The 144,179-nt window shown below is 41.3% G+C and overlaps 1 protein-coding gene across 1 annotated transcript; it reads left to right on the top strand.

The window, feature by feature from the left end:
- Positions 1 to 17,674: 17,674 nt before the first annotated feature.
- NOX4 (NADPH oxidase 4) lies at positions 17,675 to 117,056 on the top strand. The gene is made up of 18 exons (XM_072326836.1): positions 17,675 to 17,842; positions 18,317 to 18,412; positions 28,703 to 28,813; positions 29,914 to 29,998; positions 30,614 to 30,711; positions 32,650 to 32,677; positions 34,800 to 34,872; positions 39,240 to 39,320; positions 44,851 to 45,079; positions 46,786 to 46,950; positions 47,097 to 47,159; positions 65,240 to 65,300; positions 80,809 to 80,890; positions 104,878 to 104,997; positions 108,426 to 108,534; positions 109,072 to 109,140; positions 111,296 to 111,396; positions 116,662 to 117,056. The coding sequence occupies exons 1-18, from the start codon at positions 17,786 to 17,788 to the stop codon at positions 116,780 to 116,782; spliced, it is 1,749 nt and encodes a 582-aa protein (XP_072182937.1). The 5' UTR covers positions 17,675 to 17,785; the 3' UTR covers positions 116,783 to 117,056.
- The last annotated feature ends 27,123 nt before the right edge of the window (positions 117,057 to 144,179 follow it).

Consider the following 144,179-nt stretch of genomic DNA (forward strand, 5'->3'; position numbering starts at 1 on the left):
TTACAGAACTAAACTTGACAAAATCACTTTTAATAGGGGCAAGGACTGGGAGTTCTTCCTCTCCTCATTGTCATTTCTCATTTTCGAAGGTTGTTTACTACTTTCCTTTGTTTCTTAGCAGCTTCACATTCTTGCAGTTGACCTTTCTTCTATTTGTCTTCAGATGTGGCTAAGAACAGTTATTTTGAGATAATTAAATCATATGCATTTTCCTTCCCTAGTTGTTATCTTCCTCCTGTGCACCTGCACAATTGGAGGCAGTCATTTCGAAGCTTCTTTGAAGCTGGCAATAAGAATCTCTTCCCATTATTTTTTCATAAGGTATTTCTTCAGCCTCTTCCCAGCCTCTTTCCTCCCATCTCCCATCTCCAATATATAATCCATCTCCAATGATATCTCCTTTCACAGTGGTGTTTTTTTTTCCCTATTTTTTGATATTTTTTGACATCGTTCCTTATTTATTTTCTTTAGCTTCTGTTTATCTTACGCTCCTGTGAGGCCACAGTGCACCATCACTTAATTAAATAGGATCCTTCATTGGCTTTGTGGCGAGCTGGTGGTCGGCCTCTTTTTCCAGGACAAGAGTCAATGGTCTTAAGTTGTACCAGGGGAGGTTCAGGTTGGATACTAAGAACTGTTGTCAGGAAGAGTGATGAGGCAGTGGAACAGCCTGCCTGGAGAAACGGTGGAGTCACCAACTCTGGAGGTGTTCAAGAAACGTGGAGATGTTGTACTGAACAACGCGTTTTAGTGGGTGAGGTGGGAATGGGTTGATGGTTGGACTAGATGATCTTAGAAGCCTTTCCAAACTTCATGATTCTATGATTCTATAACATAAACAGAATTTGGGAGTTTTCCCCAAGAAATACAACTTATCTTAGGAGGAGGATATATGCAGGTCTTCAAAATCATCAGTGCTTTAGTAAAAAATAATACAGAATAACTGTACTTCTAAAACAATAAAAAGGTGATGTCAGATGAAAGTGTTAAGTGAGTGGTTTTCAGCAGGCAAAGAACATACTTATTCATCCAGTTATTTATTCATTAAAGTTCAGCTGTCTTGCTTCTTACCAGCAAAGGAAGTGGATGCTGGTAGTCTACATTGTTCTGTAAGCAATGGACAATCCGTGGTAGGAGAAATATATCAAAAAAAAGGTCAAATAAAAGACTCAAGAACTCCCTGAACCACCGATAGTGAGATTATCCTGCGGAAGCATCCATAAGACCTTCCTTGCATTCTTTTGTTTCTCCTTAGGCATCTGACCCTAGTTGCTCTCAGATACAGACCAATATATGAGGCCGTTTGCCTGACCTCAAATGGGTATTGCATGTTAAAGCATTTTTATTTTTTTTTTCAGGCTTTTGCAATCCTGAATAACTTGGATGTTTGGAATACAATAAATAATAATACAAAATGCACTTTGGTTTTTTTTTCTGCATTTTGGGTCACTTAACTTTGCAGAGAAACTGGAGCCTCCAGGACAGTCAACTCTAAAAACTTGACTGGCTTTGTTGGCAGTGATAGGGAGGCACATCGGGGCTATTTAGTCTATTGAAGCACATGTATCCGTGGGCTGGAGAGCACACAGACCCTAAGGAATTGCCTTGTGAACTGAATCTCGCCTCTTGCCCGCATGTCACACAGCCTGGATTATAGAGCTATTTTGGAAAAGTGGAAGGAAAGAAAAGATACCGAGAGTCCAAACTTTCATTCCTCCACAAACTGTTGTTTAACTAACTAATACTTGACATGTGCCTGGCAAGATGACTGGAACCACAAATTCCTTCTCGATCTGTGTGGGAAAGAAATACTCTTCTATCATCCTCCTTTATTTATTTACATCTGACAAGGCACAAAGAATAAGAGGGACATTAGTCTTGCAAAGCTTGTAATGTAACAAGTGGAAAGCCAGCATAGCTGGAGATCAGAAGAGAAAAAAGTTGAAGGATGTTGGGACTGAAGATCTTCACCCACTCAGAATCAGTAAGAATTTTGGGGACAAGTATCAGCTTTAACTTCTTACGTATGTAATGAGGACATCTCACAAAGGCTGCAAACACATCTGTGTAAATTGGAGATGCTTATTTTCTGCAGTAATGCACACAATAAAAAAGATTCCAAGGAACACAATATTCTGTATGCAGTGCAGTTCCTCTAGAGGAGTGTGAGCCCACATACTGGATGAAGTGAATAAAATAGATAATTCTGAACAGCAAGATGCTTCTCTTGCTGAGCATTCTGCACCAAAGCATCCAACTAAAATAAATAAATACGATTTAGGATTAGAGAGACACTCTTCTGAAGACAAAGGAAACAATCCTTCTGACATATCATGACCTACAGCAGGGTCTGGATTAATTTAAGAAAGATGACACAGTCTGGTTGCTGTGGACCTTCTCTGCTGAGCTGCTCTCAAGGGCTGCTCCTTCCAGTTTGTATAGATGTCTGAGATTCCTCTGGCCCAAGTGCAAACCCTTGCACTTTGCCGTGTTGAACCTCATTAAGTTCACCCAGGCCCACCTTTCAAGTCTGCTGAGGTCCCTCTGAATGGCCTCCCTTTCCACCACGTCAACCGTACCTCTCAACTTGCTGAGGGTGCACTCAATTCCATCTTCAGTTACAGATTACAGTTCTGGATGTCTTAAGGTGACTGTATAGCTTCAATTAACACAGTTCCTGAGTCAGGAAGATGATATCCCTGCACAGTAAGATAATATCTCAACTTTCCCCATGCTTACTCACCACTTTATGCTCTTTTGCAAGCATAATCATAACACCGGCAAATCTCAGCTGTCTGTTAACATTACATACCTATCTAGGCGCTTCTCCCCAGTGGGTATCAAGCTGCCCATTACACGTTCTCACCCAAGTCCTGTTGTCAGAAAGTTTAAACTACAGCTGGGCAATATTTGCTTTCAAACGCAGAATAAGATGACACCTGTTTCATTCAGTACCTTGATAGTAGAAGCTCAGAGATTAGCGATGAATGTATTCCTCAGCCTCAGGGAATTAATCTCCCATGTGTGCTATGAAGGAGGGTACCCAAGCCATCAAGATGATGAGGTGGAGGCAGCGTCTTCCCTCCAGTGAAGTTATGATGCTCTCCTTTCCTTCTGCACATGGATTCATTTCAGGATACTGTAGGGGATAAGACAACTCTGAGCAGAGAGCAGTAGGATTTCCAGTCTCTATTCTGCAGTCTTTGATGTCCGTCAAAGACATTTGATTCTAAAAGCAGACATAGAGGTGTTAATGTACTGTTCATACTGCTTTGTTGTTCTTATTATTTTAAAGTCTCTCATATTCAAATTAGTTTGTTTTTATTTTTAAACTGCCTTTGTCGGCTCAATTGCTAAAATAAGGAACCCTGGGTATTAATCCCACAGGAAGAACAAATGGGAAAAAAAAACAAAACCCACAACTGCCTTTGCCTGCTTATCTGGGTTTCCATGATTCCGATCAATTCAGGGTTAGTAAAAACAGTAATATTTTCCAGAATTATATGAGAATAGAAAGAAGAGGAATATATCACAGATCTCCTTTTCCTGGCTGGATTGGAAGACTTTGCAACTTGCCCCTGGCACCAATGCTGATGTTTTTGACACTGATTTGTGAAATGCCCTTCTTCAAATGGAAAAATCCTCTTAATAATTTATATAATTCACTGTCATCAATTGCTCCCTTTCACTGACAGATCAAAGATAAAAATGCTTAGGCTGTGATTTACCGTGTTGGCTGTTAACTCTCCTTTGCTAACACGGTATGAATCACCAACCTTCCCAGTCCAGCTGTCAAACCACAGAATGATGAAGGTAGGAAAAGACCACTAATATCCTCTAATCAAACCATGAACTCACCAGCACCGTGCCCACTGAACCATGTCATTATGTACCACATCTATATGCTCCCTGAAGTGGTGACTCCATCACATCCATGTTGACTGACCAACAAGCATCAGCTGGGCCGTTTCCTACTGTGCCTTTCTTGCTAAAGGGAGCTTGCTGTACAACTCCCCAAAGCCACTATTCTGCCTTCTTCCAAATCCATTATTACACATCAATTAGTGATACTAATGGGCTCGTAGCACCCAGTGCACCTATTAAATCCTTCGTATTTCCTTCCTCTATTTCAGCCCATCTTCTTGTTTCTTTCCTATCTTTGGAAAAGATGGAAAGTCACAATAAAGGATTACGTTAGTCTAACTAATGTTCTGAAGAGGAATCTAAGTGGTTACTTAGATATACATAATGCTTCTGTCATTCTTCTGGTTCAGTCACTCATTGATAGTATTTCTTATAAGTGTGTTTTTTAAACATAAACATACGAGTCTTAGTGTAAACCAGCGGTGCCTTATTGCTAGATCTTTTCCATATTATGTTAGCTTTATTATCTCTGGAATGAAACCAATTTACAAGCAAACTTTCCAGGCCTTAGGCTGGGCTGCCCAGAGGAACTGACATTTTTGGGAAGTTTGTTATTCTATTCAGGGTTACTTTGTTGTGGTTCACTAAAATAACAGGACAAAATGTAATGTAACAAAAGTCAATAGCAAACAGCCTCTGAAACTTATATTGCAAAGTGGTTTGCTTTCTTTTTTTGTACGATGCGCTACAGGCACTTGTTATACATCACCTTATGAATCCTGTGTGTTCCTTTCATTTATCGTGTTTGATAATCAAAGCAAGAGAAATACCCAACTACACAGGAACTGGATTGATCACACTTCAGTACGTGTGTGACAGTCCTTCAGATTTTCATTGTCTACGCAAACTTAAAATAATGCAGGTGATGAAAGGGTAACAACAACTTCTATGGGAAGAAATAGTATATAACGCCAACACTTTGTCAATTGCTCTTGCTTTTAGAAAGTATCGGTGCCATATGAGTTGTGTAAATTAATGCAGAGCACCGCTGCAACTTTCCAACTGTTTGTAACACTTGTTCAGTAAATCTACACATGCAAGTCATTCTTGCTGTCTTTGTTCCTGCAGAAGGGAGGCTGTGTGAGCAAGAAATGTTCCTTGGGATACGTGGCCATTTGCTTTCTTTGAACAATGAGGATTCTAAATAGCAGGTTTTTCTTTATTTCCATAGGAAAGACAAAGAATAAAGCTCAGTGAGAAACCCAAAGTCAAAGGTTACCTTGGCATTCAATAGACAGTTCTGAATTCTATCATTTAGAAATTAAATGGAACAAGATGTAAACAACCAAAACGATTCCCAGCATGAATGAGGATTTCTCTGTGGTGGGTACAGATTCTTTGTTTGATGAGAATGATTTTATTCCAGAGTTCTGGGAGTCCATTACTTGAAAAGATGGATTGCATGTATGTTTATAGGTACGGCAACCATAAAAAGAGGTGAAATGGATGCAAAAAAATGTTCCCATTAGGTATTTCCTAATTATTTCCCATTATATGACACTTACAAATACCGTGGGGCATAAAATAAGGTGATAAAAGTATGAAATGTATTTCATTAAGATGCATTTTAAAGCGGCTTGGGCAGCTGTGACTTTATCAAAGTGATCTTATTATCAGTAAATTCATGTTTGTATTTGTACACACATAAGTGAACATAACGTAGATTTATGTGACACCGAACTGTAGGTCTAGGGTTGTGGCTGTGCAAACATCTCACTTGATGCATGGGTTTGCCCAGGAAGGTAGGCTGACTTCTTGTAGCAGTTCTGAGTTAACACTGCTAATGAGTGATGCCCATTTTTGTGCTCAAGGGGATGCTGTGAGCGTGCCACTGCTCAGCCCATCTCTGGCAGCATACCCTACCAAACATCTTACTAATCAGTGCATAGCAAAAACTGACTGCAGCAATCTAATGGAACTGCTTCTTCCAGCTAATGATGTAGTTCTGTTATTGCAACGGCTGGTGTTGCTCAAACTCCTATGAGATAAAAATATATTCTATACTCATGTATTTTCTAATTATAATAAACCTATTTACAAGCAGTTCTATAGATATTTAGGTAGCTCTGACTGTGGGTAGTTCCCCTTTTTCCTTTTCCTCCCTACAAGCCCAAAGTTTCTAAGATGATAAGATGTTCCTGGTGTGACATGTCAGAAAAAATAAGAAGATGAGCACCTGGTGAACTAATTTAGTGAACAGCTGTTTTCAAGAAGTTGTGTTCACTTGTTGACGTGCTACTCTCTGCAATGCTGGGAGGTGGGACTGCAGCTGGAAACCGATGCCTTCTATTTGTGATCCCCCCATTCATGGCAGTCAAGATATGACTTGCGGTCTTCTTTCTTCTCACAGCTTGAGTTTTGCACCATATTGGGTGAGAGCTTCAATGGCATAACCTCACTCCAACTGACCAAAAACCAGGTGGTAAGGAAGTAGAGTTTATATCTCCATGAAATGAGGACAAAATACTTACATTCAACATCACTTGCCACCCAGAATAAGCTCTACGTCTGACCTAATGGTCACCCTCCATTACCCTGGATGCATTCAATTCTTTTCTTGCTCCCAGCAGCCACTACCACCATGGTTCTGTTTTGTTTTTTGGGGGTGCATTGACCGTGTTTGCAAAACCACCTCATGAAGGATCTGCTTCCAAAAAAGAACTGAGCATTTTTCAACTGCTACGAACTGATCAAACTGCTCTGTCTATGGAAATTTTAGGTGGAGTCCCCACATTCCCTCTGACAGCACATCTTGACGGAAGAGGTAACCAGGTTAGTCTGGATGACACAAAGCTCAACTAGCAGAGAAACCTGATGAGACTATATCTATAATCTGTGATTTCCTTTGCCAATGTGCTGTAAATAAGGGGAAAAAATTGTGAGAAAATGCAAGCAAGCAGCGAGGAGCTAATAAAAACAATTTTTTTCTGCTGAACAAGCTCTTTCTTATTCCAAGTATTAATTCTAGTCAAATAAAAACTTATAAATTTATGTATTCAAGAATAGCAGTGCTGTAGTGTTACAGCACCCTCCTTGTAGATGATGGAGAATGTTATCTGATGATAAACTCTGGCACAGGACTGAAGGATATTTCCTTTGAGAAACAATTTAATTAGAGAAGAAAAATACATATTTTCATGAAGAACTGACCTTATCTTACTTGTTTATTTCTTTTTGCCTTCAATGGCAGCCATTTACCTTTAACTGTTTACATGTTTAAATGCTATTGAGTTTTATCCCTGAGAAGTGAATTTCACCTTCCCTTGGTCTCTTAATCAAATTAGAGACTGATTTCTCTTGAACTATCGAAAAATGTGGCTGCTTACCAACCTTTGGATTTTAAATGCCTTTATAAATCTTTCCACACCAGAGTACTGAAAATTAATTAATATTAATTGTGCAGTTGATACCGCAATTCACATTTTTGGCTTCCAAAGCATGTGATGATAACTTGAATTCCGCTGAGGACACAGGGCAATTAAAAGAACATCTAAAAAATCTGCTCAAGAATTCTTGGCGTATCAATCAGCATTTAAATGATTTAATGTGTTTCAAATTGCATATGCGAGAGGAAAAAACTTTTGCTTTTTAATAACATTTCAAGAGTGAAACTGCTTTAAGGCAACAAATTATTACATGAAGAGGAATTACTGCCGTATTTCCAACAGTCTAGCATAACTGACAATAGATGCTATTCATCTATTCTACTTCATAAAGTGTTCACAACACTTGAAACAAAACAAAACAAAAAAGGATGAATAATGATAGAAAAATTCTTATTTTAGGGAATAAAAGTTTTGTTGCTTTTTTTTGTCACATATTTTCCCTGAGATGAAAATTGGAATTACTGAACAATTATTTTTGAAGGCACATGAATTGAAGAAATCGTGACATTATTATCTACACTATAACTTGTATTTTTTTAATTGCTGGAGCTACGCACAGGAAGAAAAAAAAAAACATGAAGAACATAATCATGAATAAATCAAGCTCCAGCTTGATTCAAAAGTAGTTATAAAAAATGCTTGTCCAAGAAGAATGTACACTTCTGTTTTCTGGGAAGAGGATGTAGTTTTTGTACTTAGCCCACACTTGTGGGCTAAGTAACTCACCAGCTATAAATCTCGACAATCAGAAAGTCCCAGCTTTTCAATTCCATTTGTTTCTTTTGTTTTTAGCTTGCTCTAACATGCAAATGTCAGCTTAATTCATCTTTACTGTGAGCAGGTCAAGGTTGGTGATCTCAACTCTCTGTGTGAGGTTGCACGTGGAGTTGTATGTCCAGCTGTGAGCCCCAAAGCCATAAAAGCACTGGAGAGAGTCCAGGGAAGGGCCACTAAGTGATGAAGGAACACCTCTCCTTTGAGGAGAGGCTGAGAGAGCTGGGACAGCTCAGCCTGGGGTAGAGGAGGATCTCATCCATGTCCATAAATACCTGAAGACAGGATGAAAATTGGACAGAGCCAGGCTCTTGTCAGTCCTGCCCAGTGCCAGGACAAGGTGGGAATACAGGAGATTCCCTTTGAACACTTCCCTTCTGTGCTGTGTGGCTGATGGAACACTGGCACAGGTTACCCACAAAGGCTGTGGAGTCTCCTCCTTGAAGATCTCCATAAGCCACCTAGACATAGTCCTGGGCACCCTGCTCTGGGTTTCCCTGCTGGAGCAGAGGTTGGAACAAACGGACACAGAAGTCCCTGCCAACCCTGGTCAGTCTGTGAATCTGAAATGAATACAATCTAGCAAAATTTACCCTATGTTAAATTCAGCTTTGGCTCACCTGCCTTTTGATGCAGTTGTGTGTCCCCTTTTCTAGGGAATTCTTCTTTTCAGTTGCCTTTTTTGATGATCTCAGTGACTTCTTACACTTTTCCTGAGTGAGGGAAATGAGGGAAGTGAGTCTGGTTACAGTCCTCAGATGCAGCGAGGTTTGACATAATCCACAGTGGCAGTGTTCTCAGAGGGATGCCTTGGAAAACACATTCTGGACTTCTAATACAGAGAGGTGACTGCAGCAGTGTTTCAGAGGCAGCATGTAAATAGGGAAAATGAGAACACTGCAGTCAAAGAGCACGACTGGCGAGTACAGAACGGTTGTGGAAATAGTTCACGTACTGAGTAGGTGTGACTGCCATGCAAACACGCTTCTCAGCCATGGAACTGGGCTCACATAAAATCAGTCCCAGCCTTTCATGATGCTGCTGGGTTCTTCAGTTTAAACAGACTAACCAGAAACACTGTTTCATTAATTTGCAAGGCCTTGTATAATGCTTGTGGCTCCAGAAGAATTAAGAAAATTAACTGCAGTGTAAGTCTTTATTATACAATGAGGAGATCTTGCGCTCCTCCCAAAGGAGTGTCTTGCAAGAAAGCCCAAAGTAGTTACAGATAACAAAGACCTGTCCTAACGTCTCACCTAGATAAACTGAAAAAGTATGGCATGGTCTGAAAAAAAAACTGCATGGTTACATACATATCTATCTGTGCAAACAATCTGTAAACCTCTAGATTTCCAGTAACACTTAAATGTGCTATTAAACTTTAAGTGCTTTCAAAATGAAAGCTCCCAAGCCAGCAGCATTTTGTGTAAAGGTCTGTCACGTATTGGCTGCCTCTGATAAATCTGGCTCTGCCTACGTGGAGAACTGAGGGGAGAACGAGGAGAAGTGCTGGCCACGTTTTGTTCCCACTTAAACTGGCATAATTCCATGAACTTCAGTAATGTTGCTTCTCATTTACTCCTGTGCAAGACTTTGATTCAACAAAGCACTTACATATGTGCTGAAAGCCCTCACTGAGCAACAAAATCCCCTTACTGAACTGTAAGCAAAGTTAGACGGACCTCACTGTATCTGGTTGGGTGTTTTGAAGTTAAACGTGCACTTAAAGTCTTTAATGGTTAAAAGCCTAACAATGCAAGAGGGGATTCAGTTCTATCCCCTATAATCTCCCCTAAAACATTCATAATCTTTTTCTTTTCTCTCTTAACGATCCTGCCCGATCTTGTTTGTCTTGTCTTAGCTCTAAATGCAGTTTGATCCACAGAAGGCTCCAAGTGCCATCAGGCTTCATCAAACTGAGCTGAGGCTGGGAATACTCTTAACTTGGTGAGATTCTGTGGGTACTCTGCAGGCACTGCACAGTCCTTTTCATAAAACAAGGGAGTGATAACATTTAACAAGTTCTTATTTCCCCCTCAGTCTCCTTGGAAAGCTGTTCCAGAGCTTTTCTTCTGGTTTCCAGGCTAAATGTATTAATCATTGCATAAATATTTACTCACATGCTGGTATTTCCTTTTATTTAAAGAGTGGTAGAGAGCTTTTCCTCATTAGTGTTTACTCTTCTACTGCCAGCTGTAGTTGCATCGTCTCAATGAACCCCATACCACCTTTTATCTCCAGGCTAAACAGCTGAGCAGATAAAGATGTAAGTGGCAACCTCAGCGCTTCTGCCCCAGATCTGTACTGTCCTGGCGCACCCCAAACATCATTTATGTGGTGGTGGTTTGGCTTTTTATCATTTGTTTTGTTGTTCTAAACTTCCTGCTGCACGTGGGCATTCGGAGATATGTGTCTCTGGCAGTAGCACGTATCACGCTTCAGATTCTCTGTACAGGCAGCAAGATTCCTCTTCAAGGCAGCCTAAAGGCATCTTTCAGAAGGAAAACATTAGAAGCCACTGAAGATAAGGAGGGGAGAAACATCTAAATTGCCCTCTTCTGCATTCCCATCTGGATTTCTTTCTCAAATATGGAAACAGCAGTGAACTCCAGTGGAAGAAGTTTAACTTGGTGATTTGAGCAAGTTTTACACACGCAAACCTAACTCCGGATTAAATAACACAGCTGCCCAAGGCACTTTTACAAGAGGAGCCTGAGGTGTGACAATGTGAAGAGTCAAGGAATGAGCTCTAGCTCTGGAGAGATCACCTTGCTGTATTAAAAGTGCTTTTCTGATTTCACTCTTTGGATCACAGCTAAAGTCAGCTTTAGTCCTGGGAGCTCTGTTAGTCCCGTGCCCTCCTTTGCCCTCGTCGTTCTGATGTTTTCCTGCCTTTAAACTTTGCAGTAAGAGTGCAAACACCAGTTTGGCAGAGTTAATGCAGAAGAATGCAGCCATCTCTCAGATCTGCAGCTTTGATGCTTTTAACTTTACACTATTATGACGAAAAAAGGTTTTCCAAGAATTGGGCAATTACGAATGTTTAGTCAACACTGATATTTATGATACTTGCCGAAGTATGTTGTTATATTTTGTACTGTAGCTTTTAGGAGTCTCTGTAAACTACGCTCTGTAAACTGTAAGAGCTACAAGTTTGTACTGTAATTGTTTAAAGTTTTTTCAGTTAACCAGGTCTGATGTGTTCTCCATCAGCCCCCCAGGAAATTTGGGGGCTGCAGATTATTTGGCACTCACCTTTCTGCCTTGGCATGGAATTAGGGTGCCCAGCACAATGTTAGCATGCACTCTGTCACCTTGGATGCAAGCTACAGAGATGTAAGAAAATGTTTTATTTCTTGTCTTAAATATTGCTAGGCACTCTTAACCAGCTTCCCCCTTCCACTTGATAAGTGACTGTGTCGATGTGAAGCACTTCGTGCCCAGTCTTTACTTACTTCATGAACTGTTCAAAGACTTGGTTATTAATAATTCTATTAAATCTCTGGCCTCTCTTTGAAGGATATCATGTATGTATTAGGTGCATATCGCACGGGATTGTTATTTGCTGGTGATGTGTTACTGTGATCATTCAGAAACAGTTTTTCCACACCAGCTCTGCTCAATAGCTTTTATTTGTGGTCTGGAAGCATTAGTGCAAAGCCGCAGCTAAACTGGCAGATGCAGTATCTTGGCAAAATAAGCGGAGCAGTGTCCTGTAAAATATTAAGATACAAATAATCGTCCATGTAATATCAGCAAGACTGGTTTTGAATTATTAAATAGAAAAGCTTTTTTTTCCTTTCAGAAAGGTGGATGAAATGTCTCCTGAAAGACAACTCTGGAAACCCTGCCCCAGAGAGGAGAATTAAGAAATGAAAGCTTGATCTATTTAGTTAACCAGGAAACAGATAAAAAGGAGAAACAAAGGAGAAAAAGGATTTTGGAGGGCAGTAGATTAGTTTCAGCGTAACAGCAAAATATGTGATAATGCTTGATTTCCCATCATAGTTTTAGTCCTGTTGGGTCTAAAAATGGAGTGTATTCGGAAGGACAACAAAAAACAGTTACTAAAGGGATTGTTGAGCTTTACACGTTGTGCTCATATTGTTCTTGGAGCATTTTAAAATAAGGCTGGCTATTTTTCCAAAAAGAACAGTCTAACTTGGAGTTGGTCTGCCAAATTCAGAAATAACTTCTAGAATGTCTGTTTGGGGGGATATAATTATTCCGTTCACCTCTGAAACCAACACGAGGCATGTTTTTAACCTCTGCACTGTTCTCAGACCTGATTCCCACTCATAGTGAAGTCAAGGAAAGATGTATAAATTCCGCACGGTAGATTGATCCTAAAGCCTTCAACCAGGCACAAGATGCTGTGTTTATTATCCCTAGATATGTGGTTCAGTTCTGTAGCAAGTGTTCAAGAAGGTCTTTCAAACAGTTGGAAAAATAAATACAACTGACATTTCTCTTAAATTGTGGTGGAATGCACTCCAGCTGTATTTTTTATACACATTTTCCCCATGTGCTATGTGCTTGCATTCTTTCATGATGAATGATGTTACTGTGTGTTGGAGTTGTCATGCTATCTTTCTTGTTTGGATCAGGAATGTGTAGGAGGCCATCCGAGGACAGAATACTGTAGGAGCTCCTGTCATATTTTTCGTCTTCATGCTCATAGCATGGAGCTGAGCAGGGGCTGAGTGGTTTGGTTTGTGGGAGATTTTCAGCTGAAGCAAAGCACAGCCTGCCTTGTTGCTGCTTTCGCTGTGTCTATGAGAGTCAGGTTTTCTATCTGATATTGTTTGATTGCTCGTTTCAGGTCTTCATGCACAGATTTGGCTTTCTGACAAGTAAGGCAAAGCAGGGCCTGGGCCATGCTGAATGCTCCTACACACCATGGCAGAAGTACATTACACATTGCCATGGCTTCATTGAAACTAATAAACCTGTCTTCTACCCAGATCTGGGAGAGCGTTTCACACAGAGGCCTCTGGATCAGGCAGGGAGCATACAAGACAGAAAGTCTATCTTGTGTTATGCAGCAAATGTAAATATCTAGTTTCAAAATAGGAAAGAAATAACACAATGCATAGTTCCATAAAGAACATACGTCATCACACAGTATATTACTCAGATGACACAGATCTTAATAGGGACATGTGTTTTGATTGCTGTTTTACACTTTACTTGTGACTATGCATTAGAGTCACAGGAATGAGAAGAAACACAAACAGCACATTGCTTAATTAGGAAGTTTCTAAGAAATACAAGAAGTCTATTTATGTCTCTTTCTGTTCTCTCCAGTGATTTCAGTTTTCTAGTCAAGATTTTGAATTTTGAAGTTTGCTCAGTATGTTGTCTTCCAGTGGAAAAGCAAGCAGAACTAGCATCCTCAGTCTCCTTTTTCTCAATGATCATCTCCCCTCCCCAAATGTCTGCTGTTGCCATTTGGCCAGCCTTCCTTTCTCCTCTCCCCCTTGGATTCCTGACTGCACAGTGGCTTACTTGGTGATTGCTTCCTTTCCTGATCCTGGTGAAGCACAGCAATGAAGAAACCTGTCTGCAATGGCTTCAATGCATTAAGAAAGTCCCACTGTCGGGCAAGTGCTTTAATCACTCCGCTGTTGTGCTGAAACTCCACTTTTACTGTTCTCTGTAACAAAACCACATAAAACCCCCCTTGGGATGTGGGCAGAATTTAGGGGCCTGACAAAATCTAGACTGCAACAGAGCCAATGATGACCCCAGTTGGCTACCCAGACTAGGAGGACACAGTGTTCTTCTTGCAATATGGGCAGTCACTGCAGGATCTTGCAGGATGATCACTGCACACTGACACGGAGACACTTAAAAGTTCAGGCGATTAGATTCTGGATTCCTCTCACATACCTGAGCAAAATTCATGCACTGAAAGTCTTTTAAGCTTTTAATTGTAGAAACATAACAGTTATATGAAGCTGTGTACAGCACCTGAATAAGCTCTGGAAGAACAGATTTGTGTGTTGCAGATGTCAGGGGACCACTCCTGCAGTAAAAATAAGCTTACAAGAAAAAACACATGCTCAGATCTTAAGAGGGATGGCCTGTCTTGACAGTGGTCCATCCAACCGGTGGGACAAAGCAGAAGTTAACTGTAACTGGAGAAACAATGATCAGGAAGGTATGAAGAGATGAGCTGGTGCTCAGGTGATGTTTCATCAGTCATAAAACTTCTCTAATCATTCCAGTTATAACTGCCATCTCCAGCCATTTCTGAGTACTCCTACTAAGAAGTTTAAAACACAGACATCTGGGATGGTTTAAACAGAGAATGAAGACAGAAAATTTGCTGGGAAGGAGCGTTGATTCAGACACTTGCAAACTCAGCCTTTTCTATGGAGGACAAAGCTGTGCTGAGGTCTGACACTCATCTCTGCCTACCTTTACCCGGGATACGGATTCAAAACGCTTGGACGGATGTCTGCAGGGAGAAAGAGAAGGGAATGTTTTCATAGAATTATAGAATCAAAAAGACGTTCCTTGCTCTGTACATAGGAATGATGTAGGATCCAGTATCGACAAAAGCATGAGTCACATATTCCACGTGCAGTACGGAGCTTGTAAGTGGGCAGTGAAGTACAGTTGCTGGAGCGTGAGTCATCAGTTTCATGTGAGTGGGCAGTCAAATCCTGCATAAGCTGATTTTTCAGAGACATTTCTAGGAGTATTTTGAAGTACAGTACATGGCAGGCATGTCCAACTCACAGCCTGCATGCAGCCCAGCACAGTTTGCAATGCAGCCTGCTCCTGCCCCACGCCTGCAGCATGCATATACCAGCAATGATCAAACACTGGTGTGCTACTAACCCAACCTGGGCTGAAACCAGGACAAGGAGAGGAAGTGTAGCGCTAACTCAAGTTATGGAAAATAATTTCAAGTATTTTGATTCATTGGCTAATCACAGTTCCGTGAACAGCAACAAATATGCAGCCATGCTTTCCATAGTGATAAAAGAATTTGAGAACAAGTTTGAAGATTACAAAAAAAAAAATATATATATCTTCTTTTGGTCTGTTTGCCACTACATTTTCAGTTGGCATAAATACGTGACCTGCCAATTTTCAAGTGGAATTTATAGAGTTGCAATGAGACATTCAACTCAAAAATCTGATCACGTCTCCCTACAGGGCTTTCAAAAGACCTATCTTAACAGAAAGAAATATTCCTCACTTCACAGTCACACTTTATTCATGTCAGTATTCCATTACATTTTGTGGCTGTGTGACAGATAGCAGAAGGGCAGTCTGACAGAATGGCATCTAACATGGAAGTGCCATATGAAGCAAAGGTGTGTCACTGAATTCCTCCGTGCAGAAAGAATGGTTCCCATTGACATTCATCAATGCTTGTTGAACGTTTATGGAGACTAAACAGTGAATATGAGCACAGTGAGGCAGTGGGTGGTGCGTTTCCGCACTGGCAACAGAGACAAAGGGTCACCTCCACAGGGGCAGGCTTTTATGAGGACAGCATACAGGCTCCTGTTCATTGCTAATGAAAATGCAGAGCTAATGGTGATGACTATGTTGAAAAAGGTGTTCTATTCATTCTATCAGTGTTACTGTGCTTACTGTATCTGTTGCAGTTTCCATGGAAACAAATAAGAGGCATTACTTTTGGAGCAACTTACACATATGCAGCCCAAGACGTGTGGCTCAGACAAGCCAAAAAGACTGGACACCCATAGTATATGTGGCTGGCAGCTCTGCATATGGCGGGGTGGTTGAAACTAGGTGATCGTTATGGTCCTTTTCAACCCAGGCCATTCTATGATTCTTTGATTCTACATGGATCATAAGGAACAGGCAACATGGTCACTTACCCAATCTTAAGAGGAAGATAACCAGCTCAAGCTGGACAGGATCAGAACTCTTTGTGCTGCTACTCTTTGTGCTGCTAAGCGTGAACTCAACATCCCCTGAAGAACCAGCCTTGCTGCTGATGTCTCAAAGAGCAACCTGAGCACCGCGATGCCTGCCACAGAAACAAAGTTCTCCCAGTGAGGAGGTTGCATTTAAAAGCTGCTGGGAACTAAGATTTTTTTCAAGTTTTAGTGTACAAGTCAGTACCTAGAGCAACCCTCATCCAACAAAAAAACTAGGTCAAACCAAAACATGAAGACCACTGCAGGAAGCACACCGGTTGCAAGGTAGAGCGGTCATAACATGAGACATACTGGATGTAGAGCTGCACTGGGTACTTTTCCCTGGGGCTGGATCACCCCCCATCCCTATAAGTGCTCAGAGCCAGGGTGGATGGGGCCCTTGGCAACCTTGTCTAGTGGGAAGTGTCCTTACCCATGGCAGGCAGAAACCAGATCACAGAATTGTAGGAATTGGAAGGGACCTCTGAGGATTACTGAGTCCAACCCTCTGCTAAAGCAGGTTCCCAAGAGTAGGTCAGACAATGCAGTGTCCAAGCAAGTCTTGAATACCTCCAGAGCAGAAAGCTCCACAATCCCCCCTGGGCAGCCTGTGCTAGTGCTCTGTCACCCTCTCAGGAAAGACGTCCTCCAGTTTGTATATAACTTCCTATGCTCTAGTTCATACCCACTGTCCCTTGCTCTGTCACTGGGACCACTGAAAAGAACCCAGCCCCTTCTACTTGACTTCTGCCCTTAGATATTCATAAGCATTGATAAGATCTCCTCTCAGTCTTCTCCAGACTCAAGAGTCCTGGGTCTTTCAGCCTTTCTGTGCATGGGAGATGCTCCAGGCCCTTAACTGTCTTTGTGGCCCTCCACTACAGTCTCTTAGGAGATCCCTGTCTTTCTTGAACTGAAGAGCCCAGATCTGGACACAATACTCTCAACCTGCCTTCACCAGGGCAGAGTGGAAGGGGAGGATCACCTCCCTCGTTCTGCTAGCCACACTCTTCTTAATGTGTACTCAGATCCCGTTCTGGATGCAAGGTACACTACTAACTCATGGCCAACCTGTTGACCATGGGATTACCCAGATTCTACTCCACAGAGCACCTCTCCAGCAGGTTAGCCCCTAACCTGTACTGATGCATGCATGAAGTTGGCCTTTAAGGTCCCTTTTCAACCCAAACCACTCTGTACTGGACACGATATCCACGAGTGCATGAGGACCCACCTCTCCCCTTAACTCTTAGGGACACATGAGTGAGCAGAGTCAAACCCACAGCAGCCAAATCTGCCCCTTCCCATTTCCAGCCACCCCCCACAGCCCGTTCCTCAGGCAGCCTCTTTGTTTTCCCTCTAGTCTCGTTGCACTTGCACTCTGCACCGCTCCCCCACTTTCTGGGGCTCTAATGCAGACAGCACACCACGACGCTGTTCCAGGTGGGGGGAAGACGAGGAGTCCGCCGGGGCAGGGCAGGGACGAGCCTCAGCGCTCCGGCCCCGCTCCGCCGATCAAGGATGAGGCTCCGGGGACCGCAAAGCCGCCCGGGGGCGGTCGCTGCGGCACTCCGCTTGGGACAAAGCGCCGGGGCCCCACAGGGAGCTCGGCGGAGCCCGTCCGGATCGCACGCCCCGGCGGCCGGAAGACAGGGCGGGGGGTGAGGGGTGGGGAGAAGGGAGGACCGGCCCAGCCCGGCTGAAAAGGAGGGTTCGCTCGCCCGTCGCCCCCACCACCGGCACCCCGCGAGCCCCGCCGGCGTTGCTCGTGGTGGGGGCGGCGGGCAGAGCACCATGGCCGTGTCGTGGAGGAGCTGGCTGGCCAACGAAGGGAGCAAGCACCTCTTTCTGGTAGGGCGCTGCCTCGGGGCTGGGGACGCTGAGGGGCGCCGCTTCCCGCCCGCGCGTGAGGTGGACCCGGCGCCGGGTGGGCGGGCGCAGGGCTCTGCGTGTCCCGGCGCGGGCAGCCTGTGCTCTTTGTTAGCCCTTCTGGGCAAAGTCTGTTGGAGAAGGGGGCTCCGCAGGTCCTGCTCCTCCTGCCTTTGTCTCCGTTTCTGTGCTTTGAGCTTGGAGCTGCGTTTCGTGCTTTGCCGGCTCCCAAGAGCCCTCACACAGAACTTCTGTGTTTTCAGTGTCAGTGAAAGCGTGTCACCTAAAGGCTGTCCTTCCACGTGCATTGCTAATGAAATACTTTTGCTAACTGCTCTAAGCTTGTTTTCCATTTAAAAAACCTGCGTGAAACTACATGCGTGTGACTTACAAACTGAATGAATACAGCAAAGTCTGTCCATATGACTTCCAGTCTCTCTTTTCTTTTGGTTTTAGTTTTTCTGGCTCTCGCTGAATGCGTGGTTCTTCTGGAAGACCTTCCTGCTCTACTGCCGAGGGCTGCAGTATTACTATCTGCATCAGATGTTAGGGGTGAGTCACCTGGACGCTGAGTTTTACTCTGGAAATGGGGATTATGGGGGAAAGGAAAGGGACAGAAGGTGTTTGCAATGACAGAGAATGCCTGCAAGCCCTGAGAAGTTGGAGAAGATCAGATAGGAGATAACTGCAAGACTGCTGGCAATTACATAGCAGGAGAAAATTGCCAATGCTGAGAAGAAGAGCCACTCAAGTGTAGGACAGCAGTCCTTCCTCCCCCTCCATCCTGCCTGCTGCTGTCAGGCTTGAAGGGACACAAACATGCTCAACAGTGGCGGAGCCCAACCACTGTCATCAAAGCATTAGTCAAGCTGATAGGCACGTGCTCTTTTTCATCCCAGTCTGCTTCAGGATCTCTTGATTCTTTTCAATCTCAGGTTGTCTTTCTTTGGTTCCTTTCAGTCTTAGGTTGCTGTGCTCGTAGCTCCAGTGTAGATCATTGTAATTAAATAAATATTGTTTTGTTTTGTGAAAACAAAGTCTTGGAAGGTGAGTTATCTATTGAAGACTTGACTGTTGACTGTAACATCCACCTCCACCTAAAGAATTCAAAAAGTTAGTTTCTGGGAATTGAGATAGGGACCAATTCTAAACCCACAGTTATGTAGTCATGGTTTCTTGGAATGACTTTTATGCAAAGAGGTAGATTTGGTGATAGCAATTTTCTGGAAAAGTCTGTAGAGTTGCTCAGGATTTTAAAACCCAAGTAGAAGTGCATGAATAAAGCTGTGCTTTGTGACACTGTGGACTTCAATGGTAAGCTGACCTGGGGCAAAAGCAGGGATGATGCATGTCCTAACCTGCTGTACATCATCTCTTTTGTCTTTGGTAGATCCAGGATATATATTTTTCACACAGTTAATAGCATTACCAGAGCTCGCCAGTTCCACAGATCCTTGTGAAACTTGCTTGAAAATGAGCTGATGTGGTGATTATGCTTGTCTGTTTTTTTCTTCTTACTAACTCAATTATGTTCAGGAAACAGGTAGTGGAAAAACGTGAGAATTTAAACATTTGTATATTTTACAACAGTGGCTTTTTTATGAGAAAAAAAGCAGAAAACATATTAATTTTACTATTATCTCTAATGGCTTTGCAGCTCAGTGCATCCATTTGAAAACAGTCTTGGTTCCTGGCAGAGCTAGTAGTTTGCTTATAAAGCAAGTATCGTTGGGTCAACATGTAGGGTCAGGTTGTCAGCTGATATAGATCAGCAAAGTTCCTCCCAGTTCAGAAGACTCATCTGCCTCTTGCCAGCTCATCTTCTAGCCTTTTTTTTTGGGTTTCCTTTTGCTTCAAAATTAGCCAGTTAATAGACAGCATTTGGACTTGTGTGTGCGGTACCAATGAGATGACTCAAGCTGCAGTTTCATTGTCTTGGTTAGGAGATGAGGACCAGGAGGCCATGTGGTAAGTTTGACTAACACGCAGTGTCTTCAGCTATGGGAGTTCTGAGAGCTTTAAAAATGAAGAGGAAAGTAAAGAGCTAAGTCTGAAAGATACTTCTGGTCAAATGTCCAAAACTAATTTAAAACCTTGGGAAACAATAAACACTGTAAAGCATTCCCACAATTCAGTTACTTATAGTTTGTCTAGATCTCACTTCTAGATGCCAAAGTTAGCTTGCTCCTCTCTCTTCTAGTATATATGTATGAGTGCATAAATCATAGATATTTTTTAGACAGTTGGAAAAAGTTGAGCCCAATTTTAGCCTCCTTAGGAAACAGAGTCAGCACAGCTGTACTACAGTTGCTGTGAACATCCTGTGTGGATTTTTACTCCTCTACCTTTTGTACATCAGTCTGCACAGCCATTGGTCCATCTCTTGGTCCATCTCTATAACCAACCTCATTCCTCTTCCACACGTGGGTGAGTTGCTTGCATTGTTCTTAATTGAAAAAACAAAGATCTTGTGTCTTGGTGAGGTTGACTCAGGAGTTTTTTTTCTTCTCTTGTACACCATGTTAAAGTAAAATCTTAAGTGTATTCTCACTTTCAGCACTGCAAGATTTATCACATGTAGTGTTACTGCTTTCCAGCAAGAAGTGTTGCTGTAGAACAGGAGCAAACCATATGAAATAAAGCTTCAGACTTGAGTATCTGAAATATATTCAGCTTGCCATACTTTTACACTATTACTTTCCCATGTGAAGAATGAGTTTATTCTTTCCTTTTAGTTGTCACTGAAATGGTTCACTTTCCATCAGCCTCCATCAGAAGAGGGAAGCTCAGTTTTATTCTGTGTTTGTGACCTTAAACAAGATGCTTAGCGTGGGATTTTAGAGTTATTAAAGTACTGAACTCTTACTCAGGTATGTCTCTGGATGTGTCTGATGTCTGCAAAAACGCAGTAATAGCATAGTGGTGTCCCGGGAGTGCAAAGATAGGTCAGATACAGTGGTGTGATTAGGAAGAGCACATCATTTAGCACTGCAAAGTTTTGTGTGTAGATTTACATTGCATCAGATGTTATCGCTTTCCCCAATTTGAATCTTGATGAGGAGGCCATGAGCTACTGTGGAATCTCTATCCCTTGAGCTTTTCACAGAATCATTCAGGTTCAAAAAGAACGTCAAGATCATCAAGTCCAAACATTGACCTGACTTATCAAATCTAATTACTAAATCATGTCCCTTAGTGCCATGAAAATAAATTGGGCAAGCTTAGATTGAGTTTCATGTTGAACTTGCTTGAAGTAGGAAGTTGGAAAAGAGAGTTCCTGAGGTCCCTTCCTATCTGAGTAATTCTGTGATTATAAGATTCTTGCAGGATAAATTAAACCAGAACCTGGTGGATGTAAAAACCCTCCCCAGTACTTCTGCCTCAATGAACTGCCTGTTTCGATAACTGCTTGTAGCACTGCTGATCATAACCTTGTCTTACAAATGCTTTTAGGGCTGCGTGTTCAGGAATATGATACAGATAAAGCAACTCAAATTTTTATTACTTATAAAGTGCCAACTTTTGGCATTGTGTAGCCTAGAGAAAAGTTTAAGAGTGTAGCAAAGAGGAAAGGAATATTCTCCGTATGAGGGACACTTAGAAGACATACCAGATGTAATTTACAGAAAGGAGGATTCATGGATTCCTTAATGTAACTTCAGTGTTTTAATTGTTGGAGATTTTATGTCTGCTTGGTCAGGTAAATTGTCCAGATAGTTTTTGTCTTTGTATACTTCCACATTTCTCCCTTCTCTAGCTGCACAGGTCTTTTTCAAACAAATCCCTTGCATCTGACCAACAAATTTAGTCCAGTATTTACAGTTGGCCTTATGATTGAGCTTAAATCTTGGTTTTGACAGAATTAAACAAAATACCTTTTTCTTGTTCTTTGGCTTAATTGTATGCATCAGTACAGGATAGGGGCTGACCTATTGGAGAGGAGCTCTGCAAAGAAGGACCTGGGTATCCTGGAGGAAAGCAGGTTTGCAGTGAGACAAGAGTGCCCTTGTGGCCAGGCAGGCCAATGATATCCTGGTGTACATTAAGAAGAGCATGGACAGCAGGTCAAGGGAGGCGATCCTCCCCTTCCACTCTACCCTGGTGAGGCCACACTGAGAATAATGTGTCCAGATCTGGGCTCCTCAGTTCAAGAAAGACAGGGATCTCCTCAAGAGAGTCCAGTGGAGGGCCATGAAGACAAGGGCCTGCAGCATCTCCCATGCAGGGAAAGGCTGAAGGATCCTGGGCTCTTGAGTCTGGAGAAGATTGAGAGGCTGGAGAACTAGGACCATGAAAACCTAATGAGGTTCAGTAAGTCCAAGCGCAGGGTGCTGTACCTGGGGTCGGGGCAATCCCAGGTACTTTTACAAACTGGGGGAAGATCTTCTTGAGAGCAGCCCTGCGGAGAAGGACTTTGGGGGTCCTGGTGGATGCAAAGCTGGACATGAGCCAGAACTGTGTGCTTGCAGCCCGAAAGGCCAACTGTGTTCTGGGCTGCATTAAAAAAGGGGTGGCCAGCAGGGAGAGGGAGGTGATTGTCCCTCTCTTCTCTGCACTTGTTACCACCAAGGCTGTTAAATGATTCTAAGAGAGGTGACCTTACCAACACTTACGAATATCTAAGTGCAGAAGTCAAGTAGAAGGGGTTGAGCTCTTTTTAGTGGTGTGCAGTGACAGAGCAAGGGGCAATGTGTACAAACTAGAGCATAGGAAGTTCTATGCAAACATGAGGAAAATCTTTTCTTTGAGGGTGACAGAGCACTACTGTCACTGGCACAGACTGTCCAGGTGGGTTGTGGAGTCTGATCTGCTCTACGGAACCTTCTTTATCAGGGCATTGGATTTGATGTTCTCCAGAGTTCCCTTTTGACCCCTGTGATCCTGTGACTTCACCATGAACATTAACAGCGCTGGACTTATTTTCTCATGGCCAAGTCTTTCCCTTTTCTCTTCCCTTTTCTCTCACCAGTTCTGCTCAAATAACTTGAATGTATCAGATAGTTGTTAATACGATAAGCTTTGGGGTTTCACAGCAGAGGGAGAAAATGCATTCTCAGAATGATCTCTTTAGGAATGGATTAAATCTGAGGATGTGGCTGAAAGGGAAAATGCTGCCCCACTTTTCTTCTCATCTGTAGATTCGCTGCTTTCATACTGTGCTGTACTCAGTTACATTTCTGACATCTTTTTTATTACTTGGAATACCTTCCTGTTGTTCTAGTTACTTCTGTTTGTTTCCTCATTTATCGCGACAATTAAGATTATGCTGATTTTGCCAGACTGTGCTTTCAGTGATGCTTGTGCATTTTCCCTTGCATATGTAAGCATTAAAGGAAATTGTTTATTTGACCCTTTGTTTTCTTTAGTATCGGTGTGTTTTTGCTGTTTAGTTGCCTTGTAACCAAGGTATTTGGGATTTGTTTTTCAGGTTATTACATGCAGCAAAAATATTTACTAATAGGTTTATGTTACTATGGTAACTGTATACGTGTGTGTATGTGTGGATGCATGTGTGTGTATGTAGGATCTCCTAGTGAAGGCTCAGTGTTAATTCACAATGCCTTATCTTGACAGTCTCCCTGAATTTGTAAACTGACCTTTTTTGTGCATTTTCTTTGCCTCATTCCAGTTGGTTTTTGTTTGTTTTTGTTGTTTATTAAAACAGTTTTTCTTTCATCCCTTTGTCCTTCCTGGACAGGTTGGAGTTCAGCATTGTTCCTAACATTGTTGTAAGTTACAAGCCAGTGAAGAACTTGGGTTTTGTACTATATAGTTCTTATTCAGGTGTTTTGTTGTAAAGCCTTAGAATCATTCAATTGCCAAGGTTGGAAAAGGCCTGCAGGATCAGCCAGTCCAACCATCCACCCATCACCAGCAGCTCTCACTAAACCATATCTCTCAACACAATATCTAAATGTTCTTTGAACACCTCCAGGGTTGGTGACTCCACCACTGGAGTGGGCAGCCAATTCCACTGCCTGTGTGTTGATCAGTGAGCAATTATGGCCCAAATAGTTCTTCAGTTGATGAATGAAGGTATCCTGTAGCAGACCAACAGCGGCAGGTCCTGAAATAGCTTCATTACACACAAGAATAATGGTTTTACAGACTGTTATCCACTGTGTTAGGGTGAGGGTGAATAATTCAGCATAGAGAAAGCCTAAGTAGAAGGTGTTAGATCACATCTGGGCAGCTGTGACTCAAAATGGGCAATAAGCAATGTAGTGCCATGGCCTTGAGTTGCAGTGTGTGGTGGCTCGCCTTGGGCCTTGGGTATCTTTAATCCTGTGGCTCAGAACTGATCTTCTGGAGTTTAGGTCATGCTGCACCTTGCTTAGTCAACCACTCAAGCTGTTGTTGCAAATTAATGTTCACATTACTGTCACACTTTGTTCTGTTGCTGCAGAGGGTGAGTTGAACACTTGGATTTGGCAAGATAACTTGAAATGTATTCCAGTCCTTGTGTGTGTCATTCATTCTGCCGGGCACAAGAAGTAATCTTTTTTTAAAATCGTATTTTCTGGGGTCAGGATTATAACAGATTAATTAATACAGATGAACATTTGATCCGAAATCTTATGAGTGTCCTTTGTCTGAAGATTATCAGAGAAAGTGGAAGATAATACTGAATTTCAGATTAAGATAGTTGCTTTCTTTAGATTGCATGGCTGATTTAAGCTGAGTGAGGAGTCCATCTAGCACAAAGGGACTGTATATAAAAAAAGAGGAATATGACCTAAATAGGAGAACAGAAAGGGAAAAAAAACTTTTGAGGATTGCCTGATAGGTGGGGTTCAAGTGGCAATACTGATTCTTAGTACTGCATAGAAGATAAGCTGTACCTCATAAAAGAACTAAAAATGTCATTACCATTGCCATATTATCATCTTAGATTATATATGCTCTATTATCCAAAATAAAAAGAGTATTTTAGTAAGAAAAGGAAGCTGGGTGAAGACTCATTGCGTAGCACAGTTTTTCCTGCCTAGGATATTTTTATCTGCTCCAGTACTTATTTGGGGAGGAGGTCTTCAGAACCTGTCTGTAGAATGTGATGTTGCTTCTGGATTTTCCCACTCAGGTGTCTTGAATCATAGAACATCCCCAGTTGGAAGGGCCCCACGAGGATTTCTGGGTCCAAATCATGGATTTGAGGAAGTTCAATGGAAGTTCTTCAGAGTGTCAAGGGTGATGTTTTTCCCACACCATGATTTGGTTAGGATTGTTGCATGTAAATGGCAGAGGCCTGAGGATGGATCAGAAGTACCACATTTACATATGGAAGCGTGTCTTTTTTTCTGTCATTTTTCCTACAAGATGGGCTTAAAAAGTGAGAGAGAGCAATATTTGTTGGTTTTCCTGAATTCTCCTGTAGAATGTCGTTTGCAACCATGTACTGAATATTAGATTGTAGACCTGGAGTTGCAGCTAGTGTTCATCTCTGCCTACAGCTAACAAACTTTGGGAATTCTTTGATACACAGTAACTTATTTTAGCCCTCAAATACTGAAAAATCTTTTCTCACTATGGAGAAACTCATTTTGCTACCAGCAACACTCAGAGCATCTGATGAGAGCTGACTCTTTGCTTTGCTGTCCTAGTTAGCATGGTATGTTAGCATACAGCAGGCAGTGATAGCTGGAGCGAACTGTGTTCCCTATATATCTATGGAGCCTTTTTCTGTTGCTCTATAGTAGGAAAACGCTGATTTCTTTATACTTGTGTGGAGAAGAAATCTGTCCTAGTTTTTGGGATCTCAGCTTCAAGTTAGTAGTGAGATCAATTTCCTCTTACAGGTGTTGCAGGTTTCCTTAGTGAATTTGGTTAATTCTTTAGCTTTTCTATGCCTCTTTTTCCCTCAGTGAAATGAGTTAAAAGCATGTGTAGTACTGAATATACAGAAGGATGCTGTCAGATGCTCAGATGAAGAAAGGTGTCCAGCAGAGCTTTTGGAAGTGTTTTTTCTCTGTTTTTGATCCTGTAGCAATTTCATATGCATATACATGAAATAACACGTTTATTTTTTCCTTAAAGCAATGATAATCTTAGGAAAAAGAGAGAATTATAATTCTCTCGCTTTCGAGCTAGTTAGTATTGCTACGTATTTTCTTCTAGAAGCAGTAAGTTGCCGGGGAGCAAAAACTTTTATTCTCCCATTGTTCCAGTGGCAGAATGTTCCAATCCAGCTTTACAATCCAAGAATGCACTTTGTTAATTAGTTATTATGCCACCCAGTCAATACAAAGGAAGTCAAGAAAGAGACCACTTGGAAACCATTTGGAAAGAATTAGTTTCATGGGGATATTTTAAGCCTTTGGATATATGTTAAGAGCAAATGTAGTGCTGTGTTATTCTGAGTCTTGCATGAGTTGTGGTTCTCAGAATTGCTAACAGTATTTCTTTACTGTTGTTTTCAAATTGCTCATGAGCTTCTTTTGGCATACGCTGCCCAATTTTATTTCTTCAGAGTAAAACCTGAAATGAACCATTCATGAAACTATTTCAGTCACGCTTTCTTAGAAGTGTGCTGCGTTTCTGGAAAAGTCATTTCCTGCTTTTTTCTTAACCTCTGTACGGATGCTGATAGCACTGAATTGGGTTTAATGGAAGGTGATTGCTCACTAGGAATGACTCTGGGAATCAGAATGTGCTATTTGTCAAAGAATGGCATAGAAAAACACAACTCCTTGTGTTTGAAGAAGGACTGGAAGAGCTGGATTAGGGCTGTTCTTTAACTCTGCTCATGGATGATTCAGGCTCTTTTCGCATCAGTGGAATTGTTTGTCATTTTCCTTTTTTGGTGCAATTTTTATTCATTTTAGAAATAACTACTTTAGAACATTCCAAACTAGACTGTTCTGTTAAAGTTTTGCGAATGCAATACTTGTGCCTGATAAAGGATAGCTGATGCATTGGATGACTGATATCTTTTTTGGTTTATGTCTAAACTAGGGCAGTATAAGTTCTTCAGAAACTCATGATGTGCCATGTAGATCATACAATAGAAGTTATTACACTCAAGAAATTTAATTAGAAAACTGTAACAGGTTTTTTTTGTTTGTTTAATCTTTTGGGACTTTGTTAAGAGATACAGGAATAATTCAGCTTACCTCAGAGTTCTCTGGCTCTGAGCAGCCTGGCCTGGTGGTTGGCGACCATGCACGTAGCAGGGACCTTGAAAATAGATGATCTTTGTGGTCCTTTTCAACCCAGGCCATTCTGTGATTCTCTGGTTGTTTCTCAAAATGTGCTCGTTTATTGCTGGAATTCAGTAACACATCAGCAAGCTGTAATAAAACTGCATATATGTTTTTAATGACGGTGCTTTGAATGTGTTACATTTTTAGCTTAGAGCGAAGGTTAATGAAAATACAGGCAGTCTTGTATAATGCAAGTAGCTCATTGAGGAGACATTTTACTTGTTCTTAAGCCTAATGGCTTCAGGGGTACTGCTAGGTTCCCTAATAGTCTGAAAATACTTATTGATGTTGTAAATTCACTTTAGACAGTAATGTTGGCAGAGATAAAGCTAAAGTGGGCAAAGATGAAGAAATACTTATTATGGATGTATGCATCATCGCTTAAATCATACTTTGAAGTGGAAATTTCAGTTGGCTGGAGTTGTGGTGGTTGTCCAGATCTACTTTAGAAGACAGGGACATGGGTGTTACTAATCATGAGAGCAGGCACAAAGCTCCTGTCTCTTTGTGTGCAATAACCAGCCATTTATACACAAAAATGGTCTTTCCAAGTATGGTGCTTTTGGTGTGTTATGGTACAGAGGAGCTCCTGCTTTGCAACTGTGTTTGTGATCACACTGGACTCTGAAAAAGCACCAAATAGCCTGATGTTAAAAGGCTTGTGTAATATTTTTGTAAAGATTGAAAAATAAATTTCCAGGCAAATAAAATCTCTTTCTCTGTTTTTGCTTGATAAGAAAGATAAGACTTAATTAATTTTTCTTCATTTATTTTTTGGACAGAAAATTTTCTTCCTGAAGTTCCATACTGCAAAAGTGATAGATCTTTAATAACTTGTATGTTATAATATGTATATGTCCAAAACAAAAACCTAGGCAGCATCTTACTTATCATACAGAGTTATATCAGTTTTTTGTTAATTTCTTTAGGAATTGGAAAATTTGGATTTAGAGAACACTGGAAGAAATATTGTTCTAGAAATCTGTTGACGTTCTGAAAGCACCTCTTGTAAAAGCTGGTAAATGGTAATTCAGCCTAATAGTTAGGAGAACAATGGCACATTGCTAACTTCTTTAAAATTCATAAATGAATGAGAAACTAAAATAAGCTGAAAAAGTACAGTTATGACACTAATGTGTGCTTTGTTCATTTATTTGACAAGTGTTTTTGTTCTAATTATGTAAGTTCCAAATATACCGATAAAAACATTAGTGAAATTAGATTTTATTAATTTTCTGCCTACTGAGTAGTTAAGTGAGCCTGCTTTCTTTGTGTCCAAATGTGGCATGGAATAGTGTGAATGGATGAGGAATTTAGTGACGATGCCCTGACAGTCCTTGAAACAATATTATCAATTCAGCTTGAAACAATCTCTAAGCCCCTTTCAGAAGTCAGGTTTTAATTCAAAACTTATTTTCAGTAATTTTTTGATGAAAGGTGGGAGCTGTTTCCTTTCGGAGACCAGGATGGTGTGTCTTGTGCACCGTTGTATGTGTAAAATGTTATGAAACTCCGTTGTTCCGATCAGCCAAGAGAACATGGGAGCTATATAAGCAGAAACAGAAAGGACCTTTAGTGCTGCTTAAAATGTTAAGAACATCTTTTCTCCATGTTATCTGATCATCTTCCTGTATTTGTTCAGCTAGGATTGTGTGTTAGCAGAGCTTCAGCATCTGTCCTCAATCTCAACTGCTGCCTGGTCCTGCTCCCAATGTGCCGCATTCTCTTGGCCTTCCTCCGGGGATCTCAGAAGGTGAGTACTGTCCTCAGAATGCAGAAGTTAAGGAGTAAAATGCCCTGGTTTATATTGGCCAAACATAATAAGAGCTAAATGTTTTATCACTGTTTATTCTACAGTATATGCCAGCATGGTGCAGTAGCACAGATGTTCAGGCTGGACCAGATTCTGAGGAGCCTGACTTAGATGTAGATGTCTCTGTTCAGTGCAGGGAAATTGGACAGGGTGATTAAAGGTCATCAAGTCCAGCTCAAATGACTTTATGATTCAGTGAAATTCATCCTCAATTCATGACTTCACTGACATTAATGCCTTGGCTGTCATTGTCTGGTTTGATTGGACTTGTGATGAAAGTTTTTTTGGTAGGACGTGGGATTGCAGTGGAACTTTGACCAGATGAGTTCTGCTCCTTTTCCAAATCTCATGTAAAAGACATCTGTGTCTGTTCTGCTGTAGTAGAATTGTGGTAGAGTTCAAGAGCAAAAAAAATTCAACTCAGTATGACTTGTAAAATGCCACTGGAGATGAAATAACTCTAAATAAAAGTACCCAACCTGTTATATTGGTTATTGCAGGAGGAAAAAGACTTGTGGCAAAGCTAAAAGGGCTTCTTTTCTATGCATGTTTTTGGTAATTGAGCTTGTTTATGATTCACTGGTTAGTTCAAGATAAATGTAAGTCATGATTTTGGGGAAAATGACTGTTTTCTAGATGGTTGAAAACTGAACCCACCAGTACTATTCATTGTGTGGCAGCAGCTGTAAGACTGTATCCACCTGTAGGTGCTCAAGTGAGGAGTCAGTGATAGCTACAACAATTCTAGCAGTTATAATGCTAGAATTATGAATTTTAAGAGCTGAAGAGACATTATTTTATATGCTCTTAACATCTTTGTAGCATCTTTGTAACTGGTGCAACTGAAAGTTCGTAATCAGCACCTAAAAACTGTCTTATTTTCATCAACCTGTAGTTTTTAGATTAGGTGCTGTGCTTACAAGGTTATTTAACATAGTAAAAGCTGAAGTTACTGTTAAATCCTTTCAGTTGCTGTTAGTATTTTTTTTTTTCTTTGCTTTGTTTTAGAAGAGAGATTGCTTGAATTCTTCTCTTATTAGGTTGCCAGCAGGAAGACCAGAAGGCTGATAGACAAAAGTAAAACTTTCCACGTGACATGCGGTGTTACAATATGCATCTTTTCGGGTGAGATCTTACTGTTATGAGCAGCACCTTCTTTGGGAACATGTTGAACAAAGCAGTATTTGGTGGTCTTTCCTGTACAATACATTTGGGGGTACTCTTGCTCTGTGCTTTCCTGCCTTAGATTGTGAATGCTTTTTCAGCTGTCTATGAGTTTTATTTTTCCTTAAAACACATGAAGTTATGATCTAGATCTCAGGCTTTCCTTAAAATTACAGTTTTTGTAAGGAAATGAGATCAGGTCAGAATCTGCCATTGTAAGTGATTCTAGATGGTGGTTCAGAAACTTGTGTGAAAAGGCAAGGTGCTGCAGAGTGTTCTGCAGTGGAGCCCAATTCCACATTCAGTCAAGAAGAAATATTTCTTGGTGGAAACCTTTCAGTGCTACTTCTCAGCTGAAGCACTTCAATGAGAAATTATTGCTATAGCGTGAAAAAGTCTTTATATACATTCAACTTTCTGCTCGGAATATCTAGTATCTTCTGTAGACACTGATGCATCCTTTGTTGTTAATGGGATTGTTACTTGGCATCCATGGAGCCACTTTTGTTTTGTTGAGGGCAAAATATACCTCTTGTTGATCTCAGTTTTCCCTTGTGGTTTTTTTATTTGTTTTAGTCTTACATGTTGCTGCTCATCTGGTGAATGCTCTTAACTTCTCTGAGAATTACAATGAAGATTTTCTGGCAATAAATGCAGCACGCTATCGTGGTGAGGTGAGCCAACTGTCCTTTTATATTCTGATTATAAATGCATAATTTAAATATTTTAGTGTTGGCATATCTAATTGCACTGTACAATCCATCCTGTGAGCTATACAGTTTAGATCACTGCTGCTTTTTGCACTGAAAAAACTGTCGTATGGATTGCTGTGGATTTTATTCTCCTCTGGACATGGTATGTTTTGATGATGTTGTTAAGCCAGCAGTATTCACACTTAATTCACTAGGAGGTGGAAGTAAATCCACCAGGTCCTTTAATCTTGCTCTTTGTTCTGCTGTTTCTTGCTTCTTTCTGTTTCTTGTGCGGACTGAGCTGGAAGGCTTCTGCTGCTGTTTTGGGGCAGATATATTCTGCATTTCCAGTGTTGAGAATGTAGTGCTGGCATATAGTGGGACTATGAGAATAGGTGAGACTTGAGACTGATGTGCACTTCTGAACTGCAATGGGAACTGTATATGCTAAGAGTGGAATTACTTGTCTGCATCAGCTGGGCTGGAAGCTAATTTCTACTTACAGAAGTGGCTTGTCTGTCTATGATGTAGGTCTTTTGAAGGCATATCAGAGTCCGAATCCCTTCTGCACTTGGCACTGGAAACGTGCAGATTTCAGGATTAAGATTGAAGTCCAGAACTTTTTCTTCCCTGGGCTATGATCTTGTTTACATTCGTTCTAGTCTCAAGTCTTCATTGCTTTTCTACCAAATTAATTGGTAAGGATTTAAAATGATTCCATCCCAGCTGCATCCTTTCCTGGAAAAGGAGAACTTGAGTCAGCCCAGGCTCGTAAGGACCAACATCCAAGGTCTTTTGCTCCCTGGGTGAATGACCTAATTTGTAATTCCTAATTCCTGAGCTATGCTATGGGAGGCAGACATACCAACACCAACTGTTGTGCTGAGATTCTGGACTAAAGTCAAGAGTGTGTGTGTGCTAGGAGTGGTCTAGTAGATATAGTCTCATCAGAAATGTTGGCAAGAGCTTGCCTCAGGGAAGAACACGCCAGGGTATGGATGGCAGCCTCTGCTAAACAGAATTAAGAATTTTGCAATAGAAAATGGATATGAAACAAGTTTTAAGTAACTCTAGGATGGAAGGTTCCTGGATTTTAGGTACTTTAATAGCTCTTGAGCATTTCTGCTTGAATTCCTCTTAAATGTGTTTCATTAATTGTGATGAGCAATCTGGATGCTACTGGCATCCTGTGTTCGTCGTTGGAAAAGTATGCATATTTGGATGCAGATGATGATGGGGATGCTTATTTTTTTCCTGAGTTGTATGAAAAGTGCTTATCTCCCTTCACTGCCTTTTGCTACAAGTTGGCTTGTTTAAAATGTCTGTGCAGCGAAGACAAAAATTTCATGAGACTTAAGATCTGGGGAGTGGGACAGTTTTCTGTGAGGATGACAAATCCCCTCATCTCCTCAGTGAACTTCTCTGCTTCCACCTTTTCGCTTGTGAAAGACACTGGAGCGTCTGGCCTTCTTTTGTCACCTCCTTAGAGTTCAGTCTTGCTTCAGTGGGGTCCACTGCCTACCTCTTGGTGATGTAGTCAGCAGTAAAATGCTCTTCCATTTAATTTCCAAATCTCTCAATCTTGTGTCCCTCTTTGCCCTTCCAAAGGTATGATGTAACTGGGTAAATTTAGGTTTTCAAGGAATAGTTATCTGCAAAATTACCTGGGTCCCAATTTTTCATGATGTTATATTTTGTCTTTGCTCAGGAAATACAAAGGCAAAAGTTTTAGCTGATGTTGAATTGCAGTCAGTATAAACTGTTGTCCAACACATTCCTGCATCCAGAATTAGAGACTACTTACGGCATCTATTGTGTGTGAGCTGTATGAGCTACATATGAGCTTCTTTCTTCCCCACATTATTCACATGGATACAGAATTATTTACTGACCTTTTTTTCCCCTGTAATTGTTTTTTAGGACCCAAGGAAACTCCTTTTTGCTACTGGTAAGTCTTTTGCAAAACCAAAAGAGAAAGTTTGCTGCTCTTCATCAATCCCTGGACAAAACAATTTGATTATCTGTTTGTGTGCTGCATTTGTTGTATCTCAGCTAAGCTATGTTGTTTGTGTTAATATACCCTGGGTTTGCTTACCCAGTAGTCATGAGGGAGGAATTACATAAGCCTCTGTAGTAGGATGAGCAACATCTTCAAAGCTGTTGTTGTCCAGATGAATCAGTAGAAAATGATTAGTTTCAAACAGAGATTCTGCATGATATTAAAACCAAATTCCTAAATGATTTAATTTCTAGAAAACAAAAACATATCCAAAAAGCAGTCTTCTTGCTTCAGCAGGTTTATTAAAAAGTTTTTTGGACTTCAGAGAAATTTAAACCATTACCCAGCTATCAAGCTTCAGCACTTTTAAAGTGTAAATAAATAAAGACATATTTGGGGCAGGAATTTGAAAGAGAGCAACATTTTAGTTATGGAGGGGTTAGGCACAAGCTTGAGCTGTAGTGCTTTGCAAGTGCACAGAAGGTCTTTTCCTGATTTTATATCTTTCACTCTTATTTATATCAAATACAAAGCTACTGACTTGGTAGCATTTAAAACAGGACCCAAAGGAATCACTCTGAACAGCAGTAAATTTGGGTTACTGAATAGGCCTGTAAATGTGTCAGTCTTGATAAGTGTTCTGTTTACTAGTGACTCTGGGGAAAGTGCTTTCCAAAAACCTTAAGCAAGTTTTAGATGAGTTGGGAGCAGTAGAACTGAAGAAGTGAGATAGTAGAAATTGATGTTACTACAAATGAATTGGATATATTTGCATCATAGGGGAGACCGATTGCAGACTGCATATCCAACTAGATTAAGAAAGAAGTGAACCACAGAATATACTGAGTTGGAAGGGAACCACCAGGATTGTTGTGTCCAACTTCTGGTTCCACATAGGACTGCCTGTAAGGAAGGGAGCTGCAGGGAGGATGCACATTTTCTAATACAACTGTTTTTAACTGTAACCTTTCCATGAAAGGATAAAATTACATAGTCTGTGCAAAATCCCACACTGATTGTAGGCCCAGGATTCTTCTTACAGCTTGTAAAAGCTGAGGTTTGATTTGAGATGCATCAGAGTTTGGTTATAAGACTTCTCAGCAAGTGGATGAAGATTGGGTATGAAAGGATGAGACTGAAAATTGTCTCTTTATCACTAGAAAGTCTTAAATCACAATTAATTATTTTAAACTAAAAAGGCTAGCTTGTGCTGAAATATAGGATGGGATCATCTGAAAAGATCTTGGACCCCCTAATTTATTTTTTTTTTAACATTGTACATCCACAAAATCAGTTTGAGACACATTCTGATGCTAAAAAGATACTTAAATACCATTGTGCTCAGTGATTGGTCTAGCTGACTTTGTTTAAATCTAAACACGTGTTTTTTAGACCAGGAGCTATGCTTAAAAACTTCTAAGAGTTTACATTCTTCAGGAAGTGAAATGTTTTGACGTAATGCTTCGTGGCTTCTAGTTTCTTAGTTCTCAGTTCAGACACTTAGTTCCTTGGATAGCAATTTTGATGATAAAGTGCTCATCACCAAAGTGTTACTCTGGTTGGGATTTGTCCAATCTGTCTTTAGGCGGATGATATACTGTACTTTTTGGTCAGGATTCTACTTTAGGATGTGATGAATCATAGCCTAGAAAAACTTAGTTTTCTCCTTCGAGAGTTCATTTTTGAGCAGATGAGTCCAACCCTTAATTTTTTTTTAACCTTCTTCAGTTCTGGCTGTAGATCACTCTCACAGACCTTGCTCTATGGGCAACAATTTCAAGCGCATTACAGTGCCACAGAGAATAATTTCGGGCTCTTTCTCATTCCAGGATGAAATGGTTTGGCAAACACTTGCAGTGACAGCTTGCATTGAAATTGATTTGCTTGAAATTTTGTCCCTGATCAGGTTTATAATTGTAGTGTTCAAGAGAGTTTAGAGTTTGGAATAAAAAAGAAATGCCTAAACTTGTGCAGTCAGTCTCACAAATAGAGATACAGGATTGCTCATCTGTCTGGCAGATCAGTATACCTCCCCAGAATTCAAATATAAGTTATATAATGTTTGTTTTAGTTCCAGGTCTGACTGGAGTCATTATGGTGTTAGTGTTATTCCTAATGTGCACAGCTTCTACATATGCCATCAGGTAAGACATAATCTGATTGCTATGCTGAAGAATGCTATTTGAGTAATCGTATTCTCCTACAGATTGGAGGGAATGAAGGGCAAGTGCAATGTGAGACAAGAAATATTCAAATGAATGTTAAATATACCAGCTTTCTTGCCTTTTTTTTTTTTTTTTTTAAGTAACTTGCAAGCAGATTAGTGCAGAGAATTTTTAACTACAAAAAACTGATTAAATTGCCTTCAGAGTAAACTTGTTTTTAGAGGGACATGCACAGTTAGAAATCTGGGCCATTACAAATAGGAACAGTTCTTTTCTCCTATTTGTATTATAGTACTTAGTAAGCTAAACATATGGTATGTTCTGTCCAGTGCACAAATAAGCTCCATTGGAAGATAAGGTGATATCTTTATTTAAATTATTTTCACCAATTAATTGTAAAAACAGTTTTTTTAAAGAACCAGCCAAAAGAAAGCAAACAAACACAGAACTGTGCCATCAAAGCAGAATGTGGCTGGTTTTTTGTTTGTTTTTTTTTTTTTTTTTTAATAATTTTAAGTTCTTTTTCTAGGCTTCTGGTTATCAAATATGTCCTTCTTAATGTAGATGATACTTTAAAAGGTGCAGTGCATTACTGACTGAGTATAACTGTTGGGATTCCTGGTGGTTTGGACCCCTAGTGAGTTCACGTTCTGCACCAACATTATTGAATATGTATTATTGTTAATCAAGTGAGCAGTACTTTGAAGGACCTAACCCAACATAGTAGCCTTTTATAGGCATGTGTTTTGCTGTTGATAGTCTTTGGTGAATTAAAAGATTGACTGTGAATGCGTCATCCCAGTTCTGCAAATGATGCAGGATATTTTGCCTTCAAACAGGAGATGCTCAGCTGCTGTGAGCTTGATGTGTGGTTTAGAACTATGTTGGAATAATATCTTCTCTCAGAAGCAGTGTTACTGGGTGCTGAATCAAGAGAGCAGTTCAGCAAATTCTTGTGCATTCTTCCTAGCCAGAGGTACTTCCAGACTGAGGTCTTTGTGAGGAACTGGAAGGTACAGAAGTACAGGATAAGACTGCTACACCAGGTAGCAGACACAGTTGCATGTTACATAGTCCACGCAGACTGCTCTGCTTGCAAAAGAAGGCCAGTTTAGGGAGGATGAAAAAATGAAACAATTACTTCACGCTGCAGTAGTGAGCCAGAACAGTCTTGTTTTCTCCAAGGCCATTAGAAATTACAATAAAAGGAGACCCCAGCTTTTACTAATGTTACAGAAACTTGAGGAAATGTTCGCAACTGCATACATGTCCTTGGAAATAATAATTTTAAGGTTAATGCCACGTAGGTTTCCAGCTTTCTGAGTTAAATCTTTGCTATTTCTTTCTCCAATTACTCTAATTGCAAATGTGTTTTTGTGCCATCTAGCCAGCAGAATGAAAGCTCTGAGCAGATCGGTTGCATCTACTATTACTTAATCAGTAATTCTTATTTAAAGACTTGTCCTGGCTTCTCTCTTAGGCGTGTGGCTCGAGCTTTTCTTTGTGGTCTGTTTAATAAAGAAACAAGCTTCTGTGTGCATCTGTGTCTCCCTTCTCTGTTTCTTTCCATGTGGATTCTCAGGTGCCCAACGATGGCTAAACTCATGCTGCAGTTTTTAGGAAAATTATTTATTTATTTATTTATTAAACTTGTTCAGATCATATTGTCTTGGATTTCAGCCCTAACACTCTCTTGCACACTGAACTGCTTAATCATACGTGTCTTCACGTTCCTCCTGAATCTTTTCTGTTCTTGATTTTCATGCCGTTTTCATGTCTTTACCTGCTCAGTAAACCGTATGAGTAAGTATAGAGAGAACTGAATTAGCTTTTAATGATTTAAAGGTGGAAAGTGAATTATGTTTGAAATTTTTTTACCATGTCATACCTCAGAATCACATCACCATTTTTTTGTTCAGTAATTGTTTATTGGAAGGCGTATGAAGTTGCTAGAAGCTGCAATAAATCATGTGGATAAATGTTGACATTTTAACTAACTTTCAAATTAATGTTCCTCAAGATCATTTCCATTGAGCACAAATACTACCAGTGTTGGAAATTATATGTTTAGAATGGCTCAAATGACATCTCTTTTTATAGTAAAATACTCCAGTATTAGGTTTCATGTACTTAACTTATCTTCCCTTTCAAAGCTATCATCTGTAACAGGGTTAAAAACATGTTGTTTTTAGGGTTAAAAGCTATGCTGTTTACTGTATCCCTTTGAAAGTGTTGCAGTGTTACACTGTCCTCCATTTCTCAATAAATTCCCTCTTGCTGATATTCACCTGCTACATTCTCAAGTAAAAATAATTAAAAAATAATAATTAAACAACTTGATCTCCTATTTCCATGAATTTGGTTTGCTGAGAAGTAACATTCCTTCTTTTGGTTAATGTCTGTTTTAAGCTCTTAAGAAGAAGGTAAAGAAAACAATGCTCTGAAGAACTGTATGAATATAACAGTGTGAAGGTTACTGAGCATGTTAGAATATGTGCATCTGTAGGACACAGCTTAAAAAGAATACAAGGAAGAAAATACAACCATTAAAACGCACCTCACAGTAGAAGACTGAGGGATCTTGATATCTTTTATTCACGGGGGTGAGGCTGAGAGGACTTGATTGTGTTTAAGAAAAGCTGCCACATGAGGAACCAGTGTTTATAATAGAGGCATCTGCAAAGAAAGCTGTGAAGAGGGTAAAATGTTCAAGTGACTGGAAGCCAAAGCTTAGGCTTATTTGGATCAAAGACGTGCGTTCTAATCAGTGATAAGGTTAGTTGTTGAAATCAACTTGTAAGGAGTTAGAATTGACTTTCCATTGCTGAAATGTTGAAAACTTGGTCCATTCTGTGGGAAAAAAAGGGAAAAAAAAAAAAGAAAAAAGTGCTCAATAAAAATAAGTTCAGTGTGTAGCTTCTGGTGTTTTAGCAAGATGCCAAATTAAGCAAGAGCCCCAAAACCTGTTTCAAATTCAGAGGTAAGCAGAGGTGTTCTTTCTGCCTTGTAATGTACTTCCACTCCACATATCAACACTCTACTTTTATCTTACTGATGCTTGATCCCACAGCCCCTTACAGATACTGATGAGTGACTTTGTGGAAATGCCTACTAGACTGTGGGTAGTTACAAATGATTTGAGCAGCCTCAGGGATGGAAAAGCGTTAGTGTGATGCTGAATGTGGGAAGGATGATCCGTTGATGAAAGGTTTGCAAAAGCTTTGTTGTTGTTGCTAGGTTCCTAAGAACTGCCCTTGCTTGGGTTTTCTTCCAGGTTACCCTCAAACAGATTGTCAGAATTGATTTTTTTTCTGTCTTGAGAAATGAAACAAATCCTGTATTTAGAAGCAAACAATGAAGTGTACTTTTAAGATGTATCAAAGCAAATGTAGCCAACTGTTTATTTAAAAGACTGTAGGAGGGGAAAATAATTTGGAAGAAGTTAGCTATCTCAGAAGAATTGCTTCTTAAATGATATTCTCATGAGTTTGGGTTTCTTTTTATTTAATAGTTATTTTGACTTATTTATCGGCAAGCTTTTTTGTTTGGGAAGGGACTTTTCTACCATGCTGTGAATGTGAGAGATGTTTATCTGCTGGTGAAGTATTTTCTTGACCATTTGGTTGGATTGTTGTTTTGTTTTGATGATTTTTTTTACTCAGGAGAAAGTGAGTTCCTAACCTCAGCTCCATATGGACATTTTCTTTGGAATTGGTTCTGTTTAAATTTCCTAACAAATTATTGTTGAAAGCTCTTTCCTCTTCACATGCCCTGGTCTTAATAGTGGTGGTGTTCTTGTTCATCCCAAGGCCATCAGTCCTAGAGCCCAACCATATGCATTTCCTCTGTTTCCAAGGTTCTGCCTGTCCTCTTGTTGCCTTCTTGCTGCAGTCCCCTTTTTCTGTTGCGTCTCCTTTCCCTCCACACCCACAAGCATTTCTTACACCTTTCCCACTAGCCTATCTTCTGCTGTCTACTGTACCTTTTAGGATGCAGTCATGGTACTTTGAACACTGTAGTCCTATGGCTGCAGAAGCTTAGAGATGTGTTGTGGCGATGTAGGACCTATGGAAGTAGGGAAGTCTCCTAATTTAGAAAATAAGTCTTCAACTGCTCTGCATGTTCTCTTCATTCTCTTTTGCTTTTTAATTGTGTGCCAGTTGCCTTTTCTTTTCAATATTTAGCTTGTTTGCCAAGATTGTATTTCTGTAGGAATACATACTGGGCTTTAACTATTTGACATGACTACCGCTGAATAAGAATATCCTACGTGCACAGATCTGCTTTTAACTAGCAATGATTCTGTCTGAGTGAAATAGCACTGAAACACGGTTTATTCTTTTCAGGGTTTCAAACTATGACATCTTCTGGTATACCCACAACCTTTTCTTTGTCTTCTATATACTGCTGATGCTGCATGTTTCTGGGTAAGTAAATGAAAAATACTATCCATTTCCCTGAGGCACAGGAGCTGTTCTCTTGACTGTTGTTTTTCCTGAGGTCTCTTGTGCAACATAGGCCAACTTCTTGACAAGATACTGTCATTTTCAGTTCTTCTGAAGGTTATTTTTTTAAGTAAAGTTCAGACTGTAACTTGGAGAATCAGCTACCAAAAATTTCTTCACTTTGAAGTTCCTTTGTTGGCCATCTTACCATTTTCTACAGGGAAATCAACAAAACATTTTATCTTTATGTGCCCTCTCACCTGGCTGCTAAGAGGTGGATAAAAAAATTGCTCATCTTTTTCTCTTTAGTCTCAACCTTCCATTTTCAACCCTAAGGAGAGGGAAGGTATGTCCTCTCTCTAATTATTACTCACTGCTTTAATAAGAAAAACTTCTTGTTTTCACGAACATGGGATGCTGATATGTCATCAAGATTGCTTTTGGTCAGGTCTGTATGTGGTATAAAAAACCCAGATCTACTGTAGAATAAAGCAGCTTTCATTAACTATGCTGTGTGGAAATGTGGTTTGTTAACATGAACAAACTTTCATCTGTGAACATAAATGCAGAGTTTGATATAGGAAAGGTATATTTGAACAAGGTTAATTTCTTCATGTCATCAAATATCTACTGAAACGTGAAACACTGGAATGTCTGCACAGCTCTGAGCACTGCTGTTTAAACAGTAAAAGGTAATTAGGCCTAGCCAGATCACAGTAGGAATATGTTGAACAAAATAAACGCAGCTTGAAATCCGCTGAATTGAAATAATGAGTTGAAAACATTGAAACTTGTGGATCTAATTCTGTTTTTTTGTGCGTTTTCTGTCTTTTATTTTTCCTTTTTCTGTGGCATGGGTCTTCATCATAACTGGCAAAGGTGAATCTAACCTGTTCTCCCCTACCTGTGTCAGGTAGAACTTTTGCTAAATTATTCCTGACAGGTGTTTGATTTCCTCTTGAAAACATCTGATGACTGAGATCTTCTTACCTCTTTAGACGGTCAGTTCTAGCGATTACCTTGTGTTTCTCGTGTTCAGTTTAAAACATCTCTGCCTTATCCTCTGCCTGTTGTCCTCTCAGCCATGTTGCCACTTCATGGAAGAGGGAGACTATTCGGACAAGTCTACAAATCAAGACTGCAGGAATTCACCAAGCTCTGAACAGGCATCTCCTCCTACAGAGCCTCTTTAATGTTGAATTGGAAGATCTTTCAGAATGTATCTGAAAGAACTTAGTGTCAGATGGAAGTGAGAGAAAGCTGAGTCATAGAGAGTGGGAGTCAGTTGAAGATTAAGATGCCTAAATTTAGGTCTCTGCATGTTTTCTTATGTCTACCTCCCATTGTAATCCAATGAGTTCTAAGAAATGCAGCCAATGGAGTGTGGAGAAAGCTTGAGCTAACCTACTGCTACAAAGATCTGCATGTAAGTTATGTGGATTGTTCTGGGCCCCATTTGTTATACTGACTGGAAGATCTATTCTGAGAATAAAGGAAAGTTTGGCTGTCATGCTTATATGCCCAACTGACTCCTACATGGCAAGTCTAAAAGATGCATAGTCAGTTAGTCTACAAAGCAAGACACTTCCTATGACTGGACAGTATAGGCAGATTGGGTGAGGATTTACCTTTTTTGGAATCTCTTCTATGAACATTCCCACAATATTCTTAGATTCTTGCTTTGTTTCAAACCATTATGGGTATGTTGTTATTGTATCTTCTTTTTCAGGGTATCCAGACACTTTTCAGTGATATGTAAAGTGATATGATTCATTTGTCATATGTTATTGATCTGTTCTTTTATCTTTACTAAAAAGAAGAGAAAAATCTTTTGGGGAAATTATCCTTAAAGACTTTCCTTCATCTTGTATTTCTTGCAACGTGACTTTCAAATATTGAAGTGGCTTAAGGCTACATAAATTTATCTATATTGTAGACCTTTAAGAGCAGCAACAAAAAGTATTTTATGTAAAGCGAAAGCTTGATTTTTCTGTTACCAATTACAGGAGGTACAAAATCCACAAGGCATTGTGAAGGAAATACTCATTTGATCCTAATTCATTATTAACAGAATTAAGTTAATAGAAGTTGAGAGTAAGGACTTTGTGCTGTCACTAGAATTATCCAAGGGTTTATCTCTGGAAGGGTGAAAATTCCAGACATTAGCCTTTAGCAGAAAGAGGAGTCCTCAAGCAGCTCACCTTGAGCTCAACAGCAAAAAATAGCTGAGATAATTGAGCAGTGTAATTACCTATAAAAACTTGGAATAATTTTTGGCATCTAGCATATCATAAAAGCCAGAAGTAAGTGTTACCTCTATTTTGAGGGTGGAAAATTGGGGCAGATATTGCTTTGTGCTGCTGTGAATAGTCTACATGCTGTGTTGCTGAGTGTGTCAGCCACTTCCATATGGCTCATCCTTTTGCTAAAGATGTGTATCTCCTGCTTACTGATATCCACAGTGAGATTTCATGGATAAAAATGTTGCACTAAATAAATACACAAGAATATATCATGAACTCCTAAGAGTTATGCAGAACTCCCCATTTCTGGGAAATGGCCTTGCACATGTGAGAACACTTGTATTTCCTTGTCATCTTCAGAAATGGAAGTCATTGCAGCTGCCATTAGAGGCAGCTTTGTCATCCCAGATTGCCACTCAGATAGCATGTTTGTAATAGCTCGAACAGGCTAGAGATCACTGGAGGAAATACTCATGTTTGCAGTTCAGCTATTTGTGTCACAGGAAAAAACTTTGAATCCCCTTTTGGGATGTCCAGAGGCCAGAGAAGCTGTGTGAGCAGCTGGCAGGCATATGTATGTGGTTGGTTGGAAAAATACTGTACAGGCTGTGATTTCCAGCTAAATCTATCAGGCACCATAATGTATAAGGAACAGGGAAATCACAAAATGCTCAAGGTCTCTGTCACTTTGCAAGTATGCAGTGACCAGCAACAAAGGCAGATGCAAGTGATAGGGATGATCAGGTGACAGATGCAGAGGAGTAGGCACAGAGACAATTGTCGGGTGATTCTCCCAGGGTCAGGCATGAGACTTAGAGTAAGTTTGACTTCCAACCTGTACATCTCTCACAGGAACATGTGGGAAGCATGTTAGCAACTGTCAGTAGGGAAGGATGCCGCTAGCCAGTCAGAGGCCATTTAAGTTGGGGGTATTGCAAATGTCTCCTACTTCTCTCTGTTCTTGTGAATTAGACTCTGTCACTGTTGCTGCTGCTGTGTGTATGTGCTGACGGTGTGTGTTCTTATTGTCTTCCGAACATCATGCCAATTTCTCACTGGGCGCCATCCTACCCATCTTTTGCTGTCATCAAATTCAGATTGGAGGCAAGGAATACTCCTGGGGAGTTTTACTACTATTATCAGTTCTTCCCCTCTTTCAGTGACTCATGAGTTTACTGAGATATTCTAGTGTCTCAGATTTCCACTTCTGTCTTTATGGTTTCTAGCTGCAGCTGTGAAATTCTCACTTGATGATACTACATGTTTTATTTCATATTGAAACAAGCACAGAGCCCCAAAACTAATTTGCAAGATAAGATAGTTCTGCATGATAAATCCAATGAACCTTTCTATTTTTTTTCTTCTTACCCTTTGACAAGTTGATATTCAAAGGAGCAGTCATGTTCACATATGATGAATTTGTATGCAAACTTAATACACATCACATAGTGAGAACATTACTACAGTTTATGTTTTTGCAACTTAAGAAATTTCTGCTACAGTTGCCTTAAAACCAGAACTTCTTGACTGTAGGAAGAATGACTGAAAATAACCTGGATGTGAAAGAACTGAAAATGTGCTTATTTAATTTTTCTTCTAGGCTCCCACAGCATCTGTACTTTTCAAGCAGTATTAAGCTTGAGGCTGTTCAGTGTAGAAGTGCCAAGTGAGATAGAAAAGTTAATCTTTGCCTCTAGTGACAGAAGGCTCTGTAGTTAAAAAAAAAAGTTCAGTCTCATTGGAAGTTCTGTAAGCAAGTGGTACAAAATCACTGAATCATAAAATGGCTTTGATTGGAAAGGGTCTTAAAGAACATCTGATTCCAGTTCCACTACTTTAGGTGGGGTTTCCACCCCCGACATCAAACTGTACAGGAACCCATCCATCCTGGCCTTGAAAGGTTCCAGAGGTAGGGCATCCATAATTCCTGAACAACCTGTTCAGTGCCTCTCAACCCTCTGAGTGAAGAATTTCTGCCTAACATCTAACTTAAGTTTCCCTTCTCATAGTATATAGTATAAAACCACCCTCCCCCCCCCCCTTGTCCTGTCTGTATCAGACCATGTAAAATGTCACGCTCCCTCCTTTTTATAAACTCCTGGATGGTCACAGTGAGGTCTTACCAGTGCTTTCTCTTTTACAGGCTGCACAAGCCTAGCTTCCTCAACCTTTCTTCATAAGAGCTGTGTTCCAGCCCTCTGGTCATCTTCATGGCCTGCTCTGGGCCTTTTCTAACATCTCCATGTATTTTATGTGTTGGGGACCCCAGGCCTGGGTGCAGTGGATACAGTATTCCAGATGGGGCCTCTTGAGGATACAGTAGAGGAGAACAATCCCCTCCCTCTCTCTGCTAGCCACTTTTCTGTTGATGCAGCCCAGGATGTTGTTGGCATTCTGGGCTTCAGGTGTATACTGCTGGCTTGTGTTCAGCTTTTTGTCCACAAGGACCCTCAAGTCCTTCTCTGCAGGGCTGCTCTTGAGGAGTTCTTCCCTTATCCCTAACTCTTACATATCTGGGATTGCCTCATCTTGCTCTTGGCCTTGTTGAACTCATTTGGTACTTGTGGGTTCACTCTTTTAGCCTATTCTGGTGCCTCTGGATGGCATCCCATTCTTCCTCTGTATAAAATGCTGCACTCAGCTTAGTGTCATCAGCAAACTTGTTCAGGATGCACTCAGTCACACTGTGTAGACTTTTGATGAAGATGCTGAAGAGCACGTGTCCCAAGATGGACTGCTGAGGGATACCACTAGTTACTGGACTTCATAAATCTATTGGCTGCGACCATCAAACCATTTATATGCAAAATAGTCCAGTAGTTTTCAAATCCGTCTCTCCAATTTGGAGATAAGGATGTGATGTAGGACCCTATCAAAGGCTTTGCACAAGTCCAGGCAGACAATATCACTTGCCCTTCGTTTTTCTAGTGATGCCATCACTTTATCATAGGTGACTGCCAGATTGGTCAGGCACAATCTGACCACGATGAAGTCATGCTGGTTGCTTACAGGTGGGTCTTCTCTATGATCTTCCCAGTCGCAGGCACAAGGCTCACTGGTCTGTAGATCCCTGAGTCTTTCTTTCTTTCTTAAAAATGGGAGTGATGTTTCCCTTTTTCTAGTCACCAAAGTCTTCACCTGCCAGCCACGACTTCTCAAATGTAGAAGATGAGCCTTGTGACTGCTATCTAAAATCCTCTCCAAATTAAGAGAAGTTGCTTGGTTTGAACTGTTACTTCAGTATCTTTGTTATTTTTCTTTTCCTGTAGGGGAGTGCTCAAGTACCAGACCAACTTAGAGGAACACCCACCTGGTTGCTTTAATCCTAACAAAACGCTCCTAGGGAATATGACAGTGCCAAAGTCTTTTGAAGAGCTGTTTCCTGACTATACTACTGAGCCTTTCCCAGAGGACTTAACATTTCCAGAACCCCTTGTACAAAGTAACTTTATGAGAATTTGTTCCAAGGAACCCAAGTTCCAGTCGCACTTCCCAGAGGTCTGTATGATCCGACATTTCAGGTATTACAAGCCATGCCAAGTCTTTCAGTGAGCCATAACCACTAATTATTGCTTTTCCAGACCAGATGTTTTAATAATGGAAAATATTATTAAAACCTTTACAGGCATTTAGAGATCTTGTGGGGAAAAAACAATCTGTATTAAATCTTGTATTGCATTAAAATGTGGTGCATAGAATAGGGTGGAAAAATATCAAGAGATTGACTATAATGGTTTTTTGTACAACATGATAAAAGGTGTATTGGTCTTGCTACAAATGTGTCTTTAAATTACAGCATAGTAGTTCAGAGCAAACATTTATATAACATTCATATGACCCTTTTCAATGCATTGTGTGGCATTGATTAATTGAAATAATCAGATTCCATTTTTTCTCTTTTTTTTTAACTATGTGGCTGCAAGTTCTAATAGCGTTTCTGGGGTGTGGTTGGTTGTGGTTTGGCTTTGTGTAGTCTCTTGTTTGCAGAGAATACTACTCTATGTGGAATTGGTGAATGGATATGATGATAGTGAGGACAGACAAGCCTTTTGTTTTCCTTTATTTCCTCTTGTGCTTGCCTTTCTTTTATGCTTCGTGCAGAATCTTTGTCATTATCCAGATTTGCTCATTTCTTTTCAGAAGAGATGAGCAGAGCTATAAGAGCAAGTAGCCTGAGGAGGCTTGGAAATACTGCATTCGCAAGTCTAAGGCCTGCCATAACAGACCTCACAGGAGTTTCTCCTTATCATTACTACTGTTTTCTTGTATTCTCCTTTTGCCCAGAGAGGTTGTGGATGTCCCTTCACTGGAGATATCCAGGGTGAGGCTGGATGGGGCTCTGAGCACCTGATCCAGCTGCAGGTGTCCCGGTTCACTGTAGGGGAGTCCCTTCCAACATAAACCATTCTGTAATTCTGCTAGCTGCAGGGTTAACTGTTTTACCACCAGGCATGTATTCATAATAAGAATCAGTCAGTACTACACAGAAGCATTCCAATAAAATCCTTTGAATGTGTATTTTATTAGCTCTTACTAACTAACTGCTGGGCTGGAATTTTGGTACAAATGCGTTCATCTGAGCTGGTCACCCTATGGGCACTTCTAGGGAACGATTTGTGCTATTATATGCATCTTCCGCAAGGACAGTTGAACTGTGCTTTAAATTTCCCATTTCTCTCACTTTTCTACACTCTTTTCTCTAAATTCTATAGCACAAGGATTGCTTGTTCTTTTAAACATTTTGCATGTACTTGAGATAATTAAAAGAAGGTAACTGTCTCATGGTATTGCAAGTCAGATGGTGTTCATCCTTGGAAGTAGTTAACCAGTCTGTAGTGCTCTAGTCTGTCAGATTTTAAAATGGGCTATGTACTTTGTGATTCACTTCTGAAAACAGTTGCAATCCAACTGTATAGCTCCAGAGTAACATGGCCACAAATGAGATCAGTACTATTTTATAACTGATTAGTTTTATGACTGAAATCATTTGTGCTTGTGGATGTTGCAGCCAGTTAGTCTAAGTTCCCATGATGTGCTTGGATTTCTGTGTGTAGAAAGATGTGGAGATGACTTGCCATCAAACACTGTTCTGCAATAAATGAGAAATGAGATCCTGCAGGCACTCATGTTATTTTGAAATTAGAAAATATAAAATGAAATGGCTTTGAATGAAATGAAATTAAATGTCCGCTGTTCTCCCATAGACTTGGTTTTGGATTTCTGGACCTCTGTGCTTGTACTGTGTAGAAAGGCTGTACCGCTACATCCGCAGCACCAAGCCAGTCACAATAACATCAGTGATAAGCCATCCTTCCAACGTCCTTGAAGTAAGGATGATCAAAGATGACTTCCGAGCAAGGCCTGGTCAGGTCAGTTAATGTGCCCCTAAAACAAGTCACTGTTGTCCATGTAGCATCTTCTCTAGAGATGACTTTCCCTTTTTGTGTACTAATCCATCACTGAATGTTTTGGACATATATTTTCTTTCTTTTATTTTTCTTTTTTTGATTTTCAGTATGTTATTCTGCACTGTCCAAGAGTGTCTGGACTGGAAAGCCATCCGTTCACCCTTACAATGGTAAGAAATAAGAGCTTTTCTCTGTGCTTTCCCATTTATTTGTATTTGGTAAACAATGGTCTTTATTGCCTTCAAGGTTGAAAGTCCTTCGGGAGAACTTCTTTTTCATTAATGAGGATACCAATGAATATGAAATGGCATGATTATTATGTATGATAGTACTGAATACATATTCAATTTTCCCCACTGTTGAGAAAATAATAAGGGGAACCTTTTTAAAATTCTTCCATAAGTGGAAAACATAATAAATAAATACAACCCATGTGGTTTTTGATCATTCAATTTCATAAGAGAGGTTTTAGCCATATATTTGTAGACCTTAATGCACAATGAACATGAACTTGACTGAATTTTTGGTGGTTTTTTTTGCTGTTATTGAACGGAGATTCTTGCCTTCTCCAGAGTCAGAAAAGCATCAAGGTTTGGTTTGTTTGTTTGTTCATTTTTTAAAATGGTTTTCATGAATAGTTTTTTTTTTTTTTTTTTTTTTTTTTTTTAAATGTTTCTGAAGTAGTCTTCTGCTTTATTATAGTAAGAGATATATCAGTAGGGGTGTAGGGCTGTAAGGGTGGCATCTTGATGGGGGCCTGTTATAGACTGGCTAATCAGGATAAAGAGAAGGACAAGGCATTCTATGAGCAGCTTGCAGAAGTTGTGTGATCTCCAGCACTCGTTCTCATGGGAGACTTCAACTTCCCTGGTATATGTTGAAAGTATAATATAGCACAGAGGAAGCAGTCCAGGAGGTTTCTAGAGTGTGTGGAAGATTGCTTCGTTATGCAGCTGGTACAAGAGCCTACCGGGGTGGTGCCCTGATAGACCTGCTCTTCACTAACAGTGAAGGAATGGTGAGTGATGTGAAGGTTGAGGACTGTCTTGGGCAGAGTGACCACGAAATTCTATAATTCTCTGTTCTTGGAGATGTCAGAAGGGTGACAAACAAAAATGCTATCATCTTGAGCTTCCAGAGGACAGTCTTTGATCTGTTCAGGACGCTTGTTGCAGGGGTCCCTTGGGAGTCGCTCCTTAAGGTTAAAGGGGTCCAAAAAGCCTGGATGCTCCTCAAGATGGAAATCTTAAAGGCACAATAACAGGCTGTTCCTGAGTGCTGTTAAGGTGGGCCATAGGGGAAGAAGACTGGTGTGGATGAACCGGGAACTGTTGTTGAGACTCCAGAAGAAAAAGAGTCTTTGTCCTCTGGAAGCAGGGACAGGCTGCTTGGGGAGATTACAGGCAAGTTGCTAAGTTATGCAGGGAGGAAGTTAGAAAGGCAAACGCTCAACTTGAACTCTGCAGTAAAGAGAACAAGAAATCCTTTTACAAATATATCAGTAGTAAGAAAAGAACCAAGGAAAATGTCCATCCTTTAGTTGATGCAGAGGGGAATGTGACAACTGAGGATAAGGAGAAGGCTGAGGTCCTCAACACCTTCTTTACATCTGCCTTTAATAGGCAGATCAGTTATTCTCAGGGCACTTTATGCCCTGATCTGAGTGTCTGGAACACTATGCAGAATCCACTCCCAGTGATTCAGGTGGAGACAGTGAGAGAGCTCCTCCTCCATCCAGACTGCTGCAAGTCCATGGGACTGAATGGGCTGCACCCTTGGATGCTGAGGGAGCTGACAGGGGTGATTGCTGAGCCGCTTTCCACCATCTCCTGGTTATCTGGAGAGGTCCCAGAGGACTGGAGGCTTGCCGATGTGACTCCCGTCTACAAGAAGGGCCATAAGGAGGATACAGGGAACTACAGGCCTGTCAGCCTGACCTCGGTACCAGGGAAAGTTATGGAACAAATCAACTTGAGTGAGATCACACGACACGTGTGTGGCATCCAGGGGGTCAGGCCCAGCCATAATGGATTCATGAAAGGCAGGTCGTGTGTGATCAACCTCATTTCCTTCTACAACCAGGTGACCAGACTGGTAGGTGAGGGAAAGGCTGTTGATGTAGTCTACCTAGACTTGAGCAAAGCCTTTGACACAGTCTCTCATAGTATTCTCCTGAGGAAACTGGCTGCCTGTTGCCTGGACAGGTATACCCTTCTTTGGGTAAGGAACTGGCTAGAGGGCCGTGGCCAGCGGGTAGTGGTTAATGGAGTTAAGTCTGGCCGGCGACCCATTACAAGTGGTGTTCCCCAGGGGTCAGTACTGGGGCCGATCTTGTTTGATATCTTAATTGATGACCTAGATGAGGGTATTGAGTGTACCCTCAGTAAGTTTACAGATGACACCAAGTTGAGAGGTAGTGTCTATCTGCCTGAGGGTAGGGAGGCCCTTCAGAGTGATCTGGATAGGCTGAATCACTGGGCTGAGGTTAATGGGATGAGGTTCAACCAGGCCAAGTGCTGGATCCTGCACTTTGGCTGCAGTAACCCCATGCAGCACTACAGGCTTGGGGCTGAGTGGCTGGATGACTGTGAAGAGGAAAGGGACCTGGGGGTGTTGGTTGATGCTCGGCTGAACATGAGCCGATGGTGTGCCCAGGTGGCCAAGAAGGCCAACAGCATCCTGGCCTGCATTAATAATAATCCTGGCCTGAAATAATGTGGCCAGCAGGAGCAGAGAGGTTATCACCCCCTGTACTCAGCTCTGGTGAGGCTGCATCTCAAGTACTGTCTTCAGTTTTGGGCTCCTCCTTACAAGAAAGACATTGAGGCCCTGGAATGTGTCCAGAGAAGGGCAATGAAACCGGTGAGGGGTCTGGAGCACAAGTCTTATGAGGAGCAGCTCAGGGAGCTGGGATTGTTTAGCCTGTAGAAGAGAAGGCTCAGGGGAGACCTCATTGCACTCTACAGCTTCCTGAAGGGAGACTGTTTTGATGAGGGGCTTGGCCTCTTCTGCCAGGCAACAAACAGGACCCGAGGAAATGGCCACAGGTTGTGTCAGAGTAGGTTTAGACTGGACATAAGAAGGAACTTTTCCTCTCAGAGTGTGGTCAGGCACTGGAATGGCTGCCCAGGGAGGTGGTGGAGTTGTCATCCCTGGCGGTGTTCAAGAGGTGTCTGGATGAGAAGCTATGAGATCTGGTTTAGTGGTTAATTGTAGCAATGGTAATGGGAGGATGGTTGGACTGGATGATCTTGTAGGTACTTTCCAACCTTGTAATTCTATGATTCTTTAAGCGAAGTCGTAGAACATTGGGATTATTTCTTACTCAGCTTAATTCATCTGGAATGGGGATTGGGCCTGAAGGAGATGGACTGGAATAAGATAAAATGGTACATTAATATACCCAAAGTTCTTGAGGAGCGAGCAGTACAGAGTCCTTGGAGATGCTACAGCAAAGTCTAAGTTGGAATCGTTGTGGTTTCCCTTTTAGTGGCAATATACACCTAGGTCCTGTCCACTTCCAGTTCTTTGGTTTTGTGGCTGTTTTATTTTGATTGTTCTGGGTGCCAGGCAGGCAAGCTAGTACTTTCACAGTTCAATCCACAGTGCCTTCCACTAAAATAAACTTTTTGCTGTAAACCTGGTAGTGAATCTTCTAGAGAAAGATGCCTCTGTATAGCTTGATGAAGCAATACTAGCGTTTGCAAAGCCTGTATTTGCAAAGTGCTTTTGGCTAGCTGCGTTAACAGTAGAAAGCAAAGCTGTGTGTTATTTATCTGTTATTAACTCCAGTAAGCCATTTTAAGGCACTCTGTAGAGAACCTAAACATAACTAGATATGCAGTGCTAAAAATGATATACACTGCAGTACTGATGGAATGGTAGCTAGACTGTTGTGAGGAATTACTTAGTTCGTATTTATTTATATTTATGATTGGTTTAGCAATCAGAAGATAAATTCAAAGCACTCAGCATAGACCTCAGATTGCTCTTTAATCTCATTTGACAGTAGCACAGCTATATTTATTAAATAAGCTTAATTAAGTTACACCTGTTCTACACCAGTGGACATCCCTCATTTAAATGTTATTCTCAATATATCTTGTTCTTGTTTTCAGTCTGTCCATCTCAGTGAAATTTAAAATCCTAGTAGTATTTTCCTCATTAGGAATAGGTACACAGTTTGGAAAATACAGAGCTCTCAAAGATATACTCCCCTTGTATTGGAATAATGTCATCAAAGAATGTTAGACCCCATTCAGCAGTCTTTTCTCTGGCAAAACTTCTTGTTTTTCAGAGGTTTTCTTTTTCAGAAAGAATGACTGCTGACATGGAGCAGTGTGGTTAGATCATGGGTTAAATAGGGTGTTGTATTAAAGTTGGATTCTTTGCGTGAGTTGAGGATTTCATCTGTTGTTTAAAATGGCATACTATAATGATGTACATTATTAACAAAAATGGTTTTTGAATGAAAACTAATAAATTTAGTAGCTATGGAAAGTATATCTCTTGTTCTGAGTCTCATATTCAGTTACTGTACCTTTTATTTCAGTTAAATACACAATTCTACTTGATAAATTGCAGTTGGTGTAATTTTTACATGTATATTAAATGTGTAACAGTAGAATTGGCAATTTCCACTCCATTTCCACAATGTATTACATGCACACGCATAAATATATATATATAACACATATATATAATACCAGACCTGGCAATTTCTATTCATTCTGAATGCTTTATACTTTAAAATACACTGATGCCCTTCAGCATAACTGCTGGAAGATCGTGTATGGATTTTAATTAGTTTAAGATATGAAATTTTAAGATAGGAATTTACTACTGGGTTTCTGACTCTCATTTTTCTTTTGCTACAAATGTATTTCAGTTGAATCTCGGCTATACTAGAGAAAAAAGGGCTGTTTGATAGCATCATGAGGATTTTAAATGTCTGGGTTTGTGCGTGAGTCTTCTTGCCCAGCGTAAGCAGGGGACAGTCATTTCCTTGTATTTTCAGGTCACAGAACATGTCTTGGGCTGCAGCACTGCTTAGAAAGTGCTTTTTGATTTAATGTGATTCCAGACATGGGACTGTGCTTGTAGAGTGTGTATGCAATGCCTAAATTTAGTTTTTTTTTTTTTCTGCTTTTATCTGACCTACTTGTTTTTACTAAGCAAGCTGAAAAACTACTACTGCTCCTTTTTTTCACTGATGGTAATCCCAGGATTACTCTTCTTGGTTAGTACAGGAACATGGAGCTAAGAGCCGTAACGGGAGCTTTTGGGTGCTGAATTGCAATGCAGTATTGCCTGCAGCAGATCTGGGGGAAGACTGCAGCTTTCTCCCTTGCACCATTGTCCTATTTGGGTGCTTAAAAGAGAAATGAGCAGTTCAGTCTTAACCACTTCAGCAAAGACTAAGTAGAAACGGAAATGAAGGGGTGATTCGGCCTGAAGGAGTCATGCTGATGTTTTACTAGTCCCTTTTAGAGGTTATGTAATATTTGCAGTTTAGCTCACTCTCTTACATAACTCTGGGAGACTGCACAAAAGGGCCTGAACCCACTCCTATTGCGTTCTTGTAAAGCTCCCATGTATTTCAGTCAGTGCCAGAGGGAGCTGTGAATTTTAACTGGGTGAACATAAAGATGTGGGCATTGTTCAGAAATGTGTGCAGTGGTGTTTGTTTTCTTTTCCCCTTTGTCAACTGAAAACATTTCTTCCCCATGCTGATGGAAGGAATGAGCAGAAGTAATTGGTTCAGAATGCACACAGGAATTCGGAGGAGCAAAAGTCATGTTGCTCTGAACTCAGAGCTGCCAGTCTAACTTTGTTTCTACCAGGTGACTTGGTTCTGCTGTCACAGACTTCATGTGACAGAAACATAAAGTGGCTGGAAAAGACCTTTGGGTCCATCTGTTCCAACCCCTGCTCCAGCAGGGACACCAAGCATAGGGTGCCTAGGGCCATGTCCTGGTAGCTTATGGAGATCTCCAAGGAGGAGAGTCCACAGCCTCTGGGGGCAACGTGTACCAGTGTTCTGTCACCTGCACAGCACAGAAGTGCTTCCTGGTGTTCAGAGGGAATCTCCTGTGTTCCAGCCTGCTCCCACTGCCTCTTGTCCAGGCACTGGAAACCACCAAGAGCCTGGTTCCATCCAATTTTCATCCTGTCTTCAGGTATTTATGGACTTGGATGAGATCCCCCTAAGCCTCCTCTTCCCCAGGCTGAGCAGTCCCAGCTCTGTCGTCCCCTCCTCAAAAAAAGGTGTGGTGTTTTGGTGATCCTTTATTGGACTAGCCGTGATGACTATGTTGAGAAATAATGTTTCGTAGCTGAAAATTTGCTCTGTGAAACAGTGTAATTGAGCTCTTCAGATCTGTTGTAGTTTGCATGGAAATAAAACGGAGGCATTACTTTTGGAGCAGCCTTCATAGAATGAGTTTCAGGAAATTCTCCCTTTTCTTCTGAACATGTAGTGTTCAATTTCTCTAACTTTGTTGTGGTTTCTCTTAATTATAGCCTGTATGAAGAAGAAAACTAAGGCTTGCAACTTATTTTGTAGCATTAGTTTTCTTTCCACTCCCATCTTAGACCTTCCACTTTGAATTGAGGTCTCTGTCCTTCCAGGAACTTAACCACACTCTTGATTATTTGCAGTAGCAAAAGAAAATGTGATACCAGCCATTTATAACTGCATTCATACTTTTCTTTTTTGCTAATAAGTAACTTAAGAAGTAGATTCCTATTTGGAATATATATTAGTGCCTCTAGAAAATAAGGTGACGCTCTTGTATGTTTTTCAAATTGCTTCTTGCATTGGCACCGAAAGTTGGTAGTAAGTCCCATAGAAATAGCTTTGTGTTCTGTAGATGTTAAGTCAGAAGATGAGCTGGATACTTTCGTGTGGTCTCTGCTGCAAAGTCAGCGCAAGCCACAAACACTTACAAGCCTCAGTTTTGACAGCTTAGCTACTGAGTCTGATATCTACACCCAGCACCCTCACATAACAAGAATCTTGTTTTATCAGCATTGAATTCTTCTGACAAAAGAAGGTAGAAAACAATTACATCAGTTCAGATTGAACTCAGATTGTGACAGACCATGAGGTAAGGACATAACCAGGAACTGAATTCTTCTAGATTTTTGGATGGCTGATATCTGAGATTGGGTGAAATCTTCTGCTCTGCAAAAAGCATCTACGAATGCAGGTTCAGAGAATCTGCTGTTCTGAACTGGTGACAAGTTTGATTGCCATAAGCTACTCTCAAGGTCCTGTTTGCTCTTGGAACTGAAAAATACATTGCATAACAGGTGGGAGATACATTTCTGCTATTGCAGTGTGAATTTGGAGCTCATTACCACTGCTGGCTGAATAGCTTAAGGTTAAAGTCCTTATGGTACATGAGGAGAACAGTGCAAACTGATCAAAACTGTTCTTTCAGAGGATACCATCTCTAAACCACAAGGAGGAAAGAAAACTTAGACCCAGTAACACTTTGAGTAGCAAACTCAAAGTAGATTCAAAGCATCTTTACTTGTGGCTTTTTATGGTGGCTCCTATGAAAGAAAGCCTAATAAGTACTGACCTAATTGAGTGACTCCATTCACTGTGTCCTCCACCGAGCTACTGATGAAAAGAATTTTATTAAGCTTTGTTTTATGGGAGCAACATAAATATACTGTTTGGAATAATGTGTTTATTTTTTCAGCTAAAATGTTGGGCGTCAAAAGACTGCCTCTTTCATTTATAACAGTTGCTTGTGTCTTAAATGATTTTTTTCAGGTGTTTTGACATTTCTCCATAACAAGATATCTGAAGTATTACTTCAGCACTCAGGAAATGAGAAGTCAGAGTATTATTCATTGTGTGTAGATACTATGTTTCCTATAGAATGATAAAATATCATGGAGTCCAACTCTGGGCTCCACCCTGAATCCAAACCCAATGTCTGAGAGCAATATCCCAATGCTTTCTGAGCACCAGCAGCTCAGGATCGAGCCCACAGCCCTAGGCAGGCTGTTCCCTGCCCACTGCCCTCTGGTGCAGCCCCTTTCCCTCACCCCCAGCTGCCCTCCCCTGACATCTTCATGCCGTTCCCTCTGGCCCTGTCGCTGTCACACTCAGCGCTGCCCCTCCACTCCCAGTGAGGAGCTGCAGCCACCATCAGTCTTCCCCTCAGCTCCTCTGCTCCACACCATTCACCATCTTTCTAGCCCTACTTTGGACACTCTAATAGTTTTGTGTCTTTGTATTGTGGTGCCCAGACCTGCACCCAGTGCTGGAGGTGAGGCCGCACAGTGCAGAGCAGAGGGGACAATCCCTTCACTCTTCCAGTGGCAGAGCTGGGCCCAATGCACCGCAGGGCATGGTGTCATTTTGGTTCCAGGCCACAGCACTGTCAACTTGCTGTCATCCAGAATGCCTAGAACCCTATCCTTGGGGCTGCTCTTCAGCCTCTTGTCCCCAGTCTGCATGTACATCCAGGGTTACCCCATGCCAGGTGCGGATTACAGCACAAAATCCAAATATATTTTATTGAGGAAGAAAACCTAGTTTGATTTGTATTCAAATTAAAATTGTAAAGTAATACAATTAGTGAAACCTAGACAGAGAAACTAAACCCATTAATCCTAAACCCATTAATCATCTCACAGTAAACAGAATTAGCTGAAGAAGGTGTACATGTTCAGGACAAATTATCTTAAGCTACCTACGTATCTTCAGGTTATTGCTTATTTGCATGTTTTCTACCTTTTAAGTTTTTTGTTTGTTTGTTTGTTTGTTTGTTTTTTCCCTCTGTAGATTGACTTTTCCTTTTTCCCTTCCAGTCTGTTTTAATCCAGATACTAAGTGCATTTAGGCCTGATGGGATTACAAGGTGATAGCTGTGATCTGTGCATTTAGTTTGGAGCCTGATGCCTTGTCAGAAAGGTCTCAGCAAATAATACATGAGTATAAATGACAGTGCCACAGTGAATAACATATTTGCTATTATAAGAGAAAACCAGGGTTTTGAAGAGCCAAGTTTATCTCTGTCCCTGGATAATGAGAGTTCACCACTGACGGTCTATGGAGCTGATGTAGAAATACATACTCTGTAACAAAAACTCGAGAAATAAACACTACTACAGGAATGGCCCACAGGCATGAGTCTTAAATACTTCATCCAAAAAATGGAGAAGTTTGCCAGAGTAAAAAGGATGTAGGGACATAAAGAGCTAAGTTCGTACTGACAGATAAATACAATAAAAACATTCTAGCGTGATGACATTCTAGTAAGCTTCGTTAAATACCTCATGCAAATGGTTATGAAACTTGGCTTTATAAGATGATTCACGGAACATTTAGGGAAATGCAGATATTATGAAGTATCTTGCTGGCAAACTGAAGAAATCCCTGGAGCATGTCTGCTCTTCATAGAAGTAGAGTCTAGCAGCTGTTCGACAAAGAATTTAAGTAAAACAAAAATAGCATAGTTTAATCTTTCAGATGCCTTTAGAGCACTTCCTCAGACATGTTTATCTGGTTTGGTGTCGCATTGGGCTTTATAGTTCTGGGGTCTGCATAAAAACCATAAGTAAAGCTCTGTTTTCATTTAAACTTACAAATCTGTTTCTTTTGGATAAAGGGATCACAGAAGTTGTTACATTCAAGTTTGCTAAATCCTATGTTCTCCTTCTGTAGATATTTTAAACAGAAGGTGTCATATTCAGACACTTTTTTTCTGATATTATAAAAGCAAATTTATAGTATATGATAAATTTTCACTGACTGTAGCAGAGGAGGGTTTTTTCTCCCATCAGAAGCAGTGTTTCTAGGTTAGGTTAGAGAAAAACCAAGGAAGTGAAAGAGAAAATTTAAGATTCTAAGCATTAGTGCAGTTAATACATGAAGAAAGTATTAAAGAAAAGAAAGCACTTTCTCTCTCTGCTTTAAAATTAAGAGCCTGCCCACAATAAGTGCTTAGGGATGATGGAGACGGAGCCTGATGTGCCATCCTGTTCCCTTGGCCATGCATTTGTCAACTCAAGGCAGTGCTGCTCAACCATGAGTTTATATTCCTACAGAGGACTCAAAGAGCAATCCTGGACTGAAATACAGTTCTGCTTGCCTTCTGCTCCGTCAGGGACAAATGTTTGCAACCTGAGCATCCCAGAAAGTTGTGGTTTGTTTTTCCCATTAGCTAGCAACTTGAAATGCATAATATGGGCTGAATGTAAAGAGTTGGTATGTTTTGAGAAATGTAATGTATCTGCTGGGACTGAAAGGGTAGTCTGCAGGTTTTTTGTCTTGGTTAAGTTACGGAGGCAAAAACAAAAATTTCCCTGGTGCAAGAGTGACATGAAGGACTGAATGCTCATAGGTTGAGACTTGGAAAAAGAAGGAAAAAAAAAAAGTTGTTTTGAATACTGAGAGTCATTTCACAACAGAAGACTGCAGGGAATGAAGTAGCAAATACTCGGTTGTAGGCCCACAGGATTTAGTGGGTGTGGGTTTGTGGTTTGTTACAGACAGCGTTAGACCTCAGATGACCAGAATGATCTTCCTTGCTGCTGCAGCTGGCCAGTGATGCATCCCAAACATCCCACAATATTTTGGTGTGTTTTTTTCCACCAGCTAGACTGCAGGTGTTTGGAGTTGGACAGCGATTAGTGTAGAGGAATGGAAAGTGAAAGGGAAAAGTGCTTGGGATATGTTTCTGCAGCTGGGCTGCTTGCAAAGAGTCAGATCCACAATGGGAGGGCTCTGGCTGAAGCAGAGAGTATTGAAGACATGGTGGTCCTGCCTTGATCATCCAGACACCCCTGATGCTTAAATTATATTCCATGGTTAGAATTTTCCCACAGTCAGAGACGTGCTGCTGTCTGCCAGTAAAATTAGGATAGCTATGTGGCTCTCTAACAGGGAAAGCTCTTAGACAAAATCTGATTTGTAATATAACTTCAAGCAGACGAATTAACTAATTAATTAATTAATTTTCCTCGCTTCTGCAGCAGAGGTGTGTTTAGAGGACAGACTCCACAGATCAACCTTTTTTCCCTTTGAAATTGGCTTCATATGGGACGCGTTAGTTAAAAGTGGGGGTAGCCCAGTGTTACAGCATTCACCTCCTATGAGTCAGTCTGAAGTCTAGCTACTACTTCTTGGCTACCTTTATATAGCCTGCCTGTGTTTGTCATCACTCCTCTTCATTTTGTAATGTCAGAATGAATCATGTTAGGAATGTTTATACCAGTTTTATATGAAACCAGACAAACTACAGCTTACAGTCTTACTGAGATTATGAGCTTCACATGTTCTTGTCAGTTGACAGTTTAAAAACTGTTTTTTTCCCCTTCCCCAGTGTGGGAAGGAGAATAGGTTGGTTGTGTGTAGTTCTTTCTGTTTTTCCTCCAGTCCTGCCTCTTTTCCAACTATGCTGTCTTTTGTATGTTTTCCATCATCTATGCAAGGATTTCTCTTGAGTCTGGAGCAAGGATAGGCTGATGGAGCAGGGGCTGGCAGCACAGCTGGTTCCCCCTGGCAGGCTGTCATAGACATGAAAGCAGACCAGGGACTTATCAGCGTTTGCAGGCCCTGTCGGATTATCTGCAAACTCCACCTTAGAATCACATAACAACTTTTTCAAAAAGCGAAAACCTCCTTTGAAGCAGTTTACCTTTATTTGAACAAATACTGCAAACATTTTATAGCTCTTGAAAATGGACAAGGTGAGGTTTTTCTTTGCTCTTCCAGCTGTGGCGTAGATCTTAGTAACTTTGGGAATAATTCAGGCCACCTGCTACAGCACCAAAGACAGAAGTTGGTGTTTGCTGTGTTGCATCAGTTTGAGAACAGTGTCTCCAGCACTGTTAAGCCTGTAGGTAAGTGCAACTGTACAGGAGCTTCTCGTGTGCTTTATTCACATAGTCACACAGGGGTGCATAACGTGGACCTCCTTTCCCTTTCCGTTTTTTCTTTTAATGGATAATCTGCAGTGTAGTTCTAATATATCTGTCACACCTTCCATGACAGCTCTGTTGCTAAAAATAAATAACATATCCTTAGAGTTCCTATGGACAAAGGTAGAGATGTACAGAAGAACTAGAAACTTTCAGGAATTAAGTTTGTATTTTCTTGGTAGTCTGCTCTTGACTTAATGCCTCTACCGACAATTGAAGGTCTGAAAGAATGTTTTAAAATATTTCAGTGGTATTTAGAATCATTATTGTTTCAATTAGATGTTACCTGATTCTTGTTCTGGGTAGAATTCCTGACTGGTAATAGTTGAGAGGTGATAGGTGAATAGGTGATATCTGGGTGTTGGAAGCTGGAAACACAGATGCGCTGACAAGATAGTTTTCAATTCCTATATGTTGTACTCTCATATGCCTAGATTTTCCATTGCTCATCAATGCCAGGAGAGTTTTATACTGATATAAAGTGGGTGTAAATCATTACCACTGTGAACTCACAGTAATCAGTTCCCTCAGTTTGTATTTATATAAAAAGCAAGGCATAGAGGAAAGTAAAGAATTGCATTCAGTCTACAAAACTTATAAAATATATTTTGACTGTATATTAATCTAGTTACTGAGGTAAACATTAATTACTTACATTATTAAGTCACAGATGTATTTTTAATTAATATTTTATTTCAGCATAGACATAAATACCAGAGCTATAACCAATGGTAAGTGTAATTCAGTTGCTGCTCCAGAGGGTGTTCCTAATTCCTGATGTGATAATTTGTGTTTCCATTATGATCAGCATTTTTAAAAAAAGGAAGAAAAAATATTTAAATGTGTTTTCTATATCTATATTCCAAGAGTTCTATGCCCAAAATACTATCTTCATTGCTCAGAATGTGAAAATACATGCAAAAAAATAGAAAGAAGATATGTGTTGTAAACTTTCCCACTTGTGATTAGCAACTCTGTGAAAACCTACCCATTTTCCATGCTAAGAACATTGTATTCTCCAGGGGTGTAAATATGCACAGCTCTATTGCATTTAGCAGAATTCCTTTGGACTTCAGTTTCCTTGGAGGATGGCCAAATGCAAGCAGGCAACCTGATTAGCAAAGACGTTCCTACCTGTGAGAGTTTTCACTTTCTGAAGATACAGATAGCTTGGGGTTAGAATGAGATTAACGTAGCTTCATGTAATTACACCTATCTGCCACAGTTAATTTGTGTACTGTGGCATTTTAATCAAATGAGTGTATCAAATGAGGTTCGTTACAGCTCTTCAAAGTGAAGAAAGAATCACTGCAGAACTTGTGACATTCCATTTAATAATGTCCAGTGTCCATTCTTATTGCAAGTTATTGATTTTCCTGTTTGGAAAACATTTTTTAAGGAAAAGAAATTATGAGAATGATGTGTTTCGGTTTTTACTTATTATGTCAGGATTGTCTAACCTTAACAATTTCCTCTCTCTCATTGTGTTGAGAAATAAGATTTCTCAAGGGACTGAATGCAACTTTTGCTTCGGTACAATGAACAGTCACTGGCTTCTGTCTTAGGCTTTCCAGATTAGGAGGAGAAGGGGAAGGCCAAACATGAATGCACTGCTTAAGCCACCTTGATATGCTTTTGTTTGACCAATACCCACATTGATGTTTTCTTGATTTCCAGTTCAAGAGGGCACTTCAGCTTGTGCTGGACTTTTACTGTACAGAACAAACAGGTGTCAGTTTATGTGTATGCATGAGCTGACTGTAACAAGAGTCTTGAAGCAGTGTTAGCTGTGAGGTGTTTTAAAGATGAAATACTACATATTGCAAATGAAGCTGTGTCAGGGGAGGATAGGGTTGGGTTCTTGAAAAAGCCAGGTTTCATGACCAGAAGGGCTGAGCATGGAACAGTTTGCCCAGGGATGGCAGTGGGCACAGCCCCAAGCTGCTGGAGCTCAAGGAGCATTTAGGCAAGGTTTTCAGACACAGTGTTTGGATTTGGGCTGATCCTGCATGTAGAGTGGAACTGGTCTTGATGATCCTTGTGGGTACCTTACATCTCAGGATACTCTGTGATTCTATGAAATAGAATGGAATAGGTGATCAGAGATTGAGGTATGTAAAATAGGCAATAGTATATCTCACATGTCTTTTGACACTGATCCTCACTGAGAAATCAGTGAAGTATAGACTAGGTGAATGGCCGTGGAGGTAAATTGAAAGCTCTGGAAAGGATTGTGAGCAGCTGTCAAGTTGGAGGCCAGTCAGCACTGGTCTGCCTCAGGGGTCAGTAGCCAACCTTGCAAAACTGGGAAGACTGGTTAGTACACTAAATGACTGCCTTGCCACTGGGGGGAATTGGCAGGCTGGAAAAAAATGCTGACAGGAACCTTATGAATATCAGGAAAATACTTGAAGTCCTCCCCTTGGTGAGGATTAATCCCAGTTATGAGTACCTGACCTACTGACAAGGAACTGAGGAGAGGAGGATCCGAAAGTCTTAGTTGACACCAGGTTAAAAATGAACCAGCAATGTCTTCTTGCTATTAAGAAGGTCAGCAGCCTCCTGGACTGTGTTAGGTGGATAAGCAACATTATCCTGTACCTCAGCATCAGTGAGTACATCTTGAGCTCCATTTCAAGTTCTGAGCTCCCCAGAATAAGAGAGACATAGACATGCTGTAGCACAAACACAAACATGCTTAAGGGGCCAGAGCATCTCTTCTGTAATGAGAGGCTGAAAGAGTTGGGTCTCTTCAGCCATGAGAAGAAGAGGCTTGGGAGGGAATCTCATCTATGGCATAAATGCCTGGTAGGAGGAAATTAAGATCAAAGCTGACTCTTCTCAATTACGTACAGTGACAGGACAGTGGTCACAAACTGAAGTACTTCAGGTTCCATCTGAACAAAAGAAAAAAAAACACATTGCTGTGAGGGAGTAGGAACACTGGCATGGGTTGGCCCAGGGAAACTGTGGAGTTTCCTTCTTGAAGATAAGCAAAACAAGACAGGGCATTGCTCTCGCTGACTGCACGAGCAGAGGCAATGAGCTAAGCCAGGCTTCGGAAGTGCTTTCCACTCTCTGCTATTCTGTGATTTCCTGATTCCACAAAGACAGTTAAATCTGTAAGAATTTTGTTGTATTTCATTACACTTACACAGCTATCTGTTGGTAATACATGGAAGTTAACCCACTTTTACCATGGAACTTTTAAAAACTCTGAATATTTTTCTTATGAAGAATTTTCTCTTAACAGTCTAGAAAAAGCCAGAGATGGGAGAGTTGCTGTGTTTACGGAGATGAGAGGCATAAAATAAGTGCTTTTTTTTTTTTTTTTTACAATAAATGCATAAATAAAAATTTCCAGGTTCAAATCACAGTTTCATAGGAAGGTCTTAAGATGGAAGAATCCTCTGCAATGGAAGAAGATAAATTCCTCCATTTCTGTGGGTTACCTATTCCAATGCTTAACTGTTCTTTCAGTGAAGGATATCTTTCTTACATGCACAATGAGTTTCTCATGAAGCAACTTTGCCCCTTGTCTCCATCTTCTTCATAGTAGATAGCCATTGTAAACTGACTCTAATCAGCCCTGCTGCCACCTCTTTTTCTATGCAGCCCAGGATACTGCTCCTTTGGGGCTACAAGCATGCACTGCTGGCTCATATTCAACTTTTTACCCACCAAGACCTTCTCAAAGACCTTCTGAAGTCCTCAGCTGGGCTGCTTTCAAGGATTTCTTCTTCCAGTCTGTACGCAAACCTGGATTGTCTCAACTGAAGTGCTGCACCTTACTCTTGGCCTTTGTCTCATGGTTCCATTTTTTAAGTCTGTCCAGGTCCCTCTGGATCACACCCCTTCCTTCTGTTGTATCAACTGCACCATTTTGTCATCAGCAAACTTGCTGAGGGTGCGTTCAATCTCACTGTGTCATTGATAAATATATTAAAGAGTACCTGTCCAAAGACTGGTGAGGGATGTCACTCGTCACTGGTCTCACCTGGCTGTTGACTGCAACCCTCCAGCTGCAACCATCCACCCAATTTTCATCCCCTGAATAGTCCATCCTTCAGATCCATATCTCTCCAATTTGGAGATAAGGATGTGGTGTGGGACCATGTCAAAGGCCACTCCGATCACTCTGAACCTTCTTTTTTTTTTTTTTTTTTTTTTTTTTTTTCTTTTTTCTGGACTAAACACACGTTTTCTTGGATCTCTCTGTTTATGTCTGATTCTGTAACCAAATCATCTTGGTGACTCTTTGCTGGACCATCTGCACTTTTTCTTTCTCTTGAATGTGGGGAATTTAACACTGTGTTGCCCACATGATGGGTGTGTTTCTTCTGGTAAGATTTAGTAGCACAATAAGATTTTCTAGAACTTTCCAATGAACCCTCATATCTAGTTATAGGTATCAAAATAGGCTTCCTAGAGACTAAAGAGAGATAAATGCCATTTTTAATGTAGAAAGGAGTTCGTCCCAAGGTTAACATGAAGTATAATGGATTTGAACCTATTTCAGCTAGAGTCAAGAGTTGTTCAGCCGCTAACTGTAATGGAATGAGGGAGTGACAGGCAGTTTTATAGAAGGTGTGCCAAACTGGGATTTTTCATGTTTGTACCAAGAAAACCACTCAGTCTCCTGTGAAACATAGAGAACTGCAGGACAACCCAGAATGAAAGATCAGCTCCATCAAAGGCTCCTACAGAAGTCCCCAGGAAAACCAATGTATTTGTGGCTAGAACACTTCTTTCTAGCTGAGAGGAGACATATCTATTTTTATGTTGAGAATTGCTCTTATGTTTTTCTTCTGGAGGACAGTGAAAATTGCCATAGCAAATATAGATGTGGTTATATGACATTTGTCTGCAACCTTACCTTAATACTGTATTGTTGAAAGCTAAGACTTGCCTAAATAAGTATCCGAACTAAATGTTTGTAGGAAAACTTGAAAGATGACAGTTAACAAATCTTTGTAGTAATCAGTACTCTTAAAAAAGAATGATCTTCCTCTTCAGGAAGATTGAATGGCCAGTGGGGGCTTTTTAATCCTTGTTGTAGGTTAGGCAAGATGTAGAGAATACTAAAATATTACCTACTTCTTTTCTTCTCTATAAGGAGGGGTTTGAATGGATCCTCAAGCCCTGAGGCCAGTGGTTTCCCATTCCAGGTTTATCTGAGATTGATTTCGTGCTGGAAATGGTTGAAAAAATGTCCTCACAAACTTGGTAGATGATTGAGGCTTTGGTGCTTGGCTTCCCTGAGCCTCTTATTTATAATACAGATATGTTCCATGGATTTCAGCTTTCTCTTGGTGTTTGTATTTGTCTTTAGCAGGAGGAAACAGAGATAGAAGTGTCATTGATTGAGTGCTGAATTCATGATAGACCTTAGATCAGTTGTTAGCAGATTCTAGGGAAGATGTTAAAATGCAGTAGTGTCTTTTGTCAAAGAGAAATGAATAGTGCTGGTTTATAGAAGGAAAGTGAAGAATCCTTGAGAAATAATGGTTGTCCTGTTCATGTGTGAAATCATTTGGTGTCTCAGCAGAAATTGTCCATCCACTGAGTTTGAGCTCTCCCTGTGGCTAACAAGGAGTCAAACTGAGGTGACTCCTTAGACCTTTGACGTGGCATGACTGGAAGTTTCTAGATATCATGGTGTAAATAAGATTGTAAATAACAATTCCTTTGTTTATAATTACATTTAAGTATTCCTGACATGAAGCCATAGGTGCAAAGTGAGAGCATAGCGTCTGCAACGTGATTTGATTGTGCATCGTGCAATCTGATGTTCTTCCTTTGCAGACTCTTAAGCTCTTGTAAATGGCATCAAAATCTCAGTTTTAGCATAAAATAAAGCAACAGCTGTGTGAAAATGATCAGCTTGAATTAGGAGCCCTGACACTGAAGAAACAGAAATCTCTGAACGGAAAGATGTTTCATTAAATGCCTTGATGTAGGGATGGTGGGGCAGTTCCTGATGTTGAATGGTAAGGGTAGGAGGGGGATGTACTTTTGTACTGCTCTAACCTTAGTTGTTACCACTGCTGAGTAATGCTTAGGAGGTGGTTGTTTCAAGTTGTACCTCCAGGCAAACCCTGTAAACAGGTGAAAGGTTTAAAACTGAGTGGAGGAACCATACTGGTGCTAGACCTGCTTTATAAAGGGAGTAGCTGCTGATAGGGCTCCTCAGGAATGACCTATTTACAACAGATTCTGTCTTAACAACTGTATTTTGAATGTGTTTATTTTTTTTACTTTCTTGTTACTTGGAATTGGTCCTTAATATATTTAATATTTTTAGTGCCCTACAGATTCCAAAGCAACGTTTGGGGTCCACCTTAAAGTAGTAGGAGACTGGACAGGTACGTAGAAAAACAATTCCTTTCAGAGACCAATATCTTGATTCAAACTTTCTGGCTTCAGCATAGTTCTGCTCAATCACAGCACACTTTCACTAGAGAACATTTATGCTTGTTTTCTCAAAGATGTTCTTACTGCATTCTTGATGCAACCTTTGCTTTATTGAGATGTGAATTTCTCCAGATAGCATGTTTCTTCAACTACTAACAGATGTTCTGATCACAGTTTAATGATTTGCAGTCATCCTCAAGCTTCTGCCTCTTTTTCTTATTATTTTGGTAGCCTGCTGCCCTTGTACAGTGCCTCTGTACATAGCAGAGACTGCAGAAATGCTGAAATGTGCAGCTCTCAGATAAGAGGATTTTAGTGCCAGCGATCTGAATGGCTGCCAGGTTAATTAACACCCATGGAACACTGAGATTACAGGTTGCTTTCATGTTCTTCCACGCTCTTCCATTGCTCTCTGAATGTCCTCCAGACCAAAGGTGTAAACCGAGATTCCCTGCAGAGGAAAACGTTAATTTCCTGCTCCCTATACAGTTATACACAAGTGGTAGTTGTCATCATTGCTTGGCAGCTGACTTTCTTTTTGCTTAGCATAGCATTTCCTTGTAAGGAAGATAAATAAACAACACCATCTTGTTCATTTCCTACGAAGCAATGTTTTCCGTGTTAATTTGTTTTGGCTTGTGTTTTTGTGGAATGGAGTCAAACTAAACCCTGAAACGGATTAGACAGTTCAGGGAAAGTAAGTGCATCAGTGTCTGTTCAAGTTGCTGGTCCAAGTGCGTACTCAGCTGTGGAAGTATCTGAAACTTTAAAAGGAAAAGGTTGAGAGGGTAATGCCATTTGTACATATGATCACCCCAGTTTTCTGTCCTGTCTTAAAATACAAGTTATTGGTCAGACAGTGGCAGAGTATGGGCCTAACTGGTCTTCGTTCTGCCTCAGTAAGCTGTTTTTGTACGCTCCTACTACCTGGGTTGGGACAGGACAGTATGAACCCCAGAGAAGTGCTAGATTGAGTTTTCCAAGTGAAGAAGTGGCATCTTTTAAGTCTCTCCCTCAGTGCTGTGAATTGCTCTTTAATAGTATTCAAATGTCTTTCTTCCAGCTCAGTATCTATATTCTCCATTATGAAGCAGGTCTGCCTAAGTAGGGCTGTGGAAATTGACCTAAGTAGAACTCAGAATACTGTTACAATACAAGGAGCATTTGTTGTGATATAGCTACACAGGGATATCTCCCCCTGGGTCAAACGTGCTGTCAGGAAGCAGGCTGTTTACCCTGCATCTCTACCAGACAACCCTCTTCTCACTCATTCCCTTAAGCCCTCTAACAATTAATGGTCTCTAATCCTCTGACTGTTGGAGGAGAATACTGAAGATGTACTAAGACATTTGCCATGTTCCTTATAATCTTTCTTAATCATATTTTAATGGCTGCTCCCAGAGACAGGATATTGGGCTGGGAGAGTTTTTATGCAGCATTCTGTCATTTAAGCTCCTCTCACAACATATTCCCTCAGCCTTTATCCTATTTATTCAGATTCTCTATGTGTCACATTTTCACTTTCCTGACAGTTTATGCATGATACCAAAGAGAGTTAGCAATTTATTTTAGAGATCTCAATTACAGGCTTAAATTAAAGAGATGCAAGAAGAGTGCAGATACGGTGTGAAGTACAGGGAAGAACCAGTTCATTTGAGATGTTGCTCTCCTCACTGAGTTCAGTTTCTGCTGCCTGCACCTGAAAGATATACAGAAAGAACTACTGCCTTCCATTAGATGTAAGGACATGAGCTGGGGCTGAAAGCACAGTGCTGGCAAATCAATTCTGTAAGTTATGTTTCAGGTCAAGTCTCTGACACTGAGTCTCGTGTTTTGAAAATTGAATAGAATACCTTGTGGCCTTAGTGATTGTATTTTGTCAGCTGGGAAAGCAACTGTGTGTCAAGAGGAAAGATAAGGGGTAATAGAGTTATCAGCTACTGGTGAGATGTGGCTGTTAAATAATGCCAATTATTGTCCATATCCCAGTGCATGTAACTGTAGATATCCAGTGACTTGGAAGAAGAGGCTTCTGAAAAAAAAGCAGTCCCTTTAGAATTATTATTTTTCTTTTTGCACAGGAACACATACATAGTGGGTTTTAAGGCAGTATATATAATTATTTGCTTTTTAAAGCCATGATTTGAATATCACAAAACGTGGGACAGAAGAAGTAGGGGAGAAAGGACGAATCTTCAGAAACTGTATCTCTAAGACCTTCGCAAAGCTAAGAGTAATCAAGATCCCCTAAGTGATGTATTTCTTGCTTTATTGAAATCAAATGGAGGTGTCTGAACTCAGAACACTTGAGAACCTGCGCTTCTCAGAAGCACTGTGTATATTTCCAATATAAATCTGAGATCTGTCATTTATTGTCTGTGTTATGGTAGAATTAGTAAATGTATTGTGTTCAACATTCACGTTTGTTACAGAAAATAGAGATACACAGGCAGTGATATTCCTGTAATGTGGTCTTAGATGCCTGTGTAGATTCCTTCCTGTGGACTGCTTCTCTTGGCTTCTTATGTAGGCTTCTGACCTATTGCTGTGTCTGTTTCTGGAGACAAACCAAGCCCCAAGCATGCCTTTTTCTCTTCACTGATTTTAAAGAAAGTCAAGTTATGCATCTTTACTTTAGAGCTAGTTTTGCTAATTGAAAGTTCGTTGTGAGTTTTTCAAATATGCAGATTCCTGACATGTTTTTTCCACCTTTTGCTGTGCTCAGTGGATCTTGTGCGTAGCTCCTACAAACCTGCTAAAGAATGATAATGTAATTATTGCTATTTCAGACACGTGCTTATGTAAGTCATAGAATCATAGAACGGCTTGAGTTGGAAGGGATCTTTAAAGGTCATCTCGTTAAACCCTTCTGCACAGGAACATCTGCAGGTTGTGCAGAGCCCCATCCAGTCTGGCCTTAAGTGTCTCCAGGGATGGGGTATCCACCACCTCTCTGGGCATCTCTGTACTCACTGTGTGTTTCTGGTGGCTGATGTCTGGTAATGGCAAATGTGAAGCCATGCAGCTTGGACTAGCACTCATTCTGAGCTACACCAGCATGTCTTACAGTGCAGCTGCCCAGCAGGTAGTGCTGGTGGGTGATGGCTTTAAACCTCGCAGATCACTGGTGTCTCTGCAAGGGTTTCTGTATGAATCTGTAATGAGATCTGTAGATGAGCTAATTAGCTGATTTTGCCATTAATGACTTCTAAACACCTATTCTGTTCTGCTTCTCTCATATCTTTTTGGTCACCTTTTTCTCAGTCAGCTTTGAGAAATTTGGAGTCTTAGTATTTACGAAAGGATTTTAAGTTGTTTTTTCCTCACTTGACGCCTTGTTTGTCCTAGCATTGTCACCTGTCAGGGTGTGCTTCTGCTCTTCTCACTGCTGCCTCAAGTGCCACTTGTTTACTCTGAAAGCTGACATTCCATCTGACACCTCTGGAGGGAAAAGGAGAGAACCTACAGACTGTGCTTGATGTGTCCAGCCTCTCAAGAGCAGTGAAAACACAGCAATGCAAGACAGTGTGTCTCATTTACTGGCCATACTTCAGGGTGCTAGACAGAAAGTGGTATTGACGGTGTTGAAATGACTGGCTTTTGAAGCCATGCAACATGTTTTTGTGGGGAAACAAGCAGGCAGCACTAAGAAGTGTTGCGGTGAACTGCATGATTTAAGGCATTAAAACATTGCTGTTATGCTGCAGGCTGTTTCTGGTACAAATTGAGACGGGATTGTGTTTAAAACACTGCTGCTGTTCTGTCCTCTGCAGTCATTTTTATCTTGTAATGAAATCATCCTGCTGCTCAGGTGGTTATGATCCTGGAGAATATTTGCACAACCTGTCCACCATTCTAAGCATCAAGATATCAATTATGAAAGCCCCATAATAGCACTTCAATACGACCCATTAAATCTTATACTTCCATGCACTCAGCTTAGTAAACACTGTGGCAACAGGAGGTGCTGAGCTAGAATCACAACAGATCTGTGGGAGATGCTCCAAAAGCAATGACTCCTATTTTATTATGCTGGCCCACAATGTCAGAGGTGGATGCTGGTGGCATGGCAGCAGAGGTTGTCCCTCCCCACCAGTATTCCACTGCATTTGTTTGCTGTGTGACAGATGGCAGCAGAGGAGCAGTCTGACAAAATGGCATCTGACATGGAAGTGTGTATGAAGCAAAGGTGTGTGATTGAGTTCCTCCGTGTGCAAAGAATGGCACCCACTGATATTCATGGGTGCTCTCTGAGTATTGCTGGAAAGCCAAACAGTGGTGGTTGTGATGTGAGAAATAAGTTGTACACTGAACAGCCATGTTCAGCCATACTTGTGAACTTAAGTTTATAGCTTTCTTCGTCATCCATGACTATATTGAGAAATTGTGTTTTATATCTGAGAATTTGCTCTGGGAAACAGTGCTGTTGTGCTCTTTCTTTCTGTTGTAGTTTCCATAAGAAACATTACTTTTGGAGAGACCTATTTATTTTAGCGCATTCATCTTCAGTATTGTAGAAAACTATGTCTCATCAGAAAATAGGTATCTTATCTTAACTCTTCTTGTTGGAGATGAGGGTAGGCAGGGTCACAGGGTCCTTGAGGTTATGAATTTTTATCAGATACTGTCATGGTCTTTTTTTTTTTTTCTGGAAGATCCAAGTTTGGAGAAGGTATTTCAGGAAAAAAATATATAATTCAGTTGAAAACAACAGTGACACACTGGAACAGGTTGCCCAAGGAGGTTGTGGATGCCCCATCCCTGGAGGCATTCAAGGTCAGGCTGGATGTGCCTCTGGGCAGCCTGGTCTGGTGGTTGGTGACCCTGCATGTATCAGAGGGGTTGGAACTAGATGATCATTGTGGTCCTTTTCAACCCAGGCCATTCTAAGATTCTATGATTCTTTTCTCAGAACATGGCAAATGTATGAAAACATGGATCTTGTTTAACCCTCTGTAAACTCAAATCTCAGCAAGGGATTCTTATTTTTAAGCAGGCATAATTTGTAATGCAGTTGTTTGATCTAAGGTCCCTTCCAACTCGCACGATACTGTGATACTGTGACCTGTTGGCGATAGACTAAGGATTTTTTGACTCCTCTCCAGATGCAAATAAACATGCCTTCTAATTGGCTCTGAAGGAGGCATAATCTAAACTTCCTGGACAGCGAGATTTTGTCATATCTTTGTGGACTATCTTAATTACCCTCATAAGACCTTGAAGCTCCTAATACAGAGAAGATCTGAAGCTCAATGCGCATTGTTACCCTTACCTGGTGTAAGAGCTAGCAAAGAAATATTATTTAGTAATGCAGGGAATAGTTGGGAAGACACTGAAATAGTGGATCACTCTGACAGTATCAGCCATATTCGTAGTGGATCTTATTTCACGGAGTAGTGTGAAGCAGAAGGTGATAAGAAGGAATAATATGACTACAGAGTCTGCCAGCAGGATGTGAGAGTGTTGGCCTGGGGTCACTGTCATTGCTACCAAGTTTCTCTAAAGCTATCTAGTCACTTCTAATGAGCAGTTGCTCACCTTGCTTCCTATTACCCCCAGCTCTGTTTGATTTGGGCTTTCCTCATTCCGTAGAAACATGAATTTTGTTGTGTTCAGTTATTTCATGGGATTCCTGGCAGGGTGTAAAGGTGTTAATGTTGTGGTAGTGTTGTTTATTCCGGAAAGCTGAAGGCAGAGATGGAAGAGATGTTATTTTTTTCTCTTATGTTTTATGACTGCTAATTCTTATCTTCTCAGTGAATCCTACTTGTGCTTCTAAAGAAGATTTCAGAATTGAGTGCTTAAGAGGTTTAATTGTGTATCTTTTACATAATTTGATATTAGTAATAAAAGTAGTACTGTTACATTACTGGGAGGTTAAAATACCTTAACAATATAATTAGCTAAAGTGTGCTAGAAAGAATACTAGTTCTATTCTTCAGTGCTGTTAGCATTCATTATCTTTTTATTTATGCATGTAAACAGCTCATTAAAGGCAGGATTAGGGGAATGGAGGAAAAGGAAGATAACAGATTCAGTTCACTGGCTGCGTGCTGAAAGCCCCTTTTCCCCGAATAAAGAGTTACTGCTGAAAGAACATGTCTGAAGTTTTGACTCCAGCTGAGGACTGTTGAACACTTGAACTGCAGCAGACAGAATACCAAACCCAGTATAACTTACATCGGCTCTGATTTAAGCAGTCTGTGACTTTTTTTCTTCATGGAGAAGAAAATCAAGTTTGTTAGGACAGAAGGTTGCCTTGAAGTTTCTGTATGTGTAACTCCCTGTTACTGAGCTCCTGCTCTGGGGCTCACTAGCATGTAACAACCGATGGGAATTAAATGAATGTAGTGAAAACAGAAAAAAGACAACGCACACTTCACCTTGAAAATAGAGTTACAGAATAGGAAGGCTCCAAGAGATGTATGTGAGTGGGCTTCCATGCAAATTTTTGCTATAATAATCTGTGTTTCTTTGCAGTGTTTGATTTGTTGAGAAGACAGAGTTGCTATTCTAGAGTTGCCAGTTCTTTGGATGCATGCATATGGGGGTCTCATTCTTGTGGTAGTTTCTGTGCAGAGAATCAGGGCTGCTTCAGACGCTTAATATGTGAAGTCTAGCTGGACTTCATGGTTCCTTTGTATGAGCACCTTTAACAGACATGTAATGGTTTCCAAAGGAATGGGAGAATTGACAAAAATGCCAGCTTTTCATGCATGCACTACCCTGAGGCTGTAGCCCACTTGCTTGGATGCCTCTCAGGTTTTGCTGAGCAATGCCTTCCAGACCAACTTCTTGTTTGTTCTCAGTTCAGTGAAGCTTCTCCCTCAGGGCAGATGAAAAATGCAAACACATTTCAGACTTGAAAATGGGAGCTATCACAATTGTTAGTTAAAATATCTTAAAATTAGATTGAAGAGGCCTATTTCTGGCACCCTTTCCTAACAGACTGTGAAAGTGCTGTAGTTAATTAGGAAAATAGTGTTTCAAATTGGGAATGTCAAAAGAACTGGAATAACTGCTGTAGAAATTGCTGATGTCTGTAAACTTCCTGAGCAGAAGGGGCAGTTACCTATATGTGCTCCCAGTTCCTGCATGATGCTTTACTCTTCAGAAGAACTCTTCAGAAGAAGCAAATTCTGCTTTGGTTCCCTCTAGCCCCTGGCAACTCAGCTTTCCATTGTCACACACATTTCCATGTTGCTCCATCTAGACTTTGACTTTTGCATGTGTGTTGATTCTCTGCTTCACCAGGCAGTAGCTGAAGAGTTTTTCTATGTGGCACACAGCCTGTGATCCAAGAATTTTTGAGGAGTATCTTGTAACCACAACTCTTCTCTATCCCAGCCTTCCCCAGGAGATTTATCCCATTCAATCATAAAGGTTATAAAAAACCTGTCACCACCCAACTATATAATTACCAACGTCGGAAATAAGATTCCTGTGGATAAAAATGAGTGTGACAGCCTCAGAAATATTACTTACCATTCTTCCTTTACCAGCCAAACCTCAGAACATGCACTGAAAGCGCTGTCCTGACCCTGGGCCAACAGCAGGTTTACATACTTGGCAGTATAGGTGTTTTGGCTTCTGCAGTAAACAGAACAGAAAGGTTTACTTTACAAGGATTATAGCTATGCTTTTTTGTACAAGCTTAAACCACGTACTAAGCCACATGCCAAGCAGAGCTCTGTACTGGGCTATGAACTTTGTGTCCCTTTGTGTCAGAAGAGTGCAGAAGAGAGATGTGGGAGCTCATTCCTAATGGGGATGGAATGAAACTGCCAGTGCCATCCATTTCTTAATAAAAAGAAATCCTTTTGTGACTGTCAGTCCACTGAATCCATTTGTAACTAAAACCTGCTTTTTATCTCTCAGGCTTTGCCAGGGAGCAAAGCAAAAATGCCTTAAACTCTGTATAGAGCATGAGATGCTATGGTTCATGAGTGAAATTTGAAATGACTCCTGTTACGTGCTGAATGTGACATTCCCAAATGAGACAAATGGCTCAATCATCTAATTATTAACTCATGTGCTTCAAGGAGAGTTTGTAGGAGGGAATTCATAGGCTGGGATTCCCTTAGCCAAAATGTAAATAGGATTGCAGTGTTGTGCAGTGGGATGTGCGAAGCAGAGTGTGCCTTCTTGTTCATTAAGGACGTGCTGGTGTGAAAGGCAGCAGCTGAAGGCAGGGTGCAGCCTGTATATTTTTCACTGACATTGTAACCCACAATTCTGCAGCTCAGCCTTAGTGCTCTTCCTCTTTATTTAGACCACTTTGTGCTATATATAGGAGTAAAGTCATGGAGCTTGCTTAAAAAAGGATATTGTGATGCTTTTTATTTATATTGTTCATGACATTCGTACCAGATTAGCCCAGAGTACTCTGTAGTGGAATAATATTCCATGAGGTGCAAGTTTTGCAGAGAGAGGTAATATCTTATATTAGATCAGCTGAAATAGTCAGAAAAAAAACTGTCAGGCCTTCAGGCATGCAGAACCTTCAGCAGGTTTGACGAAGAGGCAGAAAAGTGCAAGCAAACAGCAGGGAATACAATAATATTTCCTCTTATTTTTATGGGTTTTTTTTTGTTGTTTTTTTCTGGGGGGGGGGGGGAGGGGTTGAGAAATATGAGCAGGACTTGGTAAATAAATAGCAGATGCCCTCCTTCACCCCGTAGTTTTTTAGAAGCTGATTTACAGTTTCCATGAGAAATATTATTTGTTTTTCCAAAAACTCAGCTTGCCAAAAACACCGTCTCGAGGCCAAAAATATCATTTGTAAATGCTGTCCCCACTGCCTGTTAGGATTTGTATGTCTCCAGCTTTCCGTATCTTCTGTTGGCTGAGTTCCTGATTTCACAGAATCCTAGAATTATTTGAGTTGGAAGAGACTTTTAAAGGCCATTTAGTCCAGCTCCCCTGCAACAAAAAGGGACACCTACAGCTCCATCAGGGTGCTATAGGATATATTTGCAATAATGTGCTGTGCTCTCTCTCTCCAGGAGGGGAAGGCACTTACATCATGGCAGATACAGTTGGATTGGCAACTCTAAGTGGGGAAAGAGAGAGACACGAGTGGACTCTACTGTCATTGTGATTCGCATGAAATACTAAATGTTATTTATATGACCATGGGTACACTTCTTTTTCCTTCCAGCATTTAGATATGTAGATATATAGATATTCACCTGTTATTATTTGCTTTTTTTTTTTTTTTTTCCCTCTCTTAAAATCTCATGATGTTATCTTTAGTGAAGTTTGGATTCAAAATGTTTGACCATCTAGAGAGAGTAAAATTCAGACATTGCTTTATGCAAAGTATTGTTGTGTGCCTGGTAATTTGAGAGAAGCCTGTATGGTGGACAGTGTTGATAAACTGTTCGGATCTGTGACTTATTTTTAAGCTATAACATTTAAGTGTTGCTGCACTAAATGCTGTGGTCATGGGGATGGGGGAAGGGTGAGAAAAGGGGTATGAATCCAAATAGTTATGTTGCTGTTTGTTGGACAACCGAGGGCTCAGGAAGGGAGTTTACAGAAGGCTGTGGGCCCATTTTTCAGCATTGAAAGAGGGATTTGGGCTTGAGGAGGAGTTCCAGTGGTCTTTAGCTGGTTGAGGTTTGCTGAAATGGCTGCTGTGACAATTAGCACGCAGTTAGCACACCTAGATCCTCTGAGAAGCCTCTTCTTGTAAGAGCAAATGAAATAAACCAGCGGGCAATTTGTGTTCTTCATTGCAGGAAACAGTGTTAAATTCCATCCCTTCACATAAATTTAACATATTCCCTTACTCACTGTGGGCACTGTAAGTGCTGTTTCCTCAAGGAAGATGCCAGACACCCACGTGGTTTTGGAGATGAAGCTGAGATGCTTTGCTGTGCTCTGCTAAGTGGCTGCTGGCAGCCTTGACAGCACAGGGCTTTCCCTCGAGGATTTCACTCGCGCTGTGTGAATATCTCTGCAGCTCAGCTGTAACAGGTTTAAAAACAGAAAAATCTGTAATTAAAGGAACAAGTTTTTGTAACTTCATTTTTCTTTATGTTTGCATTTTTATTTATTTATTTTTTGTGTGTGACAAGCTGAAGGGATTATGCTAATTGTGCCCTGTTATTAACAAGCATGGCAAATGGAGTTTTTTCTCTGTGCAGCTTCCAAATAAAGTAGCATTCCATTAATCCAAAAACCAGTATAGCAGTAATTTAAAAGCCTCACATATCTCTCAAGGCAAATGTACCACCATTTCTGCATGCAGAGGGCTTTATTACAGAAAATGAAGAAACACCTTGGAATTCCGTGGCAGAGGATGTGGAAGGGATGAAGAGGTTTAGGTGGACAACTGGACAAGTATGTCAAAGAGAATCCAAGGGCTTAATAGAAAATCATGTAAAGATTAGCTTTTTAAAGGCATATCCTCGGGAGCTTGGCAGTGCTGTATAGTACTGAAGTAATTGTACAGTTGAAGAGGAGCTCATTTCAGTGATAAAATTCTGTGTAGGTTTTTAAAGGTTGGGGTTTCTCTAGTTTCTGTATCAGATTACAGATTACAAAGAGAGAATGAGCTGAGCCTCCCTGCCTGTAAGTACTTTGAGAGTTTTTTTCTTTGGTGAGTATAAGGGTATTTTACATCAAGTAAAAGACTTACAGATAAAGAGTGGTAGAGCTATTGCCTCATCATTTCTTGTGGCGCACTGTAAAAGAGCAAAGTGCATCACTAATGAAAAAAGAGCTGGTTGAGCCTCCCTGCATTGAGTCACGGAGTTCAGACAGGAAGGAACAGCCCTTCACAGCCAAAGGGAGCAATTGTAGGACTCACTGCTATAAAATTCAGTGCAGATAACATTTCTTTCATAGCATGTATTTATAATGATATTTTGAGGTTAAAGTTGCCTTCTACTATGTTCTGGAATAAACAATCCTGTGAAGGAAATGCTCTTCAAGTATGGCACATCTGAGAAAAAAAATATATATATATTGATTAGGACACTGGTTTTGAACTCCAGAGGTCTACCAAATCCCCAGCTCTGCTAGGGGGCTGCTGTATAACTCACAGGATTTCTGACAGCATTGAGCTCTAAGACTGCTTAACGTGGCACTTGCTTTACTTCAGAAATTCTGACCATTAATAAGTCACAGGTCAGAGTAAAATATTGGACGTTTTGGTTTTATCCCATCTTGTCACTCATCATATTTTTATAGCCCTTCACACTGGCAAAGGCATCTCCCTAAATGCTTTTTTTTTTTTTTTTTAAAAAAAAAAAAGCACTGAGGAAGTACTTATGACAGTATTTCCAAATTTACAGACCTTGAGAACAAGACAGATTAGTGGGTCTCAAATCATTTCTAATGCTGTTGGCAGTTTTAAGAAAGCTGACCTAATTATATTTTTTATAGCTCCAAGGCACTGAGGAGGTGTCCATAACTCAGAAGGTTCCAGAGTAATCAGCACTTTGCAAAACAAGAGGCAGATGTTTTTAGGCAGAAATTATAGAGTTTACAGATGCCCATGTAGTGAAAGATGGAGCTGAGATTTGTGTCTCCAATGACAGCAGAAACCCAAGGTTAATTACAGAAACATGTCTGCTAAATTTTCAAAGGTATAATTATATAGAGAGATCTTTTGGTAGACCAAGAGATTTCTGGACTGCAGTGTTCTGTGCTTTACAACTGATAACACTACTTTGTTTTTCCAGTTCCATTTCTGTATTGTGAGGGTGGCAGAACACTGGAATGAGCTTCCTGGAGAAGTGGCTGAGGTCTTATGCCTTTCAGTTCAGGCAACATTTAGATAATACACTTCAAGTTTTTGGTTAGCCTTGAAGAGGTCAGACTGTTGAACTTGATGATTTCTGAAGGTCCCTTCCACCAGAGCTGTTCTATCTTCATTTTTTGACATTCCCCTGTCCCCTATATCTCCCACCTTTGAATGTCTTGGAAGATGTGATTTGTGGGTTGTTTGCTTTTGTTTGTTCGTTTCTTATTGTAATTTGAAAAGCATTCCCTTTGTGTGCGTTAGGCTTCTGAAATACTGTTGTAGAAGCATCAAGCGTATGTCTTGTCTCTCACCACCCCCCTCATTCCATTGCTGGATTGTCCTTAAAGACAATGGTGTCATTTGTACCAATTTGACTTTCGAGCTGTGTGCTCATGTGTAATAGAGAATATCATAGTCTTGAAAGGTGAATCCTGTACATAATGATCCAATGCAGAAATTAATCCTAAAGAGTTCTATTCAGTGTGCCCTTTCTCTTACGAAGATATATAGGATGTACTGGAATAAGTTGTATGTGAGGTGAGGTAGAATACTACCATATAAGCATATGTGTTGCCATGGAAAAATGGATAAATTCATATGGTGAAAAGAAAACACATCTGCCTGGGAAATTTGCCATAGGGCAGGAAAAGAAAAAAAAAAAAAAAAATAGAGTTGACTTTAACTAAAACAGGATCCAGTAGGAGGGCTGTATAAGCCAATTTCAGATGCTTTGGCTGCTTTCACTCCCAATACTGGCCAGCAGTGTCACATCGCTATTTGAAATATTTTCAAGGCTGAGTTGTGGAATGCAGCCAGCAGGCCTAGGCCAAGGAGAAAGGGCAGAACCCTTAGAAGTCAGAGAACAGAGGTTGGTGGTGGAATAGAGCTCCCAGCCTGGATGCAGGCAGAACACTGGTGTGGAACACGTCTGCTCCCTACTTGAGATGAGTTTTGTCTCTCCCAAATTACAGGCTCTTGCAACATTTGCTAGGCCAATCTGACACACTTAAATGTACTGTAATGTTAACTGAGACTGTCTCTCCCAGTGTTTTCCATTGCTTTCTCACCTGGTTCTACATGATAAAAACAAATAGATCAGGCACCAAGAAGACATTTTACTAATCAAATTCTTCATTGTGGTGGCTTAAACCATGTACTGATGATCAAAATATTCAAGCCACAGAGGGAGGTCAGTGTTTGCCATTGAAAATGTCCTCTCACTCCTCCACCAGGCATATACTAAGGCTACTGTTGTTCATAGGAAGCCTATTTATAAAGAGTTCCTGGAGTGGCACCAGTGGTATGCAGTGTATTGCCATGTGTAAAGGGACTGGTGATAAAAAAAAATCTCTGCCTCTTCTTGAAAGTTGAGAAAGAGGTAAATAACAACAGTGGGAAGGTTTTTGTCAAGACAGTGAGCAGGATCTTCTCTGACAAATGCTCAATGAATTTCGCTTCCATCTTTAGATCATTATATTTATCGTTGTTGGCCACATCCTGTCTCTGTCCAAGGCGGGTACAGGGACTAAGCTAAAAGCTACCTTTGAAGATGTGGTAAGAGTTTAATGGCTACAAATGCTTCAAAAGTTTAATTTGAAGAGATGTGGAAATGAAGGTAGCAAGTATTAATCCTTGTTTCTGCATTGCTGGCATTGTCTTTGAGATGTTTGCAAAAATTGCCAGCCCGCTGATGGAGGACTAGATCATACCATCAGAACGGCTTGAGCTTTACAACTGAGCCTTTATCAAGAGACTTTTTCCTTTGAATTTATTGTTCTTTCTTCAATTTATGAAGCATAAGTAATTTTCTTTTCATTTAAATGGTTACTTAGCAGAATTGTATCCAAGTTGATCTATTTTAGCTATGATTACATAATAGTACATAAAAGTTAATGTTGAGAAAACTATCACATGCTAAACTGAAAGAAATAGGAAATTACTCCTTTTTGGAGCTGGAAGAGTCATCTAAATTGATTCTCTGTCCCTTGATATCCTTAGCTGTAAATCCTATTTTGGAAGATGTTTTGAGATACCTAGGGATACAGAGAAAGGATGGTCTACATTTGTTGGATGTTCACTTCCCAGAATGAGAATGGTATACGGAAAAGATGGCTAGTTTAGAGAAACACATAGCACAGCTACTACGCACAACACAGGCTACAAACAGTCATGGCTCAGCAGATGATAGTGGCTTAAACTCTGTAGCTGGATCCTTTAAGTTATATGGATGCTGCAGGAGGTGCCAAGGTGGGAAGTGTATCGGCAGCATCCCTCAGTATCTGTGCTACTGGAGGAGTAGTTAAATATAAGTTGCAGAGTATGGGAAGAAGCAGAGCATGCCCATGCAATGGAGAGCTAAGAACCTGTGCTAATGGACCTGAGTGTATTTCTTCTTCTTTCTGTCAGGAGAATTTGAGGAAGTTCCCATCCACAGCAAACTGAGAAATTGATACTGATAGAAGCTTGTACAGATCCCATTTCTCTTTTGCATTGAGCTACCTGTAGAACATCAAGGGCAGCTACCCAAAACAGCTGCTCCCATACCTACTGGTCAGAGAATCCAAGTTAGAAAATCTTAGCTACTGCAAATGGCCCCATGGTTTTGAAATAGACAGTTGTGGTTTAACCTGACAGGTTACTGAGCACCACACAGCAGTTTGCTGCCTCCACCCCCTTCCAAGTGAGGTGAAGGAGAGAATTGAAAGAAAAAAGAAATGGAACTTGTGGGTTGAGAGAAAACTATTTACTATGGTAGAGAAAAGGATAATGGTTAGGACTCTGTGTGTTTATATATATAATGTGTATGTGTGTGAAAGTATATAACATGTATATAACAAATGATGCACAAACAGTTGCTCACCACCCCACAACCGATGCCCTGCTAACCCCCCCCAAGCAGCAGAAGGGAGCGAGATGAACTCCCATTCCCTTCAAAACTCCTTCCACATGATATCTTATGGTATGGAATGTCCCTTTGGCCAGTTTAAGTCAGCTGTCCTAATTCTGCTCCCTTCCAGGTCCTTGGGCCATTTGCTATTAGTAATCTGGGCTCTGTACAATGCTGCTTAGCAGCAGCTATAACCACTAATGTGTTACCAGCATGGCTTTTCTCCTAGAACCAAAACGTAGCCTCATACCAAACACTGAAGAAAACAATTCTGTCCCAGCTGAAACTGAGGCAATAATAATGAGCAAAAAGCAATGCACTCTTTCAGCCCTCCTTAGAAATGCCAGTGAGTCAGTTTTATTGAAGGACTTATATATTGATCTAATTTAGATGAATTAATTTGCATTCATTTGTACTACTATGATCTTTGAGTGCCCGGTGAACTCTTAGTTGTTCCTCCTTTGTGTTTAGACTGATCTCTTCAAGGCAGGGACAATTTTTTGCTATGTACAATACCCAAAAGTCCCATATGCAGACCTCAGAAACTTTATAGAATACTACTGGAGTTCAGCATTACATGGAAACAAAAACATTTTAAAATACCAGTAAAGGAGCTTACAGGAAAGAGTGATTTCTTTAGGAATCTTGTCTATGTGAATATATAGATTTTCTTCACTACAAACTTAGCTTGGCCCTTTGCTAATAATGAATGCTGGAGAAGGGAGTTCACTTACACTACTGCTTGCTTACTGGTAGCCTGAACATAAAATGCAGAGTCACAGTCTGGGTTTGTTGTTTTTTTCCTTTGTCCTGACAGAAAGATTTCGGGATTTACTGCTTCTACATTCAAATCAAGATGCAGAGATTCTGCCCATCTTTCAGCAAAGGCGCTATCCCAAGTAAGTAACGCTGTCTTCTTGTGAGAGTTATAATCCTTATCTATTTGCAGCCAAGGAGGGCGAAGCATTTATAGCACTGTGCATGCTTTTGGTGTGAAGTCCTAGGGCAGAACTGTTACAGAGCCACACTTGCACTGAGATTTTCAGTCTTTCAGCAGTGTCAGAAAGAAGCAGACATGCTCTGCAAGCATGCCCAGCTGTCAGGGGGAGGTGGTGGCAGAGTGCAGACATTAAGCTGCCTGGATCAGTCTAGTGGAGCTTTGTTTTGCTTGGCACTGTGTGTTGACATAGGCAGATGTTTTGTCAGGCTAATCCCTGCTCTTCTCTTGTGGGATTCCATCATTTGCAATGACAGATTCCCTTGGATTTTAACAGGCTCCCCTCAAGAAGACTACAAGCTCTAGAAAATACTTTTTTGCTGCCATTTTTTTGTGGATATACATGCAGACAAAACAAAAGAGCAGTGTTGTGTGTTTTTTCATGGTGTAATTGTATTGACTTAATCTCTTTCTCTTAAATGACATACATGAATGAAACAATAAGCACTGCTCACTGTATTATTTTAAAGAAACTGAATTTCAGTGAAGTCTTGGAAAAAGGCAGTGAGTGGGGAAGGAAGAAGAAGAGATAGTCCTCCCATTAGTTGTGGCCACAGTGAGCCATGAAGGGAATGTGTGGGATGAATGGAGGGAGGAAAGGGAAATATAAATACCTGGAGACAAGCCAGCAACAATGATGGCAATCAGCAAAACTATTCATTTTAATCATCATTATTTTAATCATTAACTAGTTCCTGTAATACATAAGGAGCCAGTGGAGCTACTTGCTAAATACAGCTCTGAAAATCTTACAACTGTTTTTAAAGTGTGTAGCAGGTAGAGGAGTTGAGTGATGAGAGCTGGTTACTTCTTCAGTGTAAATACTTGAAAATAAAAGCAGTTGGGTGAATCCTTATCCCCTAAACAGTGAAACTTTTGCATTGACTTCAAGGGTGAAACGTTTCTACCCCTGATTCTATTGTTTGCATCACATATTGTTATTGTTTTGCTGGACTGTCGTGGAGGTACAATATGTGAGACTCTGGGAGATACCTTAAGTTGTCTGACTGCTCTGCTTGTTTCATTACGACTTCCATGTATTATTACTTCTGCCTTTCACTCATAGGAGCATTACAATAGAAATTTTTCCACAGTAGCAAAAAGCTTTATTTAGCTTAGCTATTTTTTCTCATGGTGTGGACACCATCAGACTGGCCTGAGAAATAAGTTTATCCTTCTTACCTCTGTACAAATCATTCATAAGCTATCTGACTTTCCATTTTGGTATGCAACTTATTGCTAATATTGTTGGCGATGCAGTATACTAACATCAAATCTGTGGGGGAATGAGTATCTGTTCTTGTCTGCTTAGTCCATGTTACAGCTCTTTCAAGATCATACATGGGGCTGTTTGAACTTACAGTGGCCCTGTAAATGAAAGGATAAATATTTTCAGCCACATTACTCCGGAAGATTGAGTGATTTCCATTATGCAAAAAATCAGACAAACTTTGGCACTTTATTGAAAGAAAATTTTGTATATGTTGTTACAAACAATAGATTTCTGCTTATAGCATCATTAATCCATGTATATTTGCTTGCTTACAGAAATTCATTGTTTATTATACTTCATTTACAAGTTAGTTGAATACTGTTGACATGTCCTAATTTCCCTGGGGGTTCTTTTTCAAGTGAAATCCTTGCGTTTGGCAAGGTAGAAAACACGTTCATCTTCATGATATATTCTGTCTTATTCCCTTTTCAGTTTTTCACTTCCGTGTGCTCATTTTCATTAAACAACCAGTCAACAGAAATCAAGATAATGAACAGACAGATCTCATAGATGAGTGTAACTTCATTGACTTCAGCTAAGTGGTAATCATTTATACTATACAAGGATCTGAGCAGTAAGGTCATTTTAATGTGGCCTTATTGTGGAGCACAGGCTGAAACTTGTAATGCTTAAGAACAACCTACAGATATGGAAGGTTAAAAATTGAAGAGCAATTGGAATGAAGGTTTAGATGAATAGCCTGAATGAGCAAGGTTTAGTAGGTAGAATGAGCAAAAGTTTGCACATATTTGAGAGACATGTACCCAAAAGAAGGAAGTGGGAAAAGAAGATGATCAGTATCACCCAGGATATTCAGAGTAATAGTAGAAATATTAAAGACAAAATGAGCAAACCATAATCCATCAGTTTTGAAAGATGTAGAAAGCTTGGTCTTCTGGGCTGAATTATGTTCTGGTTATATTAAGATCTGAACTCCATCTCATGAAACAGCATGTTATCTTTGAATACGTGTTTGTTCTCAGGTATGTCTGTGCACTGGAATATCTGCAAGTAGATTTCTAGCATATACAAGCATATTGTTCTGAATTTTTTAGGTGAATATGTCAAAGAGTTATACTTTGCAGTCTTAGTTGACGCAGGAAGAAATGTCAGATCTTTTGATGACCCTTCTGTTTGAATTTATTCTGCTGTTGATGACTAAATGAAATACCTGCTCTGACACGTGAGGCAGGTTATAGAGGAACCAGAGCTTACAGAGATTCAGGCTTGTAAAGCCACTTTGCACATCTCAGTGCTTCCTTGGCTTAGCTGTGTATGTCCACAACTAGCATGGCAACTTGAGCACTTGTTATCAGTTGCAGCCTATGGGCTTAGATGAAGCACTGCACCAGCACTTGCTTTTCGTATTGAGTTTGCAGAGTGGGAGTTGAGCATCATCTTATGCTTCTTTCACATGACAGTGCAACAGTGTCTTGGGAAAACTGCAGTTATTAGGGAAGAGTTATGAAAGTATGTTCTCCCATAAATGCCTGCAGTAGGGTTTCATAATGAAACATACTGTACTACAGTATTACTGTAACTACAGGTTACTGAACTTGGGGGAGAAGTCCAGTCCAGGTAAATCTTATCCATACCTCAAGTGAGCTTCAGAAGATGAAACTGGACATTATTGGACCCCCTGTCTGCCTCATCAGGAAACTGCCCATCCACATTAAAATGTTTGGTGGGGAAAATCTGCTTCCTAGTTGACATGAAACCATTGCCCTGTCTGTAGGAATTCACATTCCGAACACTAAGAATAAACCTGCAGCTGTGGGCAGCCAGGCAGGCAGGGGCTCATATCAGCCTCCAAATGGTACCGCCTGGGAAGAGCCTCAGCCCTCAAACCAAATTGCAGACATGCTTGCAGTTTGCTCCTTCGTTCCCTCACCTCCATGAGCCTGCAGTGGACCCTGAGGTGGGCCACACAAACACAGTCAGGCTACAGAAAAATTTTAGAAGTCTGAGAGTAAGGGGTTAAGTTGGTAGGTTAAAAGGGCAGGAGCGAGGCCAACACTGCACAAAACTTCTGTTAATCTCCCACTATTAAAAGGAGATTATAAAACAGGAGGAAATCCAACTTTCTACACATGTAGGTAGTGACAGGACAACTGGGATTGTCCCTTCCCCCCCCAGAGTAACATGAAATTGCAGACGCATTTCTTTATTTTCAAGATAGAAGCAAAGTCCTCAAATATGTGTGTGGTCTTTTAGACAAATTGTTTCTCTTTTTCCCCTCAGAAATACTCATTCTTATCTTCTCTGGGTTTGGTGGAAAAGGGATTGGATGATTCACCACTGTAAGATTTTAAGAACAGAAGGAACTGTTAAATTCTCGCTAATTTGAGACCCTTCTTAACATGAGCAATAGAGCATTGCCCAATAATCTCTGCAGCAAGCTTATGGTTCAACCAGGTTGTAAATTTAGAAAGACATGAGGAATGAGTTTGTGATCCAGGACAGACAGCACAGCTTCCCCAGGGGAAGGTAGTGCTTAATCAATCTGGTGGCTTTTTATAATGGAGTGATAGCATTGGTGGACAGAGGGAAGGTGACCGATGTCATTTACCTGGACTTCAGCAAGGTCTTTGACATGGTCCCCTACCACATCCTTATTTCCAAAGTGGAGGGATGTGGATTTGATGGATGGACCACTCAATGAATAAGGAGTTGGTTGAAAGGCTGCAGACAGAGAGTGGTGATCAATGGCTCTATGTCCAGGTGGAGGTCAGTAATGAGCATTGTCCCCCAGGGGTCTGTCTTGGGACTGATGCTCTTTAACATCTTTGTCAATAACAGTGATGGAACTGAGTGCACCCTCGGCAAGTCTACTGGTGGCACCAAGCTGAGTGGTGTGGTTGACATGGTGGAAGGAAGGGACGCCATTTAGAGGGACTTTGGCAGACTTGAAAGGTGGGCCTGAGTGAATCTAATGAGGTTCAACACAGCAACACAGCAAAGTGCAAGATTTTTGCACTTGGGCTGGAGGAATCCCAGGCATATATACAAAGTGGGAGGAGCAGTCCTTGAAAGTAGCCCTACAGAGAAAGACCTGGGGGTCCTGATGGATGAAAAGCTTAACATGAGCTAGCAGTGTACTCTTGAAGGTCAGATAGCAAATGGTATCCTGGCCTCCATCAGAAGAGGGGCAGCCAGCAGAGACAGGGAGGTGATTGTCCCTCTCTACTCTGCTCTTGTGAGGCCCCATCTGGAGTGCTGTGTCCAGGCCCGGGATCCTCAGTACAGGAATTCTGTGACATTAAAACAGGAAAAATCATAAGCTGTTAGATCTATTTGCTTCAGTTGCTTCACACATGCATAGCATGAATTTCTTTAGCATCAGTTTCCAATCTGCCATTTCATTGTACCGTTGTCTGCCAAACAAGGAAGCTCTACAGGAAGTGACGCCTCCATATGAGTGGTTAGAGGTCATTTAAAAACATTATCGTATAGATAAAACTTCGTTGCAGGGCAAAATTCTCTAATAACTTATTTTCTCCTTTTAAAACTTTTCCATTCTTTTTTTTTTTTCCTTTTTTTTTTTGGGAATGTAGACAGGAATTAAGTATTTTCGTTTCTTTAATGCTCATATGCAGACATAGCAGTACTTCTGTATAGTTAATTGAAAAGTGACTGAAGCCAAACACTGTATTATTATTTAACTGAAATAATGAGATGTTGAACTTTGGAGAAAAAAAATAAAATAAAATGAACTTGGAACCCAGAAGGTATATTAATATAAAAGAATATTTGAAATATATTTAATTTCCATCTGTCATAAACTTATAAGCCTTTCTTCGGCATATACTCTTCATAAATTAAGGTAAACTTGGTGTGTGTGTACCAAAATACTGGTCATTTTCATGGCACAAAAAAACAGAAAATCCCAAACCCATACCTTTATATATATGTATATGTATATACATGTGTGTATATATATATATATATATATATATATATATCTTTGAAGGTCGTCTTTGTTAAGGTGTTGACATTTTTAGCTCAGGCAAAGCCAAATGATGTTATTCAATTCTCATCATGGAGCAGTCTAGACAAATAGGCGGCTGAAACTTAGTGCCCTAAACTGTTGTGCCATCTGGCTCCCAACTGCTATTCATTTTAATGATAATGGATCTGTAATGGATTCATGCCAATTTACTACATCTTGAGATTGGAGCCAAGAAGCTTCTAATATTTCATAAATAATACCCCAGAAATGAATGTTTCATCTTATTTGTAATTGTCTTAAGAATGTTTTTCCTTTTAGAGATAAAAGTAATTTGTGGCTAACCAGAAAAAGCAATGAGTCCTGGCGTGTGGCTCCTGGAGGTTACAGTGCATAAACATCACATCTGTGGAGGCTCCCCCTGCATCCCAGATTTACTACACAGGAGTAGCAAGCAGGTTCGTGTCCTAGAAATCCAGTTCATTTCACATTAGAAGCAAAGGCAACATCTTCCCTGGTGTTGAGCAAGGGGTAAGAATATGACTTACGTCTTTGTCACTCTCTCTTCATTATGAGACAAGGAGTTTTATAAATTTAAAAAGAGGAGTCGAATTTTAACAGTGATTTTCTAAAATTGGGTTTCTGTGAAGTGCTTTACAAAAGCTGTTCTCTATTGTTGCAGAAATAGAAATACACCAGGAATAGAAATCAGGTCTTTTGCTGTCTTTTCAGATTTGTTCAGTTGGCTCTTTCACATAAAATAGCATCCATCCTGTTTCCTGCTACAAGAACACGTGGTCTGCCCATATTGCTGAATTCACATTTGAAGATACCAAGGGAAGGAGCTTTTCAGTAATGCCCACACAAGCAGTACAGTGCTTTGTTTACTGTACCAAGTGCTCCAAGCGTGAAAATTTCTGTTTTTGAAGTGCTCCAAGATTTATTGCAAAATGTGGGCTGGAAGCTCACTATCTCACAGCTGCACTGAGCCCTCAGTTAGTCTGAGTCTCAGGGAACTCAGAGCATTTAGACTGATTACGTGATTAAAAAAAGGTACCTGCTGAAGGAATCAGCAGTGCCACTTAAGTAAGCTCAATGTGTTTATAGAGAAGAATGTTTTGGGGTGTTTTTTTAGTGGTTGGTGAACTTTTTTTTGGCTCTAAGCTTTCATCCATTTTCCTTTTTTTTTTTTTACGTTGGCCTTTCAGCAGTACCATGTTAATCCTGTATAGTTTGTTATGCAGTGCAGAGTTGAATTGCATGAACATAAAATCTCCACTGTAAGAAAAATGACATTTTATTGTAATTTGGGATTTTTACCAAATGGCACAAGCAACAGTGACAGCAGGATAAAGACTGGTAGCTGTTTATAAAAACAACAGTCATGTTGTAGGAGTAATCATGTTAATAGAAATGCAAATATTGGCTTGTTTGTCTTGAAACCATAAGGAAAATGGAAAGAAGGAGAACTGTAATTTGTTCTGTATGTTTGAGCTATGATACTCCAAAGAGATATGTGGACATATCCACATAATATCAAGCAAGGATAACTTGGTACCTTGCAATATTTATAATGGTACATTAAATTCAAATATGGGTCATCTATTCCTTGAGACAGAGGGTTTATTTATTTATAATACCAGTGCAATGCCCCAGTAACTTCTGGAGCAAAATAGACACTTTTGTTTTGTTTCCAAAGGCCTTGAGTTCAAGTACCAACAATGTAGAAGGAGTAAGTCCCCTTAAAGCAGAAGGGAATTTTGCTGCTGCTTTCAGAAGTGCTCAGACTTTACATTTCAAGTTCAACTTAGCTCTGTTTATGATAGCATAGCTGTGGCTCATTAGCAGGCATGATCTGCTTTATGCAAAACATTGCAGTGCTCCCAGTTGAGAAGGGAGAAGGGTTGACTGAAAATAAAAGATTCCTAAACCTTTCAGAATACCTGGGAGATGAAATCATTGCTTTGTTCAGAGTGAACGGTAGAAGACAGAACGTTGCAGCTGGTTTTCATTTTGCTGTTTGGGAGCGTGAGCACAGTTCTTGATATACCCTGTTGATTTAATTAATATATACCTGCCCTCTACTGAGCACCAGATATCTTCAAGGAAGTTTTTGTAAGCAGCTCAAATAGAAGTGATAATAGTTTGGTGCGGAAAATATTATTTGATTCATTATGCAGGAGAGTTTCAGGGATCCCTTCTGGCCTCGTATCCAGTTTTATCATAGTTTTAAATGTAATGGTTAAGAATAGTTGAAAAAAAAAACTAGTTTCACAATTACCATAGCTACAGAAATCCAATCACTGGGCTCTTCAGAGAGAAAAACAAATGCGATCGAATCGTGGTTGCTGACAGTAGTGACTTCCTCCTTAAGTCCGTGAGCAAAAGGGAAGATTCATTCAATCAGTCCTATACACCTGCCTGCACATTAGCAATTTAATTTGTGGCCCCATGCTTTCAGCATGTGACCGCTGAAGTTGAGTTTTACACAGAACCTGTCAAGGAGCCAGCATCTTTTGATGGTGCTTTGTTAGTCTTGGTGAAAAAGGGAAAGAGGTGAATTCCAGTTAGAATAAAGAAGACAGTGGACAATATTATGCCCCTAAAGATGTTAAAGAAATTGGAAAGGAAAAAGGAGCTGCTTACTGTGTCTTCCTTTGTATTTCACAGAAGATGTAACAAAAGCTGTATTTCCTGATGTCTAAGTAGGGCGGAATTATAGCAATGCTCATTGCTGTTCTGGCTCTTGCCCAAACAAAGTTTGAAGCAGGAAAGCTGTGAGATCAGTCTCAGCTGTACCACCAGTCTCCCTTCAAACCACTTAATGCTTCAGAGAACAGAACACTGGTGCTGCCCCAGGGGTGGCAGAGCAAGTATAAGCTCTGCATAAGAGCAGAGGAAGGCTTGAACATTCAAGCCAAAGGAGATAGTTAAGCTCTTCTAGTTTCTCATAAAACTGGCAGGGATGGTCTCATCAGGTCATGAGCCTAAATTTCAGTTTCATCAACCCTTTGACAGTAAGCACTGATGCAGTTGTTCAGTTCTGAGTGCCAGGATTCTTTATATACATAAGAGATACTACACAATTCTTTTTCATGCAGTATTGGACTTTAAGCTCTTGGTGCTAATCAGAAATGGAGAGAGATGCCCATGTTGTTCTAACATCCACCCTGTACCTTCTCTGAGAAAGGAATAGGAGCACTGGGCTGTGGGATATCAACATGCACTGAGCATCCTCAAGTAAACACACACCTCAAGCACTCTTCATGGAGGAGCGTGCCTCAGCACTGAGGTTAGAACTTTGCTCAGAAGTATCTTTCAAGTCTTAAAAACTGTCTGTGGTGGAGAATTCATTTAATCCCATAATAAGTTATTGCAGCAGTTAATTATCTTCAATCACTGGGACAGGAGTTGACTCCTGGGAGATGGTGCCTAGTAGGCCAGTCTTGCCCAAAGGTAAATTCTTCTACATCCACGTCAAGTGGTTTGTAAGAAGCACAAGTGTTATTGAGCAGCCAGACAGCCAGCAGCTGGAAAACATTGTTAGCAGCTGCAGAGCAGCAACAGCCCATGATATTAGCTGCCAAATCTGTTCTGAGTGTTGCCTAATCAGCCAGCTCAAGCTGCTCGTGACTAGAACTGGAGACTGAAGTAGAAGAGTCCTACCACAAAAGCAGCTTGAGTACAAGATTTGTACAGTTATTGCATGGGGAAGATGAATTGGGTGATATTCAGAGATCCTGGTGGCTGTTTTTAATGAAAAAAAGTGTGTGGGTTATAGATTTGACAGAAAATTACTAGTGTAAGTGTCTGCACCTGAAGTGAGGCATTGCGTGTACTGAGTGAGGGGCCTCACAGTGCTTCTCCCTTGGTATCATAAATGCTAATGACATTTTTTCTCCCCTCAAAGCAATGGCAGGAGCTGAGTTATAGGCACCAACTGGAAAGAAGAGATACTGAAATAATTTACTTTAAAGCCCAATAGTTTTCATGTAACACTTTATGTGTTAATTATCCATTGCTGTCATGGTATCTGTAATACGAGATTTAAATTAAGTTTGTGCATGGTGGAAAATAATTTAAAACCAAACTCCACAAGGCAGTTTCCTCATTCCTACGGGAACTTTTAGAAAGCAAAACTGCTGCATGCTCCAAAAAATACACGGGAATAGTCCTGCTGCCCTAACTCTGATTTAACTTTGGAAACTGTAACCTGTCCTACAGCCTGTGCAGCGTAAGTGCTCTCGGCTCTTGCTTTCATAAGGAACAGTACCTCGTGATGTTTTGTCATGATGTAATAGCTGTACATTTCCCTTCACTATTGACCAGATTTTTAAGGCATAAATTAACTTCAAGGTGTACTTGGCACTGGTGGGGCTCCACCTTGAGATCTGTGTTAAGTTCTTGGCCCTTCATACCAGAGAGACATTGAGGCCCAGGTACTTGTCCAGAGAAGGGCAGCAATTCTGTGAGGGGTCTGGAGTACAAGTCTTATGGGGAGCAGCTGAGGGAGCTGTGATTGTTCAGTCTGGCGAAGAGGAGGCTCAGGGGAGACCTTCTTGCTTTTCATCCATAGAGATGTTAAAAAAGAATGTGAAGATGTGGCACTGAGGGACGTGGTTAGTGGGCATGGTGGTGATGGATTGATGGTGATCTTAGTGGTCTTTTCCAACCTTAATGATTCTATGATTCTATAGTGTTATCTTATAAGATTGAAAACAAAGCCAAAACAAAACAAAAACAACTGAATTTCTTAATTATACTGCTAACACTTTGCTAAAGTATTTCTGAAGTTCTTCTGAATAGGCTGAATTGTCCTTTTTTACATGGGTAAGTGAACAGTATTTGAAATGTGGACATTTATTTGAGGGGTCTTTTCAAAGTTTTCAAAGTGAGCTTTCTGCTAATCATTTCAACAGGAGTTGGAAGTGTACTGGACTCACTCCAGTTTGCTCACTCTCACTCCCTTTGCTCAAATGGAGGAAATAAACACTTCATTCAAGCGTATTCTTGCTTATCTTTCGGCCCTTCTTTGTTTCAAGGAGAGAACAGGAAATTTTGCTTCAGATCACATATGTCAGAATTGCTGATGAAACTAAGAAAAAGCTCTGTGTTTGAATTTGGTGCCTGAAGGGCTTGAAAGGAAGTGGAATGCTGCTGGATATTGTGTGATCATAGTGGGAGGAGGAAGGGAGAGAAGGGAGGAAGGGAAAGAGATGCAGCTTTCTATTTTGCATGCAGTCCACATGTTACATGAAGAAAGATACCTTAATTCAAACGAACAGGTTTCCCTTATGGGTTCAGCAGAACAGAATTTAATGAGCTTGTTCAGCTTTATAAGGTTCTAAATGTAATGAGAGCCTGTAGGCGCTTAAGTGACAGGCAAGAGGTGCTGATATAGACTGACAATGCGAGATCCTTCTGTCTTCTGTTGGGAGGAAGGGTTTAAGGAAAGTCTGGCTAATTTATTTGCTGAGCACTATATCCCTGGAGAAAATAGTCTGAGTCTGGTGTCCCCAAGGCTTCTTTCACCCAGGGAGCCATTAGCATGCACTTGAACATCTCATTCCAAGCTGTAAATGCAGCAGAAGGGCTGTCCCTAAGGGCTCAGTCCTTGCTTCCCTCTTTCAGAGTCAGCAGAAGCAGCACTTCTGAGGAGGGAAACTTCTAACTTTCACTGCCCCATTTGCAGCAGCAATTTCCTTTTTGAATGTGTGGATTGTTTTGTTTTGTTTTGTTTTGTTTTTAATAATATGCATTTTGTTTTCATATGATTAAATAACAGGGACTAGCTCTGTGGTAGTTAAGTACTTCTTGGTGTAGAATTGCACTGCAATTAAGGAAAGCACTTTAAGAGATGGATGTAAACGGTGGTTACCAGAACTTGGACTGACTTTCTGAAGTCATTTGTTAGCAAAATAGAACAGGTTGGCTGCAAGTAACTAAGAAGCATCATTGGGCCTTAAGAAATCCATTTCTCTGCTCATTTCTCAGCTCTGTACAGATGCCTGTGCGAGCTGTACATGGCCAGATGCACCCCCCTCATTGGATTAACTTTGTTGTTAATTACTTGGCCCTGAACTCAGATTTTGGCACTAGTGAATAATATCTGCAGAGAGTGAAAATATTTTGGCAATTAAAAACCAATTAAGTTTGACTTGTTTCCTTCTTCTGTCCTTATAACGTCAAATGTAGAGACCTATGGCTGAAATATTTAACATCAGTTTTAAAGAAGGGTCTCATTTTGGTAAGGTGGGGGTTTGGTTTTGTCTGCAGCAAAGGTGGCTTCATGGATGATACTTCAAGGGACATTGCCCATAAAAATTGTTCACAGAAAAAAAAAAAAAAAAAAAAAGAAAAAGAATAAAAGAAAATCAGGAGTGCTTCTAAATTATGTGTGGTTTCATCATCATTGGGTCGCTTGTGGTTAAAAAACATCCTGTTCGGTCAAGTGCCACGTAAGGTCAACCAAAATGATGACACGGAATTCAAAGGGAAATTAAAGGACTGAAGCTTTTATTTGAAGTCATTTTTATCCTTTCTTTCCCATTTGGCTTGCCAGGAGTTCTCCAATGAGATATGAAGCTATCAGTTTAAGCTGTGTATCTGAGAGGTCCACAGATAAAAGCTGTCACTAAAAAAAAAACCATAAAACAAGGCAACTCTAGAAACAGTCCTTCATGTGTTGTTGCCTTCCCTTTCATTTACTTATTAAATAGTGTCATTTATATACTGATATGGTTTATGACCACCATAAGAGATGTTTCTCCAGGTCTCTCAGCCTTTTTATGAGGTCACTGTTGCAGTGCTTTGCGGTGTTGGAAAAATATACAAAATGATTCCTGTGTATAAAGTAAATACTGTCAGACAGTGTCCAGCTAACATGTCCAGGTTCTCCTGGGGAAGGTAATGCAGAGATCTGGTTTAGTCTGGGGTCTTTGAGTCCCAGCACAGTGCTTGAGCTGCTACATTCAACCTTTCTCTTTGTGCTCTTTATAAAGTTCATGCTAAAAAGGAAGCAGCCATTTTGAATTTGGGACCTTTGGGTACTTCTGCAACAGATAGAGCAGCAGGACCATTAGAAATATGTGGTGGTTTAACAAATGGGTGGTGAATGCAGCCATTAGGAAAAATATAAATGCAATGTCAAAATCTCTGTATTTATCTGCCAGCCTGGTTTTTACTTTGCAGTTTGTTAAAATTACAGCTGTTTAGGAAGCTCTTAAGCTTAAGAAAGAAAGTAAACGGTATGTGAAAAAACTAGGACACTGATCTCAGCTGATAGATACAGAATGGGCTCTGCAAAGAATGGCATTGGTAGATACACAGAACCTAGAGCACTGGGATTTCACCCACTGCGAACTGCCCATGTCTTGCTTTGTTTACTTGCAAATTCAAGTACCATAGCAGGAAAAATAGTACAAAGTAGACTGCATGAATAGAATCCATATTCTGTACTTGCATGATAGTATCTCTTTCGATTCTGCAGAACAAAATCCTAGAGGCGTGGGATTCTGTAGCATTTTTGCAACATTTTGGTCCTTGAACCAAACTGTTTTGCAGCTGGACTTGATGGGCTTTAAGGTTTTTTTCCAACCTGAGCAATTCTGTGATGCTATGATTCTAGCTTTTCATTGAGAGTTTAGCAAATCACTGTCTAAATAAGAACTGTAGAATCATTTAGTTGGAAAGGACCTTTCAAGGTCATCTAGTCCAATTCCCCTGCAATGAACAGGACACCTACAGCTTGATCAGGTTCTCAGACAGAAAGCCTCACCTTGAATGTCTTCTGGGATGGGGCATCCATGCCCTCTCTGGGCAAAATACTGCAGAATACTGCATAGTATATTAAAATGAAGAAAGGAAAAATAAATAAATAAATAAATAAAAATAAATCAATCAATCACTATCAGGTAGAAAACAGTGAATAATTCTTAAGCAGACAATTTAAAATGGAGTGAGGTATCAAATCCGCAGGAATTCATCTTGGGACTCGTTTTTAATATCTTAAGTAATGACTGACAAGGAGGAAACTGTAAACATCAAGGTAATTAAATGCTTATATGGTGTTGGGACAGGGAAGATAGCACAGTGCAGAGCAGATGGATTGAAGCTTTTGCACGATCTGGCAAGTTTCAGGTGTGCTGAAGTCAAGTAAGAAAGATGAATCAGATACCTATTAAATTAAGCTCATGTAAGTTGACAAAGTGTTGCTGCCTTATTATACCAAAATGAAGAGCATAGCTGAAGAATTGAATGACATTCTGGGAATGACAGTGGATCAGGGAGACTGTATTAAAAGTCAGGAGTAGTGTTCCTCTCAGACCCATCAAAACTGGCATTTGAGGTCAGACCTGGGGCACAGTTCTGTGATCTGCATTTTACAATGACAGAGAACATGACAGGGATAAGCTTAACCAGCACAGAGCTGCAGGACGCTCATTTTATGCAAGAAGTCTCACAAATCAGATGTTCTGTGTATCTCCTGAGTGACAAGACCAGTCACACACACTGTGATTTCTCTGTATATTCATAGAACTTCACAGTGCCCACTCAGTAGAAACTGCACTTGGACCTACAGCAAAAGCCCCAGGGTACCTTTTTAGACTTGGAATCTGTGACAGATGTGTTCTGCAGTGATGTCCCGCCTCTGCTCTTGCCATTTCATCACAGTGCCCTATAGCAGTGTTTTGCAAACAGAGGGTTACAACCTTCACTATATTTACAAAAAGCAAGAGTGGGACAGGCTGTGAGACAGATGCTCTATTTGAAGTGCTCAGAGTGAGTTTAAACACCATTCCCTCCACTCTTTTTCTTGCAAAGTCTTTTGCTCATCTGTCTTGGTTGGGGTCATCTTTTCTCTCTCAGCTTCTTAATAGAATTTCATAGAAATGCTAACTATAAGATTCTCTTTGTTATCATGTACCCTCTTGTGGTACACAGAAAGATAAGAGCACGAAGAAATATCAGAATTAAAGGGATTAAAAATGCTTCTCTTCTGAATAACCCAAGAGACCAGAGGGTGGTACAAGCACATCTTTGTATGTCTGGAAAGGTAATAATGATGACACTACCACCTATGAATAATGATGCCATTATATAGAGCCTTGGCAGGACTGAAATTGGAATACTGCAGGCAATAATGGGCCATTCACTTTTAAACAGAACTCAAAATGAGAAGTTGGAGCCTATTCAGAGAAAAACAATGAAGAGGTCAGGATGTTCAAGGCTGGATTGAGCTCATCTGTGATGTAATGCAGTAAATGCTCCAGTAGCTTGATAGGCTTCTGCTTGTGAATCTCTATATGGATTCATCTATAGGCTTATATTAACTTCAGAAATTCCTTCTGCAAACAGTGATCTCATCCTTAATCTGCTAGTTTATTGTGCCTGCGTGTGGTTCACTCTGGCTTTTGACAGGTGTTCCTTCTTTCAGTTTAGCTTAGCCAGTTTTCTGTATTACTTTCCAGATAAGAAGCTGCCCATCTAAGGAAATGAGCTTGTCTGACTATCCCTGAACATCTGGAAACCATTTGAAGTTGCTTTCTTGCAGACCTCAGTTCTCAACAGTCAAAACAATATTTAGAAAACTTCTCTGTAAAGCAGAGATGCTTAACATAATCCCAAACCAGTAATCATTTTCTTGCTGCATCATCCCTGATCACGGCAGGGAGCTGGAACTGGATGATCTTCAAGGTCTCTTCCAATCCATTTTATGATTCTCTGTAGCTGCCCTGAAGTAAATCTATTCCTATAGGCACATTAACAGTCCTGTTTAGGATATGAGGCTCACAGAGAGCATCTTTCCTTAAAGGAAGTGCAGTTGTGAGAGACTTCCTTACAAACTGAGTTTTCCAGAGAACAGATAGGCTTATGACTGAACTAAATTGCTTTGCCTTACACATTGCATGCCCAAGGACAGAGAAGAGGTAGCAGCAGCAGCACATGGCAGTTTTTCTCTTGGGGACATTATATTTCTGCTCAGTTTTGCTATATACTGAGGATCCCATTTTATTCCAGGACTGACTGCTTCATTGTGACTGCAGCATTTGTTGTGTGATTTATTCTTCTTTGCTTTGTTCTCCTTACAGCCATCACTTTTAATTTGTCATGTCTACTCAGTACAGTCCAGAGAGCCTAAGTGGGCTGCTTTTGAATGGATTCAGATCTGCCTGGCCTTATCTTCAGACTGATCTGCTGCCATCTCTGTCTTCCAGCACTCTGGCCAGCTTCTTCTTGCCTTTTGTTTCTGCATCTACCTGTCTAGGACTTCAGTTTCTTCTTGTCATCCTTTGGATCCGTCAGTTAACTTTTCTAAGGCCTAAGGTGTATGGAAGCTTGGCTGGAAAAGACTACCAGCAGTGTGGATGTCCTCTTCTCCCCCCCAGTCTACTCTGTCATGTAAAGTACTTTAACCTTTGATACAGTATGTGCTTCTTACATATGTATATACATGTAAGCACAAAGCAGCTTTCATAAGAGGCTAGTATATCTCTTGTATATACTGTCAGGCTCTCCTGAGTACTAAACTGATGGAAATATTTGTCTCCTTTTTATCATTCTTTATTTTAATAACAACTTGAAAATACCTGAACACTGGCTGAGGGGAGTGTGGTTTACCAAGGGAGGAAAAGAGCTTAGTGCTAATGTCATCGCTCCTTGTGAGAAGGATCCATGCACTCTGCTAGATGGCATCTCTAAAGTGGCCACCAAAGCCAACAGTATAGTCAAGAAAAAGCTTCCTCTAACTATTACGATAGACAGAAGGTCAAGTACTGAAGTTAATTACTTCAAATCAAAATCACTTATTGCTGAGAGATGGGCAGATAACTACAATGCTGGCATTGAATGAGTTGTGGAGAAACTTGGCTAACATGTCCAGCCTGGTTGGGGGTATTGGTCTGAAGCAGCATCTCATCACTTAATGATACAACAAAGTAAATTTACAAAAGGCAGGTTAACAATGGGTGGCGCAGCCACTACAGATACTCTTTCTTTTAATTTTACTTCATTATCTGGAACAGAATTGGTAGGAGACAATGTTCAGAAAGGCAAGGCGCCTCGCCAAAGTTATTGTCATTATTAAGGAAATAAGTGGCAAATTGGATTATTTCTTCTTGCAATAAAATTAAATCATTTGTGATCTTTAATCAAAGGAATACTTTTTGGAAACACTGTATAAAAATGGCAGTAAAAAGGATGCCATGGAGGAGAATTAATGCAACATTAATTGAAAATATTGAACCAAGAATTTGGTACAGAAAGTACATGTACTTCTTTGAGAGAACAGAGTTGTTTGAATATATAATTATATTTGATTGCAATTTTCATACTGATTTTACAGACCTTTTTAATGAGGTAAGTGAATGGTCTAAAGTGATGCTTCTGTGATAGCCAGCAATTAGCAGTAAGAAATACAGGCTATCCATAAATTCTTCTTCAGTCACCCCTGGGTCTTGAGAGTATAAGCTGAACAACAGGTGATCTTGTTCTTCTGTACCCAACCAAGGAGAAATAAATGAAACCGAGAGGCTTAAAATCCAGTGGCTTTAGTAAAACTTGAAAATAATAAAATTGCCATGTTGCTGCAAGAAGAAAATCTGATGACAGGTGATTCTTTGTGGTTTAAAGCCATATACTTTGTCAGAATTTGGTGTTGCACCTACAGATAAAAGAAGGAACATCTAGAGAAGAGAGAAGGAAACTCCTACAAGCTCTAGTATGTACTTTAAAAAGTATGATGTTAAAGACAGTGTATGCAGTCAATCAGAAATTAACCTCAAGACGTTTTTAAAAAGATGATGCCTAATGACATTTGAATTCAAATAATAATAAGCAATCTTGTGTAAAATAGTGTATAAAGTGAATTGAACCCACTGGGTTTTAGAAGCTTGCTTGTCTAAGGGACTGCTGTTTTTGGTAATGAAAACATCATCCTTCACAGTGTCCGAAGATCACATGAGAATCTCTGATCTCACATACCAGATGTCATATTTTCTTACTCTTAGAAGCCCCAGAAGGCATCAGTTTTGGATATCCATCCAAACTGAGGGTGATATATACTTTGTTCAGTGTTGGTTCTGCAGCTTTGAAAGGGTGTTGGTACTGAATTATTCTCAGTAATGATAAGTGTTCTGGAAGCATAATGTCAGAGCGTATGCTTTATTTGTTGAAATTTGCTAATTTGTTACATATGCTTATTTGTTATTATATGTTTATTTGTTGAAGTTTGTTTAGGTTGCAGTTGGACTTGATGATCTTCAAGGTCTTTTCCAACCTGGGTGATTCTATGATTCTATGATTTAAATGACATGAAGCATCATATATTGACTTCAAAAGGTGAAGCATCTCTGTGGATTTTTGCTGCAGAAAATGGTTAAAAAATGATTATAGTGTCTTTGAAAAGTAAAGTAATGTAATGTGTTGTATCTAGGTTTTTATTGAAAACTGCAAATTGAACCCTTGGCTCTAAGTATGTGGAAACACTTCGGTGATCTGCTTTGCTTTCTACAAACCTAGCATAGGAAAGATTTTCTCATATATAAGTTTCAGAATTGGATAATTTCCAGTATTAATCATCTGCATTACCATGGTGCCCTGAATTGGCATTTGGAATGCATCCAGATGCACACAGCCACACAACAGAGGCTCCCTGACCAAACCAATGCCAACTTGAACTGGAGACAACAGATGGATGCAACCAGACAGCACAATTCAGGGCAACATTATAACAGTACAGGGCCAGAATATCACTGAGCTGCGGCCAGCAAGCCAGCAGCCTCACTGCTGTGAACTCCTGGTTTATTGGTTTTTTAGGTATTAGGGAAGCAAGAAGTCTTCATAAGGAATTTGGTGGGAGATAGTGAAATAGCTCTGCAGATGTTTACAGAAATTCCTTGCCAGGCATGAAGGGCAGTGTGGGAGGAACACGAAGGCACTCGGCTGAATATTTATCACATGGGGGTGGAGGCTGGTGCTGTGGGTTATCGGAGGGAAGTGATGGCACTTCATTGGTGCATAGGAGGGGAGGAGAACTGCAATAGAAGAGCAGAAGGAGACAGATTCAGCCATCAGAGTTGATTCCTTGGACTGCTCAGTCTGTATTGGTCATGGCAGCACTGAGCTGAGGCTTTGGCTCAGGGTAAGTTTCTGCTACCACTTTAGTTCTCCTTGGCCTTCAGCTGCTGTTCAGAGCAGGACTTGAGGTCCTTTTGAGCTGAGCCAATGCGGTCAGTGGGCATACAGCACATCATACGCTGCGTACATTATCTTGTCTGCATCTCTTTTGACTCTAGGAGACTTACTCAGTATATTTACACAAAGATATCTATGCTCAGGTCATAGCAGAATACTGAATAGCGCCCCAAGGATATTAAATCCCATTCTGCTTGGGGAAGTCCTTACGTTTTTGACATTAGTAATAGTTTTAAACTTAAATCAGATGAGGACTCCTCTTTCTGCTTAATGCAGTACTTAATATCCAGGCATTTTGTTCAGCTTCCAAATGCTGAGACTTTAATTAACATTTCCTACAAGTTCTTTATTTAAGTCTTCTATCCATCTGTTATCCCACTAACACCCCTGATAATGTCTCACAGCAGCTCCCTAAGCTGCAATGTAAAGTTGAGCAATGAGGTACAGTATAGGCAGTAGCCTTTTCTCAGGGCACCCTACAGCAGAGCATGGCTCTGACATCCAAGTTGAACAGATGTGGACAGGTGCCTCCACACATCCCTGTGCAGTTCCTTAGAGAAGAGAATAGCTTGGGTCAAAAAAGCAGTGCAGCTGCTTGTGTCAGCAGGACCACATCAGTTAGTTTAGGGATGCCATGTGGTACTGCAGTTGCATTGCCCTGCACTGGAAAAAAAAACCAAAGGCTATCTTGGTGCTTGCTGGGATATTTCTATACTACCATACTGTAGAATATGTATGTTTTAAATAGAAAGTATGTTCACCATCTATCTTTTTAATATGGTACTCCGCTGATATTTGTGATATATCCTGTTTTGAAGGGCTTGTTTCTTTTTTGTGAACTGAAAAGTTGTGCCAGAATAACTGAAAACGCTCTAAAGTCTGGAAATGAATGTATGTGAAAAAATCAACTTGTTATTTGAATAAGTTTGCCTGAAGGGGAATTGCTAAACTTTTACTAAATTCCCTTCCCTTCCTTCATGTTAATTAAATTAAAGCTTAGGGGGAGACCATAGTATGGTAGTGTGATATATCTGGGATACAACTGAAGAAGCAAAAAGTCATCTTCCCTCCCTTGGCTTGTCTGTCTTTTTATTGAACGCTTTGAGATTTCATTTATAATAATGAACTGCTTTTATTCAGAACTTGCATTTCTACCAAATGGAATGAAGAGTACTTTGACAGGAAATGCAAGTTGCATAATCTTTGCAGAAGCCCATGACTGAATCCATTTTCTGTTCTTTCTGCTGCTTTATATGGCATCAGCTTTCTTCTTCTGTGTTGAAATCCTATCTGAGCACTGCCATCAGGCCATCAGAGCCACATTTCTTTTACTTATAAATTGTTCCTATGGTAAACAGGGATTAAATAGTATGTTTATGGCATTTATTCAATAAATTCAACCCAAGAGGTCATATTATTCTTTGAATTCTTAATCTCGTATATGAGTACAGTCCTGGGAGAACTCTTTGAGAGCAGCCCTGTAGAGAATGACTTGAGGGCTCTGATGAACAAAAACCTGATCATGAGCCAGCAGTGGAGGAGCCTCTTGCTTCCTGAAAGACCAACAGCAACCTGGGCTGCATCAACAGAGGGGTGGCAGATGAGAGAGAGAGGGGATTGTCCCCTTTGCTCTTCCCTTGGGAGGCCCCATCTGCAGTTCTGCAGCCAGTCCTGGGGCCCCCAGTACAGGAAGGACATGGAGCTTTTGGAGTGGGTCTGGAGGAGGGCCACTAAGATGATCAGAGGGCTGGAGCACCTCTCCTATGAGGAAAGGTTGAGGGAACTGGACTTGTTTAGCTTGGAGAAGAGAAGGCTCCAGAAAGACTGCATTGCAGTCTTCCAGTACTTGAATGGAGCTTATAAACAGGAAGGTAGACCAACTTTTTACTCTGCATAACAGGGGCAGGGCAAGGGGAAATTTAAACAAAAAAGGGGGAAATTTAGATTAGATGTTAGGAAGATTTTTTTAGTTTATTTTTTTGTGATGGATGTGGTGAAGTGCTGGAGCAGATTGCCCAGAGAAGCTCTGGAGGGATTCTAGGCCTGATGGGATGGAATCCAGGGCAGCCTGAAGTGGTGGTTAGTAATCCTGTTCATGGCAGGGTGGTTGGAAGTAGATGATTTAAGGTCCCCTCCAACCTAAACCATTCAATGATTCTACGAATCAGTCTTCTCAGGCAGCCTGGTAGATTCAGTTAACTCCATAGCAATAGTTTTCCTGCTTTTTCAATGATTCTTACAGTTGGAAGCCATGACTTCTGGCTCTGTGCTGGACCACATGCAGGCACAACAGGAGGCCCTTGGCTCCCCTGACTGCACTTGCTGTCCAGACAACTGCTCCTCACTCCCTTGACAAAAGAACTAGTGAGCAGATGATAGATAGAAATATTTTGCAGGCTAGACCTGGCTAACAAGTCACGGACTGGAGCAATCTGATCAAAATACATGTTTAATTGAGGGTTGTTTCTTGAATTTCTGGCATGGAATAGAGCACATGCTTTTCTGGTTTAGAGTGACCATATCAAGTTTTACATGTTTCAGTTTATGAACACCTCGGTGTTATTCAGTGTCACTCAGACTTTCCAGGGGTTTCTTAGTCCCATCTGAGGTCAAGAATGCATACTTCAGATAGTCCTCAAGCAGGCTTGAATGCATTGTATGGCATTCATGCAATTTCTGACTGTAGTCACATCAGCCGTGGTCATTTCTGGGAAAGCTGTGCTTTGCTAGTTTGCTTATGCTTTATTTGCTTGTTTTCTCCCAAAAATGTTGGCTTTAAGTCTGAACATAGAAATGAAAGTGCTTCATGTGCAAAATGCAAGAAATTGCCCTCAGGGCTGTGCTTATGCCCTAGGTTCCTTTCAGGAATGATTATCCAAAACTTCACCAGCTAGGCAGGATTAGGAGCTCATGTATAGGTGGTATGCCAGGATTGGCAGCGGGATTCTCTTGCTGTGCTTGGTAGTTCAATGCAGAGTCTGATCTTCTTTCCCAACCCAGATATCCACAAATTAGATCCCCGTTCAGACACACATCAGAGACCCATAACATTTGTGGTCTTCTCTCAAAACTTCCCTGGACCAAGTTCCTGTCAGAGTATTTACCTATTTCTCTGCATTGCTCCTGCTGATAATTGAAATAAGAGATGCCATTTCACTTCTTCGAGTCGAATGAAAGTGCAATATTGAGAAGATCTCTTAAAGAAGCTACTGCTGCACTGTCCTCCAGCATTGGTCCCGTTTCATTTGTGGAAAATAAACTCTTGGTAAGCAAGTGGGAAATGAAGCCTTATGTAACAGGAATCATTTCATGATTAAAAAACACACTTAAAATTCTGTTTATATTTTATGCACACATCCAGATAAGTTTTTCTTGGCCCTGTTATGCAAATAAATTCATCTGTCCTAACTCAGGAATTAATTTGTTTTTCTGTTATTCTCATCGTGCTGGTACTAACATATCTGAAATGGAAAAAGCTTTAGATCCTCTAAGATAACGTTTGTAGAATGCTGTACTGACTTCAGAATAGAAAGACTGAAATAGGAGTAAGAATATTTAGGTTGCAGATTGATGAGTCATGAAATTCTACTAATCCGTAACTGTTACAGGCACTTGCAGTGCATTCTGATAGTAGGTGTGATTGGTCAACCATCTTCTCCTTCTCTCTCCATTTAGAACACCAGGAACCAAGAAGGAGATTATAATACAGACTATAGATGAGGATCAGACCCTTTACCTCCAGATCCATCAGAAAGTAGATACTTAGACTTCTTTAGATAAGACATTGTAGAATAAGGAGCCTAACAAAGCATCAAGATGTCAGCAGTAGTAGAGTTCTGAAAGAAATTTCCCCAGAAGTATTATGTTGGCTGCTCAGACAAGATATTGTCTTGAATTGTAAGGGTCAAACCACAAAGCTAAAAGAAAGAGAATCAGACTGTACAATGTTAAGTTACAAGTAAGAGCCAGCCCTCAATAGGAAAGAAACAGATAGGAGTTAGAAGACATTTTGGGGGGAAAGTGGCATCTCCTTAGCCATTAATTCTCACTGGTTGTCTGAAGAAGAAGCCTGTGCCCACTTATAAGACGTGCAGTATGTCTAGTCTTGTTGCAGAATTCTAGTAGCATGAATATGAACAAAAATGTATAAATTGGAGGTTTTTTCTGGAGTCACGCCAAAGGTTGATTTCAGTCAGCCTTACTGTGAGTCACTGCAGTGCTGAACACAGTGCAGGTCCCACTGTTTACATAAAATGTGGTGGTCCAGTAATCTCCTAAGTAGTTCTACACAGAATGCATCTTGACTAAATTTACTGTTTGAGTTCTCTTTGTAATCATTTCTAAAGGTGAATCTATGGCTGAAGTCAGAAGATGCACTGGGTATTATGTAGGTAGAATAGGGCTTATATGAGTCCTACTTTGTATGGTGCCCTGGGCAGCCCGGTCTAGTGGGTGGCAACCCTGCCTATGGCATGGGGGTTGGAACTAGATAATCTTTAAGGGCTCTTTCAGCCCAAGCCATTCAGTGCTTCTATGATGATTCTATGATGATTCTATTAGAAAAATTGCAGTCATATATTTTGATTATCTATGGGTGACCTTGGACAGACTTTAGCAGTATAGCAACAATTTGGAAACTGAAGCTGAGAAGATGTCTAAAGACCCATTTTAAATTATAGTTGTCTGACTTATCAGCAGTCTTTGAAGTACTCAAAATGGGTTGGAAATGGGACTCAGTTTCCTAAGTGGTTTTTAAAAGCAATTAGACAAAAGTGTTGTAAAACTGAGGGGCGTGAGTTAAAGGCATACAGCTCAGGTTTTTTTTCCCCTCCTCACATATTCTTCATGTCTGGGGTAGACCACATTCTCAAGAGTCTATGCATGAAATGAAGGAATGGACAGATGGTAATTTATTGCTTTTGAATGATGCAAGATGGATATATGTCACCCCTTCTTTATTCCCTGAAGCCCTTGAAAAACATAATGTGAAGCCAGGAAAAACAAGTTTTCATATCCCTTTGTCCATCTTGTTTCTGATCTTCAAGAGATGAACATTCTAGGCAGAGTTAGCCATACTCTTTGTGCTCCTGCATATGGCCCACCAACTTGTTATTGTTTCCAGTGCAGCACTTTCTTTGTCCTCTCATACCAGACATGAAGGGTAGAAAAGGCAGTCATGATTTAGTCATCTCAACCAGTTTAATTAAAGCAGGCTTGTCTAATCATGGAAATTGTGCCAAAAATTTTATCTGGCATAATATTTTGTACCACCTGTACATTGGTTTCTCTCTGCAGTCCTCATTCACACAAAGCTTTCCAGGAAAAAGCTTTTCATATATTGCAGTAAATAATATTTTCTAATAAAGAAAAATCAAAGGAAATTTCTTTGCAGAGTTTTAATTCCAGCCTATTTCATCCCTCTCTCCTTAGACTTTAGCAGCTTTCTTTAAAAGTGTTCTTTTTGTTTTTCTTGCAGACTGTATGTGGATGGACCTTTTGGAAGTCCCTTTGAGGAATCATTGAACTATGAGGTCAGCCTCTGCGTGGCTGGTGGTATTGGAGTTACACCATTTGCATCAGTACTGAATGCTCTGCTGTAAGTGAGCTTAAACTTTGTAAAGCCATTTCTTCTCCTTTACCCTCCAATTTACCATAATAGTACATGTCAGAAGGGTTCTCAGAGTATTTCAAAACTTAGCATAGCACAAGTGAATGTTTCCTTGAAGAGGGGCAGAGGACTGGGGTATCTGGGAGCATAAGTAATCTCATAGTTATGTAAACCAGAGTTTGGCAGAGTTGTGCCACTAATGCACATCAATTGGACAACAGCATAGTATTTATACTCTTACACAAGATAGAGTGTGTTTGATGCTTGCTATAACAACAGACCCTTCAACTAGATTTGTTGCCCAGTATTTGCTTAGAGGAAGCTGTGGATGGTGATAGAGACTCTTTTTCAGTCAGTAGTTTGTGACAGTTTTTCAGCTGGAAGTGTAGATCAGCTCTCATGTTTTGATATAAATTTGTAAGTGTGTACCCTTAGGGTTTTAAAGGAATGAACTTGACATGGATTCAGATAATGTTTGGATGTTGAACTCTATCTGAAAACTTAAAAATGTAGGTATGCCTTTTTCTTTACTTTCTTCCCTCTGTATTAAATTAAAACCTTTGAAATTCTCTTCAAACCAAGCCTTTCTTCTCTTGCTTCTCTGTCATGCTGGCAACATGGACCCCCCAGAATGTTAGACTGCATGAAATAGGTTTGTTTTTATGATTGTTGTTGATGGGTTTTTGTTTTTACTTTTTTCTGGAGCACTAGCTCAGGCATTCAGTCACTTAAGGACTTGGCTTTCACTTGGCCAATCAAAGCAGCAGTCCTTCTCTGAAGTCTTAAAAGGCTGGATGGCTCTGGGAAAGTTTTGCACTACACAGCTGAAGCATTTGTTCTAAGATGGACATGTCAATGTGCAGTTCTGACTCAAAAGTGGAACTAAAACCTGGGTTTAAATGCCATGTTGTTCTTCCATCCTTGATCTGAGCTGGACCTGCGAATGCTGACTACTTCTGAAGATGAGAAACTTCATCTGTCTCATAGTGCAGCTCTGAGGATCCGTATTGGGCCCCTTCATTTTCTTTTCCTGTCAGTATATTGAACATCTTCTCTATGAGATAAAAACTGAAATGTGGGTACAATTTTTCTTAAAGCTTGCAGTACAGAGCTGCCTGTTTTGCCAGCCATTCTCTTTGTGATGGTTTATCCTTGGCAGTGTTTAGTAAAAAAGCCACAGATCATAATGATAGGACAACAGCAGGTAATGAGACAGCTGCCTCTAGCAGTGTGTTATTAGATGCCATAAAAACTCGTGCAGATATTGCCATAGAAACTTACCATCCAAAAACTTCAGCAATCCATTCTTTTGGTTAAAGCCATAAATAGGTTTCCAGACAGCCCCAACACCCATAACCTGACTTTGTAGCCCATCTTCCTCTTGTGCACTGTAACATTATGCAGAGGAATAATTCTGTGATTCCGGAAAAAAAGCACTCTCAGCCTGCTTTCATTCTCAGTATTTAAACATCAACAACAAAACACCAGTATCCTGGATGAGCTGCCTATTGTCTTTGCCCTGGCTGAGAAGAACTTGGCAGGTGTGAAAATGCAAACTGCCTTAGGATGCCAGCACTGCAGAGCAGCGAGGCCAGTCCTGTGGTGTCAAGGACATGCAAACCTGGGGGAGATCAGAACCCTACCAAGCAGGAAAGTCATTTGTTTCCTGCTCAATTATGTTCCTGTTCTGTGGGCACAATTTAATTCCTGCCTTTCCCTGCACTTGACTCTTGAACCCTCCACCCTATTTTTAAGAAATCATGACTTACTTACATTAGAGAAAGCCGGTGGCTTACAACAGGAGGAGCTTTAAATAATGGCTGCTATTGTGGGCAGCGGTAACATTTAGAAATGTGCAAGTGCTGTATACATCTGGATATGTTTACAATGAGAGATTTCCCCTTAATGCATCCTCCTGAGGTTAGACCCAAGTGTGTTGATCTGAGGTGAGATTTTGAATTTACGCTTGACTTGTTTCCTGAAATCTTACAGTGCAGCTGCAGTGTTCCATTGCTAAGAGTGGTGATCTGTTGCTGAGCTATAGTAATTCCTTACAGATTCCTTACATTTTTCTCTTTTATCCACTTATTTATTTATTTATTTTTAACGGTGAAAGGCACTTACTTTCCTCAGTACTGCTTGTGGTTATCTTGTCACATCTGACCAGATTGTGACCCTTTGTAAGGGTTTGTCTTAGAAGCAGTCAGAAGAAGATGGAGGAAATCCTACTCTACAGGTCAACAGCTTGCAATTACAAAAGCTGTAGTCAGGACTTGGAAGACACACTCCTCCCCAGTCTTAATGTACTTTATTTTCATATGACCCATGAAATATGAGTTCTCAGCTCCTGTATGTTCCTAAGAGTATCTCCATCCTTGCTTCTTAGGCTTATGCTGTAAGTGAAGGGTATGGGTAGGTAGAACAGTAGCTGGATCTATCGTTTATGTGCATCTGTTAGTACAATACCCTGGCTGAGTATGTGAGCGATCTTACTAATATAGTGGGTTGTGTTATGAAGCCTTTTCACTGAGGTTCACTCTTGGAACTGCTGTTTGAAGTTGCCAGTCTTTGGTCTTCTCGATCTGACAATCTGTGTAGAGGATGTGGACACAAACTGTTCCCTGGACATTTCAGTGATCACAACAATAGCAAACAGCTAGCTGAGAAAAGATTTCCTAGATCTTTTTGTTTGGTTTAAGCTCACTAATCATCAGGATTATTTTCATTTATAATTTTCTATTCCAGTTTGTTCCATCACTTCCTTTGTGCCATCGTTGCTTTTGCTTTGCTTTAGAAATCTGACATAACGTTCGTGTTTTTTCTAAACAAAATGTCAGAATCTGTCCATGACTACGCTTCACCAGCACCATTTTCGGAGGACTGTAGTGTTTCTTACTGTTGCCCAGCACAACGGAGCTATAATTTGAGTTGGTCTTTGTGATTTGTGTATTAATTATAATCAACCACAGCCTTTTGCATAAAATGGCAGAATTTAGTCCTGACATTATTGCATTTGTCAATATTTTTCTCCTAGGGGCCACTTTATAAACCTAATAAACATTTGACATAATACACTTGAACTTAGAATGTCTGCTTTGCTTTGAAATAAAAGTCTGATGATGATGATGCATGAATCCATATTTGCAGCCCGAATTGTCTGTGTATTTGAAATCGTCCTAAAGCAGAAGCAGAATCTGTGAGGGGTGTTTGTTATGTGCTTAAGATTTATTATTCTCAGGATCATTCTCATAGACTGTGCTGATCATTTCAGTGTCTGATGTATCATAAAATGAAGAACAGCTTTGCAGCGGGCTTCTAATGGAAACTCCTGTTTCCACTAATGAATATAAAGCATCTTAGTTAACATTCTCTTTTTGAATGATAATTTTTAATTCCTTAAACGTTTCATTTTCAAGTGATGGCTGGAAGTGCTACAAACTGAGAAGACTCTACTTCATCTGGGTGTGCAGGGACATCGAATCTTTCCGCTGGTTTGCAGATTTGCTCTGTATGTTGCATAGCAAGGTAATAGGTGTTGTTTGGAAGGATACTGATAATGTAATAAATGAGAGATTTGTTCACTCTACAGCTGGCGTGCTAGAGAAAAAACAAGCCAACACCAGCTTTGCCTGGGCTATCTGACCCACACTCCATTGTGCTTGAAGCTGCACAAACCAGTTTGAGTATATCTCACTGGTATTTCATTGCACATAATTGCTGGAGAATTATCTGTGAAATTTATGAGACAGAAGAACAGGCCAAGTTGGGGAGTCTGAGTGGCTTTTGCCTTTTGGTTCATGCACAGATTGAGAAGGGAGAGGGTTTTATAATTTCAAGTGCATTTTAAAAACAATGTAGTTTTCTAAAATAACACTTTGTTCACAACCTGATGCGCAGCATTCTGGGCTGCAGAGGGGTGCTATTCAAACATGTCTTCATTAAAAAGCTTACTTCACTGATGCTATAACTTCAGTCTATCAAGATAGTAGTCACAAGTTACTTTACACTTACATTAAAAGAAAGGATATTATTTCACTAGCTGTTTTTTTATCATCCTCCCAGCTCTGGCAAGAGAATCGACCAGACTATATAAACATCCAGCTGTACCTCAGTCAAACAGATGGAATACAGGTATGTGGTTAAAAACTGTTTGTAAATCAAACTAGACTTTGGGGTAGCAGACAATGCAAACTGCCAGTCATATGCAAAAGAGAGTTACTGCAGATGGCCAAAACAGGAAATGAGGCTATAAACTCTAGTGATTGATTCATTAGTAGGGCAAGAGAGCAAGTTCCTCCCCACTGCATTAAGAGAATCTAGTCTAGTAGTCTTAACTTGATTATATGTGGGCAGCAATCCATATCTTCCTTTTCTAGGAAAGAGGTCCTTCCAGTCCAGGCCACAGACCAGACAGTTGGCAGGGTTTGATGGGAAATCTACATCATTGCTGGGCTAAGAATCAAAGCTGGATAGTTGAGTGTGGAAGCTGAAATCTTCTTTTAAACTAAATATTTTGAGAGAAGCTAGCTACTTTTGAGAGCTTCTGATCGTTTTTGCCTGAGATATAAAAGTTACAAATTCTTTGATGCATGAGACTGGAAATTATACTGAACTGTCAATTGTCCTGTTCTGTTTTTGGGGCCAGCTCCCATCTCCCTTCCCCTTTTTGCTTCCCATTTTTGGAGCAGAGGGCCTGTGGTTGTGCTGCCCCCTGTCATAGGCACAGACTGATCTAGATAATTCCGTGACAACTATCAACCACAATGCTGTTCTCATTCCTCTACTCCTGTAAACTCCCATAGCTCTTTATGCTTATGATCTTACATTATGTAGCACATAATCCTGAGCTTGATTTTTTTACTGTACTGCATCTGGAAGCTTCACCATTCACTGCCACGGAATGAGCCTGACAATTATTGCAAAACATGAAATGCAGTGAGAAGCCTTGCCCAAAGAATTTTGATCTACCTGGTATCAGGTAGAGGCAGCATAATATTTATAGCTCCAGCAGGGGCATTTTGCAATAGTTAGATAATATGATAGTTATAGCCGTTATGAACAGTGCTCCACAGATTTAATGCCAGGATGACATATGTCGTCTTGAATGGAGTGCATGAAAATAACCTGATTGTGAACCTGGTATGCAGTAAGGTTAAAATTAAAACTTTAGCAGGATATTGTGGCAAAGACACAGCAAGACTGTAATAACAGACAATTCAAAGTAAGTTTTCTGATGCTGTGTTTGAAGCAGACTCTGAATTTATTATTTAAGTCAACTTTGTTTTAAGTCTTTCTTTAAAGTCACTTTTCCTTTGTGGCTGTTGAACAAAGCTGGCATGAACTATAACGCTGCTCATGATTTCTCAAGGGGGTGTTAAACTCAGCTCTCCATTGTCTTGCAGCTTATGTGTTCACTGATGTCAGTCCAAGTACTGAATGCTACCAAAATCAGGGCAGTTTCATTTCATGCTCCCTTTGCTCAGGATTAGTATGCCAGTGTGACAGCAGGGAGTCAGTTCCATCCTTCAGCAAATACCTCTTGAATATAAAAGGCCACTGGAGGATGAGTTGGCCATTTGCATTGGTGTGAGCAGGTAATTCAGCAGTGGAGGAATGTGGGAGCCTGGGGAAGATGTAATTCCCCTCTGCATTCCTATTGTAGTACAACACAAAACCTAGGAAAGGTAATGCCCTGCAGTGGGAGAGCAGTTGACCTTGTAGAAGTGCTGGTGATCTAGCACTGCTGGAATGGGTTGGGTTCTGTCTGGGGACCAATTTTGGCTGTTTTCTACTGTTGAAGTAGCACAGAGCAGCTGGTAAACGACTCTCAGGGAGAAATGTAAGATTTCCCTAGTTATTTTTTCAGGCCTGCTCTTAATAGTTACTTGTACAAAGTGGAAAAAAGAAATACTCTGGGTGAAAATACTGTTTTTGCATCAGCAGTGTTTCTTCCAGCTCAGCATTAAAGGCCAATGAGGGAATGAATAATAGGAGCACGGTTATTGTTTTATGGCTCAAATAAATTAGTTTAAAAATAATCAGTAGATTAATGAGCAGCTACATGAGGAACATTGTATAGCAAACACCAAGGAGACCCATTGAAAAGGCAGTGAGCAGAGGTACTGATGCATGAAATAACTCCAGTTTTAATCACAAGTGTCTGATGCTTGTGTTCAGGTTTTACACCTCATCGATACGGTAGGTTGGGCAATGTCAGATATGGGAGTCCTGGGTGATATGAGGCAATCTGTAAATCAGTCGGTGTGGAATTTTCCTTCTCTTGCAGAAAATAATAGGTGAAAAATACCAAGCCCTGAACTCGAGGCTTTTGATTGGACGACCCCGCTGGAAACTCCTCTTTGATGAAATAGCAAAGTATAACAGGAGGTGAGTACCAGCCTTCCTGTAGGATGCCACAATCTGAAGGTTGGGCATATTAGGTCTTTGCAGCTATGATTGTATGAAAATGGGTATTTTTGCAGTTTATCTTAGAGTGTAACATTCAAGGTACTGATGTTGAAATTAACTAGCAATTTGCTGTGGAAGATAGCCTGCACAAACTGAAACATGGATCAGGGCAATCCTAAGCATAAATACAGGCTGGGCAGAAGTTGTATTGAAAGCAGCCCTGAGGAGGGGATCTTGTAAGTGCTGAGGGATGAGAAGCTCAGCCTGACATGGTAATGTGAACTTGAAGCCCAGAAGGCCAGCTGTATCCTATGCTGCAATAAAAGTAATGTGGCCAGCAGTTTGGGTAGGTGATTGTTCCCCTCTGCTCTTTCCTTGAGACCCCACCAACAGTGGTGCATCCAGGACAGCACAAGAAGGATGTGGAGCTGTTGGAGCAAGTCTAGAGGAGGGCCATGGAGATGCTTAGAGGGCTGAAGCACCTCTCCTATGAAGACAGACTGAGGGAGCTGGGCTTGTTCAGCCTGGGAAAAACTCCAGGAAGACCTCAGTGTGGCCTTCCAATACCTAAGGGAGTATTGGAAGGAATAGAAGGAGCCCACAGAAAAGCTGGGGAGGGACTCTTCATCAGGGACAGGTGAAAGGAAAAAGGGTAACAGTTTTCATCCAGACAGTGAGATATAAGGAAGAAATTCTTCACTGTAAGAGTGTAGTGAAGCACGGAAACAGGTTGCCCAGATGAACTTTGAATACTCCATTCCCGGATGTGTTTGAGGCCAATTTGGATGGGGCTGTGGGCAACATACCCCTGCATATGGAATGCAGTTATAACTGGGTTGTTTTAAAATCCCTTCCAACCCAAATTTTTCTGTGGATTTTTTGATTTTTTAAAAACTCAAAATAATTCATCTTTTTATGCAGGTCGGGTATTCAGTGGCCCAAAAAATGATACTGATAGATTTCCATCTCCACAGAGGCTGTATATTCTTTATCCACTGCAATATCTTGCTTGCAACATAGACTGCTTTTATTGTAAATTCTTTAATTGATAACACTGGGTTACAAAAAAATAAATTGCACAAGAAAGACTCCGACTGCCCTGTATTGTTTTTATTCTGAGGATATATTGTCTTTGGGGATTTCTGGCACTTCTTTATTCTTTGTTAAGACCAGGCAATGCTTTTTTACTGTTCTAGGCAAACATAGTTCAGTCTAAGCAAGACAATTGTAAACCAGAGAAGACATGCATTTTTACCATGGAATATACTTTCCATATACAGCTTTATTGATTGGTTATGTTACTGACAGTTTTCTCTCTCAAAAGCTGGTCATGAAGAAAAGATGGTGTGAGTTTTCCCTTTTCCACTTCTGTCAAAGTCAGTAGGGTAGGAGCAGGCTACCTGCAGTAGCTGTCGAAGGAAATCTGGGTGCACCAGCATGAGAGGTATTCTCCCACTGTCATTCACTCATGTCAAAAAGGTTTTGTCTTCTGTTTCACTTTTGACCAGTTTCCCATGGCTTATTGATTCTTCTGGAGCTCAATATGAGTACGGAATATCGAGCCTTGTATCTTGAGTAATATCGTTAACCCATGACACCAGTATGTTACACTTTTGGTAGTGAATAAGGTGCTGCTGAGAAGTATCTTGGATTCACATCCTAGAGGAAGGATGTTGTAGAAAGGGTCCCTTGTCCGGGATGCCTCAAGGACTGCTGCAGAGCAGGTGAATACCACTTCAGTGTGGCTTTGTTTTGCAGTAAAGAGCTATGGGAAAGAAAGTTAAATAGAGAGGGCAGAAAAGCATGTTGACTTTGTCTCAGGCTCCTGTGTAGAGAGAACTGTTACCCTTTTCTGGTACATTCTAATATCTTTTTTTTGTTTAATGGCACAAACCCAGTTTTATAAAATGAAAATGGAAATGGTGATGCTTCTGCCACTTCCTTGCAAGGCTGCAATTGCACATAATATGGATGAAGCTTTTAGTGGTAGTCCTACTTGCTTTTTCTTCTGTGCTTTCTATTGCGTTATATGTAATTAGACCTTCAAGTGCCATTTGCTCTGCATTTTCATGTCAGGTCTTTGAACTGTGCCACCATTTCCAAGCGAGATGTCTTTCATTTCCTAAATAATATTCTGCCTATTCTGATCATCCTGCAGCTGGCTAAGATGTAGGCTTTCTCACCATCTGTCATCCCTTTACCACACTTTATAGGTACAGGTAGTTCTTCTCTATAGATATAGTTATGTGTACACTGATATATATACCTAGGCGATAGATAGGTGGAACTACCTGTAACTCAGTATCCAATAGATATTCAGATATTATAGATGAATATTCTCTCTATTTCCCTGAAATAGAGACAGGGACTTCCATTATTCTCTGTAGTCCATATCTTCCAATTTCCTAGTCTCCTACTAACTTTGTTTTAGTTCCTGTTCTTCCACCTAAACAACCCTGCTGCAATATGGATGCCAAAAAAAAAAAGCTGGGCAACCAAGTTTTTTTCCAGCATCTGGTGTCAGTGCTCAGATGTTCACATTTGTAATCATCCCTTTGGGCTTGTTTATGGGCAGCCAAGAAGGCAAGATACTTTCCATTTTTTATCTTGTGATTTTAGTAAAAGCTGTGCATAAATAAACACACAGCTGGCAAACCTCTCATCAGTTTTACCGTCTGATTGTGGTTTGTGGATTGTTGCTGTTGTTGCTGTTTGAGTCCCAAATAGTCAAAGTGCATTTGTAAGTGTGAGCTTTGCCAGAGCATCAGAGCATGACACTGGTCAACCCGGCATCAGGTTCCTAACACTTTCCTCTGAAGAAAGCAGAGCAGACGCATGCCATCTACTGTTGATATTTTACATGACATCTGCAGTCCCAAAGATGCACACTGGGACTTTATGTAATAAATTATTAGTCTTCTTTTTCTTCCTTTTTTGTTTGTTTTTTTTTTTTTTATTTTAGGACAGGACAGAACTTATTTCTGGTCAGTTGTAGCCTGAGTGCAAAGCTTACACTATGGCAGTGCTGCTGTACTTCCTTAGTTTTGTTTGGTTCACCTAGATTTTTTGAGATGGAGTCTGACCTAGAAAATGGTATGAATACCTATAAGAAAGGAAGGCATGGAGCACCACAATACATTTCCCCTGCACTGGAAAGAAGATATTCCTCCCTGAGAGTAAATGTGGGATTAAAAAACTGGAATATTTCAAGTCTGTCGTCCTATAAGTAGCAAAATATTTCAGTTTTCCGTGCAAGTAGGGATGTGGTGGGCATAAGTAGGGTAGAATGTGAGGGTGAATAGTGGAAGGTAAGTGGTACATGGAGTGATGCCCAGAATAACCGTCAAGGGGAGGTATTCCTGGGAATCTCTCAGGACATGAGGTAAAGGAGTTAGTGTTTCTGGAGACCTTGTATGTCAACCACAGATCTCTTGTGTTACCTCAGACAGATCACTTCACTTTTCTTTGACTCTGTTCACCCTCCAGAAATTCTTTTTACTGTGATGGGGGTACATTAACAGGATGTGCTGCTTAGACATTTCTATACTGCTTAGACATGTCTGTGCTTAGGAGGTATATATATGAAATGAAAGGGAGAAAGGCAGATGAATACCAGGTTTTGTTCAGCAGTTGTCTATGCTAATTGAAACAGTAACATTCAGTTAAATGCACAGTAGGAAACAGATTCTTCCTGGCAGTTTGCACACCCTTTTTTTCTCTGTGCACAGAGCAGAGGATGTTCGGATTCTTCTAGTGTTGAGGAATTTTGTTTGAGAAAAACAAGCAGTAGCTTTCTCATTATTTCTGCGAATCCAGCCACCAGCACAGCATCCTTTGCTATTAAAAGAAGTTCTGCCAGGAGAGAAGAGCTTAGCAGATATACATAGGAATGAGGAAAAAAAAAGAGTTATGAATATTTGCCATGGTTTCCTATGAGAGCATTGTAAGATGCCTGCACAGTGGCACAGTTGCTGTTACCTCTGTAACTTTGTGATGCTTTTTGATGTCTGAGACCTCAGATGTGCAAAGTCAGTGTTTGCATTCAGTTATGCAGCATGGACTGCTGTGCTTTTTGGGCAGCTGCTTAATGTTGAGCACATACCCTTGGCTGTATGCATCCGAGATTTCTTTTTCTGTGCATTAATTTTCTTCTCTCACCAAGTACATATACAGGCACCATTAAACTGTGCATTTGAGTATCCTTGTGTGCTAAGACATGTTATATTAGTCACTGGACAAAATACTAAAGTAGTCCTGAGGCAAGGAGCAGAATTCAAGTCTCCGGCCTCCTGGTGAATGCTGTAAATCTTAATAGTTAGAGCCACATTCCCTTTTGTGTTCTCTCTCCATCCCAGTAAATCTTACAGAATGTTCTGTGCAGTGCCACAATTTCAGCAGGAAGTTGAAGAATTTCTTTTAATAATATAGAAGAGACAGCACTATGTCATCTTTCCCTGTTTCATCTGTCTCTTCATCTCTAAGAAAAGGAGGTGATGAATATCATGAGTGGCTCAGTCCTGCTTTCATATACATGCCTTGTTCCACTGCCTTGACTCCTTAAAGGCTGTGTGACCATGAGTCTGACTTCAAGTCTGTGTTTAGGGTGACCAGAGAGCAAAGTGGTGGTGTCAGTGGAGTGGTGTGTAAAAGTTGTGTTAAGTAATGGACCTGACCAGATAACTGTGGATGATGAGCAAAGGTCTTACTCTTTTCTGTCTTTTCACAAGTCTTTCCAATGCAGCTGATGGAGGAAAGACTGCATGCTAATGTGAAATGAATGCAGTAAAGTTATCTTGCTACTGCCAGAAATAATCATGGGTTAGTAGCAGTCTGCTTTCATTAGTGTAACAAATCATCACTAGTGGCTACATCTCCTGCCAGTGTAAATCACAAGTTACACTAAAGGAGTCATTAAGATGAGACGTGTTAAGAAAAAAAGTGATTAATTATGGAAAAAATGAGAGTGGGGTGTATTAGTTTTTTGGTGCTTGGTGTCTTGAGGCTGAGATGAGGTACTTCTTTGCAAGAGCTGTCATTGTCACAATATGTACCAGGATTTGATGCGAGGATATTGGCTTCTTTAATATGGGTTACACGACCTTGTGAGCTGTCCTCACCCTGAAATCTATGCACAGTGGGCATTTGTATAATACAGTGAGACTTACATAGAATCCAGTTCTGTCAGTCATTAAAAGTCACTGCTTTTGGGCAAAGTTGTAACTTTTTTCTTTTTTTTTTATATAGGAAGACCATTGGAGTTTTCTGTTGTGGACCAAGCAAGATGTCTAAGGCACTTCATAAACTGAGCAACAGCAGCAACCCTTACGGGACGAGGTTTGAGTATAATAAAGAATCCTTCAGCTGAAAGTCGGTTGGACTTGCAAGAATCTCTAAAAGATAAAAGTGCAATTTTTTGTTTGTACAACTTCGAAGTTCCATTGTGGTTTAAACAGAAATGTACCAAAGAGTAGCACAGTTTTTCTTATTTATGATTATTTAAAACTCTGAAAAATGATGGATATGGCAGCATACCAACAAATATTAAGTGCTTATGCTCAAAGCCAAATGCGCTCACATTTGTGGCAGCAGCGATTCTTTGGAGTTGTTTCTGTTAATTAAAAAGTGCTAATGCTGGGGAGAAATGCAGTTAATGCAGTTGCTTTAAAAGCCAGCGGAAGTGGAAGATTCTTCCATTTCAGTCCTCTGAAGTTGGATCGGTAAACAAAACCCCAGGTTAATCCAAATGACAGATCATAGGGCATTTGAAAGAAATACTGCTTTTATTGGTATACAGACCTTGTGACTTCAGAGCGGAGACACTCCATATTAAGTTAAGGATTTTATGCATTACAGAACTGGGATTCTGTATTTCAAAAATACTTTGTAACGGGTGTCAATGTTCCCACTTAGAATAGAAGAGAGAGTAGAATTTAGGGGAAAGATGTAAATCAACATAAGGAAAAGTGAGCACAACAGCCCGAGCACCTTTGGGCAGACTCAGCCATGATGTATATCACAGCCTTTTGGCAAGGAAACAGCTGTACCTGGAAAACTCAGTATCTAGCATCAATTCAGCATTCAGTGAGTTCGCAAAATAAGTGTGATTTATGCGACCAGAAAGATGGAGCAAGAAAAGCGATTAACAGGAGGAGACAGGATATGATGTTTTATTATACCACAAGGCTCAGCGTGGAAGTTGCACTCACTTTGCACTCACATGCCCTGAATGTCAAATACATGCAGCATTCAGATGTTCTTAGTGATTAATGTACAATGCAGCAGGCTGAAATCCTGTTTTAGGAGTTGAGGAGTGTCTTTGGTTGACTGCAGCCCTTGGACTACCATTGCTGGAGTCATGCCTGTTGTTCGGTTTCACTCATCTCTTCTTTGTTCAGTCCTGTTGGTGTTCCTGAAAGCAGCATCGGGCCAGATCTGCAGCAGGGTAGGAGTAAAGCTTTCTTTACTGTGGCTCTTTGCATCTTGCGTACACATAGAAACTTCGCAGGACCTGCAGTGTGTTTTCATTGTGTTCTAAAAAGGAGGGTCTGAAACATCCAAATTTAAACTCTTCTTCCTTTCTCATTATCACAGCTGCTTTCCTGACTTCTCGTAGTTCCCATGAGGTTGAAACAGGCACTTTAAACCTTTTTGATTCAGAGTAGCAGCATTTTACTTACTCACCTTAGTAACCAAACCAACTTTTTCTTATTTTCTCTTGACCTTCTTTCTCTTATTTTGACAAGAAACATCTAAGCTGGAGTCAGAAATGTAGCTGGCATAAATAGGACTAATTCTGGAGCATCTTAATACAACAGCATTGCTTTACACTTGCTGAGAACCTGGCCCTTCAGCAGCAGCTTGCAAGCAAAGCCTGTAGTGTGTGCAGCTTGTGCAGGTGTACAATTGCTCAGCATCTCCCATAGCACGGTTCACCTGTATTCAGCTCAGTGCATTTGATTCAGCATAGAGCTTTCCAATGCATGCATTTTTCATTTTAGTGAAAGCAAGTCAGTACTCTGTCACAGCACAGGCTCTATGCAGGATTCTTCAACCATCAGTATCAGCAGGCAGAGGCAAGCTTTTCTCGGGTAGGTGATGTTTGGGCATGTTGTATGTGTAAGTAGTGAATGTGAGTCTGGTCTTTGCCATGGCAGTTTCTGCTCAGGAATTGCTCTAGATGGTGCAGCTGGATGCAGTGCAGCAGCACAGCCCCGCAGGGACGTTTCTTACTTGCCTGGACTTTGCACTGAAGTTCTTGCCTCTGGCTCTGCCCAATTTGAAATTCAGGAGGGAAGGGATGAGCCAGAGATGGACTAATTTCTACCTATGAGAATTCTTTAAGTAGCCTAGAGGAGAGAGAACCCAAAATTGAAATGTGAGGTGGAAGCTGACATTGTAGCTTGTGATTTTAATATATATATTTTTAAGTCTGAATCATCCTTTTCCCATTGGATCTCCTTCCTCCTGTCCCTATGAACTGGAGGTATGCAGAAGAGTATCAGTTCTTCTTTAATTATTAATATTTTTTATAATACTGCCTGCATGGATTTCATAACAAGCACAACACTGATGGCAAAATGCATAATCAGGTATTGCCTGTATTGCAGGCTTTTTTGTTTGTTTGCTGTTAGCTTAAAGCATGATTGAAGTCATGACTGTGACTGAATTCATGACTCCATCTGTTAGCCACAACCACACGGTGATCATTTTTCTCTTGTTTTAGTATCTAGCATCTAATGATTTTTAAATATGGTATAGAGTCTGCTGATCACAGTGATGTTCTTTCTGGTTTCACATCTCCTCTGATAGCTACCAGTCCTGTTACTGCATAATGAGCAGTTAGTTTTGTAGTCAGCTCTGTGCTAAAACAGATTATACTTTCTGGCTCAGCTCTTAGATGGGTAGTGCTTTATAATTAATAATAGCACTGTGCTCTTGTGCTGAATTCTAGCACTGAATTCTAACACTGTGTAGAGGAATGCTATCCCCTGTTGTTACATTAGCAGTGCTGTCAGAAGCAAGAAGCAGGCAGAGCCTGTGTCCTGTGCCGAGCTCAACTGACCCCAGAGGACAGGCCGGGGACTGTCTACCTGTGTGGGGAGTTGTGAGATGTAATTAATGTTATGAGATCTCTCCAGTGCACCTTTAGGAGGTCTCTGTAGTTGCTATTGAGCTGTATTTGTGTTCTATTTTTAGTAATTTCTTTCCTTTGACTGAACCTCTCTATTGCTCACATGGGTATTGCTAGACTGGATGAGCCTGGGTTTGGTGGAAAGTTAAAGTTTCAATTGCTTTTTTTCCTTTTCTTTGCTCTTTGCTTTTCGGAGGAGCAGAGAGTTTAAGGGCGAGTGACTGTGACTTGGCTTCAGGAGGGGCAAATGTTATTTATAAAGGCGGTTTGGTCTGCATTCTCCTTGCCACTTTGTAGTGTTTTACTTTAGCTTGCAAAACCAAACTGAGCTTGCATTTAAACTACATATAGTTTTTATCTGTACACCTAACATACATGAAAACATAACTGTGTGCCAGGCAACTAAATGAAGGCTGACAGCACTTAATTCCACATTTACTGTTCAACCGGATTTATGCAGTTGAATGCTTCTTTATGCATTACATTTGAGTCCTGTGAGTGTCTGCCATAAGCTTCCTGCTGACAGGGGAAGGATCCTGCCATGTATTGTGCTGCTTCTTGCTCTCTTGTTAAAAACTACAAACCCTCAGTGGCATCTTTGTGTTTTATTCATCATAAATGTTTTGGGACTTTTATTTAAAACAGGAGGGTTTCCATGCTGTGATCGAAGCCAAACCCTTTATCTGCAAAGAAAGCCTGGTCACTTCGCCTTGCATCCCCATTTCTGCTTAGAATACCCAGTACATGTGCTTTCTTCCTTGTCCTTTGATCTGCTCTTCTAGGAGACAGGATTAAAGGGGCAATGAGAGTTCCCTGTGCACATCCTTTAACCTGAGCTGAAGAGAGAAGGGCAGGATGTACCGCATCCCTCTTGCTGCTGACTGCACTGCTTAGGGCACTGGTAGAAATGTTAAGCCAAATCTGCTTTCCAACAAAACGCTTATTGTTTTGCAGCACCAAACTAGAGAACAGTTGCTGTGAAAGGCAAAAAGATAAATCCTCTGTGTTTGAAGTCTCTGCCCACATAAGCCTGATGTGAAGACATGTATGGAAACAGTGTGCACATTCAGCTTCCAGCAGCACCAGGGGTCACATGCTGCGTCCCTACAGTGGTCTCTGCCTCAGCACTCAACTCCCATCATTATTCTTTGTGGCAGGTCTTCACCTGTCTTGTCATTGTAGACTCACAGAATTGTTATCTGGCTGAGTTTGGAAAAATCCTTTAAGATCATCCAGTCCAGCTATCCACCTTCCATTAATATTGCGCTCTAAACCGTGTCCCTAAGTGCCACATCTGCACATTTCTTGAACACCTCCAGGGACAGTGACTCCACTACCTCCCTGGGCATCTTGTTCCAGTGCCCAACCACTTTTTTGGTGAGCTTGCCTTTCCAGATATCCAACCCGAACCCCCCTGGTGCAACTTGAGGCCATTAGTCTTGCAGTGAGAGAACTACCACATATGCTTCTATGCACACAGAGTGTCAGATATTAACTCAAAGCAAGCTGTGAGTATTCTCTCAGCCAGGTGCAGAGCTATCCTTTTGCTTCTAATGCCTCTAGCACAGAGGTGAGGAAGCAATTTGGAGATGGCTGCAAAGGGGCAGATCGAGCCTCTTGGGGAGTGGTAACTGAGCTGTAAAAGCCTAACACATCCATGAAGCAGCCTAAGAGAAAAGCCTGCGCTCTACACCACACATCAGGTTGTAGTTTCAGACTACAAGACATTGCTTACAAAAGCCAGCAGGAGGCTAACTAGTCATTGTCAGTAGGAGTCTGAGCCCCTTAAGTCAGAGCAAAGTTATTAAAATGCGATGTTTACTTGTTTAAAAAATAAAAGGGCTTCTAGGGAGATTAATTTTCACTTCAGTCTGGCAGTCATTTCATAAACATGCCAGTGTGATTTAAGGCAAGCTGGATCTGTTCTTCTCAGGATTATGCGTCTGATTTGTCTGCATATTTCCCACCCCTCACAAATAAAAGCAGTTTTATTGTTTTAACAAAGAGGATTTAACAGCAAAGTTTAATCAAAATGCCACTGGTGCCCATGCTGGACTGAGCTTTTCTGTAATGAACGTACATTTATCAGGGATATATAGAAAACAGCTGAGGACTCAACTCTGAATGGTGGTTTGGAGTTTGAGTCATCTCTGCTGTTGGTGCATTTCAGTAAGACCCCTGTGATAATGCACTGGTGAAATGCATGGTGCTCGAAATGGGACTTTTCATTTCCATAAAGAGCTTGTTCCTCTACTAAGCACAGTAAATTACAGAAGGTCTGGAATTTCCTTTATAGGAACCCTGTGTCCTCTGCTAGACCAGCGCATCCAATGAATGCAACAAATTTTGAGCAACAAATGCTTCTTCAAGAGCTGTTTGAATATTTGTAAAGATTTCTCATTCTGCTAATTGCATCACCCTTGTTGTAGGAGGTATGGGATATGTTTTCATCCTGTGGAATGCTGTACACTATCTCTGAGGTTATGAATAGCTCTAAACTTCACTGTTGTGAATGCTCAAGGATTTCAGTGTCTGAAACATTGTGTTTTCTGAGAAGATCATATCATATGGACATGGTTTAGTGGGCGTTGTGATGATGGGCTGATGGTTGGGCTAGGTGATCTTAGAGGTCTTTTCCACCTTAATGATGCTATGATTCTATTTGTATGCTGTAGAAACAGGTAAGGATCTGCCCCATTATTTGAGGGATACAAGGAGAAAGCTGGAGAAAACAACCCATCCCAATTGCATATTGCCTCTTAACAGAGTCCTTAGATTTTAGGGTCTGTCATACCTTGTGGAAAGTACTATTAGGTATTTTAAGTGGCTCTTTTTGGCAAAAGTCTGGCTGTCCTACAGCCCCAGATCTGCACCTTCTTCCTAATGATGCACTGTTAGTCCAGGAGGGGAGATCTGTGAGTAGCTCCTGAAGCTGTTGGCTGAGGAGCAAACCGTGGAGGGTGGGGGAGGATGATGAATTCCAGCATGTGAATAGCTTGAAATATTTAGAAGCTGGAAGCAAAGGGGAAGGTGAGAGACATTCTCCATGGCTCTTCAGTTTCAGAAATTAAAAGCAAGCCCTATTGCCTGGATGTGGATGCTAATTCTTCCTGGGGCTTGAGAACTGTTGTATAGCCTTTCAGTGCACAACTCAAAGCTAAAGTGCAGAAGAAAACTAGTGTATTTTAGTAAAACACCCTGGAAATAAGTAATTTACTTGAAATAAATTCACCATTTATTCTTTCTAGTTAACTTGCTTCAAAAAAAAACCATCTACTTCTGTTTTGCAGCTTTGGGGTTTGGGATGCTTTTACCTCTTTTTCACCAGAATCAGGGAGTATATATAGTTCTCCATGCTAGCTGTAAGTAGCTTTGACAGTTCAATAAATACATTCTGTGTTCTTTGCTGCTGACCCTAGGTAAGGACAGCCTTGAGGATGCGAAACTGTTGCATAAATGTGTAGAGTACATAGCAACACTGAGAAGAGAGGTGCTGCTGCATTGCTTTGGTGCACTAGGCATACATTAAAATTCTGTCATTGCAAGGTCGCATTGCTCATCTCATATTCTACAACCCTGGGTAAGAATGGAAGGTGGGGGAGGAAGAGCAAAAACTTCCACCTTGTGCTATAGCTGAGAATATATACTCATTGGCAGCATTTCTTTCTATTTCCAAAGATGCTATTTCTTTTTTAGGGATAGTGGATTCTTTCTTGGTGCTGAGTAGTGGTGTTTGCATGCTAGTGGTAACATGTTGCTTCTGAGCTGAATAAATAACACCTCTGGGTCTTTTCTTCTCCCATAAATTATCTAAGAGAAATACCAAGAACCAGACAGCATACAGAGTGGACTGTGTCCTGAGCTGCTCCTAGTGCAGCCTGGTTAGCAGTGCTGTTCAGAAACTCTGCAAGCTGGTGGGAAGAAGCAAGGTTTAGACGAAGAGAAAAGAACTTTCGAAGGAGAAGCACAACAGTAATACATGATTTGAAGCCAGAAGCAGGCCGTGTCACAGGACTGGCCATCACATCCGAATGGTGCTGAGTCAGAAGCCTACCCTACAAGTATACCTGGCATCAAGGAAAGTTGAGAGCTCTCAAATTGAGTCTATAGTGTGAGATGAAAACAAGTTGAAATGCAGTTAGGTGAGCCACCGGTCTGGTTTCCAAGCTTGGAGCTTGGACCTGTCCTGTTTGAGAGTTTCTTATAGAGATGATGAGCTGGTCTGACTCCCAAGTGTGGACTCAGTTGTGTAGCTAACTGAAGGTATGTACATCCCCTTTGTATTTCTATGGCTTAGTGAAAGCAAGTTGCCCAGTGACTGGGGCAGAGTATCTTCCTGTAGGGTTAGTTGCTTGAAATCCTATTCTTTCCTGTTAAGCACAATGGCCTGACAAGATGGGGATGATGGCCGCCAGTTTCTACTGGTAAATGAACATGGCCTGCCCATATTCTCACTCGTGTTCACAGGGAAAAGAAAAAAAAGGGGGAGAATTCTGCAGAGAATATGTAAGTTCTTTGTTTTTCCTTTATTGTGTCAGAACAACATAATTAGCTGATGGAAGAGAAATTATTAAAATGGGAAGATTCATCCATGGTATTCTTTTTGATTCCTTAAATGCTTGTAATTAGTCAAACTGTGCTTTCTGAGAGAAACTTAATGGGCATAATGCCCTCGAGCAGAATTAAGCAACATGGCTGAGATGCAAAGTGACAAAGTGTCTCCTATCGACTGTGAAATATCATTGTCTATTGGAGCTGGAGGCATCGGTGCTTTCGTTAGTCTCAGTGTATTCCATGGAAACCTAGTGGGAGCTGAGCTTTCAGCTACCTCACTTCCTCCTTATATACCTCCAGTCTTCATCTGGGTTTGGTGTTCTCGCCTCTAGATGACTGGAAACAGCCTTGTATGTATATCACTAAATCACAGAATCACAAAATGATTTGGGTCGGAGGGGGGATTTAAAGATCATCTAGTTCCCTTTTCTGCTGTCAGTCCCCTCCCTCAGCATCTTGTTTGTGTCAGGAAGCTCCCCTTGCTTCCCTTCACTTGGGAAAATGATATAATGGGAAATAGAGAGTTTATTTTACTCATAGCCATATTCATAGCCGTAGCCACAGCCTAGTCTCCAGCCTTTATAATGCTCCCAATGTATCTAATCACCTTGAATAGCATTAGTGAAGTGGATGCAGGATCCGAGCCCTGAAATGCTTTTCTAAAATGGGAGGAGAGGTCGTGCCATGATGACGGGTAAACAGGAAGAACGCACAATAGCCAAGATTATATCATCATCTGGATAAGAAACGGGAACCCATTTTGTGAAATTCAGACTGTGGCCATCAGTGAAATTAAGTCATGTTTCTGCTTTCACACGTTGGCACTGCAAGACAGAGGTCAGTGATGGAAGAGTTTGCTTCTTTCAATTACATTCTCTATTTCCATGCAACTCCTAGCTTATCAGTGGCATATAAATTCCTCCTTTCACTGATTAAATATTTCCTCACCTGATTTCTTTGCTTCAGGGAGCTTGAGAGCTTCCTGTTCATAAAGGGAAAGAGGGATTGTGCTGTTAAGCAGACAGTTCCCAGCACATATGTTCTGCTCTGCATCTTTGAGAAGGAGGCACTGATGCTTCTGCAACTGCAGAGGGGCAATTTTATTGAGATTCAGAGGCAGCCAAGAGCCTCTTCCAGGATTTCGATGTTGATGAAGCTCTGGGTTAATTAATTAGCCTTTTTTTCTGAAACAAGAAGCTTTAGCCCATCTGTGCCAGGCTGTGAAACCCTTAATCCTACTTAGCTTTTCTTTCCCCATGTTCCTCTCAGTCATTTGCAAGAGCAAATTTGATGAAGCACATTCGGGTAAGGAAAAATTTCCTGATCTGTGAGAATTTAGAGGAAAAGTCCTAACTGTGACATTTCACTCAAACTGAGAACCAAAGAGATGGATCGTTTGGGCCAGCTGTATTTATTTCATAACGTGCAAATAGTTTTGTGTGTGGTTGTTTATTGATTTTTTTTTTTTCTGGTTCTATTTTTATATTGTTTAAATAAATACATTTTTTGTTTCATAACGGCAACAGACAAATATACATATATATATATATATCTTCCATGTATTTACTTAGAAAATATCATGATGTCCCAAACATATCTGCTTAATTTTAAAGAACCCTTCAGAGTTGGTTTGAAGGTGAGAAACTTCTGGAAGCCAACACTCTCCAAATTCTGCTGCAAGAAGCTGTTATTTTCTCAAGGCAAGGCATTCTTTGTTGATTCCTTGCCTTCCCAGCCATTTTTCATTAGTGAAAAATGCTATTCAAACCAAGCAGTGCTACCGCAATCTGAGCTTAGATAAGCAAATGGTTTCCTTTTAAAGCAAAAAGCACTTGGAGGAGTTTGTCTGCCTGAGCCCTCGAGACGATGTCTGAGGCACATTTAGACTTGGGTGCTCAAGCCTAGAAGTAAGCAGGCTGCCAAGGGCTTGCTGGTGTACTGGGGGCAGGGAGCATGTTGGGCATTAGGCTTCAGCCACGGGTTAGATTATCTCAAAATGGTGAATGAGGTGATGAGGATATGCAGGAGGAAGGGAGGAAGACTTATTTTTTCTTTGGTGTAGGAGGTAGGAAGACCATTTTTATCTCATTTAGCATAGCTTTTCGGGACTCATTAGCTGTGTGAGTTATACACAGCTGGTCCAAGAATTTGCCTGTGCTGATACAAGCATGGGTGTCAATGGAGGCCTTGGTCTGTGGTCCCAATTGATCAGATCAAGAAACTATTCTCAGGAAAGACGATGGACTCTAGATGGATATATTGCATTACTAAAATTTGGAAAGCACAGTAAATGCTTTCGGCTTTCTAGGTTTCCTTCAGGAACTGAGCCTCGCAAGTAGCTGTTAACAGTTAGCGTGATGATATGATGGGAAATCTCTGTAGGTGCAGATCTTGGCTGTTCCACCACTGGCCACCTTCTTTCCTTGTTCTTCAGCAGTCTTCCAAGACCTAAAAGAAAGAGGGCTGGAAATTCTTCTCCAGAATTTCCAGTTCTGCAATTACATAATTTTCCTGGTTAACTGAAATAATAAAAAATACTTAAAAAGAAGACTGCATTTACTTTCATCTGTATACAGTGTACACAGTAACTGTTTTAGAAAGTACTGACATAAATGTCCACGCTTTTGAGTACTCTGTGTTCTTTTCAGAGATGCCTGTTTACGTTAATGCAAATTCAATCTGTTCTTATGTTTTTATAGATCAAGATGTGGTATGATTCTTTGAAGAGAAATAATTGCTTAGTTTCCAAGTGGAATAGACACCAAAATTTGGTCCTGAAATTTTATTTTTTAATGTTTCCCCCAGGCTTGACTTCAAGAACAAGGACAGCACTCAGTAGGTTCCTGTCATACTCTTGCCATATAAAATAGCCCTTTTGTAGCTTTACTTTGCTGACCCCCAACCTGACACAGGAACTGTGTTTCCCTGTCTGGATTTAAATAGGTCACTAATGTAAGTGCGTGCCAGTAGAACTTCAAAGAGTAAGCAGTAAGCTTCTGGACTCTGCTCATTCCCACCAAATGAAGCAGACCTTTTATCAGTTAGGTATATAACAAGACTGAGATAGAAGAGTGATCGTAAAAAGTCTTCATGTTTTTTTCTTTTCTCCTAAGTTTCATGCAGAATTGTTTTCCCATAGAGTCCCTTTCTTAGGTACACAGTGTTGTGAGAGTATATGCAAGCTATTGGCTAAAGAAGGGATCAGACAGAAAGAATTCCTGGGCACTATTCCATGTTCTTATTGAGTTTCCTTACAAACTCCTCTTAGGATTTTCAGTAACGTGAGGTATCCAGGGCCACTGAGTTTTTGATGCCCAACTGCACTGAGCTTCTTGCTTGTTTTTTGCCGTGGTCACAATAGGTGAAAAGTTTTATGAATTTGCCTGGCATCACGATCTGTTGTTACACCAAGTGCTCACAAATCACTAAATACGTTACTCTTTCCAAATTTGTTTACCTTAATGGCAAGATCCTGGTTGCATTAAAAAAAAAAAAGATGCTTGATTTCCAAAACTAGAAGGCTGAATTAGCCGTTTTATATTAATGGCAATCCTGCTAAGGAAATTATTTGGCTACTGAGTTATTTTGCTGTTCAGATGTTATTGTTGCATTCTGTTATATTAGCAGGACACCCTAACTTGAGTTTATGTCTTGTATTGTATCTGTCAAAGCACCATCCATTTATTCATCATGTAATTATAGCACTGTACTCTCAAGGTATTTGCTTTACAGGAAACTTCATGACTTTGGAATAAACAAGCATTCCAAGACCAAGCAAAACATGACTGAGTTGCTGTTTATGACATGGTACTAATGAATGACATACTGCTTTAATAGAAGCATCTTGTGTGCATTTATGTGTACATATTACAGCTGACAGGAGAGGCTGGGATTTCACTACTTAAACTGAGGCTCTTAACACCACTTGAAATACCCATAAATACCCAGATGAAACAACCATATGGAGTTAGCAGAGAACCTGTTGGAATGGCAGCGGGAAGCCAGAAGTACCAAAATGGTGCTGGACATCTTTCTTCAACCATCCGAAGTAATTTTCTGCACATTTTAGGCACATATTTATTCCAAATATCTTTTCCTGGGATTTCTGATGAATCCTTTTTTGAAATGAAGGAGTGTGCCAGATTCGTTGTTGTTGTATCTTTGACTGTAAGACCATCTCAGAAGCAATATAATTGTGTTTCATTCCCTTTCACAGGTCATCTCTGTACTGGAACTTATCAGAACACCAGTCCCCTGCATTTTCTGTCATGTCTTTGCCCTTTAGAGCACAATAGAAATGGAAAACCCTAGCACACTGAAATCAGTGGTGAAAAAAGTTCTCTCCCATTCCAGAAGTATGCAGAAATCCTTCCCCCTTAGGATTAGCACTTAAGGTCCTGACTGAATGAAACACCACCTGGGCAGTTTCTTCAGTTTACTCAGACTAGTTTTACAGTATTGAAAGTGTTTTATTTAACATACCTGCTCAGACAGCGTTGCTTTTGATAGAATATATTGGAGAGCAGATATTTGATTACGTCTTCAAGATACTGCTGATTCTGTAGCAAGTCTGGAACCAAATTGTTTTAAATCTCGTACTTCCCAGTGCTGTTAGAGGTCCTGCTGGTGCACTGATAACCAAGGCTTCCACTTGATTTGTCTGCAAAGCGTTGAATGTCCAAGTAACTGTCCACCTAATTGTTTCTGAATTGGCAGAATTGCATTTGTTTGGGTGTTTTTTTTTTCCATGAAAATCCAATGTGGAGCGTGAGTTATTTTGGTGAACAAAAACGTGAGTGTGCCTACTTCTCTGAGCTTTCAGAATGGCTGTCAAAAGTTCTGGTTCATCGGTTATTTTTGAGAAGGGAGGGTACACAATTAAGCCGCTTGTATCAATTCCCGGGTTGCATTTGTTACGTTCTCCTTCCCAACAGTGCTGGCAAAAGGTACCATCCTCCAAAATGAGAAAATTAACTGCAGCAAAATGAAAATAGCCTGTCAATTCCTTCTCGTTTGTTTTTGTTACAATATAAACGTGTGAGGAGGTTAACATTGCCAGAGAAGTTCTTGAGCTGTGGAAATGGATGAAGTGTTAACACTTTAAATGGGGTCAGTGGACAGTGGAATATTGGTCAGAGTTACTGTAGAAAACTCTGATACTTTCAATTGCAGCGTTTCTCACTTAGAAGGATATCTGTCCCCACTCACCTTCCCCTGGCCAAGGAAGGAGGTTTGACAAAATGTGTTTTGGCTCATGAGCTTTGTTTTCTGTGTGGTATTTGGAGATTTTTTAATGGGAAATGATGCATTTCACAAATGCATTCGTTCAGGAGAAAAGTCTCGTTGTTTGTGCAAGAGTAGGGGAGGGGAATCACTAAAACTGGTTTATTATGACAAAACCTAGCTAAGAAATACTGAAGCAGGAAAGGGAACTCTCCTTGTACTGGGCAGGTACTGCAGTCTTCTGCTGTTATTCTAGCAGAAGTGAAAAATTCTGTTTCTTCCCTGCGCTTCAGCTCTGTACAGGTATCTTTGATCATGATAAATTCTCAAAATCACAGTGAGCAGGAGGGTGGGCAGTGAGTGCCCTTACTAACAGCTGAGCATTTCTAGGGAGAAAAACAGCAGCAAAGGGTTGAGAGCAGCTGTCTGCCCAGCTCAGGCACCAGACTCTCATGAATTTCAATTACTTGATGTACAGTCTCCTAAAGTAAATGAACGCCTTTCTTGTATGACCACAGGGAGATAGAAAAGCCTTTGAAGACCTGCAGGGAGTCTGGTTTCAACTGACATGGATTTTTGCATTTCAGCATACCAAATCCTTAGGTGTGAAATGGCTCCTGCATCCTAAAACGTCTCAGCCAGAGAATCAGCTGAAAAAGGGGTGCGTGTTACAAAACTGAGAGCATCCAGGGAGCACATGCAAGTGGTCTCTTACCTCTTCCTTATCTGAACTCTGTGCTAAATGGATCTTTGTTCCACTGAAAGGAAAAAAGTCTTCATGACTGGAAGCGTCCCGGTTTTGAGGAGTTACAAGCAGGTTAAGAGACAGCAGCATGGAAGACAGAAATGTCTCTTTTTCATTTAGACACCAAAATGAGAATTGTCAAGAGTCTGAATTTCCCTGAACATTAATGGGAGGTTGGCACTTTGAAAGTCAGCCCTCTGGATTAGAGAACTGGGGCTACAGACTGGAGTTTAAAGACTACAGAGAATTTTAAGGAAGTCCATGATGGTGTAAAAGAGGATGTGGAGCCCAGATTCTTTATTTTTCTATCTTCTGTGGTCACTGTGACATTAATTAACAAGATCAAAGTGAAAACAAAGTGCTGATATTCTGACTTGACGAATCACAGGTTCACTTTCTCTTGAAACAGATGTCTTCATGCCATCCATATCAGAGGGCAGCAGGAGAGTCCTTGTAGGGCTCATACAAGTGCATGCACATGTACATACTTACACGTTGTTTGACTTCCACGACGACAGTGAGAATGCAGTTATACAGCACCTCTATGTCCCCACAAACATCTTTATTTTGCTATCAGCTAATGGCTGTAGCTTTATCATGCTGGGACATGTGTGTGCAAAACAAAAGGACATTTTTTTTTCCTTTATTGCGCCAATAGAATCTTCTGTGCACAGATACCGTCGTGATCTCAGTTGTCTGATATTTTTTTCCATCTATCTAACTGTATGTATATTCCATTCCGTACAGTCAGGTCATCTGACAATGAAATCAGTCCACAGTAAATTTAACAGAGCACCATTAATGGACCGGTATTTTCCACTCTGTCAATCTCTCAGTGAATTTATGAGAAGACAGTCCAGACCCTCAGGTTCTTATTAGCATCCTTTCTTGACACATTCAGCTCTCTGACTAAATAGGCAGCACGTTTTTTGCAGTGTTCTTGTCTTTGCCTGAAAAGAGGATAAGCTTTTAGCGCATTTTCCAGAAGTACATTCTCTTTGTTGGGATGTACAGGCTATTTTTTTGTGGTTACTTGCAGAGAAGAATGAAGGTGAGTAATATCCTTAATGCTGTAATAAAAAGCTGGTGGAGAAGAACTGAACCTGACTGCAAGGAGGGTTGTATTGGTATGCAAGGGAGGGAAAGGCAGGTGCATGGCTCTGCCCTGAGTGAAGAGGCTCTGCAGACTTCATTCATATTTATGACGCTGTTGTCAGGAGTGCTTAACATTTTCCAAGAAGCATTTTGACTCATAAACTTTTTAACATTGTGATAATTGCAGCAAAATGTGTGAAAATGCATCCACAGTACGCAGTCTGCCTGAAAATACCTTAACTTGCTTACCGTTACCTGAGCACGGTTATTTTACTTGAGAACAATATGAAGAACCAGGGAGGTGTTTTCATACATCGGAATTCCATTAAGGCCTGTATGTCACACTCAGGCAACAGTGGTTCGGTACCAGCCCTGCAGGATGACTGGCATTGCTGTTGCCCAGGAATTCAGGGCAATCCCACCACAGAGCCCTCAGGGGCGTCCTCATGAGGAATGTATCAGTCCATGGGGTGAGAGAAGAGGGAAGGCCACGTAGGCTGAGCCAAAATGCATAAAGGGACGTGGCAGAAAGGACACCATTCAGGTGTATTAATATTTATCTGTATTATTAATATATATCTGTATCTTTATTAATCTGTATTTAATATTTATTGCTGAGTTGTTCGTGTTCCAAAAGGGATTTCCTCAGGGTGCAGGGGAAGAGTTAGTCTCCCTTCACTTACCCTAATCCAACAAGGCCCAGCCAGAACTTCTTAGCACTGTGTGAATTCTGCGTTCCTGATGCCTTCAAAAGAAGGAAGCAACAGGCAGACATACATGGACCTGTCTGTGTATAAAGTGGGCTATTGGAAAGCCTAATAGCTGTGAGACACATGTGGAAACGAGTTGGTTTTCTTTAGTTATAGCAGCAATTTCATCTGTAATTCAGAGCTTACTACAAAAATTACAGGAAAATGCCATTTTTTAATGACAGGGTCTCACTTTCTGCCAGTTTTTCAGCTCATCGTGGAGACTGATTCAAAGTGACTTGCATCCCTACACACATTTGTATGCACAGATGGTGATTTAACAGATCTAACTCAACGGAGTGGACAGGTGGTAAAATACAAATATGAGGAAAATGTGGAGAGGAGAACAGAAAGAAAAAGACAGGCAGCTGCTCGCTGTCCTGCCTTGATAAAATGCAACTGTAGCGCTCAAGAAGGAGATGAGAACAAAAGATGGAAGACTTCACATAGATAACAGCCTCCTTCGATACCTGAGTATACCATAAGCTGCCTGACAAGTACCCTACAGAAGACTTTCTGCATGGCAGGCGTGAAGTGTATTTTGTTCATTATGAAAAGCAAGATGGGGTTGATATGTCCCCAGGTGGTGAAGTTGGTGGGATCCTCATGTCATGAATACTTTTGGACAAGCCTGAGTACTCTGAGAGGTCAGAGTAGCATGTGGTCTCATGGACTACATGATGTAGCATTTGTTGCCTCTGCAGCCTCTCCCTCCTCAGCCATGTAAAAACTCAGTGTCTGGTTGAAGCTAAGGTCCCCCAGAAAGCCTATAGGAAGGATTAGGCACATCTGCAGGACAGCTTATCCTTTTTTGTCCCCCCCAGAGTTGATTTTCACTGGTGCAGTGAATCTCTACCTCGCTATGGTGTTTTTTTCTACTGTGGAGGAACCTGAATAACTTGCTCAGAGAAGAGGAAGCATTGAGTTTTCTTGTGCTCAGAGCAGAGCTTACGGAGAGCTTTGACTCCAATTATTATGAAGCCAGTGGTTTAAAAGTCAACCCCGTGGCAATGGAAAGAATTTTGTCCTAATTACATAGATCAATATACACTGTACTGTTCAGTATTTGCCACAGAACATGCTGACTACTGAAAAAGGTTTATCATGTTCCTTCTCAAAGCAGACATGGTCTCCAGGTCATACAGAGATTGGGAATTAAAGGGGGGAAATGCTGGAGGGTATGGCTACAAGTATGAAAGGGATACAGATTGCCCTTCATCACTTAGATTCAGTGTGAGGTCGTGATGATGAAATTTCTGGGGGAAGAAGCAGTTTGATCCTCCAATGAAGGAAGAGGAAAGGAAAAAGCTCGCCTGGGAATTGGTAGAGGTACTGGGGAAAAAAAAAATCAGTAGTGTATAAAAGCGACCTTTACTTGTAGGTCACAAGGTTTGATCACAGAGTATGAATTATGAATTCAGTGCTTTTAGAAACAGAAGATGATCAAGGGTTGGGGAAGAAAAAAGGAGGGGTGGGGGGGAGGAATGGGGATTTAGAAGAGATGATGAACCAAAGCTTCGCTTTCATCTTCCCACACATGAGGAGATGCTGTGGCTAAGGCTGGGTGACCCAAGGAACACTGGTGAAGATTTTCAGTGGGAAAGACAGAAGGAACTAGATGAGAAATCACTTGTTGGCTATGAACTTTGAGAGAGGATAACAGGGCAGAAATGACCTTAACAGATGTGAAAGTGAAGTACTGTCATCTGAGATTTAATACGGCCATGAAATACTGCATGGAATCTGGAGATAAGCTTGCACAGTACAGTCGGGACTGTTCTACCACAAGTTTCCAAACAAAAATGACACTTTACTGACACAAACATTATGTAGAACAGCATTGTTTTCAACAAACTCCCACTGAACCACCATGACTGACTAAAGATCACAACCCTGCTCGGTCTCTCAGACCATCCAAGCCTAAAGACTGTCTCAAAGCTGGACATTTGGGATTTTCAAGGCACATAACCCAGACACACTCCTTCAGGACAGGGGAACCATGGAGTTTACCAGCTCCAGAATTCCTGCAGAAAACACCTCTCCACTTGTGAAGGTTGTGTGATTTCCACTCTGCTTCTGTAAATCCCAAAAGTCTGTAGCTCTCAACTTCATTGTGACTTCCACTACTTGTGCATTCCCAGCTCTCCTGTTGCCCACTAAGGCTCGAGTGAGGGGCTGTGATTCATAGGCTGTTGTGCTGCTTAGAGTACTGTGCACAGTTAGCTATAGCTTAAAAAGGCACTTTTTAATTCCAGCCTTCCATGCTCCTTAAGTTTCTCCTTATAAAAACATTTTGTTACCCTTTTTGCATTTGTTCAGAAGAACTTTTCAGAGTAAAAATGCCATAATCATAAATTGTGGAATCATAGAATGGACTGGGTTGGAAGGGACCTCAAGGATCATGAAGCACCAACCTCTCTGCCACAAGCAAGGACTCCAACCTCCATATCTAATACTAGACCAGGCTGCCCAGGGCCCCATCTAACCTGGCCTTGAACACCTCCAGGGACGGGGCATCCACAACCTGCAGCTGTTCCAGCACCTACATATTTTAGTCAAGCCATGGTTATTGAATGTACCAAGTGAGGTTTTAAGGGGAATTAATGAGCACCAAAGGGTGTTTTTTTGTTGTATTTTTTATTTTTTTTATTATTTTTTTTTTTGCATTTTACTTAGCTGAAATATTCCAGAGAACTTAAACCAACAGTTACTGCTTGTAGAATTCGTGAGGAGTCCTCAAATAGACTTCATAAAGATCTTTGTGCTTTTCTGATTTTGAGGCCAATCAATATTCATGAAGTCCGAAGTTAAATATGGGTGTTTTCTTCTGCTGCTAGTATTTATTTCTACCAGTAGAGTATTCAGGATTATATAAAATCTAAACTGAATGACTGAAATGACCAACTGAAATATTGTCATACTTTCCTTCTCCCTGTGCCTCAGTGCCAAGGAGAATTTAAGATCCCATGCAATCTGTTAAATACTTCCTAAAATGCTGAAAGAACATTCATCTACTGGTACCTCAGCTCATTAGTCAGAAGCCATCGGAAAATAAGCAGCTCCTTTGGATCTGGCACACAGATCCTTCACACAAGAAAACACCTTCATTCAGCACAAGGCCCACACTTTGCAGAGGGCAGTTTCTGCCAAAGTGCTCCTAGTCAGGGCAGTGGGGCAGCTTCAATGGGCACAGATCAGTCACTTAGTTAGCTCTTGAGGATGGAATGTGGTTGGATTTGAGGATGTTGCCAGTGACCTTTCCTTCTTTCATTAATGGGAATCTCAGCTTCCACTTCTTAGCATTCAGTCATGGATATCTGGGAGATTACAGGTGTATGCTACCTGAAAGCAAGATTGCTACAGCAGGTACTAACACTTTGATGTGAGAAAACATTGAAGCATATCCCCCATTCAAATGTCAGGTCAGATATTCAATTTATTGTATGGAAGATAGGTGTCTCGTGGATGACAGGAAAGTGGAGTCAATGCATTGACAGCCTTGGCCTGAGCCAGGGCCAAAGTTTTTGCAGCCAACTGTGAAGTTGCTGACATAAGAACAAGAAAACAGCCCCAGCCTGTACAACAGTGGCATCACAGACAGCTGGAAACTCCTTCAGTTATCATCAAAGGAAGCTCTACAAAACCCACTCAAAACTTTCTGATTCATAACTGTATTGGCTGGTTCTCCTGCTTTCTGTTGTCTTCATTGAGAAAACTTGGGAAACTTTCTTTATGGACCTGACTCCCTTACTGATCTGTATAAATAAACACAAGTATGGATGTTTGTAAACGCATGTTTATTTGAGTACGAAGTTCTCTCCGTACTGTTATGTAAGAGCATTTCCTAATCAGAGAAGTGTTCAGATGTTGGTACTCTCATGCTGGCATTCACCTCCTTTTACCCTGGCCCTAAGAGGGAGGTGGAGGTCAAAAGGAGGTGGGGTAGGGCAAGATGAGGTGATGAGGGGCTCTGATGAGGCCACAGCTCTGGGAAGGATGCTCTGCCCAAACAGACTCAAGTATCAGAAGGCTTTCCCTGTCAGCCATTATTCCATGGCACTGAGTTATTTGTTTGGCCCATCCACTGCAATTGACCTAATGAGAAGAGTTACAGTTCCTTCTGTAAAGGTACTAGTGGGAGGGGCATTCCATCATCTCCTGGCACCCACCCTGATGATGCATTGGTCATGTCACAGGTGGCAGAATTCTAGCAGACTCACAGAAGCATATGTAACAAAGTCAGCCCAGCAGGGTGTGAATGGGGCTGTGCCCCTCATCCATCTCAGCCTGCAGAAGAGGAAGATGGCAAGAAGAATTCAAGGTAAGATAGCAGGACAGACGGTATAGAAGGGAAGAGTTGGGCCCTGGGCAGGGAGACAGGCAGTCATACAAAAGGCTGTGTATCCTCGGCCTTTGTCAGTGAGAGCCTGAGGAACACAGGAAGATGTCATCAGACCATGGAGACCTCCTGTTTCAACCAGACAACATCAACATGGCCAGAATAGGGAGATGATAGAAGGAGCTGAGCCCTCTGCTAGCCCCAGACAGTGGAGAGCAGGACAGTGATGTGAGGCCAAGATAAGGTGATAGGACAGCGGGAAGAGAAGGGAAGAGTTGTGGCTTGGGAACAGTGTGTGAGTGGCTGTAATGCAACAGATTGTGTGTCCTCCTCCTCTTTATTTGAGGGTCAGAGGCCCAGAGGAGGACGTGCCCAGACCATGGTGACCTCCTGTCCTCTGCTGCTCAGCTGGAGAGATGCTCCAACTTTCCACAGAGGAATCAGATATCATAAGACAAAGATAAGTAATCAAAATAACACCAGCCTGGCTGTAATTTGGGCATCAGCTGCTGGCCAGTGTACTGGTGAATCCGTGGGCATGGCACAGAATGCAGAATGCTGGCAGTATGTCACACGGGTGTTGGAGGCACCACCAGCATATGGAAAAGACAGAAGTAGCTGCAGCCCTCTGCCAGGTTAGTCCTGAGGAGAGCTCTACGGTTTGCTGAGGCACTGGTGAGTGGGCAGGAAAGAGGGCAGGGATGGAAAGGGCTGGGCCCCAAACGGAGAGGCAAGAAGGGTTTGGTTGCAACAGATTTTGTGTTCTCCTATCTTCTCTTTGAGGGCCAGAGGCCCAGAGGAGGACCTCATCAGACTTTGGAGATTGCCAGTCTACTGCTGCTCAGCTGGAGAGATGCTCAAGCTTTCCACAGAGATATCACATGTCATATGACAAAGATAAGTAATCAGTATAACACCAGCCTGGCTGCAATTTGGGCATCAGATGGAAACAACAGTACTGGTTATCCCGTGGGCATGGCACAGCAGGCAGAATGCTGGCATTTCCCTGTGTCACACAGGCATTGGTGACACCATCAGCCTATGGAAATGATAGAAAGAGCTGCAGCCCTCACCAGGTCAGGCCTGAGAAGAGCTCTATGGTGTTTTGAGGCATTGGTGAGTGGCAGGACAGAGGGCAAGGAAGCAAAGGTCTGGGCCCTTAACAGGAACACAGGGGTGGCTCTGATATAACAGACTGTGTCCTCATCCTCCCTCTTTGAGGGCCAGAGGCCCAGAGGAGGACGTGCCCAGACCATGGTGACCTCCTGTCCTCTGCTGCTCAGCTGGAGAGATGCTCCAACTTTCCACAGAGGAATCAAATATCATATGACAAAGATAAGTAATCAGTATAACACCAGCCTGGCTGCAATTTGGGCATCAGATGGAAACAACAGTACTGGTTATCCCGTGGGCATGGCACAGCAGGCAGAATGCTGGCATTTCTCTGTGTCACACAGGCATTGGTGACACCATCAGCCTATGGAAATGATATAAAGAGCTGCAGCCCTCACCAGGTTTGGCCTGAGAAGAGCTCTGTGGTGTTCCAAGGCATTGGTGAGTGGCAGGACAGAGGGCAAGGAAGCAAAGGCCTGAGCCCTTAACAGGAACACAGTGGTGGCTCTGATATAACAGACTGTGTCCTCATCCTCTCTCTTTGAGGGCCAGAGGCCCAGAGGAGGACCTCATCAGACTTTGGTGATCTCGAGTCCTCTGCTGCTCAGCTGGAGAGATGCTCCACCATCTTTATGGGCATCAATACAGAGATAAGTAATGAAACAAACACAAGCCTGGCTGCAAAATGGGCATCAGCTGGTAGCAACTATATTGGTGAAGCTGTGGGCATGGCACAGCAGGGACAATGCTGGCAGTTCCGTGTGTCACACAGGTGTTGGAGGCATCACCAGCATATGGAAAAGACAGAACTAGCTGCAGCCCTCTGCCAGGTTAGGCCTGAGGAGAGCTCTATGTTGTGCTGAGGCACTGGTGAATGAGCAGGAAAGAGGGCAGGGATGGGAAGGGCTTTGCCCTAGATGGAGAGGCAAGGAAGGTTGCGTTGCAACAGATTTTGTGTCCTCCTCCATTCTCTTTGAGGGCCAGAGGCCCAGAGGAGGACCTCATCAGACTTCAAAGATCACCTCTTTACTGTTGCTCAGCTGGAGAGATAGTCAAGCTTTCCACAGAGATATCACATGTCATATGACAAAGATAAGTAATCAGTATAACACCAGCCTGGCTGCAATTTGGGCATCAGCTGGTGGCAACTGCCATGGTGTTGCTGTTGTCATGTCACAGCAGAAAGAACGTTGGCAGTTCCATGTTGGAATGGCAAAATGTCGACATGGCCAAAGAAATGTATCCTCTGCCAGCCCAGGCCAGAGGAGAGCAGGATGGTGACAGGACAGAGGGTAAGGAAGCAAAGGCCTGGGCCCTGGAGAGGGAAGCATGTGTGGCTATGATACAACAAATTGTGTGTCCTCTTCCATTCTCTTGGAGGGCCAGAGGCCCAGAGGAGGACCTCATCAGACCATGGAGACCTCCTGTCCTCTGCTGCTCAGCTGGAGAGATGCTCCAACTTTCCACAGAGGAATCAAATATCATATGACAAAGATAAGTAATCAAAATAACACCAGCCTGGCTGTAATTTGGGCATCAGATGGAACAACAGTACTGGTTAACCCGTGGGCATGGCACAGCAGGGACAATGCTGGCATTTCCCTGTGTCACACAGGCATTGGTGACACCATCAGCCTATGGAAATGATAGAAAGAGCTGCAGCCCTCACCAGGTTTGGCCTGAGAAGAGCTCTATGGTGTTTTGAGGCATTGGTGAGTGACAGGACAGAGGGCAAGGAAGCAAAGGCCTGGGCCCTTAACAGGAACACAGGGGTGGCTCTGATATAACAGACTGTGTCCTCATCCTCTCTCTTTGAGGGCCAGAGGCCCAGAGGAGGACCTCATCAGACCATGGAGACCTCCTGTCCTCTGCTGCTCAGCTGGAGAGATGCTCCAACTTTCCACAGAGGAATCAAATATTATTTGACAAAGATAAGTAATCAAAATAACACCAGCCTGGCTGTAATTTGGGCATCAGCTGCTGGCCACTGTATTGGTGAATCCGTGGGCATGGCACAGCTGGCAGAATGCTGGCAGTTCCCTGTGTCACCCAGACACTCTCAAGATGTTTAGGCATAGGGAGGTGATGATGGAAAGAGCTGAGCCCTCTGCTAGCCCCAGACAGTGGAGAGCAGGATGGTGAGCAGAGGCTGAGGTGAGAGGGCCGCGAGAAGTGCTGTGGCCTGGGCATAGATGTGCGGGTGGCAGTGATGCAAGCGATTGTCTGTCCTCCTCCTCTTTCTTTGAGGGCCAGAGGCCCAGAGGAGGACGTCCTCAGACCATGGAATCCTCCTGTCCTCTGCTACTCAGCTGGAGAGTTGCTCCACCATCTCAATGGGCATCAATACAGAGATAAGTAATCAAAATAACACAGGCCTGGCTGCAATTTGCACATCATCTGGTGGCAACTGTACTGGTGAATCCGTGGGCAAGGCACAGAATGCAGAATGCTGGCAGTATGTCACACGGGTGTTGGAGGCACCACCAGCATATGGAAAAGACAGAAGTAGCTGCAGCCCTCTGCCAGGTTAGTCCTGAGGAGAGCTCTACGGTTTGCTGAGGCACTGGTGAGTGGGCAGGAAAGAGGGCAGGGATGGAAAGGGCTGGGCCCCAAACGGAGAGGCAAGAAGGGTTTGGTTGCAACAGATTTTGTGTTCTCCTATCTTCTCTTTGAGGGCCAGAGGCCCAGAGGAGGACCTCATCAGACTTTGGAGATTGCCAGTCTACTGCTGCTCAGCTGGAGAGATGCTCAAGCTGTCCACAGAGATATCACATGTCATATGACAAAGATAAGTAATCAGTATAACACCAGCCTGGCTGCAATTTGGGCATCAGCTGGTGGCAACTGCCATGGTGTTGCTGTTGTCATGTCACAGCAGAAAGAACGTTGGCAGTTCCATGTTGGAATGGCAAAATGTCGACATGGCCAAAGAAATGTGTCCTCTGCCAGCCCAGGCCAGAGGAGAGCAGGATGGTGACAGGACAGAGGGTAAGGAAGCAAAAGCCTGGACCCTGGAGAGGGAAGCAGGTGTGGCTATGATACAACAGATTTTGTGTCCTCTTCCATTCTCTTTGAGGGCCAGAGGCCCAGAGGAGGACCTCATCAGACCATGGAGACCTCCTGTCCTCTGCTGCTCAGCTGTAGAGATGCTCCAACTTTCCACAGAGGAATCAAATATTATTTGACAAAGATAAGTAATCAAAATAACACCAGCCTGGCTGTAATTTGGGCATCAGCTGCTGGCCACTGTATTGGTGAATCCGTGGGCATGGCACAGGTGGCAGAATGCTGGCAGTTCCCTGTGTCACCCAGACACTATCAAGATGTTTAGGCATAGAGAGACACTGGGAAGAGCTGAACCCTCTGCAAGCCCCAGACAGAGGATTTCAGGATGGTGAGCAGAGGCTGAGGTGAGAGGGCAAAGGGAAGAGAAGAGATGTGGCCTGGGCAAGGACTTGCGGGTGGCAGTGATGCAACTGATTGTCTGTCCTCCTCCTCTTTCTGAGGGCCAGAGGCCCAGAGGAGGACTTCATGAGACCATGGAGACCTCCTGTTGTCTGCTGCTCATCTGGAAAGTTGCTCCACGATCTGTGAGGACATCAATACAAAGATAAGTAATTAAAATAGCAGCAGCCTGGCTGCAATATGAACATTGGATGGAAGCAACTGTACTGGTTAACCCACGGGCATGGCACAGCAGGCAGAATGCTGGCATTTCCCTGTGTCACACAGGCATTGGTGACACCATCAGCCTATGGAAATGATAGAAAGAGCTTCAGCCCTCACCCGGTTAGGCCTGAGAAGAGCTCTATGGTGTTTTGAGGCACTGGTGAGTGGCAGGAAAGAGGGCAAGGAAGCAAAGGCCCAGGCTTTGGACAGGGACACAGTGGTGGCTGTGATGCAACATACTGTGTCTCCTCATCCTCTCTCTTTGAGGGCCAGAGGCCCAGAGGAGGACCTCCTAATACTTTGGAGATCACCTCTTTACTGTGGCTCAGCTGGAGAGATGCTCAAGCTTTCCACAGATATATCACATGTCGTATGACAAAGATAAGTAATCAGTATAACACCAGCCTGGCTGCAATTTGGGCATCAGTTGGTGGCAACTGCCATGGTGTTGCTGTTGTCATGTCACAGCAGAACGAACGTTGGCAGTTCCATGTTTGAAAGGCAAAATGTCGACATGGCCAAAGAACTGCATCCTCTGCCTGCTCAGGCCACAGGAGAGCAGGATGTTGAGCAGAGGCGGAAGTGAGAGGGCAGGACAGAGGGTAAGGAAGTAAAGGCCTGGGCCCTGGACAGAGAAGCAGGTGTGGCTATGATACAACAGACTGTGTGTCCTCCTCCATTCTCTTTGAGGGTCAGAGGCCCAGATGAGAAGGTCATGAGACCATGGAGACCTCCTGTCCCCTTCTGCTAAGCAGGAGATTTCCTCCACCACCTATGAGGACATCAGTTCAAAGATAAGTAATTAAAATAACACCAGCCTGGCTGCAATTTGCACATCAGCTGGTGGCAATTGTGTTGGTCACACCGTGGACATGGCACAGCAGGAGAATGCTAGCAGTTCCCTGTGTCACACAGGCTTTGGAGACATCGCCAGCATATGTAAAAGACAGAAAGAGCTGATGCCTTCTGCCAGGTTAAGACTAAGGAGAGCTGTATGGCGTGCCAACGCAGAGGTGAGAGGGAAGGACGGAAGGCATGGTTGGGAAGGGCTGGGACCTAGACGGAGGGGTAAGGAGGGTTGTGTTGCAACATACTGTGTGTCCTCCTCATTTCTCTATGAGGGCCAGAGGCCCAGAGGAGGACCTCATCAGACTTTGGAGATGGCCAGTCTACTGTGGCTCAGCTGGAGAGATGCTCAAGCTTTCCACAGAGGAATCAGATATCATAAGACAAAGATAAGTAATCAAAATAACACCAGCCTGGCTGTAATTTGGGCATCAGCTGCTGGCCACTGTATTGGTGAATCCGTGGGCATGGCACAGCTGGCAGAATGCTGGCAGTTCCCTGTGTCACCCAGACACTATCAAGATGTTTAGGCATAGGGAGGTGATGATGGAAAGAGCTGAGCCCTCTGCTAGCCCCAGACAGTGGAGAGCAGGATGGTGAGCAGAGGCTGAGGTGAGAGGGCCGCGAGAAGTGCTGTGGCCTGGGCATAGATGTGCGGGTGGCAGTGATGCAAGCGATTGTCTGTCCTCCTCCTCTTTCTTTGAGGGCCAGAGGCCCAGAGGAGGACGTCCTCAGACCATGGAATCCTCCTGTCCTCTGCTACTCAGCTGGAGAGTTGCTCCACCATTTCAATGGGCATCAATACAGAGATAAGTAATCAAAATAACACAGGCCTGGCTGCAATTTGCACATCATCTGGTGGCAACTGTACTGGTGAATCCGTGGGCAAGGCACAGCATGCAGAATGCTGGCAGTATGTCACACGGGTGTTGGAGGCACCACCAGCATATGGAAAAGACAGAAGTAGCTGCAGCCCTCTGCCAGGTTAGTCCTGAGGAGAGCTCTACGGTTTGCTGAGGCACTGGTGAGTGGGCAGGAAAGAGGGCAGGGATGGAAAGGGCTGGGCCCCAAACGGAGAGGCAAGAAGGGTTTGGTTGCAACAGATTTTGTGTTCTCCTATCTTCTCTTTGAGGGCCAGAGGCCCAGAGGAGGACCTCATCAGACTTTGGAGATTGCCAGTCTACTGCTGCTCAGCTGGAGAGATGCTCAAGCTTTCCACAGAGATATCACATGTCATATGACAAAGATAAGTAATCAGTATAACACCAGCCTGGCTGCAATTTGGGCATCAGATGGAAACAACAGTACTGGTTATCCCGTGGGCATGGCACAGCAGGCAGAATGCTGGCATTTCCCTGTGTCACACAGGCATTGGTGACACCATCAGCCTATGGAAATGATAGAAAGAGCTGCAGCCCTCACCAGGTCAGGCCTGAGAAGAGCTCTGTGGTGTTCCAAGGCATTGGTGAGTGGCAGGACAGAGGGCAAGGAAGCAAAGGTCTGGGCCCTTGACAGGAACACAGGGGTGGCACTGATATAACAGACTGTGTCTCCTCATCCTCTCTCTTTGAGGGCCAGAGGCCCAGAGGAGGACCTCATCAGACTTTGGCCATCTCGAGTCCTCTGCTGCTCAGCTGGAGAGATGCTCCACCATCTTTATGGGCATCAATACAGAGATAAGTAATGAAACAAACACAAGCCTGGCTGCAATATGGGCATCACCTGGTAGCAACTCTATTGGTGAAGCTGTGGGCATGGCACAGCAGGGACAATGCTGGCAGTTCCGTGTGTCACACAGGTGTTGGAGGCACCACCAGCATATGGAAAAGACAGAACTAGCTGCAGCCCTCTTCCAGGTTAGGCCTGAGGAGAGCTCTATGTTGTGCTGAGGCACTGGTGAATGAGCAGGAAAGAGGGCAGGGATGGGAAGGGCTTTGCCCTAGATGGAGAGGCAAGGAAGGTTGCGTTGCAACAGATTTTGTGTCCTCCTCCATTCTCTTTGAGGGCCAGAGGCCCAGAGGAGGACCTCATCAGACTTCAAAGATCACCTCTTTTCTGTTGCTCAGCTGGAGAGATAGTCAAGCTTTCCACAGAGATATCACATGTCATATGACAAAGATAAGTAATCAGTATAACACCAGCCTGGCTGCAATTTGGGGATCAGCTGGTGGCAACTGCCATGGTGTTGCTGTTGTCATGTCACAGCAGAAAGAACGTTGGCAGTTCCATGTTGGAATGGCAAAATGTCGACATGGCCAAAGAAATGTATCCTCTGGCAGCCCAGGCCAGAGGAGAGCA

The sequence above is a fragment of the Excalfactoria chinensis genome, chromosome 1 (assembly GCF_039878825.1).
Source record: "Excalfactoria chinensis isolate bCotChi1 chromosome 1, bCotChi1.hap2, whole genome shotgun sequence".
NCBI classification, from domain to species: Eukaryota; Metazoa; Chordata; class Aves; order Galliformes; family Phasianidae; genus Excalfactoria; species Excalfactoria chinensis.

Bases quoted from the DNA above. Each gene is read 5' to 3' on its own strand.
- NOX4 (XM_072326836.1), top strand. From the start codon at position 17,786: ATGGCCGTGTCGTGGAGGAGCTGGCTGGCCAACGAAGGGAGCAAGCAC. The intron at 29,999-30,613 runs GTGAGATCTTAC...TATTTGTTTTAG, and splicing joins TACAATATGCATCTTTTCGG to TCTTACATGTTGCTGCTCAT. The intron at 80,891-104,877 runs GTAAGTAACGCT...TTTTTCTTGCAG, and splicing joins CAGCAAAGGCGCTATCCCAA to ACTGTATGTGGATGGACCTT.